Source organism: Chaetodon auriga, chromosome 19 (assembly GCF_051107435.1).
Source record: "Chaetodon auriga isolate fChaAug3 chromosome 19, fChaAug3.hap1, whole genome shotgun sequence".
NCBI classification, from domain to species: domain Eukaryota; kingdom Metazoa; phylum Chordata; class Actinopteri; order Chaetodontiformes; family Chaetodontidae; genus Chaetodon; species Chaetodon auriga.
The window spans coordinates 17,873,097-17,984,509 of record NC_135092.1 but is presented as its reverse complement, the minus strand read 5'-3'; the positions used below and the strand labels follow the sequence as shown (position 1 = coordinate 17,984,509).

The 111,413-nt window shown below is 41.8% G+C and overlaps 13 protein-coding genes, 1 long non-coding RNA gene and 4 other non-coding genes across 24 annotated transcripts; 12 read left to right on the top strand and 6 right to left on the bottom strand.

Annotated features, from left to right (window-relative positions):
• Positions 1-5,674: 5,674 nt before the first annotated feature.
• ptges (prostaglandin E synthase) lies at positions 5,675-10,148 on the bottom strand. Its single transcript, XM_076757399.1, has 3 exons — positions 9,915-10,148; positions 9,743-9,825; positions 5,675-7,195 (listed from the first exon to the last, which is right to left on the bottom strand). Exons 1-3 carry the CDS (start codon positions 10,029-10,031, stop codon positions 6,946-6,948), a joined length of 450 nt encoding a protein of 149 aa, XP_076613514.1. The 5' UTR covers positions 10,032-10,148; the 3' UTR covers positions 5,675-6,945.
• A 1,613-nt stretch (positions 10,149-11,761) lies between these two features.
• On the bottom strand, positions 11,762-14,242 carry LOC143337825 (uncharacterized). Its single transcript, XR_013079205.1, has 2 exons — positions 14,092-14,242; positions 11,762-13,127 (listed from the first exon to the last, which is right to left on the bottom strand). It is a non-coding gene; the product is annotated as an uncharacterized LOC143337825 (long non-coding RNA).
• An 851-nt stretch (positions 14,243-15,093) lies between these two features.
• usp20 (ubiquitin specific peptidase 20) lies at positions 15,094-31,759 on the bottom strand. Of its 5 annotated transcripts, none has more exons than XM_076757716.1 (25): positions 31,176-31,759; positions 30,954-31,058; positions 30,669-30,722; positions 30,206-30,268; positions 29,963-30,103; positions 29,722-29,824; positions 29,225-29,294; positions 28,979-29,092; positions 28,780-28,858; positions 26,754-27,267; positions 26,514-26,663; positions 25,326-25,438; positions 24,726-24,898; positions 22,785-22,879; positions 22,663-22,696; positions 22,468-22,513; positions 22,178-22,358; positions 21,925-22,051; positions 21,667-21,836; positions 20,139-20,220; positions 19,406-19,514; positions 19,208-19,310; positions 19,053-19,121; positions 18,480-18,648; positions 15,094-18,088 (listed from the first exon to the last, which is right to left on the bottom strand). In XM_076757716.1, the coding sequence occupies exons 2-24, from the start codon at positions 31,029-31,031 to the stop codon at positions 18,491-18,493; spliced, it is 2,826 nt and encodes a 941-aa protein (XP_076613831.1). In that variant the 5' UTR covers positions 31,032-31,058; positions 31,176-31,759; the 3' UTR covers positions 15,094-18,088; positions 18,480-18,490. The 5 variants fall into 5 exon arrangements, with proteins under 5 accessions (XP_076613831.1, XP_076613828.1, XP_076613826.1 ...); XM_076757713.1 differs by having other exon boundaries at positions 31,343-31,564; XM_076757711.1 differs by having other exon boundaries at positions 28,759-28,858; positions 31,343-31,530.
• A 2,591-nt stretch (positions 31,760-34,350) lies between these two features.
• On the top strand, positions 34,351-36,829 carry rpl7a (ribosomal protein L7a; the record flags this gene model as incomplete). The annotated part of the gene is made up of 7 exons (XM_076758974.1): positions 34,351-34,474; positions 34,672-34,821; positions 35,110-35,250; positions 35,680-35,759; positions 36,014-36,144; positions 36,504-36,573; positions 36,692-36,829. Coding segments are annotated over 7 exons (801 nt in total), but the record flags the coding sequence as incomplete, so codon positions are not given.
• LOC143338551 (small nucleolar RNA SNORD24) lies at positions 34,522-34,595 on the top strand. Its single transcript, XR_013079258.1, has one exon. It is a non-coding gene; the product is annotated as a small nucleolar RNA SNORD24 (small nucleolar RNA).
• LOC143338552 (small nucleolar RNA SNORD24) lies at positions 34,941-35,010 on the top strand. The gene has a single exon (XR_013079259.1). It is a non-coding gene; the product is annotated as a small nucleolar RNA SNORD24 (small nucleolar RNA).
• LOC143338550 (small nucleolar RNA SNORD36) lies at positions 35,527-35,599 on the top strand. Its single transcript, XR_013079257.1, has one exon. It is a non-coding gene; the product is annotated as a small nucleolar RNA SNORD36 (small nucleolar RNA).
• Positions 35,836-35,912, top strand: LOC143338544 (small nucleolar RNA SNORD36). The gene has a single exon (XR_013079252.1). It is a non-coding gene; the product is annotated as a small nucleolar RNA SNORD36 (small nucleolar RNA).
• Positions 36,830-37,186: 357 nt separating the features above from the next.
• surf1 (SURF1 cytochrome c oxidase assembly factor) lies at positions 37,187-39,817 on the bottom strand. Its single transcript, XM_076758961.1, has 9 exons — positions 39,653-39,817; positions 39,500-39,566; positions 38,978-39,105; positions 38,797-38,879; positions 38,354-38,545; positions 38,201-38,273; positions 37,758-37,920; positions 37,524-37,605; positions 37,187-37,428 (listed from the first exon to the last, which is right to left on the bottom strand). The coding sequence occupies exons 1-9, from the start codon at positions 39,713-39,715 to the stop codon at positions 37,368-37,370; spliced, it is 912 nt and encodes a 303-aa protein (XP_076615076.1). The 5' UTR covers positions 39,716-39,817; the 3' UTR covers positions 37,187-37,367.
• A 14-nt stretch (positions 39,818-39,831) lies between these two features.
• On the top strand, positions 39,832-42,392 carry surf6 (surfeit 6). Its single transcript, XM_076758960.1, has 4 exons — positions 39,832-40,039; positions 40,717-40,929; positions 41,060-41,142; positions 41,502-42,392. Exons 1-4 carry the CDS (start codon positions 39,949-39,951, stop codon positions 42,189-42,191), a joined length of 1,077 nt encoding a protein of 358 aa, XP_076615075.1. The 5' UTR covers positions 39,832-39,948; the 3' UTR covers positions 42,192-42,392.
• Positions 42,393-43,170: 778 nt separating this feature from the next.
• On the top strand, positions 43,171-47,528 carry LOC143338004 (kynurenine--oxoglutarate transaminase 1-like). Its single transcript, XM_076758077.1, has 13 exons — positions 43,171-43,243; positions 43,324-43,382; positions 43,666-43,813; positions 43,985-44,134; positions 44,595-44,681; positions 44,823-44,948; positions 45,400-45,520; positions 45,599-45,675; positions 45,759-45,848; positions 46,017-46,203; positions 46,282-46,358; positions 46,773-46,859; positions 46,958-47,528. The coding sequence occupies exons 1-13, from the start codon at positions 43,178-43,180 to the stop codon at positions 47,015-47,017; spliced, it is 1,335 nt and encodes a 444-aa protein (XP_076614192.1). The 5' UTR covers positions 43,171-43,177; the 3' UTR covers positions 47,018-47,528.
• Positions 47,529-48,295: 767 nt separating this feature from the next.
• Positions 48,296-52,457, top strand: LOC143338404 (kynurenine--oxoglutarate transaminase 1-like). Its single transcript, XM_076758768.1, has 13 exons — positions 48,296-48,574; positions 48,655-48,713; positions 49,033-49,180; positions 49,297-49,446; positions 49,727-49,813; positions 49,919-50,044; positions 50,195-50,315; positions 50,394-50,470; positions 50,554-50,643; positions 50,909-51,095; positions 51,174-51,250; positions 51,638-51,724; positions 51,826-52,457. Exons 1-13 carry the CDS (start codon positions 48,509-48,511, stop codon positions 51,883-51,885), a joined length of 1,335 nt encoding a protein of 444 aa, XP_076614883.1. The 5' UTR covers positions 48,296-48,508; the 3' UTR covers positions 51,886-52,457.
• A 563-nt stretch (positions 52,458-53,020) lies between these two features.
• LOC143337819 (kynurenine--oxoglutarate transaminase 1-like) lies at positions 53,021-56,872 on the top strand. The gene is made up of 13 exons (XM_076757702.1): positions 53,021-53,104; positions 53,186-53,244; positions 53,909-54,056; positions 54,173-54,322; positions 54,535-54,621; positions 54,727-54,852; positions 55,010-55,130; positions 55,209-55,285; positions 55,369-55,458; positions 56,074-56,260; positions 56,397-56,473; positions 56,615-56,701; positions 56,819-56,872. The coding sequence occupies exons 2-13, from the start codon at positions 53,192-53,194 to the stop codon at positions 56,870-56,872; spliced, it is 1,257 nt and encodes a 418-aa protein (XP_076613817.1). The 5' UTR covers positions 53,021-53,104; positions 53,186-53,191.
• Positions 56,873-57,193: 321 nt separating this feature from the next.
• spout1 (SPOUT domain containing methyltransferase 1) lies at positions 57,194-61,389 on the top strand. Its single transcript, XM_076757703.1, has 12 exons — positions 57,194-57,271; positions 57,355-57,394; positions 58,070-58,183; positions 58,273-58,432; positions 58,524-58,613; positions 58,695-58,744; positions 59,392-59,522; positions 59,866-59,938; positions 60,042-60,140; positions 60,293-60,395; positions 60,802-60,949; positions 61,117-61,389. Exons 1-12 carry the CDS (start codon positions 57,224-57,226, stop codon positions 61,201-61,203), a joined length of 1,143 nt encoding a protein of 380 aa, XP_076613818.1. The 5' UTR covers positions 57,194-57,223; the 3' UTR covers positions 61,204-61,389.
• On the bottom strand, positions 59,702-67,669 carry st6galnac6 (ST6 (alpha-N-acetyl-neuraminyl-2,3-beta-galactosyl-1,3)-N-acetylgalactosaminide alpha-2,6-sialyltransferase 6). Of its 3 annotated transcripts, none has more exons than XM_076757705.1 (6): positions 67,429-67,669; positions 66,936-67,014; positions 65,775-65,969; positions 64,059-64,471; positions 63,659-63,766; positions 59,702-63,535 (listed from the first exon to the last, which is right to left on the bottom strand). In XM_076757705.1, the coding sequence occupies exons 2-6, from the start codon at positions 66,957-66,959 to the stop codon at positions 63,349-63,351; spliced, it is 927 nt and encodes a 308-aa protein (XP_076613820.1). In that variant the 5' UTR covers positions 66,960-67,014; positions 67,429-67,669; the 3' UTR covers positions 59,702-63,348. The 3 variants fall into 3 exon arrangements, with proteins under 3 accessions (XP_076613820.1, XP_076613821.1, XP_076613822.1); XM_076757706.1 differs by having other exon boundaries at positions 67,308-67,501; XM_076757707.1 differs by having other exon boundaries at positions 67,246-67,487.
• Positions 67,670-68,178: 509 nt separating this feature from the next.
• st6galnac4 (ST6 (alpha-N-acetyl-neuraminyl-2,3-beta-galactosyl-1,3)-N-acetylgalactosaminide alpha-2,6-sialyltransferase 4) lies at positions 68,179-72,474 on the bottom strand. Its single transcript, XM_076758800.1, has 5 exons — positions 72,084-72,474; positions 71,819-71,965; positions 70,864-71,273; positions 70,471-70,578; positions 68,179-70,376 (listed from the first exon to the last, which is right to left on the bottom strand). Exons 1-5 carry the CDS (start codon positions 72,093-72,095, stop codon positions 70,190-70,192), a joined length of 864 nt encoding a protein of 287 aa, XP_076614915.1. The 5' UTR covers positions 72,096-72,474; the 3' UTR covers positions 68,179-70,189.
• Positions 72,475-73,539: 1,065 nt separating this feature from the next.
• miga2 (mitoguardin 2) lies at positions 73,540-83,096 on the top strand. Its single transcript, XM_076758454.1, has 16 exons — positions 73,540-73,635; positions 74,460-74,737; positions 74,896-75,106; positions 75,228-75,343; positions 75,452-75,572; positions 75,676-75,803; positions 75,892-76,009; positions 76,155-76,261; positions 76,392-76,504; positions 76,764-76,836; positions 77,584-77,670; positions 77,813-77,911; positions 78,746-78,880; positions 78,971-79,024; positions 79,128-79,244; positions 79,622-83,096. The coding sequence occupies exons 2-16, from the start codon at positions 74,642-74,644 to the stop codon at positions 79,820-79,822; spliced, it is 1,776 nt and encodes a 591-aa protein (XP_076614569.1). The 5' UTR covers positions 73,540-73,635; positions 74,460-74,641; the 3' UTR covers positions 79,823-83,096.
• A 1,667-nt stretch (positions 83,097-84,763) lies between these two features.
• On the top strand, positions 84,764-90,684 carry dolpp1 (dolichyldiphosphatase 1). The gene is made up of 8 exons (XM_076758935.1): positions 84,764-84,872; positions 85,564-85,664; positions 85,819-85,903; positions 86,792-86,891; positions 87,148-87,246; positions 88,238-88,366; positions 88,510-88,599; positions 89,304-90,684. The coding sequence occupies exons 1-8, from the start codon at positions 84,797-84,799 to the stop codon at positions 89,338-89,340; spliced, it is 717 nt and encodes a 238-aa protein (XP_076615050.1). The 5' UTR covers positions 84,764-84,796; the 3' UTR covers positions 89,341-90,684.
• The last annotated feature ends 20,729 nt before the right edge of the window (positions 90,685-111,413 follow it).

The following is a 111,413-nucleotide window of genomic DNA, read 5'->3' as shown; positions in this document are numbered from 1 at the left end:
CTATGATTTTAAATGAGCCACATCAGTTTTCATTCCTGGTCTCCAGAACCCACACGCCCCACGGGTTTTCATTCCACATGTCCAGTAAAAGACTGAGTTACAGCTGGGACACCAAGTGCAAGGGTGCAGCTTTGAATTATGGGCCAATTCACCGGTGACACTCCAATTTTCTTTTATTCCCATTCCACCATGTGTCCACTGACAAACAGCTACACACGTCTTGAAAGCCAACACACCTGCTTATAGTGTAACTGACTGATCAGGTATCAGATGCGTCTTTAACTGAACGTACGTGGTCAACTAAAAAGGACAACTTTTAGTCTGAACGGGAAACATTTTGTTTCTGCTTGTTCCAGTTTGACTTCCATTATCATCTCCAGCTATCTAAAAGGAGTAGTACACTTCCATAAAGTTGGAGGACTCAGATAAAAAAGAGGCCAATATCTTCAGTCTCTAGTAAGGGTCATGCTCCAGAAATGATGGATCCTACATCTCCCACAATGCAGCTTGATAGAGTCTTTCATTAGATTAAATGTCCATCAAACTACTTTAACAGCATTCATTCAACAGACAAACTTCATTCACACTTCAAAATGTTCAGCTCATTGAGAACATTACAGAAAATTACATAAAGTCTTCGTATCTTTCATACTTTCTGAAATATTTAACATTTTCTGGGAATATTTCCCTCTGCATGGATGGAGTGGTCAGGATTAAGATGTTAAACACTTCCTCTTCCTCACACAATTTTCACTCTTCATACACAATTTCTTCATCAAAGTTTGGAAAAATCTGTCTTCTTTCAAACAATGCAACTCTCTAAACAAATGGACTTACACATTTCACGCCATGAGCCTCCAAGTGCCATAAAACTGCCCCATTGACTCCATTGACTCAGACACCCATAACTCTTTCACAATGTAAACATGTAGGAAAGAAACTACACTGAAGCTTCATACTCCTTCATATACAATGCATTTAAGCTCCCAGCCATCCATCCAGCAATGCTGTTCAGCTCCCAGCTCCACGTGAAGCAATGCAGCTCAGCGACGCCTTTGAGCAGCCGTTCTCTACTACAAACAGGCTTCTTCATTATAGGTCTACGAGCTCTGAGGAAGTCCTGTGAGTCAGTGTAACGTCACGCATGAAGAAATGCTCTGAGTAATGAACACTAGACAGTCAGCAAAGCAAAAGAGGACGCTTTAAGGATCCACTGGTAGGCAGGGCTACAAACTGGGAGCTGTGGTTCTGACTATGCTAATGTAGGTATGAGAGCGCCTCTATGTGGTGGCATCACAACACAGCAGCCTTCAGATCTTGCATGAACCTCCTCCTCCTCTTTTCCCCTCACGCTTGTCCTCCGTTCTCCTCCCGCCTGTCGCAGTGTGAACCCCTCCAACTCTAACACAACTCAGAAAAACTTAAAAGGGAAGAAGGTGAATGGGATGGGGGGATTTTTACAAAGGTACTCTAGTGTTTATTACTCTGAATGAGTGCGGGTGACTGGGGGATGCGTGGCATTACAGTTTGTAACAGTGCTTCTCCCACTTCTGATATTTCTCCTGTATTTCTGTCGAGTACTCTTTGTTTCTACCTCCCCTTGGCATTTTCACTGTTTTTTTTTTCTGGTTATGTTTTGTTTTGTTTTTTGTATTTGAATCTATATTTACTGTTTAGACTGTTGCTGAACCTCTCTGTGATATCAAAACGAAAGAAAATTAACAAAAAAAACACCAAGTGTCTTAAAATATTGTATCGCCATCGTTTTTAATGCCAAGTACTACTTGTAAATGTTTGTGTATCAAATGTGGCCTCAAATGAAACTGAACTATATTATTATTATTATTATTAATTATTATTATTATTATTATTATTTGAGCAATTATTTTAAACAAGTGCTGTAGACCACTGCTGTGAAAGTAGTCGATTCTGTTCATTGATATGTAATAAATATTTATGAAATTTGAACTGTTTGGCTTTTTTTAAATTACTGTTTGAATATTGTTTTATGAATTATGTAAAAAAAACATTTAACTGTGGGAACACAGAGTCGTTAATTAATTCTGGTATAATCAGGTTCCGACTGTGCATCAGGAGTCACGATGCGTTCAGAACTGCCCAGTAAGCCAAACACTGAGTCTGGGGGTGTCTGAGAAAGAACCAGATACAGTATTTGAAAGGGAGGGTGGTGTAAGAAAAACAGCCAAAAGCACCAAGTACCCCTCCATAACACCTAAAAATACAATAGATAGTATACTGGAATTAAACACCTATATATAGAGGAATACAGGACAGCATGCCACCCTAATGGGGGTCCTTCAGGTAACTTCTGAATGAGGATTTTTTTGAAGGATTCTCTTATATTTGTGGTGGGAGAGTAAATCCTATTCCCATAATTGCTGTGTTTGGGGTGTCCCCATCACAAGAACATCCTTTTTGTCATCCAGGCAAATGCTATTGTATGTTATGGCCTTGGCCTCCACTGGAGAGCCCCTGAACACACCACAAAACTGAGAACATGCATCACACTAACCTCTGCGATGGCTGGAGCTGCTTCCCCTTGGTGAGGCATCTGATGTCGGATGGCAGTGGTGATGATGATGATGATGATGATGATGATGATGGCATAACTCGCAGGTGGTATTCCAGATTTGGGTCAGTCTCTCTTGAGCAGAACCGAGACAGCTTTTAAAAAGAGCTGCTCTCAGTCGTAGGTTGTTGGTCTGCAGCTCAGCTACTTTATGTTGGAGGTTGTCAGACACACCAGCTGGTTCCACATTAAGCAGTGAAGCAAACATGTCGTTTGTTGACTTGTGATGTCCTGAAACCTCTCGGTGAGTTCACGTTTGAAAGCAGGGAGCCGAGAAGCTAGCTGGACTTTGAGGTTCAGTTGAGAGGTACGTGTCCATGTTGCTAGCAGCTCCACAGCAGCGCTCCTTCACAAATTCTCCCTTTGAATGAGGTTTTAGCTTCTTAGCGGTTAGCTCGCTTTATACAAAACTTGCCAGCATGACACTGTCTCTGTCAGAGTGTGGTCTGTGAAAGCTGCTTGTTGGGCATCCAAACTCCGCCGACGACCCTTAACTTTAACCAAACGCATTTGTCCTCGCAGCTAATCCAGTTTAGCATGTTTGTAGCCGAAATGACGCCCGAGATTAGCCTTTGTTATCACTAACTTGCCTTTTACTTCAACAAAAAATAATTTCTTCCAGTTCTCTTGGAAAGCGCGACGCTCCGTATCCACTTTTATTTAACTGTAAGCCGCCATGATTAACTGACGTAATATCAACTGCGACGCGTGTGTGGCCTTCAGGGACCGCTCGGAAGAACCTCTGTATTATTTTACGTTACTGTCTTTACCACTGAAAAAAGAAATTTCTTTTTGTATTCATTAATTGCCTTGTGGGCAGGATCAAATTGTTTATTTTATTTTAGATTTTATTTTATTACTATTACATTCATAATATGTAGTTATGATCATTTTGTATTGTTAGTCAAACTTTTTTTGTACTTATGCCATTATGTATTAAAAAGTCACAGACCCCCTTACTCTGTCGTATTGGTTTCTTCCAAAAGTGGCAGGATGAAATCAGTGTTGCTCCTTCTCTCTCTCTCTACCTGTAGTTATGTGAGTGTGTGTAGGTGTGGTGACAGTTTATATGTACTTAGGCTTGTGGTGATGATGGATCTTCTGAGGAGCAGGCTGGAAAATAGGTTCCTACTGTTCAGTCTGAGCTTTTACTGGCTTTGGAGCAGAAAATACTGTACAATGTCAGCGCTGTGTCATCTGTGTCCATGCTGCTTCCTATGAATGAAGTTTGAAAACACACCTATTATCATGTATCATGAAAATCACTTACTGCACGGCCACCAGAATGAAGGTCATATCTAGAATATTTTCAGGGCATTTTTGCGGTGCCGTGTCAGTTTCAACAGCTCTTTCAAATTTCTCAAAGCTTTCATCACTTTGAGCTGTTAATGATATGGTGACATGACTCTTGACAGATAGACGCACACACAATGCCATCTTCATTTCTACCAGATCAAAGTGCATCTGCCTCTGTGGTATTTACTGTAATTATACAAAAGCAAAACTGGAAATTAAAACGTCTCTCTAGGTACCACTTGTGCTGCCATATAGGCTAATGAGGAGTTCAGGGGTCATCGTGCAGGAGGCGAATTTGTTCTCACAAAAGGTGAATATTGACCATGTAATTGTTAATTATCAGCAGTTGAAGGAGCTACATGCTAAAGTACGGTGCGATGTTGAAGTACGTGTATTTTACTTGAATATTTCCATTTTCTCCCATGTTATACTTGTACACAAAAACATTTCAGAGGAAAATATTATACTTTTCACTCCACTACATTTATTTTGCAGCCATGCTTATGAGTTACTTTTCAGATCAGAAGTTTACACAAATAAAACATGTGGTATTCTTACAAAATACAGCACATTGTGGAAGATGAAGGCAACGGATCTCAACCCCAACCACACAGTTGTTGATTAGTGCTGATTGTGGCCACAAGGTGGGGATGAATAGTGATGTGACTGCACTTCGCTTAAATCACAAAAAAAGCTTTTTGCTTAGTTTCTTGCCTGTTGAAGGACCTCTCACCCTCCGCTCTTTCTTTGTTGAAGGAGGCGAGCCTACACCCGCTGAGCAACAGACCGTCCTATCACAACATAAACTCCTGAAGAGGCCTGGCCCGAGGCAGTGAAAACAGAGCGTTTGTAGGACTTCTCACGTCATCTGGCATGAAAAAACAAAGAGAAGGAAAACATTTCTGCAGCCATACTTTACTAGCTACTCTGTGGTCTGTGATTTTTGTGTGAGTCAGGCCTTGCGGCTTGTTCACCCGGTGAGTTCACTGGCTGAAAATGAGAGTTAATGGCAAAGAGAGGAAACGTGAGGAGTATAGGAAAGAGAACATGTGTCTCGTTTCCTGTTACCCTGAAGGTAAAGGCATGTTGAGACGACCACACCGCTGACACATACACAGGATATAGACACACCCCTGTATCCCCAGCGTTGTTAGCTTTAAATTTCACCCAGATGATATGTATTGTTATTCACTCAAAGCAAAGGATTAGGCTTTTCCAAACCTCCCACCTTCTCAGGATTTCTCACATTTCCTTTGAGGAAAAAAAAACACCATAATCGCAAAACACTGTAATTTCAAGTTTAGTCATCGCTGCTAGGAAAATCACTGGAAATTGGATCACTGGCAATTTATCATCTTCGTGCTGGGAAATGCTCACACAGGAGTGAGGTGCAACCAAGCCAAAGGTGAACTCATAAGGCAACAGGTGATTTGCGCAGGTTGACACACGGGCCACCCATACTGTAATCATGCTCAGTATGAAAACACCACGCTCGGTAAACGCCTATATGGCTTCCCAGCACCCTGCGGGCCCCTCTGGATACGCCAGCGAACGCAGCACAAGCCAAAGGTCTTACATAACAGGTGGAGGAATGCTGGAGCTTTGCCGCGGACTTCTGGATCATCTCACTCTCACACACAAACGCACACACAGAGTGGGGCCCTGTCCACACAACAGCAGAACGAAATGTCTCTGCACGACCAGGCAAAGTGAATGATGCCTCTGCTAAAAGACGAAAGAATGAATGAGTAAACCACCGAATTAACACACGCTCAAGCAAACTCGGTTGCATGTATGAATTGTTTTATTGTCTACAAAAAATGGGTCAAGGGATTCAAAAACATCACTGCTTACATTAAATGGAATAATAAATTATATTACAATATTTTAAAAACAGCCTTGAAATACGTCTTCACAGGTACAATTGAAATATTACACATCACATCACACTTTTTTTTGTCGTTCTTGCTTTCTCTGCAGGTTGTTGCATGATTCATTCTCAACTCACACTCAGCTTTAAGACTCCTTTCTTCTGCAACCCCGATTCTTTGGGGACGCTGTGTAAAACATCCTTTTTACTCAACTGAAACAGTACAGAGACAATATATTTAAATATTTATCTATATTTTAATATCAACATGTTTCAAATAAGTTTGGGTCAGGACCAGCTAAAGATTGGGAAAACTGTGGAATTCATTACCATTCCACAGGTGAACAGGTTCACTGGTAACAGGTGATAGTATCATGATCGGGTATGAAAGGAGCATCCTGGAAAGGCTCAGTCGTTCACAAGCGAGGATGAAGGAAGTGGAGCGAGGTTCACCACTTTGTGAACACGATTGCGTAAAGGATGTTACTACATGGGCTCAAGAACACTTTCTTAAACCGTTGTTGGTCAACACAGTTCATTCGTAAGTGACTTAATTCTGTTTTTATTTACGTTTCACACAGCGTCCCAGTTCCCGAGGAAACAGCGTCACTCACACAGTGAAAGCATCAGGCTGCGTTTCACTGAGTGCGTTTACATCTTTCAACATGTCAGCAGTGTTCGTTATGGTTTTCTTGAACGTAGTTGACAAACAAATGTGAACACGACATGGAAAACCCACGCAGGCGACAGATGAAACCACGGAGGATAAGCGTGAACGATGGTTTGTGTTGTGCATAAACACAAAAGGGCTCAGGGCTGAACACACAGTGCAGAGCTGGAAAATGTTCCAGAGCGGCTGAAAGTAAATGTGTACAACTGAACGTCAGTGGGATTTCAACAAAACCTGGTTAAAAAGACAAAAACGAGCAACAACCTTCACTTTCATTTTAAATACAGTACAAGATGTCAACTTCAGATACCTTTTAAAGACATTCTCACAGTTCCAAGTTGTAAATTAAACAATTAAAATACTGACAAAATCTCACAAAACCCAGCTGTGGTGTGATCACACACCTCGTATTGCACTGTCATTGCCATCCTCGTCCTTTATGCGCGCTCTCCTGGGAGGCCTCTCAGGTTTTCCTCCTCCTGCTGCTTTTTCTCACTCAGGTCCACCACTTGTGGATATTCAGGCATAACCTGCGACTGCCATCAGGATCTGCACAGCCATGGAGACGCAAGGGACCTGTGCGACGACGTAGGCCAGAGAGCGGGTCGGCGCTCGCAGGGCCAGCAGGTAGGCCACGCTGTGCAGCACACGAGCCACGAGGAAGACCACGAAGTGCAGGCGGGCCACAGCCAGTGAAGGTCCAGTCATGGAGTAGACAGCGCCCAGGAAGAGGAAGGGGAGGATGTTCTCCAAGTCGTTTCTATGAGCTCTGTAGAGAAAAGGCGTTCCAGTCAAAAATCTGTTTTTAATTCCTTGTAATGTCGTGACTCAGCTGCCAAGGAAGCAGTGAAGCGATGACGTAGCGTAGCATATTTCACACTTATTCTACTGACTCGTTCAAATTCTGTCACCGTTTCCTCTGCAACTTTCCTCCAGAGTCAGTGTCTGGACGGGGACAAATCCCTGTTTATGTAACACTGTGGATTCTTTAAGTCGTCAGTATGGTGACACATCAGTTTAGTTCAGCCTGGCTAAGACATGACGATGCACCACCCGTGGTGGAGGGAGTGTTCATTTCCGTCACTTCCTTTATTTCCAGTCCTTCAGTCACTCACGCCACACTGTAAAAATACACCATTACAAGTAAAAGTCCTGCATTAAAAATGTTACACAAGTGAAAGTGTGTCAGGAAAATGTCCCCCGTGACCGTTATGACCCATGTATTGATATAAAAACAGGATTTTAATGTCGTAGTTGGTTGAGGTGGAGCGGTTTTGATTATTTTTCATTATGGATTTATCTTGTGATTATTTTCTCCATGAAACGATCGCTTGTTTCGGTTTCTAAAAATTCTGAAAATAGTTGAAAATATGGCAAAAAGTGACACCTTCACAATGCTTGCTTTGTCCAACCAGTAAAATATCAAATCAGGCAATATTATTTTTATACTCCTTTTGTGTATAATGTACATATATATGTATAATTTTATTTTGTCTCCTTTTTATTCTTGCAAAATTTCCCTGGCGTGGGATCAATAAAGTTTTATCTTATCTTATCTTGACTAATAGACTAGAGTTCCAGTGTACTTACATATCAAAAAAAAAACATAGTTTATAAACTCTATAGACACTTCATATGTAAAAATCTGAATTTGGAAAGTATAAAACTGTGAAATAATTGCAGTGAGGTAAAAAGTACAACGTTTCCCTCTGAACTGTAGAGAAGAAGTGGAACGTGGCATTTAAAGAAAAGACTAAAGTACTTCAAATTTGTACTTAAGTATAGTACTTGAGTAAATGTATTTAGTTACAGTCCACCACCGTGCACCACAGAACAGCAGACGTCAAACGTGACTTTCTCCTCTTGGCAGTCGGCCCGGTCAGAAAACTTATCAGCCCCACTGTTTCCCCGCTTCCTCTCCACCCACCGGGTTCAACGTTTTAACAATATTATTCTAAAAAAACGTGCCCAGTTAACAAAGAGCACGTCAAACAGACAGTCAGGCTTGCAAGCTATGTGAGCATAACAATGAAAAAATATCAGGATTCGTGCGTGTCTGCCAATGCACACTCGTTTTCCCGTCACAACAGATGGTCCAAGGCAGACAGACGGACAGACGGGCGAAACAGAAGCAAAAGTTTTTCCTGGTAGAAAAACATGCGTGCTCCTCGTTGGTGTCACAGATCATTTGCAGACAAGTGAAAACAAAGCAGCTCCTACAGGCTGCCAAATGTTGAAATCAATAGAGGAAATCACATGATCTCACTGACGCGCCACATGTCAACGCAAAACTTTCACTGGAAGAACGACAAAAATCTCTTCTGAAATCAATATTGCGAAATCAACATTTGCAGGAAATATGTATGACAGCGAGATTAGCCAGCCGTGTTGCTTTTCTTTAACTTTGGTACATGCAAACTCCAGAGGCTCCTGAAATCACTCTTTAACCTCTGACCTGTTCCTCATCACACTGACTCAACAATAATCAGAACAGCAGCATCCTCATGTAGGAGCTGGAGCTCAAGAGGTGTGTATGACATAGGAAGGAAGTACATTTACTCAAGGACTGCGCTTAAGTACAAATTTAAAATACTTGAGTATTTCAGAGGCAGTTCAGAGGCAGATATACTGTAGTACTTTTTAATCTACAATTTACCTGAAAGCTATAGTTCCTTTACAAATCAAGATTTTAAATATGAGCTTATAAAGTACGATGCATTTTTAACAGTATATAAAATATTTAAACTTGTTCTAGTACTGGTGAAATGCACCATAAACATTAAGAGTAGAACACAGGCCATTTACCTGCATTGATTTTATACTTACAAGTAAATTTTGCTGGTGTAGATTTACTTGAGTGATATTTACAATGCAGTACTTCTACAACCTAAATAAAATCCTGCTTTTGCATGAAGGTATTAGAAATAACAATCTAATGATATAACATGTAAAACACCCACTGGACATTTTTCTGCATTGAGTGTGTTCAATACTTTAATTATATTTTCCTGATGTACACTTAAGTAACATTTTCAGTGCAGTGACTTTTACTTGGAACGGAGTGTTTTTGAAGTACAGTGTGGTATTAGTACTTTTACTTAAGCACAGGTTCTGAATACTTCACCACTCTTTGCTTCGGTAACAGTGGATACGAGACTTAAAAAGTGACTGTTGGTGATTGTACTCTCTGTTCTAACAAAAGACATAAATTAGTTTGTTTGTTTGTTTGTTTGTTTGTTTGTTTGTTTGTTTGTTTGTTTGTTTGTTTGTTTTTTCCAAATGAAAGCGCGTTGTGGCAAACTTTGCACTCGCTTACCTCCGGCATCTCTCCACATACGGATCCTCTCTGTGAAACTGCAGACCTCCATGTCTCAGCGCGTCCTCGGGGTTGGCAAAAGCCTTTCAGGGAACAAGAGAAAACTTGGCATCAGTCAAAAGTTGAGTTGCAAAATGAGATTTCTCCAATCCCTGCTCTGGGGTCCACTCACCTTTTTACGCAGCCTCACTTGGCCCGTTATTATCGCGATTATGTACATTTTCATGATCAGAAGCACGGCGTAGAAAACGAAACAGGAGAAAACTTCATTTCTTATCATGACTGCCATGGTTCGGGTGAAATATCCAGACTGAGGCGGTATGAAATGGAAGGAGAGCTCAGAGGACGGTGCGCGCGTAAAGCCGCTAGAAAAAGTGAGAGTGAGCTGAAAGGGAAAGGCTTTTTATGCGTTGCCTCCACCCACACACCCACAGGACGATGACAGGTTAGCCTAGGGAGACGGAATATGCCGTTTATGATTCCGTGAATCCAAGGCTGAAGAGTGGAGCACCTCAGCACGCCAAAACACGTCACCCGAGGCGATACATGGGCAGAACAACCACGCACACACAGCAAAAGCAGCGTTACAACACTGCAGAAATACTCTGTTACAAGTCCTACGTTCGAAGTAGTAGCAAAAAATGAACTCAAAGTAAGTCAAAGTGTCAAAGTATTAGCCCTGATGTATTATTACTGCATGGATGACTGATGTAGCGGGTGGAGGTGGAGCAAATTGTAATACTACTGTAGTTATTCTTCAACAATATATCATGTTATACCTTTCATACATTAAAAACGTATAGGATTTCTGCATAAAAGCATAATCTGAAAAGTAACTTAGTTTTTACGCATGAAACCCCACAAAATCTTTTGAAGTGGAAACAGTAATCTGTAACAGGATCTGTCTCACGGCGAACTTTGAGGTTTTCTTTAATCACCGACGATCAGTCTCACAGCCTCTGTTACAATTCAGCTCATGTTTACGAGGTCTGTGTAACGCAGCTGTAAGACAGTACTGTCACTCACCTTCAGACTGCCATGATCTGACTCATGGTCGATGCTTGGAGCCAGCATGTCTTTGCCTTTGCGCACTGTAATGTCATAGTGCTGACTGCTGACTGCTGGCACAATATGGGCAGAGGGAATGGTTGCAAAAGAGGGAAAATTTCCACCATAAATGACTCTGTGGTGGCGGCGGCATGAGCTGGTCGGCAGCTGGTTGCTCAACACCGTAATCTGTCGTCATTTTATGCAGCACAGTATTATGAAAACATTTTAATGATGACAGCAGGGGTGGAGGAAAGTGACCAAGAAGATTCACTTGTAAAATTTTGAGGGAAAGTCCATGAAGCCTCCTTAACTTGAGTACAGCGGGGGAAGAAGTATTTAGATCTGTTACGTAAGTAGCAATACTGCAGAGTAAAAGTACAAGTTAAAGTTAAATTTTACTTAAGTACAAAAGTCTTAGCATTAAAATACATTCAAAGTACTCAAGGTATTTGGGAAGTATTGGCCCGTAGCAGCTTCACCTACAATGTCTTATGAGTCAATTTCTATTTGTATTAATAAGATAAATCAGCAAAGTAACTAGTAACTAAAGCTATCAAGTCAATGTAGTGGAGTAAAACGGACAATATTCCCACCCAAAATGGAGTAGAAGTAGAAAGTAACAACAACAACAATGTAAAATACAGATACCTCAGAGTTGTATATAATACTTGAGTAAAAGTACTTAGATACATAAACAATACTCCATTATAAGTAAAAAGTGAAGTTAAAAGTACAACATTTGTCTCTGAATTGGAGTAGAAGTATAAAGTAGCAGTACTCAAGTTAAGTACTCTCAGAATTGTATGTTATCACAGTACTTCGTTACTTCCACTGCTGCTTTAGTACGATTTTGAGTTTTAAGAGTGTATTTCTACACTGTTTTATTGCTATTTTCCATAATCTCTTAACACTTCTTCCACCGCTGGATGACACGACAGCACAGAGGATATTATCTGCAGAACAACAACAAACATCACTCACATCATTTATTGCAAATCCCCCACATTTCCTCCGCATTTCATCCTGTTTATTTACATGATGGTTTCATGACCTCTCTGCAGAGCGTTACCCGTCGGCCCCCTGCGTCTGCCAGTCCAACGTGAGGGAGCTGCCCGAGCTGGTGTCGTCACAGCAGTCCTCGGCGTCAGAGAAGGAGGACATGTAGTGGAGGCCGGTCACTCTGTGGTAGCCGCCATGGAGCGTCTGCGGGTAGGCGGTGAGCTCCATGGCCCTGCGGCCGGTCCTGCGCACCCTCACAGTCCACATGTCAATCAGCTGGGAACACATGGCACAGCCCATGGTGTGTGTGGCTGCGTGTGCGTGTGTGTATAAACAGGTCAGGAGAGAGATAATACCAGTATAAACAAGTACTCTGCACACTCACACAGGCACCAGTATAAACACTAATTCATCAGCTTCACTGATATATTTTGCATTTTGCAATACTAATAACACATCTATGACTCAAATATACTTAAATACACTGAGATTTAATATTTTGACCTGCTAGTATATTTGTAGAGTATATTGAATAAGATAATTGTAATTTGTTGCTATAAATGTAAAATATTGCCATTTCATAGATTGTAAAAACATGAGCACATATTTTATATATAATATTTAGGTTTGGTCATATATCGGCATGAATGGCAAAATACATGTGGAGTGATTCAATCTATTTCATCATATTTTTAATTGATGGAATGATAATGATGTTTGTTTTAATGGAAAAGACTTCTACAGTCTGACTCTGGACTTAAATGTAAATGCTGGTGAATCAGTGTTTGCCTGGAAAATGTTTATCTGGGTTTTCCCAATAAATGGTTCACAGAGGGAAAAAAATAAAAGAAGAGCAGGGAAAGTGAGCCGCTGCACAAAGTGCCAACAAAAAGTGCCGCTACTGATCGAGTTCTCTCCTGTTTTCAGCAACCAAACAACCACAACAGTCTCACACCAAGCCCTGCCTGCGGGGCCTGCGGGGTTACCACCAGTTAAAAGGTCATAACCGGTCCGCTTCAAGGTGTTCTCCGTCTCGTGTCTAAGTGCTCCCAGACATGGCATGTAAATATTTACAGCAGGCGCTTGTGCAAAAAAAACCCCACAGAGGGAGGATTCACATGGAGGAGAGCCGAGTCAGTGCGCTACAGTCCAACACACGACTCATCTGCCGGCTGATGATACTGCAGCACTGATTTCTGCTTTCGCTGGGCGCAGGATCACCACTGAGTCAGCTCACACTGGAGCTCTGATGAATGAAGTGCTTCCTGTGTTAGTCATCCTCCACTCAGCTACTCAGCTTGATGAAGATCAGCTGTCAAAAAGGTTCATTATACACCTGTGGGAAGAAATGGATGGAGGTTAGTTAGCGGCAGATTGATGAGAATAACATGAATACAATAAAAGGACTAAATTCCATAAATATGGACCATAAACATTTAGAAATCAACATGAAAACTGACACATAACTAACGGAAGGACTGAGGAATGTCACGACTCTTGCATAGTCTGAGGTAAGATGGGGGAACCACTCAACTGTTCATGATCTGGAATCTAAAAAATTTAGATACAACCCTGGCAGAATCCAGATTGTTCTGACAGCTATGGCAACAAAGATCACTTCCTCAAGAGTTTATTTTAGCTACTAACGTTACATTGATGCACCCACACGATGAAAAACTGTGGGTACAATTCGCCGGTATATTCAAAGCAATTACAGAGCTGCAAGGGAAGCCGTGCAACTGCTTTCCCCCTTTCACACAAATGTTTCCTGCATGACTGGTAGTTATTCCAGTTCGTTAACACAGATCTCAAACCCTCCCTCCTAAATCTATCATCTGACCTTCATCGGACGAAGCTGGCCGCTGCACAGAGAGCTACTGAGAGACTGAAAATGACATTCATGATGAAGATGGAAAGGACAAGTGGTCTGCTGCTCCCTGCCACACCCATCCCGTCCTCGTGAATGGACACAGCAGGGGCAAGCCTCTTAAAGCCAGTCTCCCCCATCTGCCGGCCTGGATTCTGCCTCCTTTATGATCTGCTGATTTAATATTCAATGACCTGCACCAGCACTGCCGAGGGGAATCAAATAACCCATCAGTATATCTGGTGTCACACGAAAGGCATCCCTCACAGTACAAGTATGCCAGCTTCGATGCCACACACACGCAGAGCAGGAAACATGCCATTGTCGATGTGATGTGGATGGATGCTGCAGCTACATCTGTGTGTGTGTGTGTGTGTGTGTATGTGTCTATTAAAGACTATCCCTCAAGCCACTGATTGTTTTTGTCTCTTACCTGAATGTCAGTGCGTCGGCTCTCCCGGCTTCAAGGAATGCTCAGCATGTGCATCATATCCTCCCACCAGCCCGGTGTGTTTTCCTCTCGGTCTGCCTCTGTCTGGGCTGGAAACAGCTCAGCACACGACCGGGACTTGAGATGACATCACAGCTGCTCTCAAGTGAGCAGCTCCCTCTTTATTAAATTCAAACAGGTAAACCCTCTCTCTCTCTCTCTCTCTCCCTCTGTCTCTCTTTCTCTCTTATGCTTAACCATAATGTTTCAGAAGACACTCAAAGTGACAAAAAACAAGCAGCATTTTTACCCCCTCGACGATGTCAGTGAGTCGAGGACAGTAGTAACTCATTTAAAGATGCATTTGCTGGTTTATCTGTAAATATCTGCAATGTTTTCCTATATTGCAACCAATAGCATCTTTCACATAAACCCTCCTTGCCTGTTAAATGGCCTCTTCTTTTAAGGAATGGTTTCGACATTTTGAGAAAGTTTGCAAAGTGACTTTCTTGCAGAGAGTTAGATGAGATAGATCAATACCAATTTCATGTCTGCATGCTAAATAATGGAGCTGGAGTCATCAGTCTGTTGACTTGTCTGTCATAAAGAGTGGAAACAGAGGGGAAAGCGCCTTGTCAATGAGTCTGTTTACGCACTGAGAGATGATGTGTTAAGTAGTCAGATTTGGAGGTGCTGGTAACCAATTTTCTTCCCTTTGGAGAGAACCATGCTAGCTGTTTCCTCCTGTTTACTCTCTTTATGCTAAGCTAACTGTCGCTATTTAACATGAGTGTGGTATTGATTTCATCACTGCATCGAATATTCCTTTAAACTCCGTGCTCCTGGGATGTAATGCAGGCTTTCTGTTATAATATGTGCAGCCTCGATGACATCACTATGACATCATCAGGGAACTTTTCTCAATTATCCAAAAACAGCTGTCAAGTTCTGTTTTCTTCTGTTTTCAGTGCCGGGTGGTTCAAATCACAGCAAGGAAAGCACAAATCAAAGACCAGGCAATTTTAATCATTTAACCAGTCATGAGTAATTACATCAGCTCTACAGACATTATGACGTCCCACTGCATTGAGGTCAACCACTTAAGCTCCGCTATCAAAGCATCAACATTATCATGACCACAACAGCCACACACTGTAAAACGTTGGGAAAACACGAGTCGGCGAATTCCTGGTGTGCCGTCTGCAGGGTGTCACGATATTACTGATGAACTCTGCCGACCACAGCAATGCTTGCATTTTCCATTGAAATGTGAAATTGAAATCTCACACGCATAGCTACGTGCTGTAACACAAGCAAACAAACTCACAGGTGGGGATAATTAAGTAATTACCACTCGACGTTTCTCAACACTGCAAATGAAGCTGCACTTCCCTGGTCTTTACTGTCAGCTGTTCAAACTGCTCTGTGTCTGAAAGCTGTCCAGTGTCTCTTAGATGATAGAGCTCAGATTGCACAAAGAATGTCTTTTTTCATTGCACTTACTCCCCCAAAAAAGGTATCTAAACATAGCACACACATCCCTGGAGTATTAATATTATCTCTTGAAGATCTGTGGGGAAAAAAACACCAACACTAGAAACAGTTTTCTTAAGACAAACGGACAAATCAGCGTCCTCTATTATTAAAACACGTGAATTGCTCTTTGGACACGTCACCAAACAAAACATGGACTACTACAGGCCATGGTGCAGAATAAAGCTAAACATGGCCGACCTTTGACATGTCATGGCGAGAAAATTGCAAGAGAAATGAATAACATTAATGACGGCTGCCTTCCATTTAGTCTTTAATTGTTTTAAAGTGTTTTAAAGACTATTTTCAGTTATTTGGCCTTGGAAGTCACAGAAAAAAGACTTTGTGATGCGGTGCTGAGTCGCCATATTTATTCAAATGGATCTCCTGCATCTGGAGGTTTTTCTGTATTTCTGTTTAAGTATAATAAGCATAATTACTACACTGGTGATTATTGAGAGGCACAAAGATTCCAAATCTATTTATTAATTGTGCAATAGTACTTTATGTAACATGGCTACTGTAATAACAATCGAAATGAACAGAAACATAATTTATAGTTGAATTTGTCCTCGTTTAGGCTTTCAAATTTGGTATTTATTAACAATAATAAATAAATTTGACTATTTATTATATTAAAAGGGGCACAAAAAAGACACTGGTAAAAAAAAAAAAAAAAAAGGCAAGCATGTGATTGATCTAAAATGAGATACAGGAGGGCTTCGTTTATTTAGCTAACTTTGAACTAGACTTTCACCTGGCACATTCATCCAAATTTAATGCACAATTTTAAAAAAAAAAATCTACACAATATATAATCTTATGTTATTAGACACATTTCAGAGTAAAACTTTGCTGCAGCGATCAATTATCAAATAAAAAACACTCTGAGAAACTCTGCGTGCTGGCTGTTTCAAACGGAAGTCAGGGGTCAATGTCAGGAGCCGTTTGGACTCTCTCAAATGTGGCTGAAGATATAAAAAAGGTGGAAGAAGCACGAGATCTGAACGTTGCTTTCTGGACGCAAAGCGCTGCAGTTTGGGGACTGTTTCGAGTCATCGCTTCCTGAAAATGATTGGAGAAACGCCATGGCGCCTAAACTAGCAGACAGGAGGACTTTTACGTAAAATGCATCTTCAACAACACGTCATAGTGCAACTTCCCCGCCACAGCGTACAGCTTCCTTTTTCTGATGACCTGATGACGAAACATGCATCAAGATATTCTGCCGAAAACAAACCAGATCGATGAAACAGTACTCCTAAATCACCTTACTGTTGTAACAGGTGGGGATTTGTGCATGTTGTGCTAATTATTTATAAAATCAGATTATTTCTTTCCTGCTAAATCGTTACGTTTCATTTAATACTGCCGTCTCTTGTATAAACACGTACTGCATCATTGGTCATTTTGGAATAATCTCTGCAAAGAACTGGGTGACGTTTCAGAAGAATTACACACTTATTATGTAGGATACCATCAGAGAAATCAGGTAAGATATTTTTCTCTACTAACTCCTCGGTGATTTACCGTCACTGCACCACACATGTAACCCTCCTTTTACTTCACTCCATCTTTGTCATATATAATTCGCTATTCCTCTACTCTGCTTAAAATTCTAGCCATACATCTAAAATGCCCGTGTGCCTCTTCATGGACAGTGCTGGATCATTTTGAGCACTGCTGTCGTGTGTTTGGCCAAACAGACTCATCCTCACTCAGTGAAATGTCCCTGCGGGCCCAAAGAAAGACGCTGCAGCTACATGCATTTTGAAGCTTCTCAACTAAAAATCACCCTGAAAATGGTCTTTTTGAAACACATGCACATTTTATGGTTTGAAACAAACCTGCTGTGTTTTTTTTTTGTTTGTTTTTTTTTCGTGTGGTTCCTTCATCTGATCATTTCACTGGCTTAAACAAACAAAAGACTCCCATTCCTGAGGGCTCAGTTATACTGTGTGTTTAAGGTCGGAGGTGCAAGAGCAAGATTGATGCATTATCTCTCACTTGATGTCTGAACTTGTTGCTATGTAACTAGTAAACAGGCAAACAACAGCTAGCTTATTAATGTCTCTTGGTTGTTGCTTCCACTGAAGAAGAAAAGTAGAGTCCTCAAACCAAACACCACACTGTAGGTCTGTTTTTGCTCCTCAGCAAACTGGCTCATGACGCCCGTTTAGCAGTATATGACACCTAGTCACTACAGCAGCCACTGAAACACCACAGCTACCAAAAACAGCTCCAGAGATGTGGCATGACGTCTTATTTTTTACACCTTAACACTGCGGATCAGAGTTATCCAATAAATAAACTACGTAATATTTAAGTACCGCTTCACCCTCTCGCGACACGGCTTCAGAATAATGCGTTGCTACATTTACAAAGTGCTCACGGCGAGTCGTCTTCAGCCAGGTGCAAATTCCTCAGCTTCCTGCGAGGGCAGGAGTGGAACGGGGAGTCAGAAGACCTGGAGATAACGAAAAGTTGAAAACAAGTTGAGAACACCCTGAACGGGCCCTCAATTCAAACAGTCGAGCTTGAATTTACTGCTGTTTATCAGCTGAGCGTGCTGCATCCATTATTCTTGGCTGCTTGTGGAGATATGTTAAATCCCGACGGCCAGGTGGAATTCGTGAGGTCATGTGGTTGACGTAAGCAAGGTGGGTGGGGAAAAAACCAGCCTGTTCAAAGAGCAGCTACAAGCCACACCACCACAGCGTCCAGCAAATTGTTACTTGACACAAAGTAAATTCAAACGCATTATTGCATGCACGTCTGTGTACATGAAGGGGGAGTGTGGGCTCTTCTGAGGGATTACAGTGGTTTTACAGAGAATGTCTATAAGCAAACATTCAAACCTCTTTTCAGCTCAAAGTGCTCTGGTCTCTGCTTCGATCTTCCTCTCTCCGTGAAGGCTGTCAGGGTCAGCAGGCGCCACCGTCTGTCTCACTGCAATTTCAGGGCCTCCGCCATAAATACCCAACAAGTACTGCCACGTCTCCTCTGAGATCTGACCATAGTCTGCACCTTGAGGGAGAAACGCACATAAAACTAGAATTACCGCCTTGCTGTTGTACGCCTCCATTTACACCCATGTCTGTCCAGACTTCAAATATGCATTTGAATAATGGGCAGAAAAGAGTTTTTGCACAACATTATGACGTCACAGTGAACTTGACCTTTGTCCTTCTGGATAGAAAATGTCACCTCTTCCTCATTTTATCCTATGAGACATTTGTTTTAAGTGTTGTCATCATTATTTTGCATGGTCTTCCACTCTCTTCCCCCTCTCCTGTCTCTCTCCAGCTGCACTATCAATTAAAGGCCAGAAAATGGGACCTCTGCGCCAGCTGAGGCATAAAAGCACATATTGAATGTCTGTTTTTCTCATTTCCACCTTTTCGCCCTTTTCAGTCAGCGGCGAGGTTTACCTTGCTTGAGTTGTATGTGTCCTCCTTTCATAACACCAATTTTACTGTTGTCGATGGGACCAGGTGGCTCTGAGAACACAAATGATAAGAAATGTTTTGTAAAGACAAAGATGGCATTAATGCACCGCTGTATTTGTCTAAGGGCGGGGTCGTACCATTGTCTTTGCCCTTCACAAAGCTCTCCCACTCTCTGAACCACTGCATGCTGATGCACAGGATCACCGTCGGAGCCTCCTCAGCCTGAAACTCTTTGTTCAGCTACAGGCAAGAGAGAACTGCTCATTCAGCATCCAGCACAAAGCATGAAGGCGTAATGACACGCAGATAAACCCTTGCAGAGTACAGGCTTTTACCTTGATGAAGGTGTCTATTTCCATTTTTCTGCGTTTAGCCAGAGCTTCGATCTCCACCTGGCAGATGGCGCACATGTACAGGTGGTTCACTGCTGGGCCGCCTCCAAAACTGAAATGAACATTTAACAGAGAGGCACTTAAAAGACACAGTGACAGATGGACACAAATGAATGTGAACGCATGCATCCAAATCATTCAATCAACATTCAACATTCCTGCTTGTTTACCAACATGCTGAGAAAAAAGCTGATTTTTAGTTGCCTATTTACACATCCAGCAGACATTGAGCAACATCAGCATTCATCTGGGAATGAGGGAAACATCTGGTTCTTTGGCTGCTAAATGCTTCCCTATATTCACAAGCCAGTCGCTAACTTTGTCTGCATGCTGCTGATTTTGCAGGTGTTGCACACTTGAATTTAAAGCTTTATTTTTAGAGCTTCATGCCTGCTGCCTACAGCTGGAAACAGAGCTGAAGTTGAAGGTCATGGAACCAAATCTGTGACTGTCAGCGACGGTTCACAAGACACTGTTTTGGTGACACACCTCCAACAATTTAACCATATCAGCCAACTTGTAATTCTAGCATTGATATAAATGCTTTTTCACATCAACCGGAGTACTTGGAAATTTGAAGAACCAGATGGAGGGTTAGGGTTAAGGTAACACTTGCAGGACAAACAGTATTGTGACCATAAGGAAGTGCTGAACTCAAAGTGTGGTGCGTATTTACCTGTTGTAAAGGTACTCCCACACATTCTGGGGAACAATCACAACCAGGTCATCAATGTAGTGGTATTTATTAGGAGGGATCCCTGTACAGAGAGAAAATAGGTCACATTTTAAGGAGACATCTTTACGACTTTCTCTTGTCTGCACTGGAGACCATTAAGAATTCCAGCAACTATGGTGCATTTTTCCTCCTCCTACACAAAATCCACACCCTCATTCCCACCACCCTCTCAAACAATGATGGCCTGTAAAGCACAAAAGCAACAAAGCCATGTTTTTCTAACTGAGGCACGGAAACCCGCCAACGCTCATACCGATCCAAAAGAAACACCAGAAATATATCTGTCTATCTATCTATCTATCTATAGATAGATAGGAGATAGATAGATAGATAGATAGATAGATATAGATATAAGAGGCTGACATCTGCAGGTATTTCAGCTCTTAAAATGAAAAAATCTTGTTATAACCTAAAAACATGCAACAAAACTCCATCATTCCATGAATATATATCACAGTGAGGACAGTTCACAGCGCTGTCCTCCATCATTTAACAGATGTGAATCTGCTGAATAATGTGCCAAAAGCAGTCTGTGTGGAGAGGGTAGCAACAGGTTTAAGGAAACTGTGAGTGAGCTGAATATATTTTGTTCTAAACTGTTTTGAAAGGCGGAAATGGCATGCATGAGGGGGTAAACTTTGGGTAAGTGATACTGATCAACAACAGAATCGACTTCCTGCAGATCAGATGCGATATGTGTGCTAGTTTTTTAAAATGGGCACTCAAGTGATCATTTCAGGTCTATAATGTTAGGAGGTTCACAATAAACTGAAAACAAAGACTGGTGTAAAGGTTTTATGACATCAATGCATTAATGCGTAAAATATAATTTAAAAAGAGCATCACTCCTGCATCATCAGGAGACACATAAAGCTGTGTGTCATCAGCATAGGCATCATCGGCTGCTACTAAGAACTCTCTGCCAGGAAGAGGCAAACAGTTCCAGACAGTCGAGTGTGATCCTTCAGTCTATTCAGGAGAATTTTGTGACCAAATGTCTCAAAAGCAGCTCTCATGTTGAATGAAAATGTTTATTGGCACTCATCAGCTCGCCTCCCCGTAACTTTTAAGTAAAGCTTCCTTATCACTGGCTGACTGCGTGTTAAAACATGCTTTGTTTTCAATTCCTTCACATTAAATACAGAATATGTGATTGAAGGATTTGGAGTTGTTTACAGCACATTTTGAGCAAAGAAGGTAACTTATCAAGTAATGTTACTGATGCTGTTGAGTAATTAGTCTGGTACAGTCATTGCTGTTTCGATTAGTAATATGTGCCCAACACTGCTTATCAGTAGCCCTGGCTTTTAGCTGGAAATGCGTCAGAGCTGCACATATGCAGCTGTTTTCACAGGCTGAGTAGTAGCAGACCTTTATGTGTGAAATCAGTTCGGCTCCCCTTTAAGGAAGCATGTACATCTTGCCTCAGTGTGATAAGGCAGGAATTTGACCTTTTCCAGACGCTAACCTCCATGCTGACAGAGAAACGTGTGGTTGCTGATGGGACCCGGCTCTGCGAAGGTGTTGAACTTGTTCAGCCACTCTCTGGAGATGTAAAACTGCAGCAGGCTTGGCTCCTTCATATTGGCCAGAGCCACCACCTTCTGCCTCTCTCTCACCGACTCCTCGCTGCTTTTCCTGCATGAGTCCAGGACAAATGCAGTCAGTAACAACACTTTGACTAAATCTGTGAAGAGTCAGTATTATGGGGTCTTTAAAGGCTTACCTATAGAACAACACATAGGCCTCTGCATTCTGCACCACTGTCTCATGGACTTCTGTGACATACTGGTCATCAAACTCATACCACTGGCCATTGATCACATTCTGACAGTAAGCTATGTAGTGTCCACCTACAGCGAGAGTAAAAGAAGAGAATATAAGAAGAGATAGCTAAAGCATAGCCAAAATCATGTATGTTTGCTCATTCTCTAACATCTGAGGTCTGCTTATCTGTAGGAAATGAAGTTATCTCATACTTCCTGCAGTGCCGTGGTGGCAAATGACTGACAGCAGATCGTAAGTGGTGACTTGGGACGGACTCTCTTTAGCGAGGAAAGGTCGCATGTCGAGGCCCTCCAATGGGAAGGAAACGTGGCTGCTAATCTTGAACGAATACATGACCTCGTGCCGGAAGCGTTTCAGGTGAATGCACAGAATCTGCACAGAACGTTTTGGAACAAACACTTAATGTGGTCGACCACAAGCGAAACTTGTTACTAGCACCAAGAAGGAGATCAGATTAAAAAAAAAAAAAAAAAAACTATACCTCGGGAAGTCTAAGTACTTTGCAATATTTGACACCATTTCTCAACCTGTAGAAAACAAAACACTGTGTAAATAAGTCTAAATGAAAATGATCCTCTTTAAATTGGTCGTTTTTAAGCATGTGGCTTACAAAATCATCGTTAAAGAGGAGAATTTCTCTCGTTCTAATGCAGCTGAATTTCCTTTACATACTCACTTTTTACATCTCTCACAGCTGTACATGTTGTCCCCTGAGAAAAGAATGACAGTAACTGTGAATTCTGACAGAATCTTCTCATCTACACCAGAGCATTACAGTAGAAGTGTAATACTGTTTACCTTTGAGTTCATCTGCAGCGAAGAAGGCAGCGAGGCAGTCCTCTAGGGTTACCATGGGCCCCCAAAACCAACTGGGGATACATGAGACTACGAACCTGTTCAGAGGCATAATACAAAGACAAGCAATCATTACAACCACATACAGCCACGGGGCCTCTTTGGCGTGATCACACTGACAGAAATGACCTTCATGTGGGTCAGAAAGGATGAAATGAAGCAGCACCAAAAGCAGTGCCGCCTGGAGCGATGTTAGCTCCTGACGGGGTCTTTGATGGCAGTGAGCTGGAGGGGCAGCTTTCAGCCGAGATGCACCTGATCTCACAGTCCCCTGAAAAGGCTCTGCTGCTCACCACCGGAGGAGTGCACGGACTGCGTACCCCTTTCTGCAGATTAAATATGCTCTGCGCCCACAGAGGCATCAGGATGGCGGCTCAAGGGTGTTTTCACTTCTCTGAGACTCAACTTAAACTTGCATTAACAGCTTTCTGCCACTTGCGTGACATTAGTAATCATTTGGAATCGCCTTTCTGGCAATTCGACGAATCAAAGCCAGATGTTCTCTACTAGCTCTGTTTTTATCACCACCAACTCCTCTAGGAAACGTCTGTCTCTTTAGCTGCTAAATGCTCCACTGTGACCCCCACCAGGTCTCTAACTTTGTCTCTCTGTTGCTGGATGTGCATTAAAGACCATGCAGACGAACATCCCACCGCCGAGGAAGCACTGCCGCTGCCACCTTGGGTTCAGTGAGACCATTTTTTTTAACATAGGCTTGCTGAGATTAGCATGGGTAAAAGACTAAACTGAATTGTGCTCCTTCATCAAGGTGTGCGGAGGATGAATGGCCCCAAGCTCTAGAAAACTCCACCCGCGCTTCCTTGGATTTGGTGGCTCAGCACTCAAATCTTGTCCTGGAGCACTGGGTCAAGCATTTCAGAGCACTCCTCAGTCCACATAATCTCTCCAACCCATCAGTCCTGGACTGACTCCCAGACACTCTCACTACATGAACCACCCACAGCTTTTGTCAGCGTTGAGGTATGAAAAACAACTTTTTTTTGCTTTCGAATTCCTGATTTCTGTCTAACCAAACCAAACCATGGAAGGGCTGAAATAGGTCACAGTACATTTAAAACATGGTGATTAATTATGAAAGAGAATCAGCTGTGGTATTTCTCTACTTCCTGTGATCAGCAACGTGCTTGCATGCATCGAACTGATCCACCTCACAACACAAGAAGAAATCCTTCCAGATCAGGTAGATGAAAAACACAGAAGGTCATCTGACATGATGATTTTCATTAGCTGAATCCAGGTGAAGCACAGCTAACAAAAGATCTGGCAAAAGAGTTGGTAAAGTCTTCTGATACCTGCATGCCCTCACCTGCATCCTCTGTGATTTCCACAGTCACGTGCAGTGGCATCGACTGGAAATGACTGCAAATTCCCACCTTACACTTACAGCCTCACTTTGGTTGATTTTCAGAGATATCAGAGTGCTGCACGGATGGCGTACTTTAGCAGGCCAAAACAGGAAGTTAGCATCACCCTGGTTCCCTTGAGCCAACAGGATTTTTGCCAAAAAGTGTAGATTTAACACATTTTGCTCAGCAAGGTAATCTTCAGTGATGAACACCACTTTTAGGATTTTTGAAGCATAAATGCAATCGCTACAAGTAAAATGCTAACGTTAGGCTATAAATGAATTACACCATGGTCAGGTGACTTGCTGACTCATGTCTGGGCTTTAGGACTCATTTCTGCAGATCCCTCATGGAAAAAACTAGTGACCTTTCTCAATAAGATAATCTCAACTTACATCTAAACAGTAGAAATGTAACCGCTAACTTCTGAAGAAATCACATCAGTGACATCAGCATATTCGTGGGTGATTACATTCTACTGAATTCAAGTGTTTGTGAGTGAACGGGGCTCACTGACCGCCGTATGGAGTCCATGATGTAGGAGATCCAGCCCTGCGAGCTGTACGTGTCGGGGCACACGCCCGTCTTGACGGGAAGGTTTTGATGTATGGAGGAGTGTAGCTTTGCCAAGTCCTCTTTACCGGGAATAGGGAGGGACAAGTCTTGGAAGGTTTCCACTGTAGTTGAGACCTGTCACACGTTCAGAGAATTGCTTACACAGCATGCCTCTATCAGTCAGAGCTTTAAGCAACACGCTTTCTCAAAGAGTTCAGAAATAAATGCTTATCTCAACAAATCAGTGAGTGGTGGATGAATTGTTCTGGATTAAAATGAACCACTCACATCTGCGTTTCAAAAAAAGCACAACAAGCAGATGTGAACGATACAAATAAAATACAAAACGAATCATCTGTATGAATAAAAGTTTAAAATGTGAATTGTTCAATTTAATCATGTAAAATATAAAAATATACTGAAATGACACGATTGCACAGGCCATACCTTCATCTACATTTCACTTCAAACAAAAAATATACTATTATTTAATAAATAAACTGAGGTTTCTGACTTATAATGTAGCGCCCTCTGGTGTCTAAACACGTGAGGCACATCTCACCCTGTCGCAGGTTAAACACTGGACCAGACTGAGGATGGAGCCGTCGAAGATGTCGGAGATCACGCTGCGATAGTGGGACTGTTTCTTCTTCCTGGCACTGAGCATCAGCTGAGCTGGAAGATTCATGGCAGCATATCAGAGGACAAAGTGAACCGTAATGATGCTGTTTGATGTGGACCAACAGAGCACCTTCATCAATCCAGAGCTGCCAAATATCTTAGAATCCCTCACTGAATTCATCACATTCACATCAAATCAAAAAGCCCCTCATATTTGCCAGAGTTTCTGTTTTCTGGTAATTCACACATGTTTCCACTTGGAAAATCTGTTGAGGTCCAACACATTTAAATCTCTCCGGTCCTAATGCCTGTGAAAATAATTCCCGAGTTCGGTGTGAGAGCATCATGGCTGTACACGCTGTTTTCCCCCAGCTGCTTCTCTGATGTCTGCCCTCTCTCTCACATCAAGCTCGGTGAATTCAGGGTTTATTTTGACCAAACCAGGGTTGATGGTGATGGTTGGAACAGTGAAAGGTAAACTAAGGTTTTGGTGAGTTTTAATTTGTAAAATTGCTGTTACCATAAATGGGGTCTGGTGGGTTTGGCGAATGCGATGGCAGCTGTTTCTGGCTAACCAAAAAGGATCCTACTCTTAAAACACAAAGGTCTGTCGCTGTAGGGATCCTTTCCGTAATGTAGTCAGACACTTTGAATAACAATATGAGCGCGCCAGTGGCAAAAACAAACACTTTAAGTGGATGAATATTGACGGTGCACAAACGCCCGGAGGGATTACACTGCAGCCGTTTCGCAGCTGACAGCTGCAGCGCTCTCATGCAACGCTGGACTAATTTCAAGAATTGCTGCCTCCATTAGTCACCTGGACATAAAAATAAGGTCCATAAATACATAGAAAATTTGACTGGGATTTCCAACATTTATCCGGGACACTGAAACCTTCTAGGACGCAGGGGCCAGCACCAATTTTTTTTGAAACAGAGATCGTGTTTGGTGCCTTGTCTTCTTCATTTGTCTGACTCTAACAGGACTCTCATGGCTGCTAATATGACCTTAAAATATCTCTTATTACATTGTACAGATTCAAGGCAGAGGTTTAAACACCTGGAACTCCCCAGGAGTCAGCAGAAATGATGAAGTGTTTTGAATGAGTGGCGAGACATTTCCTTACCTTTTTTGAAGGAGTACGCAGGTCCTGCAGAGCGGAGCGGGCTGGACCGAGGTGGACTGGAGGACAGTTTGGGATGCAGCTCCTGAAGGGTTCGCACAGGACTGCAGGGGATGGACTGGGGTTGGGTCATTGATGCTTCATTGTCTGGCTCTAGGAAACAGCATGTTGGATGAACAGAATTTTACAGACAAATGAACCACATGCTCAGAAAAGTCCACTTTTATACTCCCGCTGGTCTACCTGAGGTCGTGTTGCTCTGGGTTTGCGCTTGCCCAGTATCAGACAACTGGTTGTTCTCTTGGCTTTGGACCTCAGTGTTTGGGGTCGTCGTTGTCTCCTCTTCCTCTCCCCGCTCAGGAGCCCCATCCTCAGCTGCTGTATCCACGTCAGCGTCCTCATCCATCTCTTGGGAGCCTCCACGGAGGGGTGAACCCGACACCCTCCTTTCCTTCAGCCTCTCTTTCTCAGAGATCACCCCGCTGGTACTGACGCCCACCATCCCTCCTGCCGGCGACCTGACGCCGTCACACTCATCCTGCAGGAGCAGCTCGGCGTCACCTCCTCCTCCTCCCTCCCCCCGATCGCTGCTGGAGCCAGAGTCGCAGGAGAGGAATTCATCCTCAGACGGGGAGCGGTCTCCATCTCTGATCTCCTCGCCGTCACTTCCGTCGCTGCTCATGCTGCACTCTGTCAGAGGCTCCTTCAGCTCTTCATGCAACTGGTCCATCAGACAGCGCAGGAACTCCTGAGTGTCCTGTCGCAAGAAAAGCACATCGCATTCAGCCAAAAGGAGGACGCTCGAGCATGACTACACACACAGAGACAGTTTTGCGGAGAAGTTGGACATGTTTTAATGGATGACAAATAAATGTCTGTAAACATAAAGATTGAGGAAGATATGTATGAGGAATGATGTATGCCTTGTTTGCAACAAGAAAGCGTTTTGTACATCGTTAAGTCACAGTATGTGCAATAATCATACCCACTACAGACAGCGAGTATGAGGCAAAACTCACTATTATTTAAAAAGTCTGAACAATCAAACCAATCCTGACACTTCCAATCAAACATGCACTGAGCCTGAATCAAATATGAAAACATTTTTAAACTGGATTACACAGATAATTCAGAGTCTGAGGATAATTCAGTGTCTCACAAAGAATCAGACAAACTCAACTCAAATCGAACTCAGTGTTTGATTTGAGCTGTTAAATTGTTTGTGTATTTCAAGGGATGATTCAGTGCCTCTGACTTCCCCAGAGTCAGACAAAGTCACAGATGTTTTTTTAATGTTTCTGCATGCAATCTGAAGGTATGCTGTTTCTCCTTAGGCCTACAGGAACATGTGACCTCTCTAAACTTTAAGGAATCATTTTACCTTTTGACAAAAAACACTTATTTGCTTTCTTGTCAAGAGTCAGATGTGAAGATCAATACCACTCTCATGCCTGTGTGCAAATTATACAGCTGTAGCCAGGAGATGGTTAGATTAGCTTAGCACAAAGACTGGAAACAGGAGGAAACAGTTAACCTAGCTCTGTCCAAAGCTAACAGTATCCACCTATCAGTCCCTCTAAAACTCACTACATCATATCTTACTTCTTTAATTTTTCACAAGCACTGAAGTATAAAAGTTGCACCTTGTGGTCAGGGTCAGCCTTTCCCCTGGTTCCAGCCTTTATGCTAAGCTAACTACTTCTCTGTTAGAAAAGAGTCTGGAGTCAGTGTTGGGTTTGTCCATTCTGGGTTAGTGCAGAAACATGGCGGACTCTGTGGAAGAGGACCCCCTCCTCAGTACATATTGTATTATTCTATTTCATTCCATATTCAACTGATTCCACTAAATCTTACACACTGGGCCTTTAAACCTCTCCAAGAGGGTTGGCTGGACTAACGAAAGTGTGCATTGTAGTTAAAGTCATTATGACCCATTAATCTCTTGATCACCAAAGAAATTGGAAGATATCCGTCCTCTCCTACAGTTCCTCCCACCGTTTTCCACAGAGAGACAGAAAGGAATCTATGACTTTGTCTGGTTCTGTGGACGGAAGAAAAAATACTAAAATGCCCCCAAAACTGAGCAGCAAACAAACACATAAAAAGAACTCAAGTCAAATTTGGTTATTAATAACAAAAGTGGTTGTTTGCAGGAATAATAAAAGTCATGTTTAAGGAATGTATGAGAAAAACACACAGGGGTTCACAGGACAGTGTCAAGCTGCTGAGTGATGCCAGGTGTAGTTACCTGCTGGGTGCTTGCCCCTACCTGCTGAGCGTAACCCCGAAACATGGGGTTTACTAGTTTGATGCCATGAGACAGACTGGTAGGGACAACATAGCTGGGCCTGGGAGGGTAGCCGCCATGAGAGTTAGTTTAATATACTGTAAATGATTCATATACAATGCACAGCTGCATTCTGTCACTCGTCTCGAGCTGTTTTATCTAACTTTTATGTGTTTATTACCGTTTTTTATGCCAGAGTTCTGAGATGAGTTTCTGGTAGCTCTTACAGAGAGCAGGCTTCTTATCAGTCCGGACCAAACCACTGCAGTCCAGGAAGAACTGAGTGAGAGGAGGGCTGGCGAGGAAAGAGAGGGGGGAAAAACACATCAACACAGCTGTTTAAGTGAAGGAAAATAAATGAATAAACATAGAAAAAAGACACATCCCCCAGTAATGGACCAAATGTAATGAGAGGATGTGACCTCACCAGTTGGACAGGGCTTGAAGAGCCGCATTCATGTAGCAGGAGTTTCCAATGTTTTTCATTCCAGTCAGGCCTAAAAGTGCCAGAGAAAAGAGCCGTACTATTATTTGTATCCCCCAAGAGGGCCAAAAGTGTACAAACTAAGCAATTTAGACCCAAACTGGTATTTTCAGAACAAGTCGAATGGAGAGGACACCACCAAGGGTTAATCACCAATGCTAGTGTGGATTAAAAGAAACAGGCCTAGTAACTATTCCCAGGACTCAAAGCAATTATACGTATTAAATATGGCAGCTTTGACCTCATATTACGAGCACATGGAAACATCCAGCAACGATTTTAATAATCACAGAGAAGATTTATGGAGCTGATTCTTCAGTGTTGTTTAATTGACATTTTTATCCAATTAATAACCAAACCACAACAAATGAGTGTGGTCTGAGGAGCTTGAAGAGAGCTGTTGTTTCGGAGAAGAAATGCTGACAGCAGACTTGGTGTACCTCTGGGTTTGAGCTCATCCTCCTCCGACTCTGAACCTTCTTCTTCAGCCACAGCAATTGGTACAGCTTTCAGTGGGTGACCTACTGGCTGAGGAGCTGCTTCCTGGGAAGGTAATTAAGAGCTACTATAAATATGAACTTGAAATTGCATCACGAGCACATGGGTTTTTTCCCCCTCAATTTAAATCCATCAAGCATGAAGGAAACACGTCCGATGAGAGGCGTGACCTTGTTGTCGTACCTGCTCTGTGGCTTTACAGTGGTGAGGAGCAGCGGGTACAGGCACCAGAGCGGGCCTGTGCTCCAAAAACACCTCCCGCTCACACACATAACACCAGATCCTGAACGTCGTCAGGTTCACAGTCAGATTGTGCTTTTTGGCCTAAAGGAAACAAACTCACAATCATTCAAAGTCCACCAACAAGGTAAAGTGATGACAAGAAGAGCAGAAGCTGGTTGGTCGGTTAGTGTGAGAGGGTTTTACCTGCGCGTGCAGGGTGCTGTGATCAGAGTAGGACTCTCCACAACCAACATAAGGGCAGTCATTCTACAGAGCAGAAACACAATATCAGACAGAGATTTAAAGCTTCTGAATCCTCTCTTCTATCTTGCAAATACATTACGTCACAATGTCTTCCTGTCTGTCTGTGTTAACTGGATTAATCTATAATTAAGTTCAGGCTAGAATGTGAATCAGAGTATAAAATCATAGCTGCAACTGCACATACTGTGTATTTTCTTGCCTGCCTCGAGAGATGCTGAATTTATAATTACATTTAAGCCCCACATTAATTAATTATTAAGCACTCACCTGACCTAATCGCAAATGCTTTACCATAAATGCAGTGCTAGCTGTGTCTGCAGCAGTCATCATTAATGTGAGAAGGTGCACAAGCATCACCAGTCATAAACCAACATCTTACAAAGAACATGAGTCCCGGCCTTACCTGCAGACAGGCCCACAGGTTTGGCCCCCCTGCTCCGCAAGACTGGCAAGTTCCCTGCAGATGGAGGATAGAATTGAAAGGAACAGAATATTTGATATTTCATATGCACAAACATTTTGATTCGCTTAGAAGGAGCGAGAGCAGCACCACAGAGCTTTCAGCATGTACTTCAGCTCATGTGGTTACTATTACAGTGTGAACTCATGGAGACAAGGCTGCGAGTGACCTGGACTGGACATCTTTGACATTGTGCATGACATTTCCAGTGAATCAATGAAAACCCACCTTGGATTTCTGGAGGAGGTCCTCCTTGGTGACCTCTCCTATGGAGTCCAGGTGAGGACAAATGTCTTGTTCGGCCATAGCTGCTCGGTCTCTTCAGGGCCACGTCTGTTAATTTGACAGGGCAGTAATAATAAAACTGTGGTAATTCAGATCTTTTAGCTTAAGCTAGCTGGAGCATCTCAACACAAAAGCACGACGTGCAGCCATAGATATCACACGCACCTCCTCCCTGACTGACATGCTAAGTTAAATATCTATAGTGTTGTTTAGGCCATCTTTTCTCAATAAAATCCCCCAGAATCTCACAGATCTGCAGAGTGAAAGGCCTACAAACGACAGCTCAGAAATCATCTCGATGGCAACAGCAGTTATGAATGACTCGTATTTACCAACACAAGCAGCTGCCACGGTGATAATCGCTATTTCTTATATTTCCTGTAAATAATCCATACTGGATGCAGGCAGGCGACTATATGCTAGCAAGATTTCGAGGAGCCGAGTCGAGAGACGCGATACCCCGGCCCACCATCCCCAAACATCTCCCCCCTCCCATCCACTGCACGGCCCGGCACGGCACGACGCAGGGCTCAGGGAGGAGGAGACACGGAGACGTCAACTTAACAAATACAGCCCACTTTTATAAAGTATTTAAATTATTTTTTAGCTTGTGGCTTATATGTCTTTGTCGTGTATTTGATAGACATAATGTAATTTAAAATATTGCTCAAACGACTGGAAAGCTCTCTAGCAGGACAGGTAACTAGCTAGCTAAACACCCTCAACGGTAAGGAACATTTTTATTCGCTAACGGTAAAGCTTCCTGTTTACGGATGTGACGTAATACTGTACGTCGGTGAAATGGTCCCCTGAAGCCACTGTGGGAGGGATGGTTGCGCACATCTGTCCAAGTATGGTACCGTCAGAAGTAGAAAACGTTTTCAGATGCTTTACATCAGTAAAGGGAGCAATACTTCACTGTTAAATTACTCCACTACAAGCAAACGTGCTGTATTCATACTCAAGTAGAAGTACAAAAGTATTAGCAGCAAGAAGTACTTGAAGTGTCAAAAGTAATAATACTCAAAAGACTGTAGAATGACCCCTGTTTGTCTAGCATTATATTACTGGATTATCATTATGTGTGCATTGCTTTGTTTACGTTGTAGCTGGTCAAAATTAAGCTAATATTAATTACTTGTTACACTATTCAGTAGTTTGATCTATGCATCATATTTTATAAACTGAGTACACATTTTGTATGTAAAACCTCGATCTTCAAAATAAGTAATTAAAGTTATCATAAATGCAGTGGCATAAAAGTACACAATTTCCTCAGAATTATGCACTGCAGTACTTGAGTGAATGTATTTACTTACTCCACCACTGGGGACAGTTAAATATCTCAACAGCTCTTTTGAATTAAACGGATATAAACCCAATAGACGAGGATGTTATATTTACAGTGCATTTACAATTCATCTCTCTCTTGACATCTGAGTGCTTATTGGGCCTGTGAGATGTTGAGACAGTGTAGTATTAATACTTTCCTTAAGTAAAGGATATGACTACTTCTTCCACTTCTGTGGATCAGCAGCAAAGACTCCTCAGCCTGGTAATATATGGTTGAGTATAACAGCGTTTTTTTTTACTTTGTCATTTTCCTTAATTTCTTTATTGTCAAAACACACACTTAGAAAACAGTTCAAAAGGCATATGACAACAAACTAAATCACAAACAAAACTGTAATGGAATTATAATCAAAACATGTTTAAGACATTAAAGAACATGATCTTACAAAATCACCTTATTAAAGTCGTTTAACAAAATACAGTGAAAAGGCTTGCCTGTGTCTGAACCTTGTAGTTTCAAACTCAAAAACCATTAAAATAAAAAAATAGGTAAATGAAATAAAATAAAAATACTTCCTCAATACAATTAGATATCATGTATATTTCCATTAAATTTTCATTAAGTTTTTATTAAAATGCATACTGTATACAACTATGTACTATACACTACGTATATAACTAAATATATAATTTACATACATACATGGTATTCATAAAAAATACATCTCGAGCTTGTTTGAAATGATATAAATAAATTGTCAACAGAATATACGTTTTTTGATGGTTAAAATTTATTATAAAAGGTGATGGAAAAGAACAAATCTCCCCTCTCTCATTCAGTATGACGTACGAAGTATATTAAGATTGCATAGTAACACTGTTCCTGAGTCAGTATCGTAATTTTTAAAACTGTACAGCAAGCGCGGGCCTGTATCTGAGATATCTGACTTCAGATCGGCCCATGAGAGACCACGTAACCACAGTGCAAGCCTCGCGGTATTTACGTTTCCCAGAATGCTTTGGTCTTCCTTTCTGCCTGAACCGACATGGTGGGTACATAGTGGATTCTCCTGAGGAAATATTGTACTTGTTGTATCTGTTTGCATCCCTACTTGTATGCGTGTTATGACATTTTAGACTGTAGCTATATATTCTGTGAAGGTCGTCCTTGTATATAATGTCGATATTGTGCGTCGATGTTGTTGTATTTGTGGATAAAACTTGGTTAAACTGACCATGGTGTTGCCGGTACGAGTAGCACTGACTCACTGTAAGGAGCTAAAGCTAACGTGGGTGAACACGCTTGAATTAGGGAGCAGTGTCGCATTATTGTTCTGCGTTTTCCGCATGAATGTGGACTGGCAGTAGTAATATTTATTTTGATATTGTGAGCAACTGAAGTCCAACGGGAAGCGTTATGTAGCATGATACAAGTGTGAATCCGAGTGGTATCCGGCAGTGTTGGATTGACGGGCCCGAGCATTGCTAATTGTGCAAATAGTTATGCTAACGTCAAAAGTAGTAACTGTAGTTTAAATCTGGCATTAGGCAACATACTTATTGTGTGGTAGTTAACTAATTTGAGAATATCTTGGCTTAATTGTGAAGCTGAAGTGGTAACAGCTAAGCTAGGTGCATCGTCTTTAACTCGGTTTGTAGGGTACGTTAGCAGCAGTAGTAGATTGATCATCATGGGGATTTGGTTAGCTTTACTCACTGTAATGCTTTTGAATTGTGTCCCAAGTCTTTGCCTTCGTAGCATTGACTACTAGTATCCAGACACTAATGCTTAAAGCATGTGCTTTAGAAGCAGGTTTGGGAACCAGGAATAGATACTAGGCAAGGCTAACCTGCATGGTGAGCGATGGATGCTAAAGCCCAGGCATGCTGGTTAATTGGTAAATAGTAATCGTGTTTAGTTACTCTAAGATGAAAATGGAAACCTAGAATGTATTGGCTTTGACAGTGGTTGTGCTGTCAGGTTAATTTGAGGAATAGCTTGTCAGTGTAGCTTCATGAATGTACCCTAACACTGTTTTCTCTTTGACAGCCTAAGGGAAAGAAGGCTAAGGGGAAGAAGGTGGCACCTGCCCCTTCTGTGGCCAAGAAACATGAGGCCAAGAAAGTAATCAACCCCCTGTTTGAGAAGAGGCCAAAGAATTTTGGCATCGGTAAGTAGCCCAAGGTGGCATTTTGGGAGAACTTTGGATTGTAATGGTGCAGATGATGTTAATGAATATTTGCTATCTTAACAACACTGATGACAATTTTCCCACCAAGATCGCTGATGCACATTTGATTATGAAGCAAAAGGCTTTGCCTCAGTTTGATTTCAGATGTTAAACATTTGTTTCGTCTTTTCTCTTAGGCCAGGATATTCAGCCCAAGCGTGATTTGACACGCTTTGTGAAATGGCCTCGTTATATCCGTCTGCAGAGGCAGCGCTCCATCCTCTACAAGCGTCTGAAGGTTCCTCCTGCAATCAACCAGTTCACCCAGGCTCTGGACCGCCAGACTGGTAAGTTTCAACAGTTTTTGACATCAAGTGAGTTCTTTTTGATGACATGGCTGCCTGAAGAACAAAGATGTAGTATTTCAGAGATGGCTAAAGGGTATTTCATAGTACCATTCTGGCTTTGCAAATGATGTAAAGAATATTTGCTATCTGAACAGCTGTGCTGACATTTCCACCAAGATCACTGATGCAGTTATTGAAATACTGTTCACTTGTCATGCTGTAGAACAACTCAAGCAGGGAGCCACTGTTGGGTTTGAAGTTAATTTGTGATGTACTGTTCCTTCACAGCCACTCAGCTGTTCAAGCTGGCCCACAAGTACAGGCCAGAGACCAAGCAGGAGAAGAAGCAGAGGCTGCTTGCCCGTGCTGAGCAGAAGGCTGCTGGAAAGGGAGATACCCCGACCAAGAGGCCCCCTGTCCTCCGTGCAGGTGAGCAATAAAGAACTAAACACTGAAGAGTGGAACTGCATTGATTATTGACGTTTACAGTAAGAATGTGCATCATACCTCTTTAATCAATTCCAAGAAGACATTACCAGTTTTCCACAAAAAGCCTCAGTAAGGCTGTAGATTCATCCCATATGAAGCCGTTTTAGTTGGGCTTTGTAGGTGAACATCTTCGTGTTTATCGTCATGTATTGAAGTTAGTTACATTAAGAACCATGTTGGGAATTCATTAGCGTAGTTTTATCTAACTTGGCCTGAATGCAGTGATGACCTGAATTTCTTCACCTGAAACATGCCTTGATGTTTTTTGAGCTTTTTAACCCTGAGCATTGGCCAAAATGAATCATTTTAGGGCAACATGTTTGCTGATCAGTTGAATCTGACTGATTTATTTATTCCTCCTCCCTACAGGTGTGAACACTGTCACCTCTCTGGTGGAGAGCAAGAAGGCCCAGCTGGTCATCATTGCCCACGATGTGGATCCGATTGAGGTAAGTTTGTCAAACATAATTTTGGCTGCAGTGGAACTTCCATATTGCTCACAGTTCATTGTAGAAAAGTGGTCACTGGCAATGATGTCTGAATTTCTTCACCTGAATCATCTATGTGGATCAAAACACACGAGCTTTTTAACCCTGAGCAGAGACCACAAAACAAAGAATACATGTTTTTACCACATTTCTTGTGTACACAACAGGTTTTGGTCATAATACTAATATTTTCTGGCGTTTCCTTGTTTTTCTAGCTCGTCGTCTTCCTGCCAGCTCTGTGCCGCAAGATGGGTGTCCCATACTGCATCGTCAAGGGCAAGGCTAGACTGGGCAGACTGGTGCACAGAAAGACATGCACTTCAGTTGCCTTCACACAGATAAACCCGTAAGTTTGTGCATGAATTGAACTGTTGTGTTAGCATGTGACACTGTATAAAATCAGATTGCTGGCTAAAACATTTTTTTGTGTCACATCTGGCAACTCTCGTCCCTATGATCAGTTATTGATTTACTTACTTGACTTTGTATGAAATTTTACTAAATTTTCAGAGACAGAACGCAGTATTGGTACTGTTCATGATATCATATTTTAAGATGCCTTGTGTGGTCAAACTGGTCATGATACCAAATTTGAGAGGACAGGGATGAAGTTCTGATCTTCAGAAACAAATATTTATAGGATACATTGAATTAGCTCCATTTCTAAATGTGAGCGCTGTATTAACTAGCTTTGTTCTCTCCTAGTGAGGATAAAGGTGCACTCGCAAAGCTCGTTGAAGCCATCAAGACCAACTACAATGACAGATATGAGGAGGTGAGCACTCGTTAGCGCAAACTTGAGTATCGTCACATAAGTAGAATTGCATTTTGGTAACAAAGTACAGATCGCCTCATTTTAACCCTTTTTTTTTTTTTTCCACACTCATTTCCAGATCCGTCGTCACTGGGGAGGTGGCATCATGGGCCCCAAATCCACAGCCCGCATCAACAAGCTGGAGAAGGCAAAGGCCAAGGAACTGGCAACCAAGCTTGGTTAAATTGTTTGGAATAAAAAAAGATATATGTCCTAATAGAGTGAGACTGTTTCATTGTTACAACTAAATATATTGTATTTTGGAACTAAGTTTCAACTGAAGGTTATTCCTTTTCTCTACACAAACATTAGAAAGATGCTAAAATTTGACTGTTCAATTCAGTCAAATTCTGCATTTATTCTTAATTGCAAGTAGCGATGACAAGTAAATATTCTATTGCAGTACTCAGATGTGTAATCTGAGGTTTAAGTAGCGCAATGATCAGTGAATCTTCAAATGTGAGTTATTTAAATTAGAAGTAGTCGAGTCTTAAAAGGGTGCACAGTGTCTTAAGGCAAGTCTTCAAAGCTGTAAATGAACACTTGAGTCAACTCAAATGAACTCATGACTGAATTGAGGTGATGAGCTTAATTTATATTTATTCTCAAATACATGTCTCAGGAGAATAATCCAGTTATTTACATATTTGAAAGTCTGCAGCAGGCTGGAGCTGATACAGTACAAATCAAGTGCATCAGAGGTCTGCAGCAGTTCAAAGTTTTATGTTCAACATTTTCACTGCATTTAATCACACTCAGATCTTCTTGATGAACTTTGCAAACCACATGTAGGAGGTAGCTGCGCATAAGCCATACCTAAGAAAAAGGACAAAATCTATTCAGTGATATGTCAACATTAAGAACAGGACAGTGATTTTCAATATAAAAGCATCCTGGCAGCTGCCACCTACCATGTTATTATGTACTGCATGTGTTCATTCCTCAGCGTGACCCTGGTCTGTCCACCGATTGGTCCACCAGGAATGGTGCTCCCTGCAGGGTACAAGACACTTTACTTGCATGCAGACCTAAAAGTTCTCTTTTCTATATGAATTGTTACAAAGTGTATGAGCCATTTGTTTAATCTGATATTCACTCTGAAGTTCAGTCACAGAGCGTCATGGAGCTTGTTTGTGACATCTTACCAAAGTCAGCATCAATGAAGATGGGCTCAGCTCCAGTGAGGCTGGACATGGCCTCCAGATCTCGGTAATGCCAGCGGTTTCTCTCTGCGTCATTGTTTGGCATAAAGGGTTTGCGAGTCTCTGTCAGCCGAACTACCCCGACCACCTCCACCTCATCTTCCACCTGCACACGAGCATGATGACAGTTTAGAGGAGTCTGAAGTAGTAAATACAAAAATATGAGAGAAGTGATCTTTGCTTCAATATGAAATGTGATGTTGGTTAATAGCTGAGTCATCACACAGAAAGGTTACATTAACCACTGCTAGCAAAACACCTCACCTGTCAGCAATCAAGTTGCATTGTGGGTAATGCAGTGGTGAATGAGTGAAATCAAAAAAGACAACATCTTGCCATAGAAGTGCAAAGCTGAATCAACAAACCACATCCTCAGAAACACTAACCTGTCCCTTCATCCTGGTCTCGGGTCTTATCTTCTGCCTTGGGACGTATCCTCTGTTCACCAGGATTGTGATGCTGCAGGACGTAAGGACTGCAGTTAGTACTGTAACTCCAGGGTCAACCCAGGGAAAGCAGCATTCTGTCTGTCGTCTTACCCGAGGTCGGTACACTGGAATGGAGTGACGACATTTGCGCCGGTCTCCCCGCTTGAGGACAGCCTGCCTGCCTCTCGGGCCTCTTTCTCGGGGTCGACCGGTGAGCGGGGCAGAATGTAGAGCTCCTGTGAGTGGTCGTACCGTCCACGCACTCTCACCCTCCTGTACTCTAGGCTGTTCAGCTCATGCGGACTAGGATCCGGGGAGAAACATGGCAAAGGTGAGTCTGCGCTTTCATCGGTAACATGGGTGTCGATTTGGAGGAGGGACAAGAGTAAGTGCTGCCCTCAGAGGACTTGCTGTTATTTGTGGTGACAGTTCCTCTGAATGGATATTTCTGTTTCTAAAATGCTTCATAAACCAGGAGAGGATGTAGCTGTGGCCTGCTCTTCAATGCCCAGTGTGTGTCAGATTAATAGTAAATGGATCGAGCTTGCACTTACTCAAGAGGAAGAGGAATGGGCTCTGCAGTAGTGAGTCTTGTCAGGTCATTGATCAGCTGTATTTTCCACTGACGCCGTTTCACCTTCACAGAAACAAAAGCGTCCGAGTCCATCCGACCACAACAAGCCAAAGATACATCAGCATTGAGAGGTGTGAGAGCACAGAGGAGATAAGCTGTACCTGCCATGTGCCGAGGCCAAAGGTGGTGACCGGGATGAGCAGCAGGAACCATTTGAGGAAAGAGTCTTCTCTTTTCTCTGCTCGGGCTGCTGTGGAGCTGAACCGCTGCCCGACGGGAATGAACCCTCCTGGAAATTCACAGTACACAGAATGTATGGACGTTACCCCATACGTTGAGAGAAAAAAAAAAGTGTCATGTAGGCTCATTCACAAATTTTATCCTGTTAAGCATCACAGTGACCTGATATTGATGTGAGCTGTTCATTTTGTCAGGCTCAGTATGTAACACATATTCATATGACACACTGTGTGTTTTCATCAGTTTACGCTATTTGCATTTACATTATTTTCACATTATTTTCGTTTTCTATGCATCACTATCATTCCTTACCATTTGCTTTTCATTTTTTCCAATATATTTTTCGGTGCATTTTGAGTTATGAACAGAAAGTACAAAGTGCACTTCAATGTCATAAGTGTGTTACTTACTACTATGATAATATATATTTATACATATTTTACCGTTTGTACGTTTGAGGAGTGGCAGTCTGGACAGGAGCAGAGTCCTCTTGATGTAAACGACATGTGTCTGCAGTGACAGAAAATCAGCTGAAAAGTGACTTTCACGAGACTCACGGAAGTTCCTTTGAGTTATAAAGGCGGGCAGTAACGTACCTGTTTCTTCAGGGCCGTCAGCACCCTGGTGGAATAAGCCAGCGCTGATTTCAGAGAAGCCATGATGAATCAAAACATTCACGAAAAAGAGGTGAAAACATGGATGTGACAAGCGACTGCATAACAGCTACATAACTGACCAGAAGGGGGACCGCTTCTGGTGTTACTCCTTCCGGTTTAGTGACGCTCCGCCCGCTTTACGCACGTGTGTTCAGAAATGTATTGATATTTTTTACCAGTGAAGTCCCGTCTTGATGTGTCTGTTTTAGCTGGATTTAAAAGCTTCATTTGTCGACATGGATCTCGCCTCAAAGGACTCGTACATCCAGCAATTTGCAAGTAAAGTGTTTTCACACCGAGACCAGGAGCCGAAGAAGAGACCGTTTGGTAATGTTTGCTAACTGTTTTAGCTAATTTCCACCCTGTTCTGGATGTGTAGTCTTTTCTGTGCTGTACTGCAAACGTTACTTTTATAGTTTATTTGTGGTAGTGCTTGTAGAAAAGCATCTAAAACTGCATGTAATCAAACTTGTGGCTATTACTGCAGTTGACGAAAGGTGGCGCTACACTGTTTAAAAGCAGGTTTTCCCGATGTAGGAAGTGTATTCAAATAGGCAAGAGTAATCGATTAATATACATAAATAAATAAACTCGATTATTTTCATATTTGTATATAATTTGGGTTATTTATTAAGCAAAAACACTAAATATTTTCCACTTATGAAATGTGGAATGTTAATTTTATTTTTGTAAATTTAATATCTTTTTTCTCTTCGTCTTTTCTGACATATTACAGATAAAATCATTAACTGATTGATCCAGTGCTTCCTAGGCTGGGGTCAAGACCCCCACAAGGAGCTGCAAAATTAATATTAGTTTCCTTGTTTGATAAAAAGAAAAAAAAAATTCTCCACTAACCTTTTCTTTCAAGTTGATGGCATTACCTAAGCATGTTTAACTTCCTAAACTGGTAACTGCACTGAAAATTGCAGCATAGTGACAGTCCAGTTGACACTATTGTGTATCTAATCATTAATATATGTGGTGTGTTTGTCTGTGTGTAGTTCATTTCAAGGGTAAAAGTGACACCGGGCCTCCAAAGAAGAAGAAAAAGTGTAAGAAGAAGCATTTTAAAGAAAAGGTTGCCGGTGAGAAGACAGCTTCTCCTAAACCCCATCAAAAGCCTTCACCCTCGACTGCAGCACAGAAAGGCCCAGCAAAACTGAATGAGTCCAAAACCAAGAGCATAAATGGATCCACAGCACAGCAGCCTAAAGGTGCAGTAAGTTTATCCACGTCTCTGAGAGAGGATTACATTGACACACCTGCTTTACACCACTGGACTCTTCATGTTATTAAAAATCCCTAATGTTTCTAACAGTGACATTTTCTTATTTTTTCTTAAAGGAGGAAATGTGGAGTCCAGCTTCTCCACAGTAGACATACTACGCAAGAGACTGCATGAAAAGATCGAAGAGTCCAGAGGGCAGGTATGCAGCAATTAAAGATGGTGCACGCAATTAAATAAAACCACCTGGAGGTTTATTTATATTCTGTATTATTTGTAGTCTGTACTGAGAAGGTGAACTCCACCCACTGCTATTTAATTGTTAACTTAAAACCAGCAAAACAAACTCAGTATTGACTTTTCTGAAAATGTACTACTACACGTTGTTGTAATACAGAGTTCTTACGCTCTGTTTTTGAAGTTGACTAGATGCAAGTGCAGTTATTGTTCAGTTCAACATGTGGAGAACAGACTTGGGGAATTGTAAAACACATACTGCTCAGTAGTTACCATTTGGTTGAGTGTCTGTTGGACTAACATGTTACTCTCATCTTTTATCAGGCAGCCCCAAAGGATGCAGCATCAGAGGCAGTCCAGGCAAAGCGAGCGAAGCGAAAGCTGGAGCGGGATCGTAAGAAGAGGAAGAGGAAAGAGTTCCGGATGAAGCAACTGGCTGAAAAAAGTGGCCAAGAACAGCAGCCGGAGATAAAACAGGAAGTAAAGCATGCCCCGGCCGTAAGTAAAAGAAACCAAACTGCCATCATCTTCAACAAGGTGGAGACAGTGGAAGAGAGATATGTAGACAAAATACAGGAAAGGAAGAACAAGAAGCAGAGTATTAAGGGCAAGATAGCACCTCTGACAGGGAAGAACTACAAGCAGCTGCTCAGTCAAGTGGAGGCCCGCAAAGCAAAGCTGGATGAACTGAGGGAGAAAGACGAGGGGAAGGCCCGCGAGATGGAGCAGAAGATCAAGTGGACCAACATGCTTTATAAGGCAGAGGGCATGAAAATCAAAGACGATGAGGACATGCTGCGCATCTCGCTGAAGAGGAAGGAGAAGAAGAGCACCCAGAGGAAGAAGCAGTGGAACAAGCGGAGCGAGAATGTCGTAGAGAAGATGCAGCAACGTCAGGACAAGAGACGAAAGAACATCCTGAAACGCAAGCAAGTCAGAACAGAGAAGAAGAAGGACAGGGCACGGAAGAAAGGCAGGGTGCTGCCTGAGGACTTGAAAAAAGCCGCAGTTTAGAGGAAAGAGCTTGTCTTATGATAAGACAATGCAGGCAATGTCTAAATAAGTAAACAGTCTCTTTTTATGGCAGTATGATTTTTTTTCATATGATATGAAAGCAGTACTGCTGCTGCACATGTTTTACCTTTGCTCCTGGAAAGAAGTAATAAGTGTATATTGTGTGGTTAATAAAATGTGATCCTTCTTTATGATGAACAGAAAAAGCAACTTCTTTGAAGAATTTACTTATTGTATCAAATATCAAAGCTGTTTGACATTTTGGGGGAATGTACCAGCAAGCTCATGTTCCTACTCTAAATGAGAAGCTAACCTATTGCTCATGTAGGAAATGGCCTCTGTCCAAAGGCAACAAAATTCATCAACCAGCAGCTCTAAAGCTCGCTTATTAACATGTCTTATTTGTTTAATCCATACAGAAACTGAGAGAGCGTAAATGAAAAACACAATTTCTGCTTGTATATTGGGGTTATGTGCAGGACTTTCTGGGCACAGTGAGTCTTGAGGTTGCAAGGCAACCATTTTACTCCATAGAGTTGTATTAAACCTTTTATGTTAGTAAGATTATTAGCTTATTAACTTTATTATCTAACTTAAGGTATAGCTGGCTGTACGTGACATTTATTCATGTGTTGTGGCCGTGTTAGCTAACTGTCGCTGTTTCTTATTCTGTTCAGGCTACTTGATGCTAATTCATGTACATGCTAAAGCTAGCTCTAACTGTTAGACAGCTAACGTTATGCACTCATTCATAGAGCTGGAGTTACATCCTGGTAATCATGAAGCCACTTCTCACTCCGCCCAGGCCTGAGGTAGAAATGAAAACACAAGGAGGTTGAAGGGGAGTTGCACTTCATTAGTATTTAAAGTAAAATACATATCTGCAGGTACCGCAGCTCAGGAAAAACAGCGCTAAGATCTCTATGCACCATCATCTTTCCTGGTGATAAAAGCTTGCGCTCCTCTGAAGCGATGATCAACCATTGATGGGAATAATCAGGAATCTTGTCACTAACTTCACTGTAATTCGTTGGACCTCAAACCAGCACAAGGTGGGTACAGCGATAGAAAAACAAAGGCACGCTTGTATACTGCGACAAAGGGTGTATTTGAAAGTGTGCTTTTATTACAGAAAATCATGTCAAGACGACTTCATGCAAGCAGAGCAGACGGTGTCGATAAAAATATTTGGTGAGTGACATTATTGACACAAGAAGACACCAGGTGGAGCATGGGGGTGGAACAGCCTGGCACCAAGTCCTTTTATGTTGCTTATTGATTCATCAAAATACCACATTTATGCATAGTCTTAATCAGTGTTTCATTAAAACAAAACACAACCTGCAGATTTGAAGAATATGGTTGCAGAACCGGTGGTAGTTCAACAGTCAGGGAGGATAATATCTGACACATACTGTAACATGATTATTCTCACAGATAGCGCTGCATTGTCTGACCTGTTTTGGGCCAACAGGGTTGAATTCATGCAACTGGCAGCAGACTGCAAAGCAGTGAACCTTGGACAGGGATTTCCTGACTTCTCCCCTCCCAAGTTTGTCCAGGAGGCTTTCTGCAATGCTCTGAATGGAGGACCCCGAATGCACCAGTACACCCGACCTTTTGTGGGTGGAAAAACACTCTTTTATCTTTCTGTGAATGTCAGAGACACATGCTTATTTTTAGTTCATGTTAGGATGATAATAATTTATTTTTTACCTGGTTTTAAAGGGACAAATAGATGCGGAACAAGCAGTGAGAGGCATCTTATGATTTCCTGTGGTTTCTCTCCTCAGGGCCACCCCCCTCTTGTAAAAAGTCTGGCTAAATTGTTCAGTAGGATCGTGGGACATGAGATTGATCCCTTTGAAGACATTCTGGTCACACTTGGAGCTTATCAGGCTCTCTTCTCTGCATTTCAAGCTGTGATTGAAGAAGGGGATGAGGTATGAAAATCCTCCTAAGAGATGTCCTGTCAAAATGTTCTGCAGTGCAGCCAGTGGCGTTGCAAGGGTCTCTTGGGGCTCCAAGCAAGAAATCTCTGGGGCCCCCACCCCACCCATGCACGCCACAAAGATTTGATTTTTGCACACATAAATGCACAATTTCCGGGGCCTCCCTAGTGGCCGGGCTTGTCTGTCCACAAGCCCCGCCCCTGAGTGCAACGGAAATAAAAGCAGAGAAACGCAAACACATCAAAAATGTTTGAATATAGTGTTTGTGTTGTTGACTCTATGATAAACCTCCTCCACATAGTGCTCAGCACAGGCTAAAAAAGACTAAGAATTGAGGAAAACCAATGCCATGCCAGAGTAAAAGTGCTACATACTGTAGTTTCACTTACCCAGTTTTGTGGTTAAAAACTTTAGAAGAAAAAAAAAAAACTTACAGAAATGTGTCTTTCAGGTGATAATTGTTGAACCGTTCTTTGACTGCTACCAGCCAATGGTGAAGATGGCTGGAGGAAAGGCAGTGTATGTACCCCTGAGGCCGGTGAGCAGTTTGCACATTTTTATTTACCTAATATTACAAAAGAGTTCAAGGGCATCTTTCACTAATTTCATCTCTGTCTTTGTGTACATGCACTTAAACATATACCTATTTCAACCTGAATTTTCTTGTGTTCAATTTCAGAAAGCTGAGGGAGGAGCCGTCCTGTCAAGTGGAGACTGGGTTCTTTCTCCTGAGGAGCTGGCCAGTAAATTCAGTCCACACACCAAAGCCATCGTCATCAACACTCCTAACAACCCGTTAGGCAAAGTAAGACGTTAACCACTGCAGTGTCTCTTTGACATCCAGCTGATTTATGCAACAGGCCTGCATTTCAGATATTTAAAGGTCCAGTGTGTGGGCTTTAGTGACATCTAGTGGTGAGGTTACAGATTGCAACTAACTGAATACCCCACGCCTCACCATCCGCTTCAGTGGCTCCAAAAAAACCTGCTCTCAGTCGGTGTTTGGTTTGTCCGTTCTGGGTGAAAGACAGAGTTCAGTGTAAGGTACTGATAATACAACAATTCTTATTTTCTCACAATTATGCACTAATGAAAACATTTTCATAGACATTACATTCCATATCTGCCTTATTCTGACAAGTGAACTGCCTAAATCTTACACACTGCACCTTTAACTGTGAAGTCATTTTGTTGTTTTACAGAATAAAGTGTGTTGTTGTACATAAACACATGTCACACATCCATGTCCATGACAGGTTTACAAGACTGAAGAGCTCCAAATGATCGCTGATCTGTGCATCAAACACGACGTGCTGTGCATCAGCGACGAGGTGTACGAGTGGCTGACTTATGATGGAGCCAAGCATGTAAAGATAGGTGAGATACAGCCAGAGCTCAACTCGCAAAGTGTAAAGCTGCATTCCTGATTCATTAATCAGATGAATATGTTGACAGCCAGCCTCCCTGGGATGTGGGAGCGAACCATCACTGTTGGCAGCGCTGGAAAGACCTTTAGTGCGACTGGCTGGAAGGTAACGCACAGACAGTCAGAGGATTCAGGTAATGTGTTCCTCTTCACTGCACATTGTTATGATGAGCTGTTTGATCTCTCCAGGTTGGCTGGGCCATCAGCTCTGCGCATATCATTAAACACATGAAAATCATCCACCAGAACACGATCTACCACTGTGCTACTGCTGCTCAGGTAAACACATCACTTATTATTAATTAATTAATTATGGCCGTAGTCCAGGAAGTTTTATTTCAAACTCTAGCCTCAACACCAACGCTTACCAAAATACCAAATTCCACACAAATGATCAAGTACTTTGTATTTCCCTTTTTGCCTCTCGTCCATTCCTGCCTTCATCAGGAGGCAGTGGCTCGTGGATTTGAGAGAGAATACGAGCTGTTTGGGAGTCCAGAGAGCTACTTCCAGCAGCTGCCTGCGATGCTGCAGCACAAGAGGAAGAGGCTGGCCTCGTGTCTGGAGAGCGTGGGTTTACGGCCCGTCATGCCGGAGGGAGGCTACTTTATGATCGCAGACATCTCCTCTGTCAGTGAGTAAAGGACAAACATCCGCATCATCACTGCCGTTTATTCTGATTTATGTTCACCTGGGTTTTCTGTTTCGACAGAGGTGGACTACAAAGACCAGAGCTCTGAGGGTGAACCCAATGACTTCAGATTTGTTAAATGGCTAACAAAGGAGAAGGTAAAGAAGGATTCACAGACTTGCACAAGATTTTGTGGAAATGTTGGTCATGAGCCAAAGGACGGCTGATCAACTGGAAAAAGGTTGATGTGACCTATGACAAAAGGGCACACAGCTTCTAAACAGATTCACAAAACATTACCAGAGTTAGTGGAAAAACACACAAATAGACCAGCAGACACACACACACACACACACACACACACACACACACACACACACACACACACACACACAACCATTTTGCCACATCTCCACCTACAGCAACCACAACTGTCTATGAGGATGAAATTTGGAATGAAGGTCAAGTGTTTGTGTGTGTGAACGCATGAACATGTGGATGCATGCACATACGTGGTCACAGCTTTTGTGAATTTGCGCTTGTTGCTGTATAATTTGTCTTTTTGCCTGCAGGGTTTGGCAACGATCCCTGTCTCTGCATTCTACAGTCCGAAGCACAGCAAGGAGTTTGACAAATACATCCGATTCTGTTTTGTCAAGGTAAATTCAACCTGATCAGCTGAGATGATTTTCATCCGCTGTCCCCCTCTGTCGCTCTTTGTCAGTCCTCACTCACGCTCACTCCCTTTGTCTCACAGGAGGACTCCACCCTGGATGCAGCAGAGGACATCTTGAAAAAGTGGAGTCAGGGACAGTAAATTCGTCCACGATAACCAGGGTTACCCGTCTTGGGTTGCGTCCTCATTTCGGTCAAGCCATATTGAGTTTTCTCTGTGTGATTACGTCACAGTACTTAAAGGTACAAGAAACCAATCGTCCACTTTCACTTCGTCCTTGCACTTTGTACTTGTATTACATTTCCCCTCAGACTTCAGCGTCTTTGTTGTATAGCTTCATTAGTGTCGGGCTCATGCCTACAGGAACGTCTGTATAATTACTTTGGCCGACCACATAAACAGCATTAAACAGAACGAACATCAACCAGCAATTTAAATATGAAGTCAAGGGGTGTCTTATTTTCAGATACATTTTAAATTTAAAGAAAGTTATTTCCAAGCATTGAAACAGCCTGAACTGAGTTTGAATCAGAATGAATGAAAACTGACCATTGAGGTCAATAGCAGTGCTTGTAAAGGTGTTTGTTTCCAGGTGTGTCGACTTTGACTGCAAATACAAATTTCTTTTCACGCATTTTGTACTGTGTGCGTTTGTGGCCAACATTGGTAGAAAGCAATAAATCACCTTTTTGTCAAGTACCTTAAGTCCAATTTAGACTTACTTGCATTTTTCTATGCATTTGTCTACATTTCAGAGGGAAATGTTGTGCTTTTTAGCCCACTACATTTATTTGATAACTTTAGGTACTTTTCAGATTCAAATTAATAATGTGAAATATATTCCACAAATAAATGATGGTGTAATATTATTGATTTAACTTAATAGCTTTAGTTAGTAATTATTAATACAAAATACAAATCAAATGAAGTAATAAATTCTGATGTATTATTGTAGGTTAAGCGACCCAGTTTTATTGAAGGTTTAGCGACGCTCTGCCCACTTTACCCTCGTGTTCAGAAAATGTGTTGATATATATATTTTTTTTACCAGTGAAGTCCTGTCTTAATGTGTCTGCTGAAGTTGAGGTTGACAGGCAACCATTTTACTCCAGAGAGTTGTATTAATCCTCTTAGTAAGATTATTAGCTTATTAACTTCTTTCCCGAAATGTGGAGCTACTTCTTTAAAAGCCAATATTAATGTTGCTCACTCCATCTAACGTAAGGTATAGCTGGTTGTACGTGACATTTATTCTTGTGTTGTGGCCGTGTTAGCTAACTGTCACTGTTTCTAATTCTATTCAGGCTACTTGATGCTAATTCACGTACATGCTAAAGCTAGCTCTGACCGTTACACGGCTAACGATATGCACTCATTCATAGAGCTGGAGTTACATCCTGGTAATCATGAGGCCACTTCTCGCTCCGCCCAGGCAGGAAGTAGAAACGAAAACACAAGGAGGTCGAAGGGGAGTTACAAGCACTTGACTTCGAAGGATTATTAGCATTGAATATAGAATACATATCCGCAGGTACCGCAGATCCGGAAAAACAACACAAACATCTTTATGCACCGTCATCTTCCCTGTTGATAAAAGCCTGCGCTCTTTTCTGAAGCGATGATCATCCATTGATGGGAATAATCAGGAATCTTATCACTAACTTCACTGTAATTCGTCGGACCTCAAACCAGCACAAGGTGGGTACAGCGACAGAAAAACAAAGACACGCTGGTAAAGTGCGACAATGGATGTATTTGAAAGTGTGCTTTTATTACAGAAAATCATGTCAAGACGACTTCATGCAAGCAGAACAGACGGTGTCGAGAAAAACGTTTGGTGAGTGACATTATTGACACGAGGACACCAAAGCTGTCCAGAGGATTATTTGTATTCAGTGTGATTAAATCTGTGCGAAAGCAAACGGAGGACAGGACGCTTCATATGCTTTCGTTTTCCACAGGGCCCACAGCCGGCCGTCACTCAGGACAGTTATAGTTTCATGAAAGTCTGCACCTCCACTGACATTTAGATTTGAGGAGATGGTTGCAGGGCCGGTGGTAGCTCAGCAGTCAGGGAGGATGATATCTGACACATACTGTAACATGATTATTCTCACAGATAGTGCTTCATTGTCTGACCTGTTTTGGGCCGACAGGGTTGAATTCACACAACTGGCAGCAGACTACAAAGCAGTGAACCTTGGACAGGGATTTCCTGACTTCTCCCCTCCCAAGTTTGTCCAGGAGGCTTTCTGCAGTGCTCTGAATGGAGGACCCCTAATGCACCAGTACACCCGGGCTTTTGTGAGTGGTCGTGTTAGGATGATAATAATTTATTTTTACCAGGTTTTAAAGGGACAAATGTATGTCAAACAAGCAGTGAGAGGCATCTTATGATTTCCTGTGGTTTCTCTCCTCAGGGCCACCCCCCTCTTGTAAAAAGTCTGGCTAAATTGTTCAGTAGGATCGTGGGACATGAGATTGATCCCTTTGAAGACATCCTGGTCACAGTTGGAGCTTATCAGGCTCTCTTCTCTGCATTTCAAGCTGTGATTGAAGAAGGGGATGAGGTATGAAAATCCACCCAAGAGACGTCCTGTCAAAATGTTCCACAGACATAAAAGCAGAGAAACGCAAACACATCAAAAATGTTTGAATATAGTGTTTGTGTTGTTGACTCTATGATAAACCTCCTCCACATAGTGCTCAGCACAGGCTAAAAAAGACTAAGAATTGAGGAAAACCAATGCCATGCCAGAGTAAAAGTGCTACATACTGTAGTTTCACTTATCCAGTTTTATGGGTAATAACTTCAGAAAAAAAAAAAACTTACAGAAATGTGTCTTTCAGGTGATAATTGTTGAGCCGTTCTTTGACTGCTACCAGCCAATGGTGAAGATGGCTGGAGGAAAGGCAGTGTACGTACCCCTGAGGCCGGTGAGCGCTTTGGACATGCCTTACAAAGCATCTTTTGACAGTCACCTTTATCTGTGTTTAAATTTACAAAAGATTAGATTTTTGTTTTTCTGTGTTCAATTTCAGAAAGCTGAGGGAGGAGCCGTCCTGTCAAGTGGAGACTGGGTTCTTTCTCCTGAGGAGCTGGCCAGTAAATTCACTCCACGCACCAAAGCCGTCGTCATCAACACTCCTAACAACCCGTTAGGCAAAGTAAGACGTTAACCACTGCAGTGTCTCTTTGACATCCAGCTGGTTGATGCAACAGGCCTGCATTTCATATATTTCACTGTGAAATCATTTTGTTGTTTTCCAGAGTAAAGTGTGTTGTTGTACATAAACATACATCCATGTCCATGACAGGTTTACAAGACTGACGAGCTCCAAATGATCGCTGATCTGTGCATCAAACACGACGTGCTGTGCATCAGCGACGAGGTGTACGAGTGGCTGACTTATGATGGAGCCAAGCATGTAAAGATAGGTGAGATACAGCCAGAGCTCAACTCGCAAAGTGTAAAGCTGCATTCCTGATTCATTAATCAGATGAATATGTTGACAGCCAGCCTCCCTGGGATGTGGGAGCGAACCATCACTGTTGGCAGCGCTGGAAAGACCTTTAGTGCGACTGGCTGGAAGGTAACGCACAGATAGTCAGAGGATTCAGGTAATGTGTTCCTCTTCACTGCACATAGTTACGATGAGCTGTTTGATCTCTCCAGGTTGGCTGGGCCATCAGCTCTGCGCATATCATTAAACACATGAAAATCATCCACCAGAACACGATCTACCACTGTGCTACTGCTGCTCAGGTAAACACATCACTCCATGAGCATTTTTAATAGTTCTAGGCATGAAATGTGGTTTCTTTAGCTTCTGTAACACAGACACTGTAACAAATTTGGTTCTTCTTCTTCAAATTTATAACAGTGTTGGGCAATTATGGCCGTAGTCCAGGAAGTTTTATTTCAAACTCTAGCCTCAACACCAACACTTACCAAAATACCAAATTCCACACAAATGATCAAGTACTTTGTATTTCCCTTTTGGCCTCTCGTCCGTTCCCGCCTTCATCAGGAGGCAGTGGCTCGTGGATTTGAGAGAGAATACGAGCTGTTTGGGAGTCCGGAGAGCTACTTCCAGCAGCTGCCTGCGATGCTGCAGCACAAGAGGAAGAGGCTGGCCTCGTGTCTGGAGAGCGTGGGTTTACGGCCCGTCATGCCGGAGGGAGGCTACTTTATGATCGCAGACATCTCCTCTGTCAGTGAGTAAAGGACAAACATCCGCATCATCACTGCCGTTTATTCTGATTTATGTTCACCTGGGTTTTCTTTTTCGACAGAGGTGGACTACAAAGACCAGAGCTCTGAGGGTGAACCCAGTGACTTCAGATTTGTTAAATGGCTAACAAAGGAGAAGGTAAAGAAGGATTCACAGACTTGCACAAGATTTTGTGGAAATGTTGGTCATGAGCCAAAGGACGGCTGATCAACTGGAAAAAGGTTGATGTGACCTATGACAAAAGGGCACACAGCTTCTAAACAGATTCACAAAACATTACCAGAGTTTGTGGAAAAACACACACAGATCGACCAACAGACAGACAGACAGACAGACAGACCCACACATACCATTTTGCCACATCTCCACCTACAGCAACCACAACTGTCTATGAGGATGAAATTTGGAATGAAGGTCAAGTGTTTGTGTGTGTGAACGCATGAACATGTGGATGCATGCACATACGTGGTCACAGCTTTTGTGAATTTGCGCTTGTTGCTGTATAATTTGTCTTTTTGCCTGCAGGGTTTGGCAACGATCCCTGTCTCTGCATTCTACAGTCCGGAGCACAGCAAGGAGTTTGACAAATACATCCGATTCTGTTTTGTCAAGGTAAATTCAACCTAATCAGCTGAGATGATTTTCATCCGCTGTCCCCCTCTGTCGCTCTTTGTCAGTCCTTCTCACTCACGCTCACTCCCTTTGTCTCACAGGAGGACTCCACCCTGGATGCAGCAGAGGACATCTTGAAAAAGTGGAGTCAGGGACAGTAAATTCGTCCACAATAACCAGGGTTACCCGTCCACCTAGATTTCAGCAGGCTACTGAAACAGACTTGGGTTGCGTCCTCATTTCGGTCAAGCCATATTGAGTGTTTCCCTGTGTGATTGCATCACAGTACTTAAAGGTACAAGAAACCAATCGTCCACTTTCACTTCGTCCTTGCACTTTGTACTTGTACTACATTTCCCCTCAGACTTCAGCGTCTTTGTTGTATAGCTTCATTAGTGTCGGGCTCATGCCTACAGGAACGTCTGTATAATTACTTTGGCCGACCACATAAACAGTATTAAACAGATCAAACATCAACCAGCAATTTAGGTATAAAGAAAAGAAAACTATTTCCAAGTACTGAAACAGCCTGAACTGAGTTTGAATCAGAATGAATGAAAACTGACCATTGAGGTCAATAGCAGTGCTTGTAAAGGTGTTTGTTTCCAGGTGTGTCGACTTCGACTGCAAATACAAGTTTCTTTTCACGCATTTTGTTCTGTATGTGAGTTTGTGGGCAACATTGGTGGAAAGCAATAAATCACATTTTTCTCAAGTACCTTAAGTACAATTTAGAGTTACTTGCATTTTTGTTTGTTTGAGTATTTCCATTTTCTACATTTCAGAAGGAAATATTGTGCTTTTTACCCCACTACATTTATTTCAGATTCAAATGAATAATGTGAAATATATTCAACAAATAAATGATGGTGTAATATTATAGATTTAATTTAATAGCTTTAGTTACTAATTATTAATACAAAATACAAATCAAATCAAGTAATAAATTCTGATATATTAGTGCAGGTTAAGCGACCCAGCTTTATGTATAATGGAATTGAAATTAGCTTCACCTTTATCAGCAGCAACATTAAAATCATATGCACATGAATGCATCAGTAATTCTAATTAGATGAATTATATTTAATATCCTTTCTGGTATTATTAACCTGAAAATGGACCATTCTGAAAAATGAGTACTTTAACATTTGGCTTACTTTTGTGCTCATGCTTTTGGATTTTCACTTGAGTAATATTTTGAATGCAGGACTTTCACTTGGAACAGAATTTTGTTACTGCTAGTTTCACTTAAATGACATATCTGAATACTTCTTGCACCACTTCCATATAAAGGTACAAAAGGTTGAACAGTCAGGAGGAGGAGGGGTGGAGGCGACTGAAGGCTTTGACAGTCGGAGCTCCATGAGAAACCATCAGCAGGTGGGTGCAGCAGCTGTGCTGAGCTGAACAGGCGTCGATTGAAGAACTGCAGCTTTTAGGTCAACTGTGCTTTTCTTTCAGTGAATCATGTCAGGACGACTTCGCGCACGCAGGACAGACGGAGTCGATAAAAACATTTGGTAAGTGATAATGACACAGGTGGACTTTTGACACCTGAGCTAGGTGTGAGTTTATGGGCTATAAACTGCAAAGACAGCAGTGAAGGTCAGTCAACATGACAGCAAACGACTCCCAGTAGTGGAAACTTTCATGTTTTGAATCATTCACATTGAAAAAAAGACGTTCTCCCCCAGAGGAACATTTTTAGTGTCAGTGTTAGTTAAAACTTTGGGATTTTGCTACCCTGAGTTGAGCCTGTCAGGACACTGTGTACTTCCTCTCCTGCTGGACATTTCCTCAACTCGAATTTGCAGAGTTTAAATCCAACCATCTTCCTGCTCATACATCCTAAACTATATCCTCTAAGCAACCTTGATTTCCTTTATTTTTTCTCATCTATATCATAAAACAATTCTAGTGTCTAGTTGTACTGGAGAGCATTTGCACAAATTCTTAAATTGCTGTGCCTCCAGAAAAGCTATTTTATTAACAATAAACAAATCAAAGCTGTTACTCATGGGAATCTGTGGGTTTACTTCTATGAATGTTATCATTATTTAGATTTGATGAAATGGCAGTAGACTTTAGTAACTGGGAAAATACATATGCCTATACTTGTTATACTATCCAGATCATTGTGATAATGACATCACGGTGCTTGACAAGCAGTTTTTACACCAACAGGGTTGAATTCACACAACTGGCAGCAGACTACAAAGCAGTGAACCTTGGACAGGGATTTCCTGACTTCTCCCCTCCCAAGTTTGTCCAGGAGGCTTTCTGCACTGCTCTGAACGGAGGACCCCTAATGCACCAGTACACCCGACCTTTCGTGAGTGGTCATGTCAGGATGCTAATAATTTATTTTTACCAGGTATTAAAAGGACAAATTGATGCAGAGCAAGCAGTGAGAGGCATCTTATGATTTCCTGTGGTTTCTCTCCTCAGGGCCACCCCCCTCTTGTAAAGAGTCTGGCTAAATTGTTCAGTAGGATCGTGGGACATGAGATTGATCCCTTTGAAGACGTCCTGGTCACAGTTGGAGCTTATCAGGCTCTCTTCTCTGCATTTCAAGCTGTGATTGATGAAGGGGATGAGGTATGAAAATCCACCCAAGAGACGTCCTGTCAAAATGTTCCGCAGACATAAAAGCAGAGAAACACAAACACATCAAGAATTGAGGAAAACCAGTGCCATTAGCCACAAGATTTGCTCATGTAACTTCAGTACAGTAAAAGTGCTACATACTGTAGTTTCACTTACCCAGTTTTGTGGGTAATAACTTTAGGAAAAAAAACTTTATCTTTCAGGTTATAATTGTTGAACCGTTCTTTGACTGCTACCAGCCAATGGTGAAGATGGCTGGAGGAAAGGCAGTGTACGTACCCCTGAGGCCGGTGAGCGCTTTGGACATGCCTTACAAAGCATCTTTTGACAGTCACCATTATCTGTGTTTAAATTTACAAAAGATTAGATTTTTGTTTTTCTGTGTTCAATTTCAGAAAGCTGAGGGAGGAGCTGTCCTGTCAAGTGGAGACTGGGTTCTTTCTCCCGAGGAGCTGGCCAGTAAATTCACTCCACGCACCAAAGCCGTCGTCATCAACACTCCGAACAACCCGTTAGGCAAAGTAAGACGGTAACCACTGCAGTGTCTATTTGACATCCAGCTGGTTGATGCAACAGGCCTGCATTTCAGATATTTCACTGTGAAATCACTCTGTTGTTTCACAGAATAAAGTGTGTTGTTGTACATAAACACATGTCACACATCCATGTCCATGACAGGTTTACAAGACTGAAGAGCTCCAAATGATCGCTGATCTGTGCATCAAACACGACGTGCTGTGCATCAGCGACGAGGTGTACGAGTGGCTGACTTATGATGGAGCCAAGCATGTAAAGATAGGTGAGATACAGCCAGAGCTCAACACGCAAAGTGTAAAGCTGCATTCCTGATTCATTAATCCCATCAATATGTTGACAGCCAGCCTCCCTGGGATGTGGGAACGAACCATCACTGTTGGCAGTGCTGGAAAGACCTTTAGTGCGACTGGCTGGAAGGTAACGCACAGATAGTCAGAGGATTCAGGTAATGTGTTCCTCTTCACTGCAAATTGTTATGATGAGCTGTTTGATCTCTCCAGGTTGGCTGGGCCATCAGCTCTGGGCAAATCATCAAACTTCTGAAAGCCATGCATCAGATGTCTGTGTTTGATTGTGCAACTGCTGCTCAGGTAAACACATAATTCCTTAAGCATTGCATCTGTTGTTGCTCCAAAACATGACTTCATAAGATTTTATCAGAGCAGGCCTGAAATAAGAAATCTGGTTCCACTGCCTCAAGCTTTCAGTCGTGTCTGAAAATCCAATTATTCTCCTGCTGTTTGTGTTATAAATTTAATATTTTCGTATATTCATCTTCCTGTGACTCTGAAAGAGGAATCAAATTTACTTAAAAATGAATAACATCAGTCTTTTAAAGTCTGCCTGACCACATTGATGCATCTGATGTTATCAGTGCACATTGCACAGACAAACAAATTTCATAAGAGAACTTTTCTTTCAGCTTCAAGCCAAAAAAACATCTTTTCCAAAGATACTGGTTTGGTATTGTCATCATCTTATTACATATACATCAGTGCTAACATATATGTAATAAGATATTATCGGCCAATTTATTGGTTAAACCATTACATTTAGGGTCTGAATGATTTAACACATAATAAACATGATACTATTGATATATACTGATGGTCTATCTTACAGAAATGGGCAGAGAATCAAATGCATATATCATAATTTTCATATTTGTTTCTCTCGGTCTCCTCATCTGTTCCCGCCTTCATCAGGAGGCAGTGGCTCGTGGATTTGAGAGAGAACACGAGCTGTTTGGGAGTCCGGAGAGCTACTTCCAGCAGCTGCCTGCGATGCTGCAGCACAAGAGGAAGAGGCTGGCCTCGTGTCTGGAGAGCGTGGGTTTGCAGCCCATCATGCCAGAGGGAGGCTATTTCATGATGGCAGACATCTCCTCTGTCAGTGAGTGTCACTCGTATACTGTAGTGACTAAATCAGCCAAGACAGTTTCAGCTTGAACACTTTATGTTTGTGTATGTAGTGAGGTGTCGTTACTGCATCTGTATGTATGACTAACTTTAACTTCCTTTTATGACAGAGGTGGATTTCAGTGACCAGAGCTCTGAGGATGAACCCTACGATTTCAGATTTGTTAAATGGCTCATTAAAGAGAAGGTAAAATGGAAGGTTTAGTGAGAATTTTATCCAAGATGGAAAGACATGACAAAACAAAATGACTCAAGCAATAACATAAGTGCTGTATGACGTATGAGTACGTGTTTAGATGATCTTATTTGGGCTTTTTTTTTCTTGCAGGGTTTGGCAACAATCCCCGTCTCTGCATTCTACAGTCCAGACCACAGCAAGGAGTTTGACAAATACATCCGATTCTGTTTTGCTAAAGTACATAAAATTCAGTTTATTTAATTGAATCAAATCTTAATTTGATTCAGGTCTCCTCTATAATTGTGTTGCTCTTCGACAGACATCTCACTCAGACTCATTCTCTTTGTCTCAAAGGAGGACTCCACCCTGGATGCAGCAGAGGACATCTTGAGAAAGTTTCGTCAGTGATTAAACCTCACACTGTGCCAGTGAAAAGACTCAGCCTTTAAAAAAAAAAATCCCTGTAAATGCTTTTGTGCAATGATTTTTGTTTTAAGCAGAAAACTACATGAAATATTTTTAAATGTCCTGTTTCTCAGATATTTGATATATATCCAAGTATCCAAAAGACTTTAATAAAGCTTTGAATAAACAGCTTCCTATGTATATTTATGTGCCAATATTTTGAAAAGTTGTGCATTACGAAGACACAGCAGTTCAGTTATTAAAACCGTCGGCTTTTATTAGCAAATATCGACAGACTCTTATTTTGAAACGAGGGTAGCAACCCGGAAGTAAATATAGTTCACGTGTGTGAAGATGTCGACAGACGTTGCAGCGAAAAGGGCTAAAATAGTGTCCTCTCAGGTGCTGTTACAGTATTGTTTTACTTAAAAATGACCTCCTCCTTTTCTCTGGCTCACTTACAATGTGTTTCTTGGTTTTTACAGCCCGAGGAGAGGGTGGACTGGAAGAAAAGGAAAGCAGAAAGTGAGTAAACAGCTAGCTCAGGCTACATTTCGCTAACATGTAGCTAGCTAACAACTTTCAGCTGCATGCCCATCAGTTCAGTTTGACACTTAAGCGACAGTACGATCTTTTATTCTTTAACGCTAAGATCAAGACGTTTTAAAGTGTCTCTGGTCGAAATGAATGTGTGGATTTTGTTCATGATTTTTATGTAGTAATATCTCACTATTTCATGTGATGTTTGGGCATCTGTTTGACCACAATATTAAGGTGTCATTTATTGTTATTTGTAGGTCTACTCCTAAGAGAGTAGTTTTATGTAAGGGTTGTCACGTTTGGCTCCAGCACTGCACTCCTGAAGACTCAAGTGTCAAAGTTAAACTTCATTTAGGGGTTTTCAGGAGTCAAGTTTAATTATTAATGATATTGCCCAAAATCTTTGGCTTAACAATGTGTCCACCTGATTTGACGGGATCCGCATGAATTAAAGGCGTCCCAAGATGATTAAAAGAATGACAAGCAGCAAATCTTTACTGGAAAGCAAGTCACAAGTATATATTACATCAGTTTAAAGAGTCACGAACCAGTTAGGTTTGGAACAGCTGCCTTTGACCATCGATTTGGATATCTCCAGTCTGTCTACATGCAGTTTATCTTGATTTCTTACTGATGTTGTTGATTATTCCTCAATAACAGTAAAGGAGACTCAGAAGCAAAGGAAACAGACCAAGCTGTTGAAACAGTTGGAAAAGCAGAAACAGCAAGAGGCTGCAGAGAGAGCGAAACTTGAACAGAGCCAAAACAAAAACGGTAATCTCACTATCATTTCATGGATTGCTGTTAGTTTACAGATCCGTGGACAGGTGCTGTAATGTGTGCTCTGTGCTTGTATCTCTTAGGTCGGGCTTACACAGTGAGCGTGGCCCTGCCAGGGTCTGTCCTGGATAACGCTCAGTCCACTGAACTTCGTACGTACCTGGCCGGACAGATTGCGCGAGCCTGTGTCGTGTTCTGTGTAGATGAGATCATTGTGTTTGATGAACAAGGGGAAGACGTGAAGTAAGTCACTGAAGAGGTACACTTAATTGGTAAGCAGTCCCTAAACCAATCAGAAAAATACTAGAGGAGCTTTTTTTTCTTTGTCCCACAGGAGCGTTGAAGGAGAATTTAAAGGTGTTGGGAAGAAAGGACATGCTTGTATTCAGCTCGCCAGAATACTTCAGTACCTGGAATGTCCCCAGTAAGTAGGAATGTTGTTATAATCTCACCTGTTGTCAGCCCATTTTATCATAGTTTGATCACAGCTTTTCTTCTCCACCAGGTATCTGCGCAAGTGGTTTTTCCCAAAACATCAAGATCTGCAGTATGCAGGTAAAAATCCAAATTTCCTATTCATACATTCATTTACAGCAGGTTTGTCAAAGCAGACACTGTGGGTCCACCATCAGAACAAGACAGCTGGGACTTGGCACCATTATAAATACGCCGAATTTGCTTTTAGCAGTTCCTGCGTGCAGCTTACCCGTGCGTGTACAGACAGCTATCACTGGATGCAGCAAGAAACTTAAAAACATGATGACTCTCAGGCAAGTTCTTGAGTTATGAGGAGTTATAATTTCTAAACAGATTCAGGGTTGTCTTTTATTAATGGATAATTGAAAATATATCCTTGGAAAGCGTGAGTCACGCTGAATCTAAAAACAGGTGTTTGGTGTCTGTGATCAGAGTTATGCCTCTGAGGAGTGCAGTGCAACACAAAATGCAATCAAATACCTTAATTGCCTTAGTGAGCTGTTTGTCAGCCACTGCTGCAGCACCAGCTGTTCATCCTGCTGATCAGCGGTCCAAACTGCAATAACTAACCAGCTGTATTTCAAACACCAGCATGCACCTGTCTCTGTCGCCTCACACAGCATCTTTGCCTCAAGTCTCCCTCTCCGTATCCCTTTGATTATTATCTGAATACTATATCTAGGTGGAGATGATATTGTAATGTTATTGGTCTTTTTTTCTACCAGGTTTGCTCAACCCTTTAGACAGTCCTCACCACATGAGGATAGATGACGAATCAGAATACCGGGAAGGAATCGTCCTTGACAGGCCGACCAAACAAGGACAAGGCTCATTAGTCAACTGTGGGATGAGAAAGGTGAGCGTGTCTTAATGTAGGTTACCTTCATCAAGGTGTGGATGTTATGATTAAAGATATCGTTGGCATTTACAGCGTAGTACAGACTTCTGATTATAAAATGCCAGAAAATAGTGAAAAATATCCATGAAGCCTGACGTGATGTCTTGTTTTGTCCAACAAATACTCCAAAACCAAAATATATTGAGTTTACTATCATAGAAGACAAAGAAAACAATATTCACAATTAAGAGGCTGGAACCAGTGAATTTCTGCCATTTGCACTTAAAAACAGCCAAAACAAATAACAATAACTTACAGAAAAAAGTCGATGTTACTGAACTACGTCATTCTGCTCCCACAGGATGTTCGCATTGATAAACAGCTGCAGTCTGGACTTCGAGTCACAGTTCAGCTCAATAAGACACAGAGTCAAGGTAATTTTGTCCATCAGACTGTGACCTTTTTAATGTCTTATGTATATTTTCTCTATGAAAAGTTCCAATAGTGTGTGTCCATCTGTCTGTCCGTCATCCGCAGAGAGCAAACTGTACAAAGGTGTGGTGGTGGCGCCTCACGTGCCGAGGACTGAAGGAGGTCTCTACTGGGGTTACAGCGTCCGCCTGGCATCGTGCCTCAGTAGGTTTCCTCCTATTACTCAGACCTTTGCGACACCTTGGAGGATTAAGAGCCAAATAGCGCTTTTGTTTTCACCTACTAAGCTGTGCAAGAATCCAGGCTTGGCGCCGCTGCGCCTGCTTTGTCCTTATTGCTGTCCGTTTGCAACGCAGGTGCGGTTTTCACAGAAAGTCCATATAAAGAAGGATACGATGTGACTATTGGCACATCAGAGAGAGGCAGCAACATCGACCGAACGACGCTGTCACCATTCAAGTAGGTTCAGAGCCAAGAAGAAGGGAGGGAAGGCGGAGAGTTTCTTTCTAAGCTATGCTAACGGAATGGCAACGTCGGTCTGTCTGGTTTGTCCACTTTGACCCAGACTGAAATATCTCAACTATGGGATGGATTGCCTTGAAATTTTCTTCTGTGCTATTTAGCAAAAGTTAGCGTCCAATACACTAAATTAAAATAGTGAATATGGTGAACATTATACCTTCTGAACATCATGTTAGTATTGTCATTGTGAGCATGTTAGCATTTAGCTCAAAACACCTTTGTGCCTGAGTAGAGCTCCACAGAGCTGCTAACATGGCTGTAGACTCTTAGCCTTGTTATGTCATTAATGGTATTTTCTCAAGGAGTTTCATTAATTTAAGCTTGACTTTTCTCCACTTTTCAGGCATCTTTTGGTAGTTTTTGGAGGTCTCCAGGGATTAGAGGCCAGTGTAGATGCTGACCAAAACCTGGATGTGACTGACCCCAGTGTGTTATTTGACCTTTACCTCAACACGTGCCCCGGTCAGGGCAGCAGGACCATTCGCACAGAGGTGACGGCTCATCATCATTTGTTGAACCACGAAGCATAGCATGATAACATACATTTCCAGTCCTTATATAAGCAAATGCTGTTCCTTCTGAAAGCAATATGGATTCATCGTGCCTGTTCTCCTCACACAGCGTGCTGATTTAGCTTTTCCTATTTTCTTCCAAACAGGAGGCCATCTTAGTCTCCATGGCGGCGCTGAGACAGAAGATCACAGCTGCCTTCTCAGATGTGTCCAATGGTTTATTAAAGAGTTAGTGATGGAGGAAAGTAAACACAGACATGCTGGCAGACAGTTTATCATCTAACTGGTGTTCACTGTGACGTTGTTTCCCATCACTGGACCTCTCAGTATTGCTCACTGTTAAAACAGCTTCTCGATTATTTCATTTGTTTCTAAATGCTCAACAAATTGTACATATTTAAATACAAATACTATCCACAGAGCTGAACCGACTGGTATTTTTCAAAGCTTATTATTTGTTTTTCAATAATCAGTACAGAGCTTTTCAGGAAAAACTGCGCTGAGACCAGCACAACATGAACAAACCAATGACATCCATAAACGCCACAGTCGGCTTCAGGTTTCTGAGTGAGTCGGGGTCAAACACATGCCTGCGTTAAGGGAAAGTGAGCCATGTGCTCTGAGTGACAAACGAACACTGGACGGCAAGACAAGAGGCCTGAACAGCTCTCAGACTGTGGATGCAATCACTTTCCAGTCGCCACGCATGCCGCATTCATCTCCCTCTTGTATTTCGTTTTCCCTCATCAAGCAGAGGAGGGGGCTCCTGGCACAACCTCGCCCACTTCTGACGACGGGAAAACTAAAGAGGTCACAACCCCAGCAGCCTTCTTGGTTATTTGTTGAGGGTGTCGGCTGTGTTTGTGGAAGGGCTTGATAGACAGTTACACCAAGCACAGCCTGATGCAGCAGGCCTACAGTGGAGAGCTGTTTCTGGAGCCTCTAGTTTGTGGTGCCGTTGATTTACATTTACTTTTATTACTTAAAGCATTTCTAATACGTAGTCTCCCCTCATTGATATAAACTGGGTGGACATAATTTCCTCCAGTGTGTGTTCGCATCATAAAGTTTCAGTTGCCTCCTTCTGTATTGCAGATATGGGCTGTTCTTTATGGTCCGCACTTCACAGTTATTACATTTTTCATCACATTAAACTCTAATATTGCAGGCTCATATATCTCAATAAATTCAGCAGGCAGTTTAATCTTGGTGAAGTAGCATAACAGTCAGTGTGGTTCATATATTCTCTCCCTGTTCATTAGGAAAAGAGGAAGAGCCTCTCCTGAGGATGAATAATCTTACAAAATATGTCCACAGATAAATTCTTTGCAAAAGGCAACACTGTTCGAGAAATCGCACCCTTCTCTGCTTCATGCGTCTACGATTAAAAACTGCAGTTTCACTTTTAATTTAGTCGTGCAGCCCATAGGGCAACATACTGGTACATAACATGACCATGATGCATTCTGCGGACCGTTTGAACTCGAGCTGCATGCGCTGAAATGCCACCGAGGTGAAAAGGTTTAAGTTTGTGAGGCAGCGGTTTTATGCTCACTGCCTGCTTTTCAAGAAAACATTAAAATCAACATCTAGTGCAGCAAAAATGTTACTGAGGATACACTGAGCAGAGTGGAGCAGGTGAAATCCCTCAAACTGAAGGTTCGTTTAATACGGATTAAAGTGTGACTGTAGCACCAAGTGGCACTGAATCCTCGGTCAGATTAATCGTCCTTAATTCACAATTTAGCTGATTTTAGACTGTCACTTTGTTGTTTTATGGATCTTTGTGCTTCGATGTTAAACTGATTCTTTTTGCCTTTGCTTCTAAATAAAAATCCGTACAAATATTTATATAATTCAACCTAAGATGCATCGGTTCAGGAATTGCTTTTGTACCCAGCCATATTGCTCGCGCTGTTTGGCTCCAGTGTGCGTTGTATGTGTACATTGAATAAGTGATCTAATGAATTTGACTACAATTAGTGTCGGTATAATCTGTGGTATAATGGAGAGCTAATAGAATATAGTGCTTTGTCACATCTAATGACATTGCTTGCTGATGTAATCGTCCTGCAACATTGGAAACATGAGTGCATTTTCAATACATAACAAAAATATTATAAACATGTAAAAATTCATCTTCTGTTTACAAAAACTCTTGTCAGACAGACGCCACGTGTCGGCGCAGAGAAACCTCTCAGAGCTGAGCCCTCGTGGCCGTTCCTGAAAGTAGCTGTCGTTCATCGTGTGGCTTTTTGAAGGCTCCTTCAGGGGAAATTACAATAAAATCCAGCTCAAAGCGCTTTTTTTTTTTTTTTTTTTTTTTCCTTCCATTCGGGCCTCTGTGGGATCTCTCCGCGGTTTTCACAGAAGTCTTGTCACCATTTGGGATGAATGAAGGTGATGTTGTACTGTTTTGCCCAGCGTGCAAACACGTGTTTCTCTGTGATAAAGCGATGGTGGTTCCCTCTTTGTCCGGCCTCGTTCTGCACGTATGTCACACATTCATCAGACCCCCTGGGCTTGTAGTAGTGGTAGGGCATCTTCTTGGCTCCAGTTTTCTTTCTGGAAGATCAAAGTTTTAGTATTAATTAGTTTAATAACCAGTTCACGTGTGATTTTTACTCAAACTAATGGTTTTATCGTGTTTTAGAGAGTCTACATATGTTGATTAGTGGTTACACTCACCCACAGTGGTAGGGTGGAACCATCCCATATACTTTGATATTATCACATATCTCGATGGCTATGACCATGGTGAACCAGCCTGTGCTCAGCCACGAGTGAGATTTTTGTCTGAGCGGAGAAAAAAACAACAAAATAAATGAGAGCCAGAGTTTGTGAAAAGGACATTTACACCAGGCGAGGTTGAAAATATGCTTCACATTACACTAGCTCCCCACATAAGTCAGGTTATTAATATAGCAGATTTAGAAAGAACAGGAGTTGACCTAAAATGCAGCCAAGGCAGATGCTTCAAAAAGGTACAGCATGCATGATTAAAGGAATAAAAAGTACAGAGAAGGCAAGACTGAAAGTGAGGAATTATGAGGATGAGCTGGCAGAGTGTGGAAGAGTTAATACTCACCTATCTCGTCCCGTCTCCCTTTGAAACAGGTTGTCAAACCTTCGCATCTTGCTGGCCGTGATAGTGAAACAAGACAGGTTGCTGTAGGTCATGCCGACTCTCTGGATCAATCTGTACAAGGTTCCTTTGGCTTCCTTTCCAATCTTGTTCGGGGGTCCCCAGAAGATGATCACGGGGTTGCTGTCTGGCCGGTGGAGGAACTCATTTGGCCTCCGGACCACCCTGAACACGCTGGAGTGGGCTACGACCCTCAGAGAGGTCTGGTTCCCAACATCAGTCTCGTACCCCAGCGTGGGGGCGTCATTCATACGGATCACACACTCCGTACGGTCGATCTCTTTTCCTGCTCCGGTACCCAGAACGTGGCTGGAGCTCGTCACCAGCGCACAGCTCTGACAGCGTAGGGTCATATTCTGAAAAGAAACGACAAGAAAAATTACACTTTTTGACTGAATGCATTAAAAAAACATAACCATCATTATGTTTGTTTAACCATGCTGACATAGTTCAACTTTGCATTTAGCTCAAAGCAGCAGAGGGATTGGCTGTCTGCTCGTTGTATGCTCTGAGTATTGCATACATACTTACTATGTACTGTTTGTATTAACTGGGTTGAGTAGTTAAGTTAACAAAGCCTGCAAACAGTAATACCCTCATGGCAATGCTACGGGGAATTTGGAGTCATGCAGAAAACAAAAAGCACACTGAGAAACAGAACAGGAAGGTTTTATCTGGCTCATCTGGAGAGAAACCTCATGAACACATCACCTACATTTTCACACTGAATTCTTAAATCTTAATAATGTGTTACATAAGCTGCAGCTGCCTACTCTTACTGGTACATCTACTTTGCACTGGTTTACTGCTCAATTTGGTACCTGTCTGTGTGCAGCGTTCACAGAACAGGCTGGCAAACGTGACTGAAATGTGTGCAGGTTATTGACATCCTGGACTGTGAGCACTGTGTACAAAAGATTAAAAAGGGAGCGGTAAACCATTAGAAACATATGTATATGTAAATGTATACTGACTGATCACAATAAGCATGTGCCTCCCTCTGACAACAGCAGGCAGCTTCAGGTTATGTAAGACATTAATTAAAATTAAGGATACAGTGTGAAAATGTAGGTGAAGTGTTTCGTGAGGTTTCTCCAAAGGAGCCAGATAACACCTCCCTGCTCTGTTTGTCAGTGTGTGGCTCAGTCTGCTGGGACTTGGCTTGAGGACTGGGGCGGGGCCGGTTTAAGCCCGGCATGTAACAGCTGATAAGGAAATGGGCTGGTAGCTGGAGGGCTGCCAGTTCACCTCCAGGGGGACTGCTGAGGTGCCCTTGAGCCTTAACCTTAACCGCTCGGTGTGCTACGCTTTGCAGTGGACCCGTCTGTGACATGTCTCCACATTAGTTCCATGTGTACAGGTTTCTGTGTGTGTATGAAAACTGCTTATCGAAGTGAAAAGATGAGTTTCCTCAAGGGGACAAATAAAGCCATTATTATTATTATTATTATTATTATTATTATTAGACTCCCGAAGTTAAGTTAAGTTCAAACCTACACAGTTGCACACCGCAGCAGGAGTGGAAACATTTCACTCATGTTGCACCGCTCACCACCCTTCCACTGATATTTATAGTAAGAACTCACATTACATGCAAACTAGCATGAGAGTCACACCCGCTCATATGGCTTCCATGTTCATGTGCGATGTGTGAAGTACCTTGTTCCCGTAAACTGGCACATAACCGTCTCTCCCGGCCCACTTCTTCAGATCGGTGGTCCTGAGCGCATGATTCGAAGCCACGTGGAAGGGAGCGTAGACGTCATCGTTGACATTGTTGGAGCCATACAGGATGAGCAGTGTCGTGAGGACGAAGATGGCCACCAAGATCACCATCCTGTGGCTCTGCTGTCCCTGCAGCGTGAACAACAGTGTCGAAATGAAACCAAGCACGTTTACTCCGTTACTGTGCTTCATCCATCTACATTTTACCCCACAACTCTTTCTTTAACAGCTATAGTTATTACTTACAAAACCTATGAGGAACTTTTAAAATATGATGTATTGTTATAGATTAAGATCAGAAGATTAATCACTTGTATCTCGATTACACAAAAAATATTTAAAAACTAGCTCCATCTGTACCAATGACAGCAGTACAACACTGCTCACACAATACAAATCATCACAGCACATTAATATACGTCCATAATTTACAGGACTTGATGCCCAATATCATAGACGTATTCATTTAATATTCTGAACTAATAACATACGCTTACATTACCCTTGAGATTTGCTATTGTACAAATAGCTACATACCACATCTTATACACTCTGTATCTGTATGCACCTTGAGATTTGAGCGAGTTATGACCCCATACTGTTAGCCTTGCTTAGATTCTTGGCATGCTGAATATGTTGGACTTTGGATATCTGTTTACTGATACTGACTGTTTAAATTTGCACTCTTTCCTGCTTTGTACTGCAGCAATTGCACAACAGCTTCCCTCGGGATGCTCACCGTTCCCTCTTATTCTTCTATCTTATCTATGTGGCAGGATGCCAGCCACAGAGTGAGTAGTGCTACTTTTGATACTTAAGGTACATTTTCCTGATGATGCTGAACATCTTATTGTTATTATTAAACCTTTGTCAAACCAGGCAGGTCCTACCGAGATCACAAAAGGAAGCCCTGGTGTAGGACTTGTATATTTACATTCCGGCTGAAGTACTTTCACTGAAGTAAACAATGGGAATACTTCCTCCACTACTTGTAAACAACACTGATAATACCTGCCGCATTCTCAACGCTAATAACACAAATGATGCTGCTGATGATGAAGGGCAAGAGGTCTGAGCACCACACCCTGGTCTTACCTTGCCACCGAGCTTGAGCCCCATGCTTTCTGATCAGGCTGTGCACCAACACACCGGCTGCGACCGTCTGTCATCATACCTGACAGGAACAAACAAACACGGCTAACGGACACTGTCGCTGCTGGTTTTCTGGCGCTTCTTCCGGGTTGATATCAAAATATTAGATTGTTTTATTAAACATGTCAACATGACAGCGACGTTTCAACAAAACGTGAAGTATTTACACTTGTTTATATTGTGAACAAATAGCGAAATATGCTCATTACACTGTCAAAGCCTTACTAGCTAATTAGCATTATCTTATATTTACCTAACGCCACACACACATAAGGGAGTACAATATTATTATTTTGATATTAAAAATATTCCTACGCAGCCATTCGCCGTCCGCTGTTGACGAGCCTTCTCCTCAGGATTTTTTAAAAAACGACAGCCCGCAGTTGGGACAGAGGTAAAAGCCAACATCACAGGTGAAAGTGTTGATCCGGTTTACCGTTTCATGGCCTTTGCGGTCCTGCTGTTTGACGTCTCCCTCCTCCTCGCGCTTCGTCCCCCATCTTCCTGCACCACTGGCTGACGTCATCAGCGCGTCTCTCACTGCAGCACGTCCGGCTTCACCAACTTCCCTCCGCGAGCCATTTCGGAAAAAAGCGATGATATGTTAGGTTTTTCTTACTCAGTGTCTGATGAGGGTTTCTGTGCATGTGAAATGGGATTTAAAGGAGTAAAAATACAAGTACAAGTATGTCTGAATTATCTTAAAGGGCTCTTGATTTTTCAGTCAAGGAGCAAATTAATGGGTGCACTTCAAATCTGGGGTTAGTTAATTGATAAGTGGATGGCTTGTAGTTTAGGCTATGGAGGTTTTTTTGACAAGCTTTTTTGCATAGATAATCGGTAAAAATAGCCTCAAATTTCATGAAATAATATCCAGTCTGGGATTCATTAATTGACAAATTCCTGCATTCATGTATATGAGCGGGGGCTTCTGTGTTTTCTATTGCAAGGGTTAAAGGGGGAAACAAATCCTTAAAATCCTTATTGTAACTTGAAATGACATAACATTTACAAAATAACATCCAATCTTGGATTTATTATTTGACAAATTCCTTGATTGATATATAGAAATGGGGACATTCATGTTTTTTATTGCTTAGAGTTACTTAAATGAGCTCACATGTGCAGATAAAGGTCCAGCAGTCTAAAAGGGACAGAGGTAAAGTCAAGATCACACACAATCACGTGGTTTTCAGCAGATTTATTCATGTTGTCACTCATCTGCGGTGACCAGCAGTCAAACATTACATTCAGGCTTTAACTTAGCACAAATCACTACATCATGGTTCCCCAAAAAAGTCAATAATAACACATTTTAATTCAAACAATTAATGTCTGAAACAGACACTTTGACACAGTAGTTTGCTCAGTAGTGCAAATACTATCACAGTCTTTGGAATTAGTCACAAAATAAGCATTATGCAACTCAAAAGGCAGCGCTATGTTGTTCATTGTAAACAGGCAGCAAAATATAACGGATAAAACATTGTAAAGTAGATGTCTGAAAGCAACTGACTCATTTAGTTTGTTTGGTCACAGGACTATTGTATTCAAAGTTAAAACATGACACCAAGAATTTTATTCTTTCACCACAACTTTCTGCAGATGTCTGTCGGAGGCTTAGGACGACGCAAAACATCCCATCAAACACAGATAATACACGCTAACCACGAAGATCTGCAGGCTCTGTTTGTATCCTCTCATCATTCTCATTGTATTTAATACTGTGGGCTGGAAACTGGAGGTGGTTGGACAACAAAACTCTCTGCAGTTAAATTTCAATACTGTCTGCTCGGTGGCTGGTGTACACACACCATCACATGCACAGAACAACAACAACTGATCACTCTCTGGGTTAACTGGCACTCAGCTCCCCGTGGAAATATCTGCACACTCTTCACATCAACATGTGCACAAACAATGTTTTGATTCAATGAAAAGCTTACTACGTCAAGCCTTTTTAACACTGTAACTGGCTGCAGTAATCAGCTTAAAGCTTCAATATCACGCTTTACAAAAATAACAGGAAGTCGTTCATGAAGAATAAAGCCTGAAGCTGCACGACCCAGAAGTTCATCTGTTGTTTTCTGGTGTATGAGCATGAACCGCTCGCTGTACAGCTGAGGCCCAAAGCCACAGCACAGAGAGGCCACAACGAACACAACGCAGGGAAGAAACAGGATCATCAAATGAAATGTGCCACAGACTAGATTTGCCTGAAAAGAAAGGTTTTGCTTATTAAAACAAGCGGTTCATAGATGCCGGCCTGCTTTGAACTTCACTCTGCTTCAAGGCAGATGTGTCATCGAGAGGAGTGTCGTGTTCTGAGGCGAACACTGGCCAGCTTACGGGGAGGAGAGCAGGGAAAACAATACTAAAGCTGAAACGATTAGTCAATGAATCCATTAGCAGCAACTTTTTGTGGTAACTGATTTAACGCTTAAGCAATTCTTTATGCCAAAAAAGCCAAAACTTCTCTGGTTCCAGCTTCTCAAACGTGATTATTTGCTGATTTTCTTTGTCTTCTATGGAATTTCAGAGCAAAGGTTGAACAAAACAAATAATTAGTTCAGGGAAAACTGTGATGGACATGATTTTTGACAATTTGTTGACCAAAAGATGAACTGATTGATTGATCGCCAATGAGGAGGACTGTTTGTTGCAGTCCTGAACAACACGCTTCCTGTTTCATGGAGTAAAGGTGCATGTTGTAGCTGCAGGCCAGACCGCAGCATAAAATAAAACGCTGTGCAGAATAAAAAGTCAAGGCACATATATAAAGAAATGAAAAATTCTAAGCTTTGGTATAAACTGGTTTTAGTGTTTCGTGTTGTGGCTTAATGTTCTTTGTCATTATCTATACTGATAAATGGCTGTATTCAATAATACTGAGGGAGGTGCTTTTCCACCTGTAGCCTGTATCTTAAGAACAGAAACAAAATGTATGATCTTGTGCTTATGGTTGCAGATTTTATCCACTATTAGCCAGTATCAAAAGAGGCCCCATTCAATTTGAAAAACTGCTGAGTTGGTAAAAAAGAAAAGGTGAAGCGGAAGCTGGACTCCACCAGTAACAGTCCCATGTGCTTGATTAAGTTGCTCAGGTAACACTAAAACGTTCAGCAAAGGAGAACAAAAGCCAGCAAAAGTGAATACCAGTGTAGAAGGAACGTCTTCTGGTCTAAATGTCTCCTTCTTTAGAGGCTCCAGCTGGGGTGTTTAAACTCCATCTTGTGCCGTGTTGCCCATTTGGCATAGATGGCCTTCTCGGTGATGAAGCGATGGCCCCCGCGTTGTGTTTGCTCGTGGACTTTGTACATCCTGCACTCGTCGATTCGGTTCCTCTCATAGTAATGGTAAGGAACAGCGCTGTGATTGGCTCGACTGTCAGGAGGAGAGCAGGAGGTTGGGAAAAAGGTTACTTACAATATTTAACGACAAGGAAAAGATGGAGCTTGAGCATAAAACTGGATCTAACCTGCAGTAGCTGTCATCGATCATCCCGTACACATGGATGCTGTCACACATATCTATAGCCAGAATCATCGTGAAGAATCCGGTACTGAGAAACGCCCCCGTCTTCATTCTAAAAATACGCAACATTAAAGTAATGAACACATGATTCTGAAATGGGTTATTCTGCATGATGACTAATTTTATTTTGAAGGGAGCTTTGACAAACGTAATTCACTACAAAAAAGGGAACATTAAAGAGTATGAATGAATAATTAATAAGAGTGAATGTGGTGGTGTTATTTGACTTTTAATGTATTTAAATGTCTGTAATGATTTTGAGTTTCAGTGCTAAGGTGGCTATTCGTCAAATTAATGCAAATGAACTGTCTAATAGCATATTACAGTAAACTCAAACCTGTTTTTTCCAGTTTCATTCTGAAACACGCTATCGCAGTACTGGATCTTCTCTCTGGTCACAGCGTAGATTCTCACGTTCGGATACTTCTTTGCTATTTTCAGGAGAGTATTGAAGATGCGTCCTTTCCCGTCTTGCCTCATGTTCCTTTCAGGACCCCAGAACACATACGTGGTGTCTGCTGATTGCTGGAAATAGTAACGCTCGTTTTTCACCAACAGGGGAACGCTGGTGTGAGACACAACGCGAACGCTGGTGCGGCTCCCGACGTCTTTCTCGTACCCCTCTGTGGGTGCGTTGTTCATCCGGATCACGCATCCAATCTTGTCTATCTCTTCACCGGCGCCAGCTCCGAACATCTGACCTGAGCTGGACACCAAGGCACACTGGCTGCAGTGCATGTCCAGGACCTGTTGAGAAAGAGGACAGAAGAAGATACACATACATTTGATATATTTTATTTTATCAGCAGCACATCGCTAGAGCCGCGTCAGTGTTACGGATTACACACAGAGGGTGGTGTGATGTGAAAGCTCCTTGAGGTAATAACATCATGCTATGTGGAACATCTTCAGGATACTGACTGGCAGTATGCTTGAGACCAGCAGTTGCCACCATTTTTAAGTACCTCTTCATCGACACCATCTGTCACGTTCCAAATATGTTCATTTGAACTCATATTTAGGATGTTATTTATTAATTATGTAAAAGTGGATATAATAGTGCATGTTAAAATAGTTTGTCATTGTTTTCTGTTTGGTTAAGTTTGCATATCACTTGGAATGGCAGAAGGTGGACAATTATTGTTTATCTAAGACCTTAAACTAACTATTTCAACTGTTTTTCCATTCCAAACAGCAGAATTTCTTCTGTCAAGTGTAAAGGAATGAACGATGATTTGGAACCAAACATCTGGAAGCTGTATCTTGTACAAACCCCAGCACCCCCCTCTCACCTGGTCCACCTTGTCGGGGCTGATCCTCGTGTAGCCCCTCAGCCCGGTGCTTTGCACAGCAGGAGCCGGGAGGTCCCGTCTGATCACATGTCCAAACCAAAACAACAGAGGGAGGCTCAGGCTCAGCACGCAAAGCCAGCGGAGGGTCTGCAGTGGCCGGGGAAAGTGGAACAGAGCGGCTTAGGGCTAGACGATGCACATCAGGACATGTACTGTAACATCTTAAATATGAGTTTACACATTGTATTTAATAGCTCGTTCTCACCAGAGATTTCATATCAAGGCCTTCGGCAAAGCCCTGCTCCAGAGAGCCAGGCTTCACGCATTTTCCTGCCGCTTAACTTGAAGCAGAAGCGGCGAGGGAGACAAGCCGATCCATGGACGTATCACTATCAACAGGATTCATATTTCCAAATTTCAATGGCTGCTCAATTCTGATGAGTGCTCTCAAATCCAGGATCCTTCCCGTTTCTGCGTAACTTTACTTTTCACCGCCTGACAGACAACCGTTCCTCTATCCTTGTCTAATCTATAGGACATCCGAATTTACTATTATCTGAAATCTGTTTATCCGTCCTGTTCTCGTACCCGGTGTGTTTACACAGTTGCCTACAAACGATTTCCGCACTGAGTTCTTCGATCCAGACCAAGGCTTCCGGTCGGACTTTTTCCACAACAAAAGTGCCATCTGAAACATATCTGTACATACAACAGAATAATACTCAATCAAGAAAAAACAAAAAAAAGTTTATTTAATATACATTTACACGATCTTATTCTACAGCACGCAGCATAGGTTTTGAGAACTACTGCATAAGAGAAGCCTGGCGTCCCTGTCGTGCTTTTATTCTGAAAGGTACACGCCAAAACCGGAAACAGTCAAGTCAGATTACTGTAGCGATCCCCAATAAGGCACCTGAGGCGACCTTATTATGCCACCCTTAATGGCCCTCGGAAATTTAACAATCCGTAATACAAAGTCGCAGAAATTGTTGTACTAACATAGTCAGCCACCTATGTTTAAAAACGTTCTTTACGATAATATACGGTAGCCGTGCTCGAGCGTCTTTGATTGTTTGCTTGCTTATAAAAACATCAACAAAGGTGGTTGTCTGTACCTGACTAAGATTGCCCTGTTAGCTAAATACTGGCGAGAATGTCCATTCATGACCAGATGCAAAAGTACCAAGAAAAGAGCCAGCTTTTATTAAATTGTTAGGCATAATCTACGCGATCTACAATTTCTTACATTTTTTTTTTTTTACAATTTCTTTCTTTTTATTTTTATTTAAATCCTCACTCTTTTGTATATACTGTTTTTGTTTCTAGTCTGCATGCACTTCTTATATTAATCTTTACTGATGCTGCTGTATTCTGGAATTTCCCCTCGCGGGACAAATAAAGGAATATTGATTGATTGATTGATTGATTGATTGATTGATTGATTGATAATTAAAGTACTTAATAATTTAGATTATAAGAAGCATAACTCATTTATATGTCTTCCATGTTATTTTACCGACATTTTTCACATATCTATGCACCACAGGAAACTTTCTGACAGCTACAACCTTTTGATTTTTGTCCATGCTCTACGATCTACGACCTGATTGGATTGTAAAAGCACTTGCTCCTCTCACCTCCCATCCGATTGGTCAAGAAAAAAAGCAACCATCTGTACTCCTCGTTCTATTGGCTGGCGCTCGTGTCAGTATTCCTGAGTTTCTAAAGCCCTCGCCCCCGAGCAAAAAGCTAGTGTGCGGCTTTCACTGACTGTGACACAGGAATGTCCTTCCCTTCCGCCTTGGACGCTCGCGGTATGTACCTACAGTATGTGAGGGATTATGTTATTAGTTGTCCTGCTGGTGAGCCGTACACAGTGCCGCTGATGCCTCCGAGGTGTCAGTTCAACGCCCTGCAGGCAGTGTCCAGTTGACCTGATGATGCTGTGATGCGAACTGACACATGAACCTGAACCAGGCTAGCTAAGTGTACTAGCTAACGTTAGCATCCTCGCTTGTGTGGGCTGTTGCCTGCTTGCTAGGGCTGATTTTGGCCTGGCATTAACACATTTGTCAAAGACAGAGCTAGATTTGCTATGCATTTTACGTGAAACATTGGAAATTTGATTCCTGGTCTCGGCTACCTGAACGGGCTAACTGCCTCGCTAGCTATGTGCCTTTCATTCAAGTGTCTGTCAGCTAGCAGCCTCTCCATTATCAGTACTTTGTCCTGTCTGAAAAAGATCGTTTATTTTATATCAGTCGATACTTTAGTACCAAAGAGCGAGAAAAACTCGCCCAGTCTCACGCTGGAGCTACACCTGCTCTTTGCCGTGTACAGTAGGTGTAGGGCAGGTTGGTCCAGACAGCTGCATTCCAGACAGTGTAGATTGTGAGTAGCTGGAAAGATGCCAAGTTGCTGTGCTGTTTAACAGTTAATGCGAGCTTGATTTCTCCAGCTTAAACCATGAACCTTTGCACAAACCTTTCATTGAGGGTTTTCACTCTGGAGCCCTGTTGTAGTGACAATTATGTCTATTGATGTCATGTCCTTATTTTTATAAGGCCTGTGCAGTTTAATGCAGTTCTAACGAGGGAGGCTGGCACACTCATGTAATTTCATGTCTTATCTATTGTAGGGTAATAAACCTACGGTCAGACACTGGACCAGCGTGGAGTACAAGCGCAGGAGTGGATGACGACAGACGGTTCATCAGCAAGCCCTGAGCTGGCTGATCTCAGAGCAGAGAGGAGACCTTGTTTAGGGTGAATGTGAGGGAGCTTTGGAGAGCTGCGGCTTGAAGGCATTTGGACGTCAGAGATGTCGATCAAACAAGCAGACGGCATGTCCATCGCCCAGGCTTTGGCCATGACTGTGGCAGAGATCCCGGTGTTTCTCTATTCCACATTTGGGCAGGTAAGACACTTTGCTTATACAGAGTTTGTATCTCTATACACAAGCACTATTTACTGTCTCGTGTAGACTTGTTCATTAAATATAAGCAACACTGGCTGAATAAGTGTTTAGTAGAGTCCATTATGTTGACAGCTTATGTTCGCCTCTCCTGCTTTCAGTCCATATTTTCTCAGCTGAAGCTTAGCCCAAGCTTGAAGAAGGTGCTGTTTGCCACAGCACTGGGCAGCGTAGCTCTGGCTCTCACCGCTCATCAGCTGAAACGGCGGGGGAGAAAAAAGAAGCAGGCAACACAAGGGAAGGAGGGCCAGAAGACCGTGGGAATACCTGAAGCGCTGCTGAAGACGGGAAGACCCTCATCGTTTAAGAGAGGTGTGCCTGTCTGAATGCTTGGAGGGGGGAAAAGTCCACTGTGGAAATTTTGAAATGATGATTTTGCTTTGTGGTTACTGGTATATCAACATTAGAGAAGTGCATGTTCTTCTCTGTACAGGTCCGTTCAGCGGCCGACAGATGATGAGTCCCAGCACTCGGAGCAATGACACCATGAGTGGAATTTCTTCCCTGGCCCCCAGTAAACACTCGAGTTCCTCACACAGCCTGGCATCTGTTAGTTTCTACAATTTAAAACTAATGTGTCATTTTTACTTACTGTTTTACTTATTCCACATTTTCCTAATGTGTCTCTTTTTGTGTGTGTGTGTGTTTCTGGAATAGATGCGTGTCCCAAGCTCTCCAAATCAGTCGGCCAATCCGTCCACCCCCTGGGAAGCAGAGCCTGTGGTGGAAGAATCAGGAGCAGTAGAGGATGCAAATGCAGAGAATCTCTATTTGATGGGTAGGTTACTAAAAATGCAATACATGAGCTGTATGACATGTACATGAAGAGAAGTTCTACTTAGACTCTTAGTATTTGAGTCTAATCGCCCTTTTCCTACTAGGGATGGAGCTGTTCGAGGAAGCTCTACAGAAGTGGGAACAGGCCCTGAATATCCGCCATCACACCCACTCAACCTCCAGCAACAACAGCCTGGCTCTGCAGGGGGCAGCGTGTGGAGACTTTCCTGCGGTAATCATCAGTCATCACCAGCACAGGCTGCTGAAAGTTCTTGTACATGGTCGGATGACTTTTATGCTTTTTTTTCTTTCTACTTCAGGTTGAAACCCATAATAAAGCGTTTGCTGAGAAACTGGAGACCCTACTGCACAGGGCATACCACCTACAAGAGGATTTTGGCAGCAGTATCCCTACAGACAGCGTGCTGGCAGACTTTGGTAGGAGTCATGTTGAGCTTTAACGTACAGTCTGTGACCTTAAAGTAGGAGTGGGATTGATGCAGAGTCTTGGGTCTGTAGCAGTAGTACTACAGTTTCTGTGGGAGTACTCATTGTGTACCTTTGTGTTTTGTTCCTTTGGCAGAGAGTGAAGGAACTCTTATCTTGCCTCAAGTGGAGAGCTTCCATAGACTCCAAGATGATGACGCGACTACTGTTACCTCTGATGATTCCTTCTTCTCGGCTGCGGAGGTTAGCTCCTTTCCTCGGCCCTTGAAAGGCTGAGAAGATGGCAGTCACTGATTTTCCACTGGTATTTGTATCAAATACACATACGAGTATTTGGGCTGTATGCTGAGGCGTGTTTGTTTCGTCTGTGCAGCTGTTTGATGCCATGTCTCTAGAAGAGGTCTACCAGCCGCTCAAGCCAGCTGCTCTTTATGAAGAGGCCTTGTCTCTAGTTCGGGAGAGCAAAGTGGCCTATAGGTCCCTGAGGTAAGTATCAAGTGTAACATCTGTACCTAAATACTTAGAGCTGCAATAATCAGTATATTTTAGATTAACAGTGGATTAAATGAACATGTCCAATGTCAAAGAAGTTGCTCAAAGTGACAAAACCACAGAAAAAGATCTCTTGACTCTGCAGTTGCCCTCAGCTCTGCGGAGCATTTTTCTGGTCATTGTTTTGGTTTTACAGCCTGAAACTTTGGCAGGCTTCGATGCATTTCACACCTCTCTTCCTTTTTTCTACCAGGACTGAATTACTTGAATGTTTTGGTGACCAAGACTTCCTTGCCAAGCTTCACTGTGTGAGACAAGCATTCCAGGTGTGTTTCGGCTCGTACGCCGTACGTCACTCTTCAGCTTGGATTATTATTTTGTTTGTTTTGCCTTTTTAAAGTCATCTGTTAATGTTTTGAAAATTTCCAATCCTCGTGAAAACACTGCTCTGTAGCACTTCAAGTGGTCAGAAGCTCCATGAGGCAGCTTGTAATGATAAATCACTTTGGCTGTAAATTAGCAACTCGAGCGAGGTCAGGCTTGTTCCTGTGAAACTCTTCAGTGACCTTCAGCCAAACTAAACTTAGAAAACACTCATGGATTTTATCCTTTTTCGTGCTCTGTTACTTTCAGCAGGAATGTTTTTTTTTCCTCCCCCATGATGCATTTTAAAATGGCATTGTGTGGCACGGTGCATGTAATGGCACCCCAGTAGAAACCTTGCAGCACACTCTAACAAACACAAGGTCTTGGCATCGACGGGCAACAGGGAGTCAGGTGTCTTTGCTTGAGCGACATCCAGACAAAAGCTGTGAGGTCAAATAAAAAGACAGCAGCTGCATTGAGGAGAGGTGACTCACGGTGTGCCTCACACTCAGAATAATGGATGATACTATCGTCACCATCTCCACAACTTCTGATTTTAGCTTTGTTCTCCAGTCTCATCTGTCTGGCATGGAAAGCAGATGTGTTGAATGATTGTACTTTGCATTGATCCGTCCCTCCCTGCCTCACTTGCAGATGATGATTCACTTAGATGGACTTAATTATTTAAACAATGGCATTTTTTTCAGATGCTGTTGTTAGATGAAACTCACCGCACATTTTTCATGGAGACCGGCAAGCAAATGATTACGGGGTTAATGGTGAAGGCAAACAAGGTAACGCATCGCTCATTTGGATCCTCTCTTATTAACCTGTCTTATTTGCATGAACCCGACAAGCTTCTTCTTCTGTGGACTTATTTGCGCAGCTGTAACTCATCACTTCCTGTCCTGTTTTTTTTTGCCTTTTTTATCGCAGAGTCCCAAAGCCTTCCTGGAGAGCTACGAGGACATGCTGCTTTACACTCAGAGAGAGGAAACATGGCCCATCACCAAGATGGAGCTGGAGGGCCGAGGGGTGAGTAATGCTGTCACTCGTGTCACGTTATCTCCTTCTCGTGTTGTTTTTCAGCAAGTGCCTCTCAACATTAGACCCTGCGTGTGCTGTTTACCATCATCTGTCATCATCTGTCAGGCTTTATTACATGGAGGAGATTAAGTCTTAGATTAGATACCTTTTTACTTTTTTATGTATAACTGGAAGCATGTGTGTTTATTGTTTTATTCAAGGGAACAGGGATACTCTGGCCGCTCACGTGAACTTGAGATACTCTGTGGCCAACCTGAATTAAACTTTAACTGAAGTACGGCCAACACTCAGATTACTCTGTGCTTTATTCAGTGTGAAGCTCACTCTTAAGCTCATACTGCAGTTGGTTGTGTAGATGGCAAACGAATCTTCATATGAGTGATTCACTTGGTTTATTTATATTGTGATCACTTAAAAGATGGACAAAACACATGTGGTTGTTTCTGCTTGAGAGTCCTCTCTGCTACTCTGCGATTTTCTACCAAACATATTTGTTGAAATCACCTCCAGAGGTTGATTAACATGCGTCATCCTAAAATAAGTATGAAATGAAATAAATAAAAGAGGCTGTCATGAGAGAAAAAGAAAATAAGCGAAATACATATGAAAGGCCAGCCTTCAAATAGATATTCACAATGAATTGAAACATAGAATAGAGGTGCATTGCTCCATTTTGTGGGACATTACCACCACCTGCTGGTGATCAGTGGAATAGCATGAACCCATCAACAGGACCGTATCACTTGAGACACTGAAAAATTTCTGTTTATTTGTTTATTGAGAAAATGTAATGACTGAGTTCTCATGTCGTGATCCCTGCAGGTGGTGTGTATGAACTTTTTCGACATAGTGTTGGACTTCATCCTGATGGACGCTTTTGAGGACCTGGAGAGCCCTCCCTCATCTGTGGTGGCTGTGTTGAGGAACCGCTGGCTCTCTGACAGCTTTAAAGAGACGGTTAATTACACACAAACACACACATTGTTTCATTTTGCCAGTGATAACTTGGTAAATGTTACTCTAATAAATGTTGTGCTCTTCTGTTAGGCGCTGGCGACTGCCTGCTGGTCTGTCCTGAAAGCAAAAAGGCGTCTTCTTATGGTGAGTTTGAGCTTTTTATCGCATCTTTGTTTCTCATTGTATATTTAATTATTATTCATTTAATATTGATTCTGAGGGATTGTTTTTTTACTCCTGTCCGTAGGTTCCTGATGGTTTTATCTCCCACTTCTATGCCATATCCGAACACGTGAGCCCAGTTTTAGCTTTTGGGTTTTTGGGACCCAGGCAGCACCTAAGTGAAGTGTGCACTATCTTCAAGGTGAGAGCAGGCACAACTAAGAGGCTGTGAAGTGTTATTTTATTTATTTATTTAATAAACTGTTGTGTAATTTAAATTCATTTAAAGGGGCATTCCGATGATTTTACTCATGAGCTTCACTTTACTTGTCATGAGGACATTTCCCACAATGCAACTCACTAGCATCTTTTGTTTGACATTCCCTCGGGTGATAATAGAGGCTTTCTGGTATAAATTTGGACTCCAAATCCAAGAAACTCTTTTTTTGAGCCTTGATGAACAGCTGCTCCTGAGAAGACTGAGTGGGTTTAACCATGACAAGTAAACCAACCTTCATGTGTAAAATACCCTGCTACAATCACCACCATCTACATCCATTTCTCTTCTTTCCTCTGCAGCAACAAATCGTGCAGTACCTTAAGGATATGTTTGATCACGACAAGGTCCGCTTCACCTCTGCTCAGAGCTTGGCTGAGGACGTCCTGAACCTTTCCCACCGCCGGAGTGAGATTTTACTGGGCTATCTGGGAATCGATAGCCTCATGGAGCTCAATGGTGCCCTCCCCAGAGACACAGGCGGCTCTTCAGGGCCCAACTAAGACGACTGGGGCCGTCATTGGGCTTGTGCAGGCCGAATGCAGCGAGCTGAGAGCAGCAATGACTCACGGCTCAACGCCTGCTCTTTATCTCCATTAAGACTGGATTGATTCATGCTCCTGTGATACACTGAGAACCAGCATTATTGGTTCATTCATCTGTGTTCATCAAACACAACTACTGTCAGAGGATATATTTTCAGCAGATCTACAGTATCACCTGTCCTTGAGCGAATGAGGGAGAGCGGTTGGACGATGTTATCGGCTGCTGTGCATCAGGAATGCCTGATGTCGTCATGTGATCTCAGACGTGTGAGGATTTGTCTCTGCCTCGTTGGGTGACATGGATGCTTCATAGCTAACACACCCAACAAAAACATGAAGACTGGGCCCTCTACAAAAACACCACATGGATCAGGTCTCTTTGGGAAACAAGTGGCTGCATCGTCACCTTTAATTCATCTGGCTTGTGGGATATCATGGTCATTATTATGTGAAAAGTAACAGTGCGAGCGTCTGTCGATACTGTGCGTTTGTATGTTTTATACTAAAGGGGGGATATTTGTTCAAACTGTGATAATTCCTGACAGGCTCGGCGACTGAAGACTTGAAGGACGTAATGGATTTGTGTCCTCGCTGATGTTCTTGAATCATCTTTGATCTGAAGAAGTATTAATTCCAGTGTGGTTTAATCGAGCCGGCGCATATCCAAGAGAGTGTGTTCAATGCAATACGACATCATGTAACATTAGCGCAGGGTGCTAACATGTTACTCATATAGAGCTTGAATGATCGCAGACCAGTTTCTTCTCATTGTAGTCTTCTAGCTTATCCGGCTCTACAAATGGTTCCATTTTCTAAAGTCTTGACATGAATATTAATCAGTTGTAAGCGGCACAGAGGCACAAAAAGAAACTTCAAATAACACAGAACCAGGTGTGAAAACATCTGTCTGAATACCAGTTTGAGGATGGAACAGAAAATAAATATCTGGAGCTGCGTAACACGTCCGCGCTCTCAGGGAAAGATCAGTAACACTAAAACCTGAAATCAATATGAGGAAATGTGTTACATCCTAGTAAATAATGCTCATTATTTATTAATTGGTTGATCCACTTGAATTACTTCCAAATATTTAAGCCTACATCGTACAACTTGCAAAGATTTAATTCACAGGATAAACAATAAAAAATAAATAGTGACTTTTATTAGGGAAAAGTATCAAAGTTTCTAAGGTATATGTACATATAAATCTGTGTTTTTCGATGTAAAATCTGGACAGACAGTATGTCCTGAATATGGTTCACGATAATCTTAAAGGTTACTGGCTGTAAATGAGTTCAGGATAAGTGGATTTGAAAAAATCTGTTGTTTTGATGCAATAGAATTTGTGTCACTTAAAGCAGCAACGATCATGCAGTGCTGGTTATAGTGTGACAGAGCCAGCATGCACAACGCCAGGAGGCTGAAACTGAAGCAGCTAAATGGAATTCAGCCATCGTTGATTTTATCATTTGGACCTGTGCTTTTCATGCTGTGGCCAGTCAGAATGTCTTCATGGGTGTAACAATCTGACATCTTTGTGGAAAAACTCTCAGTCTCACTGTTATAAATAGAAACACGTGGATATTTTCCATCATGATACACACACACACACACACACACACACACACACACACACACACCGTGCGTCGCTTGCTCTCTTCTCGGAACATTTTAAAACTGACACGACCTCTAGATGAAACGGTGCCATCGACTCGTCTTAGCAAGGTTTTTTTTTTCTGCTTTCATGAAGACCTGTGATGAAGAACAGGGCATTGTCCAGTGAGACCTTCATAACAAGTGCACTGAAGAAAACCCCCGAGGTCTCTTTAGCCTGAGACACAGAGGGGATCCCGTGTCTGTGATCCCGAGACGGACAACTCCGCCACTGTAAAAGCAGATTAGTGTTACATAGAGTGTAGTTTTTGTTCTAGAAACTGTCAAATACTTAAGTATCTAATGAATTTTGATGAAGATGAAGATTATTTATTATTAACGGCAGTTGAAACAGAATGTATGCTCATGGTTGCCTGCGTGATTGAGAAAAGGGACATTTCAGTCAAATCATTTTAGGCTTTCAGCAGTGTATCATACACATTAGCATAAGTCATCTTTTTGTTATTCATAATCATGTAAGTGTGTGTTTTGTGGTCTTGATAATCCAAATCCTGCTCGTGTTGCAGCACGCCTCTCAGCTTCAGAGCTCAGACATGTTTGTCGCTGTGTTTGCAGTACAATAACATTGTGTTCTCCTTAAACTGTACTGTCAGGAGTCTTTAGCTTTGTAGGATCATTTCTGTCTCTGAAGCGTGACTGTAAATAGAGCTTTCACAGACACACAGGCTCTTTGTTTCGACAGATGTGCAGCTTTGTGTTTTTAAGCATTTTGCACTTTATCAGAGAAGCGGAAAGATCCGGGAATGTCCTACAACCCTTTCTGAAGAATCAGTTTAAGACTATACAGACATATTGAATTATTTATTGCATCATAGAGCCAACATATTATTGATAGAGCGTAAATGCTGCTGTATAGTAGAGAAACTATCTTTCCCAGAAAAGTGTATAATGGAAATATATTCTGGTTACTGTCCAAAGGTTTTGTTTTAGTCTCCATCTTTAAAATGTTGAAATTCTCTAGTTTTAACTGTTGAACATGTGTGGTCCGATCCCTGTTACGCTGCTTTAAAAGAAATGTTCACCCATGTTTTAGTCTGTTTGTAGAGCCTCAACTATATTTGCAGTATGCATCATACAGATGTTTAGTCTTGCGTTCACACATGGACCTGCTTCTTCTGTGGTCTGAGAGTAGATGACGATCTGAGACGAATTCCTCCGACAGCCTTTGCATGTCAGCCGTGTGGATCCTGTGAAATGCATCAGTCAGCGTGTCCCTGCAGCATTTAGACCCAGACGCAGCTCGAGTTGTTGTTAGTTTGGAAAATCCCATTTAGAAGAAAAGTGTTTAGGAAGTTTGAATCATTTGAAAGTGAACATTCGGGCATGGACTCTCCTACTTAGCGTGTGTTCAGTGGATTATTTCAGATGGCCAAAATGTGGAAAGAATTTTTTTTTTTGCAAGTCAGTGCTGTACATTACAAGTGTCCTCTTCATGCCTTTGTCTTTTCTATTGTTAAATTACAACGCCAGCACAAACTGTAAATTGATTTTGATTCTCCATATTAAATGTTATTTTTTGTTATTAAACAGTATGTTTATTACGCCTTTTCCCAACTGATGACGGCTCGTTCTGTTTCTTTTTTTTAAATTCTTATTATTTGGGGAATGTTTGCCTTTATTTGAGAGAGACCAATCGAGGAAACGAGACAGGAAACAGGGACATCAAAGCGACGACAGCTGTTGAATGTGCTGCAACCATTTTACTACCAAAGTGCTTCAGGTAATAAAATCACACTTTGGTAAGTAGAAGTCAGTAATGTGAGACTGTTCTGTAGTGATTCAACATTAGGCCAGTGGAGGGTGCACAACACATTTAGAAACCTTACATTACGTCTCCTCATCTCCTCATCTCCTCGGTCAGGCATTTTTGGTCAGTCTAAATGTACCTGTTTGTATTTCTTCTATATGATGGCTAAATATTCTACTGATTAGAGGGAATGTGACGGTGATGGAGGGGGAAGGTCTGGGTGTAGAAGTCCTCGATACAGATCCTGCACCTGTAACTTGCTCTGTCCATAAACTTCTTTTATTTCAACTTAAAAACAAGCAGCTTTCAGGATCCTTTATGAAATGAATACTTCCTTGTGTTTGATTAATATTCATACTGTTAGATGCATTTGCATTGATGGTTCTTCTCAAACGTCCACCATACTCAACAATCTTTGAAGCTCTTTCTGGTGTCTGGTGATATTTCTGCTTTGTTGTTCTCCTGGAAACCGAGAAATATCACCATTCGTATATCAATATTTATTTGTAATTCATGTGGATGGAAATGGCTGTATCTAACGTGAAGTTAGTGTCAATACCAACTCAGAAATAGGTCATGATTCCTCTAATTCTGAGAGATGGGGTATTTGCTTGTTTTCAGGTATTGATGGTTGCACAACATTTGCTTTAGAGTGTTTTTTCTCTGCATGAAAACATACTGGACCCACATATGCAAGTACAGAACGGTCAGTGTTATTTGCTTTGCAGGGGTTTGCTGGTGGCTTTACACTGTTCCAGTTTTCAAGGTACACCAAGCAAAAACTACTGCAGTCAAATACAAAAATCCTGCATTAAATACGACCATCATCTTCAGAGAGGTGTTGATTCAGCTCTACGCTGCAGCTTGTGGAGCTGTTTAACTGCACTGCATTATAAAAAGAGGTATTTTTGTTATTCAGCTTATCTTCATGAAAATATAAATTTTATAGACGAAATAATGATCAATAATAAAGATGATCATTAGCTGCAGTCCTACTCTTGTGAATGGCCCATAACTGATCTGAAGAAAAAAAAAAAAAGCATTCGTGAAGGTTTAAAAAATAGTTTTCAAGTATTATAGTTTTACAAATATTTGATCGTTTGACCGCATAAATTTCCACACAGTACATTTGGGCAAATGCCTGATCAGGACATTGTAGATGACTCAGGTGGTAAGTAATTAATAACCGACATCAAGCTAGTAATGATGACATTAATTTGTTTTCTCTCTTTTTTTTCTTTTCTTTTCTTTTCTTTTCTTTTCTTTTCTTTTTTTTTTTGAATGAATGAATGAATGCAGTTCGCTGTTTTAATGTGGAGTGCTGGACTTTTGTGATTTTTGTCCATTCAATAATTCTTCTCTATGGGCAGAATATCTCATCTCCAGTGCGCGGCTGGGATTGGACGGCTCCTGCGCTGCCGGGGCCCGCTCGAGCTCAGAGCTCCGTTCACTATTGGTTAGACACGTGTCTGGGGCGTTTCGCTGGGACTGCCCGGTTGTGTCCGGGTAAGATGGCGTTGGAAGAGCAGTGCTCGGCACCACCTCGATGGCGGTCCATATCTCTGACACACGTAGAGTTCCCCGAGGGTACGTAAACTCAACATCTTCCTCTAACTACTGAAGCTCTGCTAACCAGCGGCCGCTTCGTAATTTTCAGAGAGTGCATGTTTTCTCGCTATTGAATGGACACGGCCGTTGGTGATACTGCCAAATTGTGAGACGCTGTAAGGGCTCGAGCACAGCAGGGAATGTAACCGGGACTGCAAAATAGTGAGACAACGCCGCATGCGCAGTTGGCGACAGTGTCCACAATGAAGGCTAGCTAGCCTGTTAGCCTTTTTAATATCGGTTTTGATACGTTCTCTCGGAAATTAGCTGATATGCCGTATCCAGTCATAATTATTCGACAAAATTCACTCATTTCGAACAGCAAAATGTGATTAATGACTGCGGTGGAAATAGCTAACTATTTAACCTTATAGGATTGTGGCCAGGGCTATGGCTAACGTAGTAGCTAGCTCTTTGGCCTGATACTGATTAGTATAACTAGCATAAACCACATTTGGCCGAGCTGTCTTTACGAACAAAGTGAACTGATATGGTCTGTTAAGTCGATGATTTCTTAGCTACTCCATCACAGCAGCTTCCTACCTGAACTTAAACATTTCAACCATCCGGGTTCACTGAGGACCTCTCAGTGTCACTCCCACCAGTGCTAGGTGACTTTACTCTTGTTTATGATATGCCTTTACATAAGTACTGTGTCACTGTGTTTTAGGTGATCTGACGGGACAAGTACTGGCCTACATCAGCCTCCTCCCCATAGCAATCCTTGTGGGTTTTGTTACACTCATAGTGTTTAAACGGGAACTGCACACGGTGAGTTCTGCAAATGCACCTTTAATGGTGTTTTCAGAAAGAGCATCACTTTTAAAGCCCATCTGTTAAGCTGTTAATCGTCTGACATGAGCCTGAACGCAGGTGTCAGGAAGGCCAGACGTTTGTAAGAGCTTGTTTGCTGTTTTTTACACAGATTTCCTTCTTTGGTGGGCTCATCCTGAATGAAGGGGTGAACTGGCTGCTGAAGCACATTCTCAGAGAGCCGCGCCCATGTGCAGGTGAGTGAAGCAACAAGCTGTTGTGTTTTTGTTTTAGCTGGCAGGGTTGGGCAGCATTGCAAAAACATCACAATAACCAGAATATCTTCTTCTGATGTTTATCAAACATTATCTGATGGGGTGCAGAACATTGCTAACCCAGGTGTCTAATTTATCTTCGTCACACTGTATTATGTAGTACTACAGGTGGAAAAAAATAAAATTAAAAGACAGTGCATTCAGCCTGCACAGGGCACATTCACGTGAGTCAGACATCACTCCACAAAATCCACAAGTAGTCTACACTAATGTCCATACTTAATGCTCCTTCTCACTCGTCCATCAGCGCTCTCTCCTCCCCCTACGTTATGTAGAGTACATTTAAACATTAATACTCCAAAGCTCCATATTTTAGAGCATCACCTGTGATAATGACAATACTTTAGCTGCAGCCCTGCCCTCACTAATGATTGTTTTTATTATTCAATCTGTAGAAGTATTTTATTGATTCGTCCTTTTAGTCAAAAATGGAAATTAAAATTCACAGTGAGGCGATGTTTTAGAATGTCTTGTTCTGTCTGATCTACAGTCCAAGAACCAAAGATATTCAGTTAACAATTATGTAAAATAGGGAAAAGCTGCAAATCCTCACACTTGAGAGACTAATCACAAGTGGCATTTACTACTATTCAAAGAGGGATGAATATACAAATATTCTTCAATTGGATTATATCATGTTACACCCAGCAGTAGCCAGGTATTTCTATATAGTTGAGTAATGTGATGTGCTTACTTTAGTTGTAAACTTTGGTTATTACCCTGGCCAGAGTAATTTGTTCTATATTTAAATGAAGACGTACTCCATGTTGTAAATGTATTTTTATATCAGGTTCTTTCATCTTTCTGCAGGGGCTCACACAACCCTGCACACAGAGTATGGGATGCCCTCAAGTCATTCCCAGCTTATCTGGTTCTTTGTTGTTTACTTCTTTCTTTTCCTTTATTTAAGGTGAGATTGTTTCTTCTTGGTGTTTGTGGAAACAGGCAGCTGTGAAATTCTTAGAAGTTAGTCGTGTCATGCATACATGCATTATATCAGTGGTTGACTACATCATATTCATGTAAACAAGCATGCTGTTCATATTTGTATCTGTAGTTCACTTGCTTTATCGCAGGGTTTGTGTTTCATTATTACGTGAATGTTTTTTGATCATCACTCATCAGGTGCTGTCAGCGTATGAACGCATGCTGATCTCTCATTTCAGAATGCATCAGACAAACAACGCTCGATGTGTGGACCTGCTGTGGAGACACATACTGTCCATCATCCTCTTGGGCATAGCCTTATCAGTCTCATACAGCAGGTAAGGGAATGACTGATGGTTGAATACTGTTTGGCTGACCCGTCTGCTCACACTGGCAAAGGAAACCAAATAGTGCTACTTCCTGTGAAACTTCACTTTGGCTGTGCGATCACACCAAGTGTGATACTGAGGGTGTAAGAGTGGGTGAAGAAGTCGCTTCCTATAAGAATATTAATTTTTATTATCCCCTACAATTCAGAATCACATACAAAATCAATTTTCTGAATATGAGATAATAACGTGATGACGCTCATAGAACGAAAAAGGTGCGACTCAACTGCGAGGGCAGTGCAGCACCGAGACAATCTACAGCGCACGTGCTGTTGTCTTGTAATTCGTCCTCTTGTAATTACCTTTTGCAGGCTGAACTTGAGGTATATTGTGAACTTTCTGCGGCGCCATTCATAGACTTGACGTTAGCGGTCGGAGCAGCCATCAACAGTAACAAATGAGACGGTCTGACCACCACACGCTGCAACGTTGAATAACGTAAACCAGCTGTGGATCGGCGCTCAGTCTGCTTCACCTCAAAAGCTAATGGTGCAGCAGACAGGCTGCTCTCCTCTGCTGGAGATACACCGTTAACAACACAGCAGAGCACTCTGATATTCACAAACAGGCAGGAGACTGTGAGATGCTTTCTGATGAAATCATTAATTGATGCCGTTAACTTTTTAAAATGAAAAGGCTGTGGATGGTTTACCTTAACTGCTAGTTATGTTTCATATTGTATTTCAATGCATTACCAGTGAATGCTTCAGCATATAGTAAACTGGAGCAAGAGACCAAAAACAGTCCCCCCTTTTCTATTCTTTCAGTCGAGAATCGGTTTTGAATCAAGACTTGTTCTTTCCCAGAGACCCCCACCCCCCCACACAACACCCAACACCCAACACCCAACACCACCACAGTTTGAAAATTTGAAGTGCATGTTGCTCGACTTTGTTTAGTTTAGGACTCAATTTGTGTGTTCTCGATCTTTGTTTCTCAGGGTCTACCTGTTGTATCACACCTGGAGCCAGGTTTTCTACGGCGGAATTGCCGGTGGTATGATTGGCATAGTCTGGTTCTTTTTAACGCAGGAGGTGCTGACACCATTATTCCCCAAAATAGCAGCGTGGTAAGTAGTGCTCTCATTTCTCGGCTTCCTTCTCTCGTCACAGGGGAAGACGTTTCATCCTCAGCCTGAATAAGTGGATAAAACTGGTCTCTGAGAGCTTCTCTAATAATTTCTTCTCTCAAATTCCCTTTTCATGATGATAGGCCAATATCAGAGTACTTCCTGGTACGAGACACGAGCCTGATCCCCAACATCTTATGGTTTGAGTATACAGTGACCAGATCAGAAGCGAGGTAAGTGGCTGTCAGGACAGGATCACCCACTGCACCGCATCCATCACCATTAAGTCACACCAGAAAGTGGCACACTGAAGTAAACCTACATGACCTGGTAACCTTGGCCATGCTCAAGGACACATTTTAAGTACACGCAGGACTAGTGGTGAGCTAGGGTAGCTCGCAAGCTAACGGCTAACATATCAGTCACAATAGCTCCCCGAGCTTCTTCCTGTTTTCTCTGGACTGTTCATTCAATAAAGAGTTACTGAAGAGGGGAGGAAAGCTCTCCAACCTAGCTAGCCTGCTTACTGGAACTTAGCGAGCATGTTAGCAAGCATTTGCTAATGAGGCATTCACACAGTTTATTCAAATATTTGTACCATTGGCTTTTATCTCCTAACAGTCTGCCTCTGTTAGAGAGCAGTTGCTTCTTCAAAAGATAAAGCAAATAGTACAAAACAGCTAACAAGCTACAGTAGCCTTCTCCATTTTAGACTCTCTGCTCTCTGAAAGTGCGCTGGCAGGATGGCCTGCTGCGCTTCAGTAGCACAAACACACAGGTCAAAGTTGAAGGCAAAAGATTTGCATGGATTTACTTTGTCACTGCTAGCAGATCCATTGAACACCGAGCTGCTGTGAATGCTGACCAGGCCTGCAGTACGTCCGAGCCTCTTGCATTTGCTGCCAGACTCCATTCTCTTTCTGTTTCTCTCTTCTAGGAACAGACAACGAAAGCTTGGAACAAAACTTCAGTGATCCACACAGTTCTTTTGTGAAACTGAGTTTAGGACCACACACACGCGAACACACACACCACACACACACTCACCTACACACATAGACAAACGCTCACTTGACAAAAAACACACTGGAGAACCATCTTCTGGACTGACGCGGTTGCAAGGAGTAAAGGGCAAAAACCGTTTACAGGTGGCGAAAGAGTGCCTGGACCTGGCCCGGAGCCTACAGCCTGAGCAAGTCCGTCCACACGCCTCTCCTTCTTGTACAGCTTGCCCAAAATGCTCTTCAATGCATGCAAGACTGTGCAAGAGGCATACTATTTAATTATAGATTAATATATATATTTTAACTATAAACGCACGCTGACAGTAACAGTGTACTGTAAGAGGAGCCCAAAAGGAGGCTTTGGTCAAGTTTCAAACAAATTGGTGGGTGTCATTGCAGCATGTATTTAGTGATTCCTTTTTTTAAGATATTCTGATGGATAGCTGGTGGGAACGGGCGGGGCGGGGGGGTGGTTTATGGCTAGGTTTAACATTTTTCATTGTTATATAATAGAAAATGAACAATTTCTAAGAATTGGTTATTATGTAATGTAAATGAAAATTTGCACTTGGTGAAATTTACAAGTAAAAAAAAGAAGACTAACACTAGTTAAATGTTAAGACACCCCCCCCCCCCCCTTTTTTTTTCCCCTCATCAGTCTTTGCTTTGTATCTATGACTGTCAGTCCTAATATATTAGACTCCAAAGCTGATCTGCAAGCAGTGTAAATTTAATGTACCTTCTGTGCTATCGAGCATCGGGGTTGTGTTTTCTGTTCATATCCACGTTTGAGGATTATGAGACTGAATCACAGCAGCAGGTTTCAGTTGTTTTTGTTGTTGAACACACTTTGGACTGAGGTGGTGTTTTCTTATTGCCTCACACACAGTAGCAGCCTGGGAACAGAGTTCTGGGAACCATTTTTCCCTTCAGTTTCTTCTTATCTGGTTTTCTGCTGTTGCAGAGAGCAGTTTTCTTTTTACCTGCATTTCCAAGATAACATTCCATATCATTTAGTGAGAAAACCTACATAATGACTGCTGAGGGGATGTGTTTTCTTTTTGTATTATTTTTGAAGAAAGGAAAAAAAAAACAAAACAAAAGAAGCCTCAGGTCAGTCGTAGCATGTGATTATGCTTAATTCCTCACAACCCACGGCAGCTAATGTTGAAAGCTGTCAAGTGGGGATCTGAAGCTGATTTAAAACTGTCATATCATTAGCTCCACAAAGGGAAGTAGTTCTCTTAGACTTTGATTTTTTGTTTCCATGTGTAACCTATATCAGGCTGAATAAAAATGTGTTTATGTATAAGAGATCGTTCAAGTATCGTGCTTTCAAATATGTTGGCGCCGTTTTGCATTACACTTGATGGACTCGTTTACTGACCGTCCACTCTCTGCATCAGCCAGTATCGTGTCTGTCTTTGATGCTTCAAATCTGAGCAGGGAGATAAAATGCAGTTTAGTGAAGCACTGATGAAAAGATTTGCGTGAGGCAGCAGCCGCGATAACACAGTAATAGATACCGTAAAGACATCACAGACCACGGGAACGAAGGAAAATGCGAGGCTGTAGCACCACTGGGAGCTGCTGCCTGATGCACAGAATACATTGTGTGTCTTTAGCTTTAGGTTACTTTATTGTCTCCTGTAGGAGAAAATAGGCTTTGATTACATGAGTTGCTACATCAAAACCAAACATCACAATAAGAGCCAGCAATTTAGTCGCCAAACTATTCACTCAGTAAATTCTGAGGTAACCTCTCACTCAAAGGTCTTTATCATCAAATACGATACTACCTGAAATAGCCAGCAGTCAACCTCAGGCCTATAATAACACTGTGAAACACTTTTTCTCCAATAACAGAAATTTTAGAAGACAGGTCAGACTCTATTTGGCACAGTAGCACTTGGAGCTAAATGCTAACACAGCATGCTAACATACTAATGCTAAACTTCTTCAACATGTTCACTGTCTTAGTTGTTTGTGTCGGTATTTGTTAATCAGCACTAAACTCAAAGATCAGCTGCGGCTGACGGGAATGTGATTGGATTTGCAGGTACTTGGTCTCACAGCAAAGTTTTGGACAAATTAAGATTAGATTCATCCAAACGTTGTTGAGATATTTCACGTAAAGCCACAAATGTCAAAATTCTGGTGGAATGGAATGTTCCAGACAGGTGTTTTTGGATTATTCCACAACTTTCCGTCTTTAGTTCCCAACTTGTTTGAAACGTGCTGCTGCATCAAATTCAGAATAAACAGATATTTACAAAAATCAATGAAGTTTAAACATTAGACTTAATGTTTCAAATAGAGCGTATGGCTAGCAAGCCTTATAGCCTTATATATAGAACTGAAGAGTGATGCCCGAATAGTATGATCTGTGTGCCCAATATGATGCATATATGATCTGAGGGCGGCAGCAGTCCTCTTCTCCCCAAAGAGACAACCACTTGTGGAAACAAGCATTTCAGAATGTATTTGGAGACTATATGGGCCAGTGTAGGTGACAAGTGAAAAATAGCCCTCTGTTCAGCTCGAACAATGAACAAGCTGCTTGTATTGTGAAGGCAGCGCCGTGCGTCTCTCTCTGCACTCTATTCCCCAACGTGACTGCTGAGAGCTGCTTGAGAAAATGCTTCCATCCTCCTGACTTGCCGAGCGCAGAAACGTGCGCCCTATTTAAACGACCCATTCCATTTTTGATTCACTTTTCAGGTCTAACCTCAGGCTATCCCCAAACACCCGTCGGGAACGGGCATAGCCTAGATAAAAATGTTGAAGACCTCGACCTATTTCTGTTTCTCAAAGCTATTTTCTCTGACCTGCACTGTTTGGATGAGCCCTGAGCGTTTCTGTGGAAACCTTTTTTTGGATGTGAACTACAGTGATGGTTCAGAGCTGGTGGTCAGCTCCCCCCACAGATATGTCTTCACTGAGCTAAGCCTGACAATACTGGTGTTGAAGTCTGCTCACTCATACTGTCTACCCTATAAAAGGTTCAGGTCATTGTCAGCTTGGACATAATAAACATAGGTATATTCCACACTTCAATTCCAACAATCCCACAGAGTCAAATCCAGTTTAAATTTTAGACATTAGAGGACTGACATCCACTGGAGGACACTTGTTATTGCAATTTCTCTTAACAGTCCACACCAGTAAGATACAGATGTAGAAGGGTTCAATAAATGTTATGGATGGAGGAGAGCTGAGGTGGTGAAGGAGGGATGTATGAAGGTCCAGAGGGAGAAAAGTGGGGTGAAGGAATGAGGATTGAGGGATGGAGGGATGAAGGATGAGGGATGAATGGTGAGGGATGAAGTATTTTATCTGATTGTAAAACATAATGTCAGTCTGCAGCTTCACATAAAGTGAGTGACACAAGTAAATATTATATTTTGCAGACACATGCTGTCAGATTAATTGTTATAGTTTAAATAACCACCTCATTACTCTCGTGGATTGTGTATGCTAAGCACCACCTGGACCTGCTACATGATTAAAATGCTGCTTACACATTATTGCACCAACCTAAAGGCCCTGAAAACACATCTTCTCAACCTTCTGACTAAGAATAACGAAGTCCTACATCATTTCCTGCCAAAGTTTGAGCAGTTTGATGACTTTCCATGGGAGATTTCTGTATTTGTGTTTTTGTGTTCTGCTCCTCTCTCTGGTGTGAAAAGGTGATCTCATATATTTCCATGTACCATTCAGGATTTAGGGACATTTGAATGTAAGTCTGACGACAGGTGGTGGGTTGTTTGGTCACTGTCAGTCTGATCAAACACAGTCTCATGCTGCAGATTAGCTGTGTTATTGAGAGTTAAACTCTTATTAAATAACACCAAATCCCAAACTAGGACTTTGATTGTTGCTTATTTAGTCATGAATATTTAATTCCACACAGAAACAGTTTTAAGGAGCTTTAAAGGCAAATATAAAAGATAGCATCACCCACCAGTAAAACTCAAAATAGGACTGGAACATCATCATTGATTAGCAGATCTGTGAGTTCATGAACTAACAGTTCATGAACTAACATTTTCTTTTTTTAAATTAAATTTATAAAGTTTTACATCTTCAGCAGGACCAACGGGCTCGGAGCTACTGAAGAACCCCAGACTTGTCCTTTCAAATCATAGCAATAATAAATGCTACAGACACGCTGGCTACTTTTCAGGTAAGCTTTGCATTTTAGCATTTTAGCTTGGCATTAGTTCTGCAGCGATAACGACAGATGTGTGTTTTGGTAACTTTGAGTTCTGTGCTTTAACTTTAAGATGTAACCAAGAGACAATAAGCCCTAAACAAGCAAAAATGATGCTCAGATAATTTCCGTTCAAGCTGTTCGTTCTTGTTGCAGAAACAGTCCACAAATGGCGACATGTTATTCTGTTGCTCGTGCCATCTGAACACGAATCAGTGGATTTGAATCAAAGGGGTTTAACTGGCATTTTGGATGAAAAGTACACATATCAAGTAAAAGATCTTGAGGGGATTTATTTAATGAAGTAAACAACTCGTTATTTGTATTTGTTGAGTCCCCTGGTTTGGTTCGCTTCCTGTAAAGCTCGGCCAAACCTGCCTCAAATCCTGGATTCCAGTCCTCGAAATGTATTTTTGAAGACAACTACCTCAACATTTATCACAATAAACGCTGAAGTTGTATTTCTCATTTGGAATTTTTGTCAGATTTCACTAACTGGCAAATCACATCTCTGCCAGCAGACATTGGCAGCAGTTTCAGAGTGCAATCTCGCAGGATATCGGCAGCAGCTTTGAGTGTGTTCACTCTTTGAAAATGGAAGTTGTTCAGATTTGGTTCTGCTCAAATCTGCTGTCATGAAATTTACTGTGCGAGGCTTGAAAATCACTGTTTAACTGTATACACGTGTGCAGCCGTACTGTAAAACAAATTAGAATTTGATAGATTCAAAGGTGGTTTTATTGCCTCAAGACAATTTTATTAAGAATGTAGATATTTAAAAATGTTCTGCAGTAATCTTTTCCTGAAGCTGCTCAACGTTAAAAATACAAGTCAAAAGTACTTCCTGTATTTATTTATTTATTTATTTATTTATTTATTTGCTTGTTTTACACACAGTGCCTCTACTGTTGAAGCAGCACCACTAGATGGCGCCCATCTTACATCTACGGCAGGACCGTGATGGGATTAGCACAGATTAGTTTAGACCTAATCACATGTTAAACTCATACCACCAACATAAACAGACCATCAGCATGCATGTGACCCTCTGTGAGCTCTATTCATGGTCTCCTCTGCTGTTTGGTGGAGCACGTGTTGAGATGCGGTATCTTATTACAATAACTGTTCAGTTCAACCATATTGATCTGTAGTGTGTCAGCATGTACAGCAGAGTATGTCCCTTTAATGTGTGCTGTGCATGCAGTTGAGTTTTATTTTGATAATATTTGTTTGTGAGTTTGTTTTAAGTGAACAGAATGATGTAAATTAACACCCCCAAACACATCCCATGGACTTGCAATAATCCTCTAAAAACATGCTCAACCAATTTCCTAAGCCAAACTGAATTATGTCATCACATACAAACATGCAAACTGTCACTTCAGTAAGTAAAGTTATAAAACGAGAACCTGATTTTGTTGATATATGTTCAACTCACTCATATATTCTGTTTATTAATGTTCCATTCAAATTTATTTCCAACACATCTGCTAACTGTACTGGGAATCATTAAATGAATTTTTTGTTAAAACGTGATTGAAACTGAAAACAGCACAAAGACAATATATTTAATGTTTTCCCTCATCAGCTTCATTGACTTTTGTGAATATATGTTTATTCTGAATTTGATGGCAGCAACATGTTTCAAACAAATTGGGACAGGAACAACAAAAGACTGGGAAAGATGTGGAACGCTCCAAAAACACCTGTTTGGAACATTCCACAGGTAAACAGGTTCATTGGTAACAGGTGAGAGGATCATGATTGGGTATAAAAGGGGCATCCTGGAAACGTTCAGTCGTATTACGGCTGATTCATTTGTCAGGCAAGTGAAGTGACCACAGCTAAGATCTGCATTTTAGAAAAGGTATTAAGAAGCAGTATTAATCTTGACCAATAAGATAATTTAAAACATATATTTCAAGGGTGTTAAGAAGATGCTCCACACGACCAGTAAAATAATGATAAAAAAAAAGAATAGTCTAGATATAAATAATTTATATGAAATGTGAACACTTCCGCCTACTGTCTCCAGTTTTGTTTTGTTTGTGGATCTTACATGTCCTCAGAGCTGATTTCATCCTTCTGAGCACCCCCCCCCCCCAGACTGACTTCAGTGTGCAACACACACCATCATCTCGACACTGACGTATTGTAAGTGTCTCACACACTAGTTCTTCAATCTACAGTGGACAATATGAATTACACATAAACTATCATGAAGGAATCGAGCAGTAAAATAAATCCATCTGTAATTAGGATAAGAACAAATGACAAAGCTCAGAGTTTTATATCAGCTCATCTCGAAACATTGAAGAGTCTGTGATAATTAGCAGCTGAGCAGCCACCATCTCCTCTGCTGAGACATGCAAAGTGTTTGTACAGATAACACTATTCTTTTAACAAATGTATGAGCGGTGGCATAAGGCGCATCCAAACTGCCGCCCTCACATTTCTGTTTTCGTCTCTTGGATCGAACACAAAATACCACAAACAAACCTGCCTGATCTTAAATTTAACTACGAATGTGTTTTAACAAATGTTCCCTTCCCCGCTCTCATTTCTTCTTCTTTTTTGTTTGTTTGTTTTTGGCTCTGTGGACATATTTTTAATCCCCTGGGAGTAAAGTGAGGGTTGCTCATGAGCCAAATGGCTGTCTTAATCTGATCCAAAATCCTGAACCAGCTCACTGCGTCAGCTGATTCACTGGATTGTATGAGATACCGATAAGAAGATGTGAAAAATAAACTTTCTTTTGTTTCATCCGTCTTTATTTCACCCCTTGTTTTTTTTTTTTTTTTTTTTTTTCCAATTTGCACATTTGTAGCCAAGAAGGTGAAATCATCAGGTGTCCTGGCAGGAGACGTCTTTATGGACGCCTGCTCCGACGTCTGTAAATTAGACTTTTTGAGGAAAAGCTTCTGCACACGAGTAGATTTCTGCCAGACGCAACAGATTCATAAACTGCAGGAGCACAGAAAACAAGAAAGGAGCAAAAAAGATCCAGAAACTTGCTCCACTGCTTCCACAGTCGATGGTTCAGACATTCATGGTCCTCGGCTGATGTATCCTGATCACTTTGCTGATCCTCTGACTTTTCCTCTGGTGCCACCATGAGGTTGATGTTCATGATTTTGAGTGAAATGTCTGAAAAACTTGAGGACAGATTGCCATAAAATGTAGTACAGACATTCATGGTCCCCACAGGATGAAATTAAATAACTTTGGTGATCCGTAACTTTTCATTTAGCGCCACCATCAGGTCAAAACTCAACAATGATTATTGGAAATGAGCAAACATACTTTTAGTTACATTGGTCTTTCTATATAATGTGTCTCCAATTCAAATTAGTTGAGATGAAATTTGGAATTACATTACATCCTCAGTAAAATGCACAGATTTTAAGTGACAGTATTCCTGTTCATTATCAATATCATAAATATCCTCTGCCCATTTCACCTGAGCAAGCATATCTGTTGAGCCTGACTGCAGCTCCTTCTTTATGTGTGGGACCAGGAGCACAAAGCCCCGATAGTAAATAAACACCAGTCTCAATAAACTGGGCAGCCATGACAAGCAACAAAGCACAGAGCTCAATATTCACCCTCCTATTTTCACAAAATATCGTTGTTCATGAAGGTGTTAGACATTTTTTATTCAGTCGTCACCTTATTCTACCAAACTGAACCCATATCAATTCACAAAGTCTGGCTTTTGAGACCAACTCTCAGCATTTTCAGCTTTACAATCAAACACATCAATCACACCAAAACTGCTGAACGCTGAGGCTCAGTTGAGATCATTATTGTTATTGTTATTGACTGTGCTGGAGTACACACATCCTTTACTTATGCAAAATTAACAATACGACAAAGTAAAAACACGATGAAACAAGTAAAAATCCAGCTGTCAAAACCGTAAGAGTACATTAAAATTACATTAGTATTATCAGCAAAATATACTGTTTTGTAGTATTCAAAATAAAAGTACTGTAGAATGTCCCATTTCATGCAGAGTTACATACAGATAAAGTTTCTGAATTACTGTGCCTGATGCATTAATGTTCAAGCTGGAGCTATTGATTGATTGATTAATTTCAGGCTGATTAAACCTGTCTCAAGGATTGTCTGTATTTTGAAACAATAAAGAATAGCACACATCGCTGAATTGAATTATGAGGAACAAAACTCGACCTTGGACAAATAATTAAAACAAAGTGATTCAGTTTGAAAACAGGCTGGAACATTTTTACTGCACTGCTGGGTTGAGAAAATTAAGTTTTAGGATCGTTATAGACAAAAATGATTGGATAAGAAGGAGACGTTTCGCAGTAAATTTTTAATTAGTGAAGCAACTAAAGCTCTTGAATGTAGCGGAGTAAGAAGTACAATAGTAAAAGTATAAAGTAACTTAAAATGGAAATACTCAAGCAAAGCACAACTACCTCAAATACTGACTTGAGCACAGTGCTTCAGTAAATGTACTCAGTTACTTTCCACCACTGAATGTACAAATTAAAGGTAAAACGTTTGATAAATCAAAGATTTCTACATATTAATTGTATTCACGATAACTGTAAAGTAATTTTCAGGTAAAAGTCAGACGTCTGTTGCCTGAACGTCACTGCTGTGTCTCTTTGTTTTACCGCAGTTTCTCCACTTGGGGGCAACACACACTGACCTGAAGTCTGTCACAGAAGGTACGAGTGATCTTGTAACATGGGCTGGTTCAAGGACAAAACATCTATTTGAAGGGCAAAAAATATTAGGAGTCAAAATGTGACAACATCTTTATTTGTATGTATTTATTGTGCAGTATCAGCCAGTTAATGTCATTAAATGTCACTCGTGTCCTCACAGCCGGCATTTCTAAGGGCTGCTTTAAGTCTTTAAGTCAGAATAATGACTCCATCATGACAACAGCACACAGACTTTGCCTAAAATTGTAAGATGATTCAAAGCTTTGATTGCTGAGATTTTTTTATATTTGTGGCTTCTCACCTCCAATAGCTTCAGTCTTTATTTAGACACTGAGAGAACAATGAAGGGAACAGTCTCAGGGAACAGGTCCTCATCCTGGGCCAACTGGTGAACATGTATTTCTATTTTTACGCAATATGGAGCTTATGTCGCACTAACTTTAATATTGCAGAGGGTAAAACAAACAAACACAACACTGAAACCCTTCCCAAGCTGTGGCCTGGCACTATTTATGCTAAATATTGTTTCCACGAACTACAACATCTGCTTCGGTACACCTGCTTTTGTGAAATCCTGCCCGGCTGCCTCATGCAGCTTCAGACTGGATCTAATTGCCACAAGTTGTACTCTAATTTATGAGTCACTTTCACATCTCAGAATGTCATCCCAAAAGAAAGACCAGTTGGACTCTGGCGCTGCAGATGGGGCTGAAATCTGCACTGCAGTACGACCAAAGCAAAGGGGGACATTTCTTTGGTGCCTTGCAGCCCTTTTCCCCTTCATGAAACAGTGAGCTGAGAAATCACACAGTGTTTGAATCAAGGAAGCAACTGAATGCCCAATTATGAAAAGTATCCTATACTTTACTTTAGCATTTAGAAGCAGAGGTTTATAACACAGTGCCATGTAGTTGTAAGCAGATGTTATTAATTTATTTGCCATCAGGTTTAACTGCTGGGCACCGATAAGCTGAGGTGTATAAACTGATAATGACAATATAATAAAACATTGTTGAAGTAATCTAGAAATATGTCTTCATCAGTGATGTTATAATTGTTTAAAAATACTGTAGTTAATAAAAATTGCATTATAGTGTGTAATAAACCATTTATTACAGGTTTGGATATCAACATAAATGCTAGCTAGCTTTAAAATATAACAACTTGAGTCGTTTTCAAAGAGAAATATTTCAAAGCCTTATTTAAGGTCCAACATTTAACCTGCAGTGCAGAGCTTTTGTCTCCCCCTTCTGGCAGTGAGAGTAATTACACAAGCACTGTTCCCTTACGACGGCATACCCTTAGCTGCTGTAGCCTATTCCGTCGCTGCGGCTGCTTCCACCTCCAGCTCACTGCTGGCTCACGAAAAACAAATCAGTACTTGCACGCCAGCATGTCGCCACCGACAGCAGAAATACAGAGATTTACCTCAGAGGCTAAATCAGCATGGTGTGAACTCGTTCTGCAAAGGCTTGAATGTAACAGACGTTCATTTATATGTAAAAGTCCCGCACTGCAGGTTTAAGTATTCATGGCTTCAGATGCTTTTAAGATTCAAATGAATACAGCAATTATTTACGTCCATAAGAGCCTCGTCTTTCCACAACTGCACATCCACTCCATGATTAAAATATCAAACTGATGTTAAAGTTATATTCCGAGGTTTGGTGGCACCCATGGCTAGAACAGCAAGTGTGGTTTAAAACAGAAAAAGCTCCTGAAACAGCGAAATATGACAGAACAGCAAAGTGTGTTTACAGTGCAGCCAAACAATCTCACGCTGTTTTCATCACAAGTCTGTCAATACTAATTCCAAACCTGATCTGAGCTCATGCTGCACATGACACAAGTAATTTTTTGTGGTGCTGAATCCAGTGCAGAAATGGCAGACCCCGCCACCAGCGTAGTTGCAGAATGAGAGTACATTGAATGGCTATTGGCAAGAAAATGCAGACCATAAATGGAACCAAAAATGTCAGAGTCTTCAGGATTATAACTTATATGTGCGAGATGTCGCTTTGCTATAATGTTGCAGTGATTTATATTTAACGTGTTAAAGATTGTCCTCTGAAATTCGAGCCTGGCTGTTGTACTTACTGTCCAGTCAACCTTTTGTCTGATACTCCCTCCATCTCATGCTCTTTTTCGTTTTTTTGTTCTCTCCCCTTTTTCCAATTCTTTTCAGCTGTTTCCTTCAACCACACACACACCTCCCGTAGCCCCAGGCTGCCACTTTTCTCCACCGCCTAACCTTTTATTTCTTCACCATCTCTCGGCTTCCCCTCTCCTCTTTCCATCGATGGCTTTTTGCCTGCTCCCTCTCCTGGTTACCACAGCAGCCTGTGACTGTTTGAGGCGATGGCCAGCTTCTTGCATTACTTTTGCTGCAGTGCAGGAATAAGGTGTTAAAAGAGCAAGATAATGAAAAACGTCTTAACTAGAATATTATATTATCCCGCCTAAAACGCAGATCAGGATAGCAGAGTTTGTACCTTGGAGTGAGCGTGTGTTTCTATCCGGGCTTTTTCTACCTCTGATAATAACACCCACCTTCCCGTTTCCTGCTCTAGCTATCTTTTATCAATTTCCTCTCAGGTCAAGGATCACATTTGTGGAATTATTACATTCATACTGCAAAAGAATCTAAATCCCTCAATGAATATAAATACAAACTTAAGACCCTTTTGATGAACAAAGCTGCCTCAAAGTCTCCCACAAACAAACTATGCATGCACACATTTATTTAATTTTTTTGTGTGTTTGGCAGGGACGGCAGTGATAGTCTGTCAGTCGGCCAGTCGGTCGCTCCACCACTTCAGCCCGGACTGAAATATCTCCCCAGCTATTAGATGGACTGCTGTGAGAGTTTCTGCAGACATCTATGTTCCCCAGAGGATGAATCCTAATGACTGGTGGTCTCCTGACTTTTCGTCGAACGCCACTGGCACGTTGACATTTTTGATTTTTAGGGAAATGTCTCCACAGCATTTGGATGTGTTGCCATTAAATGTGGTACAGACGTCCCCCACAGGAGTACATTCCCATCAGCCTCAGCTGTGCTTTGTCTTCAGCGCTAACTTTTAAATTCTAGCATGCTAAACTAAGATGGTGAATATGGTAAACATCAGCAGTTAGCATTATCATTATGAGCACGTTAGCCTGCTAATTTTAGCATTTATCTCAAAGCACCACTGGGCTATCACAGAGCTTTCATTGCTGTGGACTCTGTGTTTTTTTGTGTTTTACATTGTGTAACATCTTCTTCTCTCTTTTACCTTTTAAACTGTGTCGTCCTTTTAAAGCTTTGAATGTATATGCCTTTAATCTGTATTTCCCTGTCTGTGTGCATGTTTGTTGTGTTTTCCTTGTGTTACTGACTAAACAACTCATTTCAACTAAAACTCAACGTTCCTGCATGAGCAGGAGCTCAGGATCAGGATCCCAGCCAGGAGCTGCTGGTGTTCCTGGGACTCCCTCAGCTTCTTAATCCTCACAGTCTGAATGAATAGCCTGTGATCCTCCTTAATGTTCCTGAGTGTTGTCACCTGTTTGTACTTCTGCTCTGTCTTCATGGGGATGTTGGTGTTTCCTCTTAAATTACTTTTCATTTTCCTACTGGTTTCGTCAGGTTCTGCTCATGCAAAAATGATTCTAATATACAGTAAAATGGCATTAAAACACAGGAATAATTGGGACTCCTTGTCACCAGATGCATCTGTCCACTTTATTTGACTGATTTCTAGAGTTCTGAAGCAGTGAAATATCCAGTAAGAAAAGCATTTATCTAGATAGGTGACCCTCAGACCTTCTTTGTTAATTCAAAATGATTAAAAAGTCCAATAAAACAGCTGAGGTTGGCTCAAGATGGGGAGGCTTGGTCTTATTCCCAGGGCTAAAAAACACAGACGCTTTGTGCATCTCCTACAGATGGACAAGGTTCTCTTTAGAGTCTGTATGAGACACTCGGCTTTCAATTAACTCCGGTGGAAACCCATCTGCAACAATATTAGAACTCACAGCAACTGCTCCACCTGATGTAGCCTCAATGATCTTTTCCTAACTCACAACTGCGACCGTTTCACAACATTAGCCACTCATTAGAAAGGCTTTTCTGGCAGGCAAACAGACGCTGCATCGTGCGTCTGTATGAGACGCAGAAGAACGTGACAAAGCAGTATCACTATCTGATGACCTGGATGTTGAAAGGACCAGAACATGAGCCCCTCCTGAGCCTGCAGGGCAGCTGTGGCTCAGGAGGTAGAGCGACCGTCCACTTATCAGAAGGTAGGTGGTCGACCTCTGGCCTCGGTGGCCTACATGCGAAGTATCCTTGGGCAAGATACTGAACCACAGATTGCTCCCATTGCTGTGCTGTGTGTGTGAATGGTTAATGCTCATAATGAGCAGGTGGCCTATCCACCATCATGTGAATGGGTGAATGCAGACCCGTGCTGTAAAAAGTGCTTTGAGTGGTCCTCAGACTAGAAAGGCACAATATAAATACAGTCCATTTACTTTGTGGATTATAGAAAGTACTTTGCAATGAGGCGATCCCTGACGATAGAGAGAGATAGGTCTCAAACAAAGCTGATTTTCTCCTGATTGGTCGGTTGTGAAAAATAGCATTTTAGTATCAGAATGTTCAGAAGATTTGTGGCTTGTGAAAAATGGGTCCAAAATTTTCTATGGGGAGAAAGAATTGGTCATAATCTGTACTCATATTTGTTAATTCCCACTGAACTCAGGTCAGTAGAGACACCCACATGACACAGATGCAGGAAGTGACTCTTCAGTGGGTTAGGGTCTCTGATAAAGCTGCTCTAATCAATGGATGAAATGACTGTGTAATGTGAACGGTTCCACTTGTACTCAAGGACGCACAGAGAAGTATAACAGGAGTTGTTCAACATCTTTCAGCCCATTTTTTGTTTTGTTTTGTTTTGCTTTTGGTTCACTCTCGCCATTCTTTCGTTAATTTTTCAGCAAAAGTGCTCCAATGAACCATCCGTACACTACCTGTCCAACACCAAACAGCAGACAGACAAAGCCAGACAAAGCTGGTGAACATAGATGAGAATTTAGCAGCTAAAGAGCCTCATATTTCCCTCAGGAGTTGGTGGAGACAAAATGCAGAGCTAAAAGCACAGTCTTATATTCACATTTCTCCAAATGAATAATGATGTTGCTTTCTGTCTAGTGAATGTGTAAACTGTTTGCTAACATGTTTGCCATATAAACTTTGCAGGGTCATAATATCTCATTGTCATGTTTACATCTGCTTCTCAGTCCCCTCAAGTGGGCAAAAAAGTTAATGCAGATTTAAATGTGCTTGCTGACATATATTTAAGCTGCGATGTATTTGTCTTTGCTGCCGTTTGAGACGGTTTAATCTCCACTTTTTACTGATTTGTTCACATGCGTGCAGTCATTTTCCTGTCACAGCAGACCTTTACTTGTGGTTCTCTGAGGGAGCTTCCTTGCAGGTTCACCTGTCCCCCCCACTGAACAGCATCACTCCTGAAGTGAGGCAGGTGCCTGTTTTGCGCTAAAAATATCAGCTTGCATGGCGCCGCAAGCCGTCAGTGTTCATTTAATCAAACTACAGTCTTTTGCATCATGCACTTAGAATCTTTCATTGGCTTTTTGCAAACTCCAGGCTGCTGTCTTCTGCCATCTGGCCACTCTCCCACACAGTCCAGATTTGTGAAGAGCTGCACTGACTGTTGTCTTTCCAGAAGATTCTCTTGTAGCAGCCAAGGAACACTATAGCTCAGTTAGACAGGTCCTTGGTCCTTAGTCACCTGCACAACCAGGGTCCATTGTTGCATGTTGCTTGATTTGTGGTCAGACATCCAGCCCTGGGAGGGAAACTGTGCTCTGGCCACTTCAGTTTTCTCTGTGTTCTCATGAAACACTTTTCCAGGACAAACTTTTCAATTCGGCAAAATAGAATAAAGAAAGTACAGTAAATGCACTTAACAGACACAGTGTGTGTTTTGTGCAGTGCGCAGAGACCACATGACGCTTTTCTCTAATTTCGTGCAGTACTTCCGAATACTGCAGAAACACTGAGCTATTCCTGCGAAGCTCCTTGTCATGCTTTGCGTTTAACTGATGGAACGTGTCATCAAGTGTGCAGAGATAGACAGCAGTGATCCATTTGAGAGCTGCAGGGAGCTTAGTCCACATGCTTTTCTGATTTTCTGAGCTTTCTGACAGCATCATGAATATTTGCCCACACTGACACCCTTCACTGCTGCGACATTTTTTTGTTTTATTCATTTTGAATGTTTCCTGGCTCTCATTAAATTCTAAATACCCCACAGGGTGTGTAAATTTAAGCAACATATTTGACCAACAGCAGGCTCCAATAATAATCCAAGCAGCATTTCATCCCTCATGGTTTCATGTTTGTTCACCAAAACACATTAATATCAAGACTCATTTATTGAATTCTCTAGATGGAGGATGACTACAAGGACTAAAACATTTTCTCAAGCACCTGGAAAAAGTCCAGATGTCCACTTCAGCTCAAATTCTATATCTTAAAAAACTTCCTAGAAAACAAAATAGCAGCCAGAAAAATATTTGCAGTAGTGGCAGACCTTCTTATGCCAGCAGGAAGAGCGCAGGTGCAACAAATAACATTAAGGATGGCTCTGTTCCATTTAGGTGTGCCAGTGAGCAGTAAGAACTGGCACAGCTAAATGAAATACAGCCATTATCAATGATGATTAGTTACACTGTGTTTGACAGGTCGATATGTCCACTGTAAGAGATGTCTGTTACAAATAGTTTCGCAGTATTTCAGATTCCACAGTCCCGGCGCATCTATCAGAGCAAAGAGAGGGAAGCAAAACTGACAGTGAGTTGCACAGATAGACACAACTGCACAGAGCTGCACACACACAGTCACACTGCCACCGTCTCCACTCGGGGAAAAACTGCATGAATGCAATAAGGTTTGACATGATCAGGTGAGTGGCGGCTGCTTGTCCAGCTGTCTGCCCTCATTTCCAGCCAGTTTAGGATTCACAGCATTTGAAAACCTTTTGGTGGCAGATAAACTCGTGTGTGCAGCGGTGTGTGTGTTTGTCTGAGAGGAGGGAGAGACATTTACACAAAGTACAAAACTAGATCAAACCAAAACAAAAAACACCTTCCCAGCAGAGATAGTGTCCACCGAGTTGTGTCTTATGTCAGTTATCTAAAAACAGTGAATTGAAGACCATGTTGAGGATCCCACCCAAGGATCTGCCAATCACAACAGCTGCTGGCAGATTAGACATCAGAAAGTGCATTCATCATTGCTCCTGTGTGCATTAGGTTTATTTGTCCCACCTGCAGTGTGACTTGTGGAAAAACATGAAAGAAAAACTGGAACACAATAACAGACGCCCCCAGAGTTACTTCACATTGCTGTGTTTATGATGTGTAGCATGATGTCATTGGTTACACCTGTGCTCATTGAGAGTCCCTCATTAGCTCCATCACTTTGGCTGATGAACCTATTCATATCATAAGGTTAAGTGCCATTATGTCTCTTTTTTGTGCTTTTAAAATATCACATTCATCTATTCATTCATAACACAAATTATTGGTGGAAACGGTCATTTTGCTGTTGATATCTCTCATCTTATGCCGTGCATTTTGCACACTGCATTGCAGATCTAAAAACATTTGGCAGAGCTGAAGCACTCCTGTCCTTGGGGAACCTCCTGGCACTGCCTCATCAATATCACGGCCTGGTGGCAGACTCAAAAAAGACAACACCAACAAATGAGATATGTACACCATGTGGGACACATCATTCAACTTTGAAAATTCACCAGACTGTTGTACGCCATCACTTTCAAGGTCAAAGGTTCAAGTACATTATTGTCTTTATATAGTAAAATACAGGATTCCACAATGAACTGCAGCTGTAGCCCCTGTCCATGCTACACACAGAGAAAATGCATAAACATGCCAAATACTTTAATTTAGAATAGAACAAAGCAATAGAATAGAACAAAGAGTAAGTATGTGAAATATGTGCACTTTGGTAAACAGGTGGATTTGGCAAGTTCAGCTTTTTTCAGCATATCTTCCTGCAGTGCCACAGATGATTTGGCAGATCTGCTTTCTGCAGCATCCTCTGTGTGGCCAAGTCCACCAGTGTCACTAGAAATGAATGCAGTGGGCTTTAAGTAAAAATCCTTATCAATATTACTATAAAATTAGGCAGCATTACAAAACAGATACAACTCACTGATTATCTGCAAGTGATCACGCAACAAGATTAGAGGATACATCATATCTGATAATATTAGGAGAATTACATTTCAGGAAGCACGCTCGTCTGCTGTGTTAAACAGATTTACACGAGATGCTCAATAACAATCTCATCTCAGCACAGAGATGTGTTTGTCTGGCTTTGCTTTTGCACAAAAGGTGTTAGCAAGCCGGGTAGCTGTGTCAAAAGCGAGTCCTCGTTGTGTTAAATAACACATATTCATATAATTATCATTTCTGTCTGTATCAAACAGAGCTGTGTTAAGAAAAACAAACCCTGCTTCCTGTTGGCTCCTCTCTGCCGCTCCCTGGCAGTGAAAGCAGAGGTCATGTGCTCCAACACGTTCTCATCATCAGTGGCACTGGTACAGGGTATGATGGCATGGCAGACCTGGTCACAGATGGTACACTTAGGCGTCCCAGAGGCTGCCTGCTGACAGGACACACACATTACACAAGAAACACTGTTATCCTCTGCTTCCGCTTCAGACACTCTGACCAAACACCTCCGTCAGGTCCTCCTCACTCATATATGTATCACTGATACACTCTTTGGGTATCTGGCAGACTTCGTCACATACCTGAATAGTCTTGACGAATGCTTACAGCAGTTATGAAAGAACTTTGACTGCAGCAAACCAGCCTAGTTTTGAATGTCTTGATGTCAAATCTGCAAATCCCTGAATGGAATACATACCAAAACATTGGTTCAGTGAAAACAGAAGGAGCAAATCACTCCTAAAACGAACAGCTGTATTAGTGTTCCTTCATGTCCTGAGGATCAGAAATTACAACCTAGACTTTTTAACTTTTCTGAGGAGTCAGTGTAAAAACAATAATGAAAATCCAGATTTGTACCAAATGTGCAAATGCCCAAAACCTTTTGTGCAACAGATAATTGCACTCTGTGGTTCTGTTCCCAGGTCTGCAGGGAGATTCTGAACAGCTTCACTTTCTTGCTCTTTCTAAATTGACCTTATTGACTCCATCTCCATCTCTTTCTTGTGATAAAGTGCTTTTGGCAGATCTCATTAAAGCTAGACGTTACATCTAAAAGAGGCTTATAGCAGATCTCCCCAAGGCCTCGCATCTATTTAGCAACATCGAAAAGTTCTTGAATCAATCACAAATTTGAAAGCGCCCGCTGTTCCTTGTCCTGACAGTCTTCGGGCATCTTTAGCCTTGGAGGCTGGAGAATGTAATGATGATGTGACATCCTGAAAGCCAAATATTAAACAGCATGAGTAAATAAAAGTGAGCACTGTGTTAACTCATGAACACATTGAATGAAATGCCCCAACAGCTATTGAACTGGTTGACATGAGATTTTGGTACACACATTCATGTCAGCGTCAGGATGAACTGTGGTAATGTTGGCGATTCCTTAACTTTTCATCTAGCATCCTCAAAATTAGTCTTTTTAGGAAGAAATACCTGTAAAAATAAGGATATTTCAGCCTTAGTTATACTTAGTGCTAAGTAGCACATATTAGCATGCCAAAAGACTGATCTAAGATGGTGAGCACGGTAAATCGTATATCTGCTAAACATCAGCATTTTAGCATTGTCACTGTGAGCATGCTAACATTTAGCTCAAAGTACCACAGTGCCTAAGTAAAGCTTGAAAGAGCAGAACAGTGTAGACTCTCAATCTTACCTCCTCCTAAATCACATGGGTCAGATGTCAGGTGCCCATTTTATGGCCTTTTTTAAGGCACCAGATGATTTTTAATGTCTTATTTTAAAGTCAAGTTGTAGATATTACACAGGCTTGAAAACTGCCAGACTTTGGGAAAAGTAACCAACTATCGTTTCCTTATTTCAGAAACTCGTTTCTTTTTCCCATCAGTATACAGTAAAAACATATCTGAAGCCTTCACTTGAACGTTCAGACGTGTGACAGTAGCTGACACAGTGCTCTGCCATCCATGAAGAAACTGCAGGAGTGGGATAGCTGCGAGAGGAGTGTTTGAAACAGGCATACAAGAACAGAGGGTGCAAAAGAGGAGGAAATATGCTTCCTACCAGAGTGTACAAAAACAGAGCAACTTGGGGAGGCTTTCCAAAATCTGAATAGCAAAGACAATCCCCAGAATCTCAAGATATCACAAAGAGGAAAAAGGCAATCTTTTCTGAGAGGAATGTGCTGTAGAGCTGCTAAATGAAGTACTTCATACATACTCAGACGAAAAGGAAAAATAGGGTAAGAGAAATACAACAGAGAGTGCACAAAAAAGTCCCTGCAGGCTGCACTGAATAATGATATTTAGTAGCTTTGCATCCTCTTTCTTTCAACACAGTTAGCACCAATGATTTACTTATTCATGGAATTGTTTCTTATACTGTTAAAACCATGACAGAGTTTCAAAATAATGTAACCATACACTGTATTCTACTGTACACAAGAAGTATGTGGGTAACTTTCACCGCCTTTTTGGATCCCTTCCCCAAAACAAAGGCTGTTTCTGTCAGTTTCTATTGAAAAGGATGTTGAGAGCGAGCTGTGCAGTCTTCTAAGCAAAACTCTCAGTCTTCAGGTATCTTAAACTACAGACATGTCACTGCTGGAGATGTTGTTTATACTGCAGAGTCATGCATTTCTTAAATGTCAGTGCTTCTTTGTTGATGAACCCAGCTTCCTTCGTGCATGTCACTTAGCTGCCAAGTGTTCTTTTGCATCTGATTTTTTTTTTTTTTTTTTTTTAATTTGTAGACTATTTCTTGCTCCAATTTCTCTTGACCTCCATATGGCTGAGTGGTGTGTTTCTCTCAGATCTCATTTTTAATCATTTCACTTGGACAGGCTGAAATCAGAGAAGTGGGTTTGTGAATTCCCTCCTGCTGCTTGAATTGAATAACTGTCACTGTGTTTACACAGATTCCTGTTTGGTCCCATGTATTTGTGCAAATTTCATACAAAGGACAGAATATTTGCTTCTTGGGTGGCTCTTTAAAAAAAACTTCAGTTGCTTCTCCTCTTCTTCTTCAAGTCTTTCCTTTGGTCTCTCTTTGTGACAGGGCCTACTTTATACCCAAATTCGTTTTTAGACAAAGCCATCTGGAGGGATGTGGACTCTGCTGTTTCCTATGACTGTGAGGAATGACAGTCAGGTCCCTGGTGTCCTTAATGGCTAAAGTCTCTTCAAATGGATAAAAGTGTCCAACCTGCAGGTGAATGCACCTGTGTCACCTGTGGTTTTGGCATATCATTGCCAAAAATACACCAGATGTACCAGTGATAAGCATGCAAAAATATTCATGCCCAACTTTCCGCACATAGACTGATACTTGATTTAATTTGGAGGATTTATCTTGTCATCATGCTGTAGAGTTCCAAACAACATCTTCTCTCTTACCCAGTGATTTATTTCGGTATACATACATTTGTAAACAATAATTTACACTGATGAATAAATTTGACCTATCACGCTGTATAATGAATGCGCCAAACACCGGGGCTGCTTTAGTGCAATTAAAGAATTGCCAGTGCCAAAAATGTGCAAAATAAGTGTGCTTCCCCTTGGTCACCTTCCTACGGATTAAACAAAAGAGGCTGAATATCTTTGTTTTTTATGTTTTTGTTATTTTGTTTTATGTTTGTTCTGTTTTTCTGAGAACAGAATTGTGGATGCATTGTAATTATTTATTTGGCCAAGCACCAAAACAATGAAAACAGGCACTTCTTTAATGAAATTTGATCTGTATAAGCAGATCATTATGCAATAGCGAAATGCATACCAACAAGAGAGAGACAGACCTTTCAGAGGAAAATACATGATAAGGAGGATGGAATCTACAGGAGAGGATTATCTGCATTATAACTGCTTGCTCTCTCTGGGTTTGCCAGCCACTTGTTACTGAGAGGTGAACTGTTTGATGTCAAGGCCCTCAAGGCTAATGAAGAGGAGCTTTGACGATATCTTAACTGGGAGTCTGAGCCTCCAGTCACTCAAGCCCCTCTGGCACGATGCAGTTGAAAGAGGCAAAACAAGGATCAGTTCAACGGAAAAGAAAATAAGACAAAAACTGAGGCATGACTCAGGAAAAAACACTGAAAGTTAATAGAACTCATTGTAATCCTGACCCGATCACAACTACACCTGTATGCCTCTGTTATGTTACAGACTTACACAGAGGTGGTAGAAGTGCTCAGATCATTTACTTGAGTAAATATAGCAAAACCACACTATGATAGTACTCCATTACAAGTAAAAACAGCAAACTTTACTTAACTGAAAGCACTTAAGTAGTAGCAACAAAATGTAAGGTATCAAAAGTTAAAACAGTCTTTCTGCAGAATGGGAAATGCAGATTTAATTATTGTAGACATTAGGCTACTCTTTATACAAATAGTTTATTTTGACTAAAATACTAAGGTTACATTCACCCATCTCCAGAAGAACCATATTTTTGTATGAATTTTGGCTGAAATTATATGTGACACTCTCCATTATATGGGGTCGTGCCCTTTCCTTTCTTCTAAATCTAAGTTTCTTCAAATGAGCGAAACAGCGCCCCCCTGGGTTGTAACGTCTTTTCAACGTCGCCCGGTCGTTGTGGTGAAAGATGGCATTGCACCCTTAAACCGCCCCGTCGCGTGGGGTCTCCTGAACGACAGCCAGGCGCAGACGCCAACTTTTGATCAAACAAACCGTTAACGTTATGCTAAACATTAAACACACAGGTGAGGACAGCGTCTTGCTCTCTGAAGAAATACTCTGAAATGAACTGTGAAGCCAGCTGTCCTCTAGCCTCACAATGAACGAACTCAAGAAAGTTATTAAAATAAACAAACAAGAGTTAGCTTGTTTATAAACACTATTTGCCGGCGTGTTTGACTAGCTAGTTAGCTA

Bases quoted from the DNA above. Each gene is read 5' to 3' on its own strand.
- ptges (XM_076757399.1), bottom strand. From the start codon at position 10,031: ATGGCAGTCATGATAAGAAATGAAGTTTTCTCCTGTTTCGTTTTCTAC. The intron at 9,826-9,914 runs GTGAGTGGACCC...GTTCCCTGAAAG, and splicing joins AAGTGAGGCTGCGTAAAAAG to GCTTTTGCCAACCCCGAGGA. The intron at 7,196-9,742 runs GTAAGCGAGTGC...TTTTCTCTACAG, and splicing joins TATGTGGAGAGATGCCGGAG to AGCTCATAGAAACGACTTGG.
- surf1 (XM_076758961.1), bottom strand. From the start codon at position 39,715: ATGGCTTCTCTGAAATCAGCGCTGGCTTATTCCACCAGGGTGCTGACG. The intron at 38,880-38,977 runs GTACAGCTTATC...GTTTCTGTGAAG, and splicing joins TTGGCCTCGGCACATGGCAG to GTGAAACGGCGTCAGTGGAA. The intron at 37,606-37,757 runs GTAAGATGTCAC...TGTACCCTGCAG, and splicing joins CTTCATTGATGCTGACTTTG to GGAGCACCATTCCTGGTGGA.
- dolpp1 (XM_076758935.1), top strand. From the start codon at position 84,797: ATGGCGTTGGAAGAGCAGTGCTCGGCACCACCTCGATGGCGGTCCATA. The intron at 84,873-85,563 runs GTACGTAAACTC...ACTGTGTTTTAG, and splicing joins ACACGTAGAGTTCCCCGAGG to GTGATCTGACGGGACAAGTA. The intron at 85,665-85,818 runs GTGAGTTCTGCA...TTTTTTACACAG, and splicing joins TTAAACGGGAACTGCACACG to ATTTCCTTCTTTGGTGGGCT.
- spout1 (XM_076757703.1), top strand. From the start codon at position 57,224: ATGTCGACAGACGTTGCAGCGAAAAGGGCTAAAATAGTGTCCTCTCAG. The intron at 58,184-58,272 runs GTAATCTCACTA...TGTATCTCTTAG, and splicing joins ACAGAGCCAAAACAAAAACG to GTCGGGCTTACACAGTGAGC. The intron at 60,141-60,292 runs GTAGGTTTCCTC...TTTGCAACGCAG, and splicing joins CCGCCTGGCATCGTGCCTCA to GTGCGGTTTTCACAGAAAGT.
- usp20 (XM_076757711.1), bottom strand. From the start codon at position 31,031: ATGGCCGAACAAGACATTTGTCCTCACCTGGACTCCATAGGAGAGGTC. The intron at 29,295-29,721 runs GTACACCAAGTC...TGGCACTTTTAG, and splicing joins GGATGAGCTCAAACCCAGAG to GCCTGACTGGAATGAAAAAC. The intron at 25,439-26,513 runs GTAAGGAAATGT...TGAATCTTCCAG, and splicing joins TGCGTACTCCTTCAAAAAAG to CTCAGCTGATGCTCAGTGCC.
- miga2 (XM_076758454.1), top strand. From the start codon at position 74,642: ATGTCGATCAAACAAGCAGACGGCATGTCCATCGCCCAGGCTTTGGCC. The intron at 79,025-79,127 runs GTGAGTTTGAGC...TCCTGTCCGTAG, and splicing joins CAAAAAGGCGTCTTCTTATG to GTTCCTGATGGTTTTATCTC. The intron at 79,245-79,621 runs GTGAGAGCAGGC...TTTCCTCTGCAG, and splicing joins AAGTGTGCACTATCTTCAAG to CAACAAATCGTGCAGTACCT.
- LOC143337819 (XM_076757702.1), top strand. From the start codon at position 53,192: ATGTCAGGACGACTTCGCGCACGCAGGACAGACGGAGTCGATAAAAAC. The intron at 54,057-54,172 runs GTGAGTGGTCAT...TTCTCTCCTCAG, and splicing joins ACCAGTACACCCGACCTTTC to GGCCACCCCCCTCTTGTAAA. The intron at 56,474-56,614 runs GTAAAATGGAAG...TTTTTCTTGCAG, and splicing joins AATGGCTCATTAAAGAGAAG to GGTTTGGCAACAATCCCCGT.
- surf6 (XM_076758960.1), top strand. From the start codon at position 39,949: ATGGATCTCGCCTCAAAGGACTCGTACATCCAGCAATTTGCAAGTAAA. The intron at 40,040-40,716 runs GTAATGTTTGCT...GTCTGTGTGTAG, and splicing joins GCCGAAGAAGAGACCGTTTG to TTCATTTCAAGGGTAAAAGT. The intron at 41,143-41,501 runs GTATGCAGCAAT...ATCTTTTATCAG, and splicing joins TCGAAGAGTCCAGAGGGCAG to GCAGCCCCAAAGGATGCAGC.
- st6galnac6 (XM_076757705.1), bottom strand. From the start codon at position 66,959: ATGGGGCTCAAGCTCGGTGGCAAG. The intron at 63,767-64,058 runs GTGAGTATTAAC...TTCTCCGCTCAG, and splicing joins AGGGAGACGGGACGAGATAG to ACAAAAATCTCACTCGTGGC. The intron at 63,536-63,658 runs GTGAGTGTAACC...TTGATCTTCCAG, and splicing joins GTTCCACCCTACCACTGTGG to AAAGAAAACTGGAGCCAAGA.
- LOC143338404 (XM_076758768.1), top strand. From the start codon at position 48,509: ATGGGAATAATCAGGAATCTTATCACTAACTTCACTGTAATTCGTCGG. The intron at 49,814-49,918 runs GTGAGCGCTTTG...GTTCAATTTCAG, and splicing joins TGTACGTACCCCTGAGGCCG to AAAGCTGAGGGAGGAGCCGT. The intron at 51,251-51,637 runs GTAAAGAAGGAT...TTTTGCCTGCAG, and splicing joins AATGGCTAACAAAGGAGAAG to GGTTTGGCAACGATCCCTGT.
- LOC143338004 (XM_076758077.1), top strand. From the start codon at position 43,178: ATGGGAATAATCAGGAATCTTGTCACTAACTTCACTGTAATTCGTTGG. The intron at 45,849-46,016 runs GTAAACACATCA...TGCCTTCATCAG, and splicing joins ACTGTGCTACTGCTGCTCAG to GAGGCAGTGGCTCGTGGATT. The intron at 46,204-46,281 runs GTGAGTAAAGGA...CTGTTTCGACAG, and splicing joins CGCAGACATCTCCTCTGTCA to AGGTGGACTACAAAGACCAG.
- st6galnac4 (XM_076758800.1), bottom strand. The intron at 70,579-70,863 runs GTTTGAGTTTAC...GCGTATTTTTAG, and splicing joins AATGAAACTGGAAAAAACAG to AATGAAGACGGGGGCGTTTC. The intron at 70,377-70,470 runs GTTAGATCCAGT...TCCTCCTGACAG, and splicing joins ATCGATGACAGCTACTGCAG to TCGAGCCAATCACAGCGCTG.